Below are 144,179 nucleotides of genomic sequence, written 5' to 3'. Positions count from 1 at the left end.
TTTGTTGTTGATGTTGTTGTTGTCGTCGTTAAAGTCTTTAATTTCAAATTACGAACGACGGTACCACTTGCAAAAAGAGAGTATTAATTACCACCCTTGCCTCTTCCAGACATGATGCTGCTCCCGAAGTCAAACCACTCAATAAAAGTTCTCGCGCAGCGCCCACCTATTTATCCACACTCGACAGGACCTAGTTGAGAACAGGCGAGGAGGCGGGCCTTACACCAACGGTCACACAATAGCTCTCTTTTTCGAAAACAGTCACTAGGCACTGCTTTTCACCTGCTAACGTCTTCTTCTTCCCCATTCTCTCTCTCTCACTCTAAAAACACACACAGATACAAAACATTATTAGTATTATCAGTACTAATGTTTTGGTTCCATTAGTAGCAGTAGTAGTAGTAGTAGTAGTACAACACAATAGTAAGGAACTTTGGGTAAAACATACATAGTAAAGCATACAGCCAAAACACTCATCAGCGTAAGGGGGTTAGAAAAAGCTGTCTGTGTTTGTACAACACTGACATTACTGTTTCAAACACAAGACGTTCCTTTTGAGCACGTCCTTGGACTCGAGGCCCGTATATACTACAGTCCTACATCCACTGCAACTACAGGTCGCACATAGCAGCACAAGCCTTTATTAGTAGGCCCAGCATTCAGCCGGTCAGCACCAATGTCTGTGTTCACTTTGAACCCAGTTCACATTCTACCACACAAGTACTTCACTAACTTACAAGCACCACAGAAAGGAATGCAAACACAACTCTCAGGCCTTGCTTTATCAGGTCTCGCAAATGCATGACATAATGGACTCTCGATGGTCGAAGTTAGCTACATTGTCTCAAACCCTTATCTCATTCTTAAAAAATGTCACTCACAAGGAAAGCATATGCACTTCGACAGTTGTGCAAGAGAAACTAACATAACAAACATCACACACAAGTAGGAATACAAAGTCAGCCTTCACACTGTCTAATCACTGGCCTTCTCTTTTCCCATACGCACTGTGTTTGAACCTAAATGTCATGCATCAACCAAAACTGCACCTCCAGAATGACAGCTGAGTTTAAGATTGGCAAAATATGTCGCAGCAGTTTCATTCGTCAAATAAACTATGAGCAATTAAGTAGTGCCAATGAGATAGTTACAGCAATGTGTAATGTCCAATAAGCTCAAAAAGAGTCGGACACTTTATTCTACTTGGCCAATCAAACACAATTATGAACTGGGATTCTGATAGTTGTGTGCCTTTAACTCACTGTGTAGGAAAATGAGGTCAGCTATATAGACAACACCTTTCATTACGTATTTAATTACTTCGATTGAGGTCATTACTAGAATCAGTAGTAGTAGTACAATACCTACAACCTACCTTCTGTTTTAGGCGGCGTCGTGTGTTGTGCCGGATGGGACATGACTGCCCTCGTTTGGCCAAACTCGGGAACGGCAATTTCCCAAAAATTGCAGTATTCTGATATTAAGCTTTTATTGGCGGTGTTCAGAAGTCTATATTTGTAGTAGTTAGAAAACAGTGGGGTAAGAAGTAGTAGATGCTATGAAAACTCTCTCTCTCTCTCTCTCTCTCTCGCTCTCACACTGGGGTAGTGGTGGCTTAGCGGTTAATGCTCTCGCTTACTGATCAGTAGGTTGGGGGTTCAATCCTGTCAAGCTACCCATTGAGCAAGGTCCTTAACCCTCTCTGCTCCTGGGGTGCCATATCATGACCCTGCACTCTGACCCAAGCCTCCTGACATGTTGGGGTCTGTGAAGAAAACAATTTCACTGTATATGTGACCAATAAAGACTCATTATATAGACTTATACATGACTTTTTTTAATTCTAAAAAAGCTGCTAAACTAATAATTATGTGCAGATGTAAAAAAAATAAATAAATAAATTAAAAAATGCTAAACACATTCTCTATTTGTGTGTGTGGTTTTTTTTTTCTGTATGTGTATTTCATCAGTGTTGCTATGAGCTTATTTCTCGTAGTAGCAATCTTCTTATAGCCTAGGCCATCCTTATGTAGAGCAACAATTCTTTTTATCAGATCCTCAGAGAGTTCTTTGCCATGAGGTGCCATGTTGACCTTCCAGTGACCAGTATGAGGGAGTGTGAGAGCGATGACACCAAATTTAACACACCTGCTCCCCATTCACACCTGAGACCTTGTAACACTAACAAGTCACATGATACCGGGGAGGAAAAATGGCTAATTAGGCCCAATTTGGACATTTTCACTTAGTGGTGTACTCACTTTTATTGCCAGCGGTTTAGACATTAATGACTGTGTGTCGAGTTATTTTGAGGGGATGGCAAATTTACACTGTTACACAAGCTGTACACTCACTACTTTACATTGTAGCACAGTGTCATTTCTTTAGTGCTGTCACATGAAAAGATATAATCAAATATTTTCAAAAATGTGAGGGGTGTACTCACTTTTGTGAGATACTGTAGAAGGGGAAAATAAGAGAAAAAAAGTGAAAAAAAACCTCAGTCTTCCACGCACACTCTCACCATCACGCTTCACTTGCTCCACTGTACTCACGCATGCGCGCACACACACACACACACACACACACACACACACACACACACACACACACACACACACACACACAGAGAGAGAGAGAGAGAGATGAAATAAAATAAAATGAAATAAAAACCTTCCTAATTAAACCCTTCTGTGCTTCATACTGTGTCACTATTCATCCATCCATCCATCCATCTTCAACCGCTTACTCCTTTTCAGGGTCACGGGGAACCTGGAGCCTATCCCAGGGAGCATCGGGCACAAGGCGGGGTACACCCTGGACAGAGTGCCAGTCCATCGCAGGGCACTGTGTCACTATTCCTTCTAAGAAATAGACGGATTCCCCATTGTCTGGAGGGAAGATGAGAAAATGTATAATGTAGTTAAGTTACTATGTAGTTACTGTATAGCATACACACACACACACACACACACACACACACACACACACACACACACACACACAGAGAGAGAGAGAGAGAGGGAGAGAGAGAGAGACATACTGCAGTATTCTAATATCCATCCATGTCCTTGTATAAGTTTTAATTATAGGACTAACATGTTAAAGTGAGAGCATTCATTTAAACCTGCAATTTGGCATGTAGCCAGAACTACTTTCAGTAAGTAGTAATTCATTCCTTGCAAATTTACATGTCAGAATTACACAATTTATACAATTAAAAATGTCCTTGCCAATCAGATAAAGATCTGCAGTAATATATTTTACCTACATTTTCTGTAATAAGTTTGTTTAAATGTTGCTGAGTCATACTTCAGTAAAATAAAGTGTACAGTACTAAATGAGCAATACTACAGTAAACTTATGAGTGACTATTTAAGCATTAATTAATGTCATTTAAAATATTTCACAATATATTTATTAAGTCTTAAAGTGCTTTATAATTATGTATATTACATAAAGAACAATTTTACTGGAATGTTGTAATGCCTCATTAGAGTTGTAAATATATACAAATATTTGTTACCAAATTGCAAAGCCTTATATTCAGCAAGCTTTTTAAAATGTTAATAAAATTCTATAAATAAACTCTTACTCATTTAGGCTGATATTTTTATATAAATTATTTTTTTAAATATTTCACCTGGGGTTGTTGTTGACCAAGGAGTTGCTAATGTGAATCTCAGCACCATTTATCCGTTCTGAACAGCAGTCGCCTCTGTTAGTGACGATTACACTGCTAATATCATACACCGCCAACAATCCACCCTCCACCATGGGTTATACTGAGGATTTGTAGCAGTACATGAGTCAAAATTCATGTTAGATGCTCTGTTGTCATCGCTAGCAAAGTAAGCAGGATAATTGTTAGTGTAAAGAAGATTGTATTGCTATTCCTCCTAAGGCCACATCGACTGGAGAAGAGAAGACAACATATTTATTCATTCATTTATCTTACACAAAATTTTATTTTCATTAATAGTTTGTTTACATACACACAGACACACACACACATGCACACGCACACGCACACACACACACACACACACACACACACACACACACACACACACACACACACACACAGTCGGGGCCAAAAGTCTGAGAGCACTAGTGGAAAATGTTTCTATTTTACATTTTTTTCTTATTTAATTTTAGAATTTTCATTCGAAATTGTATTATTGACTACAACTTCAGTAAAAAAAAAAAAAAAAAAGTAGAACCTTTAAAATATTTACAAGAGATCCAGAGTTTCTTAATGTTTACAGTTGCAGAATTAAAAAAATTAAATATCCAAAATATTAAACATTTACTTTCTTTGTTTTAAATATTAAAAAATTCTAAAACCTATTTATTTCAAAATGTAAAAGAGAAAAAAAATCCAGACTTTCAATGTGGTCTCAGACATTTGTGTGTGTGTGTGTGTGTGTGTGTGTGTGTGTGTGTGTGTGTGTGTGTGTGTGTGTGTGTGTGTGTGTGTGTGTGTGCGCGTGTGTGCGCGTGTGTGTGAATTTCTGTATTCTACTATACTGTATTCTTACCTTGCTGATGGGTCAGAATCAACCGCAATGAGAAAATGCATATCCCTGCGCAAAAAATATATACATTATAGGAACATTTGATAGGTTGTGTTTTTAATCTATAAAAGGTATTGCCTTTTTAAATGATGACAATTTACAAGTGATATTAAATCAATCATAGTGTACTGTAAAACGAGATTTTTTAAAATACTTGAAATCAGTTTGATACTTGAAATCAGAGTTTCAAGTAAAAGAAAAAGCATGGGCCTCTGTGAATTCTCCATTTTCTGATTAACTAGAAAGATACCAACTTTAGACAATTTACAAGAGCGCTCAAGGATTAAAAAGAAAATAGCCAATTGAGGAAGCAATGTACCATTCACCACTTAATAATCAGACTTTAACTGTGCACATCAAATTATATGAAGTGCATAATATAACAAATATATCATTCATTGTGCCAAAATAAAGGCACAGTTTAGAGAGGTTTCTTACCTTCTTCGACATAGATCAGAAAGTCCTCTCTTTGACCCTTTAAACTCTGAGCTGTCCACTTGGTGTATCACTAAATGATTATTTAGTTTCTTTAAAAGGCAAATGCACTTTGTGTTCTTCAAATGCAAATAAGTTTGACTCAAATGACGGTCTACAGCAAAGTTTAAAAAAACATGAAGCAAAAACCTTCCATTTACATTTTATACATACATAAATATATACATATATAATATAGGTATAGGTTTTATCCAGCGAGATAATTGATTTATGAATCAATCAATGTCTGTTTCATAAAAACTGTTGTACAAATGTGTGACGCAAAAGCAAAAATGTCAGGCTAAAACTGATGTGACGGATCATCCAGCATTCCCTTTAGTCATCTGATGATACATTTACTATAGATTCTCCTTCAAACATTGTTTAATTGACTTTCAGAGTTAAGAGGTTTTCATTTTTGGCAATGAGACACAGAATCATTAATGTGACAAAACATTAATAACTTCTCCATTTGAACTGTTAGAATGTGCAGATTCATTGTATTTTAATATGAAACTGTTCTCAAAAAATAATATTAGACACCAGGATATTCATTAATAATAGCACATAATATTTAGCATTGAATTTATTAAAACACTGTGCTATTCTATCACACACCTTTGAATCATGTTAATTTAAATACTATAGTTATAGCACCTGTCAGTGCCGACATCCCCACAAGATTTCATAATGTAATGGGTTTACATTAATACTACATGAATCGATCAGGCTCACTTTATATAATTCAATCTTGTAATTAGAAACTTGTGTAAATTAAGCTTAGCATAAGCAGTGTAATTGTGTTTTGATGAGAAATGTAATATTTCTTTGTAAACTATAAATCATATCTTTTCTCAAATCTAGTCTACAGCATGTTCCATGTTTTGTTGAAACATTGTAATTGTAAAGCGACATTGGTTATGAGTAAGGAGCTATATAAATTACACATATTATTATTATTATTATTATTATTATTATTATTATTATTAATTATAATAATAATAATAATAATAATAATAATAATAATAACAATAATAATAATAATAATAATAATAATAATAATAATAATAATAATAATAATAATGTATTTATTTATTTATTATATATTTTAACTGTTGAAGCATATGTAATTAAATGGTGATTTCAATGGTGGTAACACTGCATACAGTGCCTTGAATCCAGTTTCAGGTGTTTTGGAGTTCTTAAAAATAGTATTTTGAATACATTTTGCATTAGGCCACTCAAAGCAGCTGGAGTGCCGATCTTATTTGCTTTTGCAGGATGTGTTTGAAAAAGAACTTAACTAATTCATGTGGCAGCTGCGCAATGCATAAAATCATGCAGATACAGGTAAGTATTTCAGTAAGCTTCAGTTAATGTTCACAGCAAACATCAGAATCTCAGTGATCTCAGTGATGATGGTATGAATGTTGGTGCCAGACGAGCTGGTTTGAGAATTTTAGAGGCTGATCTGGGATTTTCACAGACAGCAATCTCTTGAGTTTACACAGAATGATGGAGAAAAACAAACACCTTGTTATGAGAGAGGACAGAGGAGAATGGACAGACTGGTTCGAGCTGACAGAAAGGCTATGGTAATGATAATTCTTTACAAGTGTGGGGAGCAGAAAACCCTCTTGCAACATACAATATGTCTAACCAAATGAGGTGGATAAGCTACAACCATATTAGGTTCCACTCCTGTCTGTGAGCCAAGAACAGGAACCTGAGGCTAGAGTGGGTGTGGACTCACTGGAACTGGACAGTTGAAGCATGGAAAAACATTGCCTGATTTGATGAATCTTGATTTCTGTTGTGACATGTAGATGATAGGGTCAGACATTGGCATCAGCAGCATGAACCTGCCTTGTGGCGACAGTCCAGACTGCTGCTGGTGGTATAACGGTGTGTAGAATGTTTTCTTTCTATTATGTGATCCTATGTGAACCTTTGCTTTCAGCATATGGTGTGAACCCCTTGGTCAGAAATAACCGAAACTAAACATTTTCCCTGTTTTTACTGTTGATCAGTCCTGCACATCGGCTTGTAAGAATTTTAGCTCGTTTCTCAGTACAGAACAGCTTCAACTCTGGAATTCTGGTGATTTTCCTGACATGACCTGCTTGTTTGAGGTCCTTCCACAACATTTCTATTGGATTAAGGTCAGGACATTGACTTGGCAAATTCTGAAACTTGAATTTTATTCTCTTTTAACCATACTTCGGTGGACCCTTATGTGCTTTTTGTGCTTAGGGTTGCTGGCCTGCTGCATGACCCCTGTCCAAGGACATGCATGGTAGGCTGATTGGCATGTCCAAAGTGTCTGTAGTGTATGAATGGGTGTGTGAATGTGTATGCGAGTGTGCCTTGCGATGGACTGGTACCCTGTCCAGGGTGTACCCTGTCCTGTGCCCTATGATCTCTGGGATAGGCTCAAGGTTCCTGTATGATAGGAGATGTAGAAAATGGAAGGGGGGTGGTGGTGGATGGAAACCAGAGTGAAATTTCATTATCCTGAGTATCCAGTTACACAAATGGAGAGGTGAGTTTAGATTTGGCTAAATAAATCATACAATCTAGAAACAAACAAGTGGGATATAATCAGTGGTTGATTTTAGACACAATCATTCCTGATATTATTAATAATACTGCTGTTGGTTTGAGTTGAGCACTGACAATCAAATTAAAAGAAGATGAAGCCAGCATTTAATGGTTTGGGGTTGGTTGGTTTTTTTTTTTGTTTTTTTTTTTGGTTTTTTTACAGTGAAGTGATAAGAAGAAATCCTCAGAGACTGCTACAGTGTCCTCCCAGGAATCCATGGCCAATCATAGGCTGAAGTGTTTCAGAGACATTCTGGACACTGTGTAATGAGAATTTCTTTATTGAGTCTTAGTTACAGATTATTGAATATGTTGCATGTTAAATAAGATTCTGATACTAACAATGGGAAATGTTGATTTAAGAGAATGGAATGCTCTGAACCTTGATGAGCCAAATAAGATAAGGTGTAAAATCATGTAAAAAAAAAAAAAAATGTTCACATATTATATAAATTAGAAAATCCCATAATTGTCACAAATAAATAAATAAATTAAAATCCCATCAATATTTGGTAATGTGCTGTACTGAGAATCATCATTCTACAAACATTGGAAATTCTCAATCAGGTAAGTGTTTAAGGGAAGGAACAAAGTTTAAAGTGAACACATTTATGCCAGTGAGTAAAACCTCATTCTTACATGATCTCAGCACTTTCTGTGTTTTAAACATGCTTCCAACCATACAAAAATTCATCATGACTGATGACTGATTGGCTGGGAGGTGACAAGGATTCTGAGTCTTGTTCAATAAAGCTGATGATATATCTGCAGTGAAAACTGTAAAGGTGTACAGATGAATGAGCAGTTCTTACAACCAGGATAATCGGAGTGTTTTGTTTTCTACTATATTAACCTAAATTCTCACTATCCCAGAAAAGCTACTGAATATACTTTATCTACTCAATAATATTTGTGAGAGAAACTTAACTAGCAATATTCTACCAGTAAATCTAGCTATTGTTTTAAACTCAAACCGAGGTATAACTATGCTAAACCCAGAAATCAAGAGGCATGTTTAATACATCAATCACATAGTACATATAACAGGGTCTGTACAAATGCTTCATAATGAAATTCCAGGACTTTCAAGCACTTTTCAAATACTGTGTATGCTTTTGTTTTCACGGACTATACAAGAGATGTCATTCAAACGTATTCTTTATTTCTTCTTTTTTAAATTCCAAAAAATATTATTAGTATTAATAATAATAATAAAAACACAGCCAATTTTAATATAGCTCCTTTTCCCAGCCGTGATGGACTAAATTTGTATTTCCCAGGCACTGATTTATCTTCACTATAATGTTAAAATACTCCAAGTGAGTGACAGGAGCACTGTGTCCACACGTTTCTAGATGATGTCATGCACTAATTAGCATATTCATTACATCATTACATCGTATTTTCATTCTGCCTAAAGTCAGCCCTTTACAGCCAAATTCCCAATAAAGCTGTTTTCATTTACGTATTTTTTCTGTTTCTGTTGTCAGACAACAGGACGAGTATGAAATAGTGACTGAACCACGGCCCAATAAGAGACTACATGTTCACCAGCAGTCACTTTCAAACCTTTTCCAAGCTGCTGATCTGCACTGTTAAAATCCTGATTTTATAACCGTGACGTCATCTGACTAAACCACCACACACATAAGTTAAAGACAACGAGTGCACTGTGATTTCGTGCTATATTTCCATGGAAAATAATCTCTCAGAGAGAAAGTTAGAAGTGAATGAATGTGCTGCTCCTCTCTGCCCCTCACTGAACAGAGTAGCCGCAGAGAGAGGCGTGTCTCCGGGGGAAAGCAGGACCTCTCACTCACCGGGCAGTACTGGCCATTCTCTTCTACGGAAAGTAGCTAAGGTTTGTCTAAAAAGTCGCTAGATATGACGCTAGGAGCTTTTTTGAAAACGTTGGAGGAGGGTCTGCAGCGGGGAGTCCTATTTTGAGTGAAAGGATTGTATTCATGTTCTGTAGAAAATAAACCCTTTAAAGTTATCTAGTGATTTCGTATTTATTGACTTTTTATCATTCAAGCAATTTTAAGCCTTTATCTCTGTAATGTTCTTCCCTATTTGTGGATATTCTCGAGTGAAATAGACGAGGCCACCTAGGGAACACATGAAGTTACGTAGGAGCAGTGATGAGAATGAAATGACTAATAAGATTAGAAAGACATTAATAATGTTAATATTAGCAGTAAATTTGTGTACTTTATTATGATAACTATACTGCTATGTACATGATATAATGTTAATGTGTTAATATGTTTTAAATGTGTTTGTGTGCTGTCCTTATACCGTGTCTAGGTCAGTCTCCCCGGCGCGCGCGCACAGACATATATAGTCAAATCGGAGCAGCGAGCCATAAGATCTGTTATGACGTCACGTTCAGAGTTCTATAAGTTTCCTGATGGTATGCTTGACGGTTGTTCCCTTTATGACGCCGCGAATGTCGAGGTTTTTAAACGTTGTGTTATCTGAGCTGGCCTCTGTATTCATTTGAACGGAGTAGTATTTAATCATTGGTCTATCTAACCTTTTCATGTGGTTAGTTTCTTTGTTTGTTCATCTGTGTTTAAGAATGGACACTGAAATAATATATCCAGATATGTGTACAGCTGCTGTGTGACAATGTAAACTTAAAAAACCCCAACATTTCCATGTCTAGAGAAGAGGGTGCGTTCTTTAAAAATTAAATCATAATGATGATGCTGTTAAACAGTTCAGAAGCTCCGTGTATTGTCCTTGATACGTGAAAACTAGACAATGCACAGTAATAACACTGATGAGCTGCGTCGGTGTAAAATAGCCCAAACCCACCTTCTGTTTCAGGCGGCGTTGTGTTGGATGGAGCTTGACTGCCCTCGTGTGTCCAAACTCGGGAACGGCAGTTTCCCAGAAGGGGTATTCTGTTCCAAGTTTGTGGTAGTTGGCCAAGAAATATTACATGGAGACGTGAGGCTGCAGTGGAAGCCCTGAAGGTTCTGGTACATGTGAGCATTGAAGGAGAAGTGCCTTTTGAGCTTCATCGCTACATCACTGGGCAGAAAGGAAGTGGCATTTGCAAAATGATGGATGAATTTGAGGTCAATATTCAAGTGCCTGCTCCTGAGCTCCAGTCCGACATAATTTCCGTTACAGGCCTTGCCACTCACCTGGACCATGCTAAAGAAAGGCTTCTTGAGCGCATCAAAGAGCTGCAGGCTGAACAGGAGGATTGGGCTCTCGGTCAACTTGAAGCTCCTATCACTGTGGATCCCAAATATCATCCCAAGATCATTGCTCGCAAGGGTGCCATAATCACCCAGATCCATACTGACCATGATGTCAACATCCAGTTCCCTGAGAAATATGACGAGAACTAGGACCAGATCAGCATCACCGGCTATGAGCAGAATGCTATAGCAGCATGTGATGCTATCCAAGGCATTGTTGATGAACTGGAGGAAATTATATCTGAGGACATTACCTTGGACAGCAGAGTTCATGCTTGCATTATTGGTGCTCGTACCAAGGGTATCCACAAAATCATGGATGAATTTAAAGTTGATCTTCGGTTTCCTCAGAGCGGAGCTGCAGATCCCAATTTGGTTACTGTAACTGGCCGTCCAGAGATGGTTGATGAAGCCATAGATCATCTCCTGAACTTGGAACAGGAATGTATGGCTGATGTGGTGGAAAATGAGGCCAAGATGGCCTACATGAAGCCATCGGGCACTGCAGCAGCCAACCCTGAGGAACCCCGTGGGCCCTCCAAATAATTATTGTATACTTTACCTATCTTTGTAATGTTCTTCCCTATTTGTGGATATTCTCGAGTGAAGTAGATGAGGCCACGTAGGGAACACATGAAGCAGTGATGAGAATGAAATTTCTAATAACATTAGAAATACATTAATATTTTCATATTACAAATCAATTTGTGTACTTTAACATTATAAAATATACATAGCAGTATATTTATCAATTAAATTTTTATTTATTTGTATAGCGCTTTTACAATAGACATTGTCTCAAAGCAACTTTACAGAAATATCAAACTATTTATCATCATCATCATCATCATCATCATGTGTGAATATGCTTTAAATGTGTTGGTGTGCTGTCTGTATACCGTGTCTCTTTCCGTCTGTCTGGCCAGCGCGCGCACATATATAGTGAAATCGGAGCAGCGTTCAGAGTTCTAGACCTGTCCTGGTGGTATGCGTGACCATTTCCCCCGTTTATGACGCCGCGAATGTCGAGTTTTTAAACGCTGTGGTGTCTGAACAGGCCTCTGTATGCATTTGAACGGAGTTGTATTAAATCATTGCTGTATCTAACCTTTGCATTTTGTTAGTTTATGTAGCGTGTTTTAATAATGGACATTGTCACAAAGCAGCTGTACAGATATCTGGATATATTATTTCAATGTAAACTTACAAACAACATTTCCATGTCAAGAATCGAGGGTATGTTCTTTAAAAATGTAATAATAATAATAATAATAATAATAATAATAATAATAATAATGCTGGTAAACAGTTCAGAAGCTCCGTGTACTGTTTTTGATATGTCAAAACTAGAGAACGCAGGCCAAGAGAGTGACCATCATGCCCAAGGATATTCAGCTGGCCCGGCGTATTCGCGGAGAACGCGCTTAAACCACAACTCCGTCTAATATACACAAAGGCTCTTTTAAGAGCCACTTCACCGTCTCAGAAAACAGCTAATTTTCTTTCTTGGGCAGTTTGAATATTTAGAACGTGGTACAGAGAGAAGGGGACATTATATATATATATATATATATATATATATATATATATATATATATATATATATATATATATATATATATATATATATAGTTAGATTTCCAAGTATCTCATGGAATCTCATATTTATGTCTTCAGATCTCCGTCAGCCCTTTCAGCCTGTTCTACAATTATTTACTTCTATTAACTTTTAGTTCTGTGCTGCTATGAGCTAGAAGGTGTGGTTTTTCTCAGAGCGTTTGAGATCTGGGGAGCCTAAGTGAACACACACGGACACATGCATGCTCACGGAGACGTCCGAGTTTATTCATGCAAACCAAGAGTATTTATACACATTGATAAGAAGCAGTGCGTGGACAGTTTCTACTGGTGCAGGGGCCAGACAGATTTAGACAAAACACACAGCATCACACAGGTCATACTACAAAATAAGTCTACTATAATAAAGATGGCAAGTGATCAGTTTATTCAAAGAGGTAATTAAATTATTCATCATAGGTATTTGATAGCAGTTCATAATATAAGAGAGTACATGATATAAGAGAATTTCCTTTCATATATATATATATATATATATATATATATATATATATATATATATATATATATATATATATATATAAACAAACATGGGGGGGGTTATAGAAATGTTTATTATTCGTTATTAATGAGTGAACTTTATTATGATAAATATACTGCTATGTATATTACATAATGTTTGTTTTTTAGATGATGAACAGTGCAGAAGAGCCGTGTATTGTCCTTATGTGAAAACTAGACAATGCACAGTAATAACGCCGATGAGCTGTTTGTGTACAGTAGCCCAAATCTGCCTTCTGTTCCAGGCGGCGTTGTGTCTTGTGCTGGATGGAGCTTGACTGCCCTCGTGTGTCCACCCTCGGGAACGGCAATTTCCCCAGAAGCGGTATTCTGGGTAAGAAATCTGACATGATATTACTATTAATCTCTGTCTTCTTTTTTAACCCGTTCAGGATAATTATCGTTGTAATGTAATAATGTATGATACATTACCTTAATCTTTGAAATTTCAACTAATATTAGAAATACATTTCTATTCTCATCGCTGCTCCTATGTAAATTAATGCGTTCCGTAGGTGGCCTCATCTATTTCACTGGAGAAGATCCACAAAGGCAAGGCAAATTTATTTGTATAGCACATTTTCAGCAACAGGGTAATTCAAAGTGCTTTACATAAAAGCAACACAAAGCAACATTTAAAAAGAAGACATTAAAAAGAGTTCATACACATTATATAAAATAAATTTTAAAAAAAGTAATAAAAACAAACAAATAAAAAACAGGTTAAAACAGATTAAATGGTTACAGTGCAGCATAAGATATTAATTAAAATACCTTGATGATTGATTTAAAAGCAGCAGCAAAAAGAAAATTCTTCAGTCTTGATTTAAAAGAACTGACAGTTTTGGCAGATCTGCAGTTTTCTGGGAGTTTGTTCCAGATATGTGGAGAATAAAAACTAAATGCTGCTTCTCCACATTTAGTTTTGACTCTGAGAACAGAAAGCAGACCTGTTCCAGATGACCTCAGAGGTCTGGATGGTTCATAATGTACCAGTAGATCAGAAATATATATTGGACCCAAACCATTCAGTGCTTTATAAAACAGGGATATAGAATTCCAGAAAGACTCAACAACATGCACATAGTATTTTGTAATTGCCTGTATATACACCTCATAATGTGGTGTAAATACACTACACAATATTTATACACAAAGTTACACACATTATGATGCTATTTTTTCTAATCAGATATGTGTAATCCTTTTTGTATCTAATTTCTTGAAAAGTACACAAGTACTCATTTTCCAACATTATGTGGCAAGATACAATTAAAGCATATAACATACCGCATGCTTTAACAAACCCGTAATTAAACAAGCTTCAATAATGTGGATGTTAGATTCTGGTCTATGGAATTCACATGACGAATCTTATGAATGACAGACAACAATTATATAGTTTAACAAACTCCATGAATATTTTTAATAAACATGCATGAATTTTAGTAAATGCAGACGAAGTTAAAAGCTGAAAAATGACATTCAATATTGTAACACACAAAATAGCCAGATATAGTTCCTATGTATTGCTAATCAAAGAAAAAAATTATTAGTCAGACATCAAACCCAATGGAATTCTCCGTATATTCAAGCTCATTAGAATTGTACTGTTTGGAGGCTGTCACGCGAGGGAGAGGAATTACAAAATTGAATCTGAACTGGACTAAGGCCCAATTCTTGCAGGACGCACTAGAGATCCCATGTAGCTCTGCTGTGAACAGACAGTGGATATATCTGAATATATGGCATTTCATTTCATTGTTATATACTAGTACTATATGATGCAGTCTGAACCAACAATTTCGGAATCAGTAAACTACAGACATTAGCTACACATTCCTGATCGCAAGAAAGTGAACCACAATTCACTCATAATTTGAAACCTCCAAATCAATCATCAGTATTCACAAAAGGTTTGGAGCATGTATGCACTTTCAGTTATATGCATAGTGGAAAGGTTTTTGCTTTTCAAAGGGATATAAAAACTAATGAGTCAGTCAACAGTGTTACACAATGGCACATTTGTATGAATGAGAAAAGAAAAAGAACCACAGAAGTTGTAGATTTAAATTCTAACCTTCATCATAAACACAATGTGTTTCTTGACACTTTTCCTGCCTGGGGCATTTTTTAGGTAGCTGCCGATGGCCTCTCTGCAACCGGCAACAGTATATTCACGTCCATGTGCTTGTTCGGCAATATCTGTAACATAAATATCAACAAAAACATTCAGCCTTGGAATGCAATAACAGAGAAAATGTCCGTTTTCTGAAGGCAAGACTTTCTTCTCAAGAGTTTGCAAAGGAGGCATATACCGTCATGTACCGTAATTTCCAGACTATAAACCGCTACCTTTTTCACACGCTTTGAACACTGCGGCTTAAACAATGATGCGGCTAATTTATGGATTTTTATGGGCTAACGAGCTTCATGCCGCCAAAATATTTAGCCTTGTCACATCGGACCAATGAAATTACCGAACAGGTCACAGTGGACCAATGAAACTGTTCGAATTAAATCAAACACACTCACACTAAATTCTTCAGATCAGTCATTTGCGCTTCATGCACACACCCTCATCATGGAAAACACACGAAGAAATGCATTTGATGCAGCTTTCAAGTTAAAGGCGATCGATCTGGCTGTTGAAGAAGGAAATAGAGCTGCTGCACGTAAGCTTGGCACGCACTGTTCAGGAAAAAAGCATTTAAGGTACGTATTTAATTAAAAGTTTAAAAAATCTATTTGTGTAACATCTTTCTGTGTAAATATCTCGCGTTACAACGTGGACACCTGCGGCTTATAGACAAGTGCGGCCTATATATGTACAAAATTTTTTTTCTTTTTAAAGTTAGTGGGTGCGGCTTATATTCAGGTGCGCTCAATAGTCCGAAAATTACGGTATACATTTTTTATCCTTCATACTCACAGTGTACAAGGCCATACACTTCATCCTGATCAGTCAAAGCCAGCTTCCCACCTTTTGGCGCTTTCAACGAAAACATACACCACAGACTGTTCTCCCCGATTCTTTGGAGAATGGAGCGAACTGTCTCTCCGATGCTGCTCCGCCTCATCGTCTTCAAGTAAGCACGCTACAAGAAATTCAAATAAAAAATCTCTGGAATACATGGTCCAACATAAGATACAATTCCATCATTTAGGATTGTGAGACAATTTTGATATTATGATCAAAAACTTCAGTTCATGTAAACATATAGATTTATTATTCTGAGATTTATTATTATTGAGTCAAATTCCAGGTGAACATTAAAAAGTTTGACTTACAAAACAGTTGGAGTTTTTCGCTATTCTTCAGTTGTTGTTTATTGTTGTTATTGTTCAGTTGCAAACATACAGCTCTGTATCATCAGCATAACAGTGGAAGTTCATTCCATGTTTACGAATAATTTGACCTAGAGGTAGCATATACAAAGTAAAAAGCAGTGGGCCTCAAACAGAACCTTGTGGAACACCAAATTTAACCTCGGTATGCGTGGAGAAGTCTCCATTTACATCTACGAACTGAACTGATAACGATCGGTCTAATAAGACCTGAGGCAGGAGAGGACTGTTCCCTTAATGCCAACATTTTCTAATCTATCAAGGAGAATAGTGTGATCTATAGTATCAAAAGCTGCACTAAGGTCAAGTAACACAAGCAACGAGACACAACCCTGATCAGAGGTCAGTAGAAGGTCATTTACTACTTTAACTAACGCTCTCTCTGTGCTATGATGAGGTCTAAATCCTGACTGATACATTTCATGAATGTTGTTCCTGTGTAAGTACGAGCATAACTTTGCTGTGTACAACCTTTTCTAAGACCTTGGAGATGAAGGGGAGATGTGATATTGGTCTATAGCTGGACAGTTGAGACGGGTCAGTCAGGTTTTTTAATCAGGGTTTTAATAACTGCTAGTTTAAGTGATTTAGGTACATAGCCAGTGCTAAGGGAAGAGTTGATTATATTTAAAAGTGGTTCAATTACTCCTGGACAAATCTTTTTAAGAAACATGTAGGCACAGGATCTAGTAAGCAAGTTGATGAATTTGCTGAAGAGATTAATGAAGCTAGTTTGGTCTCTCTAAGGGGAGTAAAACATTCTAAACATTGATCCGATATTGCTATATTATCATCTACAGGGTGAGTTATAATACTGTCTGGTTTTAATTTAATAGCCTGAATTTCACATCTAATATTTTCAACTTTACCAATGAAAAATTTGATGAAATCTTCACTGCTATGGAATAATCGAGTGTTTCTCTCTGTAGTGATTTTATTCCTAGTAAATTTTACTACTGTGTTGAATAGAAATCTAGAATTGTTTTTTTTATCTCCTATTAAGGTGGAGAAATAGATTTTTCTAGCCTCGCTAAGAGATTTTCTATATTTCAGTAGGCTCTCCTTCCATGCTGTTTGGAATAATCACCAATTTGGTTTGATGCCATTTACGTTCTAATTGTCGAGTTGTCTGTTTTAAGGTTCGCGTTTGATCGTTATAGCCACTCTATCTAGCGTGTAGCGGAGTGTTGACTCCAAGCTTTCAGTTGCCTGATCGAGTTCTGTGGGATCAGACGGTGATCCAAATATAATTGATGTCTCTGGGAGGTTATTTATGAAGCTCGGTGCAGTAGCTGATGTGAAAGTACGTTTTACACGGTAGCGGAGGTGGAAATATTATGATCAATATGTATTATGAACGAGATAAGATAATGGTCTGAGACAACTTCAGACTGTGGAAAAATTACAATATTTTCTATATTTAATCCGTATGTTAGTATGAGGTCAAGAGTGTGACCACCATTATGAGTAGGTCCGATTACGTTCTGATTAATCCCTACTGCATCTAAGATGGACACAACCGCTATTCTCAGAGGGTCTTCCAGGTTATCAAAATGAATATTGAAATCACAGACGATTAATGCTTTATCTACAGAAACAACCAGGTTTGAGATAAAGTTTGCAAATTCACTAAGAAATTCAGTATATGGCCCTGGGGGTCGGTAAATAATAATTAGTGGAATTTACTTATTTTTAGTGGCTACATAAGTTATGCTGGTATAAAGAATTTCAAAAGAATTAAATTTATGACTAGGTTTTTGTGTGACGCCTAGATTTTGACTATGGATGAGACCAACACCTCCTCCTCTACCAGTTGAACGAGGCTGATGTACATAGCTGTATCCAGGAGGACTGGCTTCATTTAATGCTAGGTACTCGTTTGGTTTAATCCAAGTCTCCGTTAAACACATTAAATTACATCCCTGATCAGTAATGATTTCGTTAACAATAAGAGCCTTAGACGCAAGAGATCTAATGTTTAATAGCCCTAGCTTCAGATTAAAGGTGCTGGATGTGCATTCAGTATGATATAATTTTAGGTTAATTAGGTTACTAAAACAAACATTCTGAAATTGTCTATGTATTTGTATAGCTCAGGGAACAGACACAGTCTCCATAGTATGTACTACAGGTGTTAAACTATTAATTGAACATTGCTTATGATGAACATTATTGTAGGAAGATGTGCTTACGGTAGGCAGTCACTTGGTTTGTAGTGTCTTGGAGATGTTGTCAGACAGCAGTTCCGCTCCGAAGCTGCTGGAGTGCAGGCCATCAGGACGAAACAACCTAGGACGCTCCCAGAACAGATTCCAGTTATTAACAAACAGCAGATTCCTGTTAATTACACCAAGAAACTAACCAATCATTTAATGCTAGAAGTCTACTGAACTTTTCAGCTCCACATCTGTATGAGGGAAGAGGTCCAGAGACGATGATCTTCGCGGTGGGTGATCTGCCTCATACCGTCTCGATCAGGCTGGCCCTCTTCAGAACCTCTGTCTGCCGAAGCCTGATGTTTGCCCCCGCATGCGGCACGACTGCTCCAATGCACTCGTCCTTCTTCAGGATTCCTGGTAGCTGCTCAGCGACATCAAGGACACAAGCAAAAGAAAAATTGTGTGTGCACCTTACCCTTTGTTGAAGCGACGCGGACATTTCGCACAATGTAGTTCCCAACGATTGCACAGGATCAATCTTATTTTGTTAAGAGCATTAATATTTTGTAGATTCAGCAAGGGGTATGTAAACTTCCGACCGCAACTGTGTACCCACCCAGCTACCAAGCACACACACACACACACAAATTCCACCATTTAAAAACAGCAAGGATTTTTTTAAAACAATTTTTTATAAACAATTAAAAATAAACTACAGTAGGAACATTTTAACAAATACCACAAAAACACCACAGTTAAAACACTACATACCTTCCTTTTGCAAAAGACTTCTCTTGCACTCACACTCTTGATCTGATGCCAGCTGGAGCCACCTCTTCATGGTCCTCTCGACCTCCATCTCTGCAGCATTAGCCGTAAAGAGGTTTCTATGAACTTTGGAATAAAGCAATACATATCATACAGTCATTATGAATCTTAAGCATTAACTATGCTTATACCATGGTCACTGTGAATACTGGATTCTGATTGGCTGGAAGGTGTGCATTATAACCGTTTATTGCACAGGTAGTTCCCGTCAGATTGATCACCGTAATCATTTCTTGGTCAATGCGCAGCCTACATGCACACACACGCACAGACACTCGAGCATACAGAGACATTCATATGAACAGACACATCTTGCCAGCGCTTTCTGCAACTTTAACAATAAAAATAGCTTTGCTGGTGAAAAGCTACATGATATTTCTCAGCAACGAGGTGGTACCATCACTGTTTCTGAAGTAATTCAACTCTTAGTTTTACTACACTACTGCTGCGCAACACTGACTGCTGAGAGGCACCTATGATGCACGTAATTCATACACGCTTGATCTCTCTCTCTCCTTCTCTCTCTCTCTGATAGATATCTGTCAATTCATTCAAATAAATGCAATCTCATCACACTACTTTACCTCTGTGTCTGATTTATAATGGGCAAAATTCCAGATCTAACGACCTAACTAATAGAAATTAACGATCATTTTAAACTTCTAATCAAAGTTTGCACTTCTAAACCAATGACAGCTTTAACATTATTAATTGTGGAAAGACCATGGTATAGGCGGGGTAATCCATGGCTAGGTGTGCATTAAACGATTTGAACGAGTGGATCATTTCCTCCACATCATGCACTAAAATCGTTTAATGCACATCTAGCCGTGGATTACCCCTTACATATCATCTGAGAGAGACAGCTAATTCTGTATGTAAACAGATATACTTACCAATCACGACCTCTCCGAGTTGGAGAGCGGACAGTGAAGTCTTTCTATTGATTCCCCTCCAATTGAGGTTCTTTTCCAGGGAGTTAGTAATCACCAATATGCACCAGGTGCAGTTGAGCACATCCGCCCTGTCAATAAGCTCCAACCAGTTTACCTGAAACTGAGGATTCTTAAAACAATAATATAATATAAAATAATATAATATATAAAATTAATAAGCATGTATTGCCTCGTCAAAAGTGTCAGTGCTTCTCACTACTTCTGCAGTTACCCTGACCTGTGTGTTTTCCATGTTTTCCTCCTCTACCAAATATTAGGTCATAACTGTTCCCTCATATCAAAGTGGTGTTCAATGTTGTGCTTTGAGTACGAGTGTGTCACCTTGAGAAAACAAAAATGCTCTCAGTAGCTGTGTAATTGTGCAAGCAGTTGTTAACAAAAAAAAGAGAAAAAATTCTCACCAGATTTTGCTTGTAATCTGGGCTCTGTTGCATCCTTCGCTCCAGACTACACAGTTGAGGAAGGTCTTGCAGGGGCAGTAAATCTTCATCAATATCCAAAGGCTGCACCTGGACCTCCTGTAGTTGAAGCAATCTCAGTGGTTTGTTGGTCCAGCACCATCTCTAATTTAGTTAACACCTCCCTCAGCATGGCTATGGTAAAGAAGTTAACAATATTTACAAACGATACACACTACAAAACTGTACAACTCCATCCTCAGTCTTATTCCTAACCTACACAATTCCAGTAAGATGGCTGAGTGGAAATCATGGTTAATTAATACCTAAAAGAAAGTCAATCAGAAAGCAGAAGAATACGCTCATATGGCATATCGTCCACTCTTTCCAGACTCTGTGAAAGAGTCTAAAATATTGACTATATTGCCAAATTCTACAATGTTTCATGAAAAATACAACTTTGAATATGCTCTCAAAGCATGAGGGAATAGCAATAGCGATGTGCTGAACAAATATCTGCATGTTTTACACCTTGGTGGTCTTTACCCAGACACTTCCACGTCTGACTGGAGGTCTGGCCAGGTCCTGCCCTCTTTATCGCTGTCTTTAAAATACAGTTGCATTTAAACATTATTCAATCCCTTCAGGATCACTCAAAGAGACAAAAAATTAGTATATTGCTAGACTAAGGCTAAGAATTGCACATAAGAAATACAGTGTTGAGCCGAACAACAGGTCTGTTATACTGCCAAGTGGACAATATAATCTAATAACAGGACACAGCATGCTGCAAACTGTGTGGGTTTTCTGACACAACATATTAAAAAAGTTAAATAAAAAGTAGTAAAACAGGAAAGGGGAGGAATAAACTAGGAGTTTATCTTATTTGTACAGCAATTAAAAAAGCTTTATAAAAAAAAAAAGTGTCGAGCTGCCTCTTAAGCTAAATTAGCTAGCCGGCTAGCTAGCTGCTAGTACGCCATCTGATGTTCTCGTCACAATCACACATACCATTGAAAAGATTTTTAAAAAACATTTTCTCCATGACATTTTAAATATCAAACAACATTGTAGACTGAAATTACTCAATTAAATTACTTACCTTCTTCAGCTGAAATGATTCCTCTTGAAAACGAAGAATGACTGCAGCCTCGAGTATCCTAACTGATTTAACCGTCAAAAGTGTTTTCCAGGCGGCTGAGCTCCTTAATTTTAGCTGTGGCCCGTCTGTGACTTAACGAACTCGAAAAAGCAGATACACACCGCTACACAGAGTATGGACCTGCCGCAAGTACACCTGCTTTCAGCTGAGATTGGCCCACATAGCAAAAACCGTCTGTCAACGAGAAGTGGTGTGAACGGTCAGCAGGGCTCTGGACAATTACCTTTTCACCGATACCGGAATTGAGCCGACAGTGGCGCATTTCTACCAGAATCGGCCCAAATGTGCTTGCTATCTGGGAACTGTTCATCACCCGATGTAACGGCCGAATGTTCCAAAAAAATCTAAGCTTTTTACCAAATAAATGTAAAGTAACAATTTCATCAATGATAACTCTTCAACGCCCAGGGAAAAAAATCAGCGATGATCGGCCTGGAGCTGGCCAGAGTCTGTGCGACATGACGCTCCCTCCCCGGGCTATGTCTGAGTGCTTTCCCCGCTGCACGGAGCGCCGTCCATATAATTTTGGACACTTAAAAATATTCGCTTAAAAATTCTCTTCGAAACTATTATGATATATTATATATATGGCAATGTAGCTCAGTTAGTTAGTGTGTGGTGGTAAGAACGCCAAGGTCGCTGGTTAGAATCTCAGGGCTGATTACATTTTTGCATCTTCTAGAACTCAATTAAAAATCTTCTATTGTAGCACTACTTGCAGTGTTCTCTGCTTGATATATTGCTTTGCTTGTATTTTCTCATTTGTAAGTCTGGTGAAGGATACGGGAATGAGCACAGACGCGGCCAAATAAAAAAATAAAGGAAAAAATATATAATAATAATAAAAAATTTAAAAATAAAAACATGGATTCCATGCTGCAGCAACTAATGGAGGCCAGCCTCCAGCAGCTGACGATAACATCTGCAGCAGCCGATAAGCGAGCAGAAACGTACAGGTTCCACGTGAACCTGTTGAAGAGGTGAAAAATGCTCCTCACACTACTGCCACCTGGGTGCTGAACAGACAGTTATTTCAGCACCACTGTTGTCGACTGCAGCAGAGCATGAGGTGGGGAAATAGAGCACAAATTGCGGCAGATAAACACTGCAACTCCTCACCCTCTCAGAGAAGACTGGAGAGGATAAAAGGGCATCACAACCTCAGCAGCTTGAGCAGCTTTTGTCTACGTGTCTATGCTGATCAATTCGGTTCTATGTCTTGCAGATGACGATGATGACAGCAATTCTCTCCCCCCCACTACCTACGCTTCCTCCGCACTCTGCTACCGACCTACACCACTCTGCCTGGCCCATAGCGACCACACTCCTCTCTAACACCTCCCTCACAGACTGCTGCCCCAGGACAGAGTGTCCCATGACCCTTCTGCACTCCCATTCTACAAAATAAAAGCTCTCTTAACCAGTCTCACTCTGTCTGTGTTCCACCTGCCGCTGCTGCTACACTATAAAACATTCAACCTTTCGTTCTTGAGATGTCACACTAAACAAGAATTTCATGCAAAAGCAAGGACACACAGAAGCATGGAATGATGGCAAAACCGTAGCTAGCCAAAAAAAAACAATAAAGGGCCTTGAGTTCCTAAACATGAAACTGCTGTGACCTCTTATATTTTTGGATCAATTCCAAATACTAATTGAGTCATCTGCTGGTTACAACAACAATATAGTCTATAGAATTCCTACAAACATTCAACCACTGGTTGAGATATTGCATTAATGAGAACCTCAGATGGATGGACAGACTTAGTGGTGGAGGAATAAAAAATAAATAAAAGGTCTGCATAAATACTAAACTCGGACACACTTATCTAACGTTATGGGGTGTAGTAATGACCAACTAGTGTTATCTACTTAGTAAATCTGAGAAAGTTATGTTTTAATAACTTTACTGTCCCATAGTTCTTCATTTTAAACACTTTTCTTGTTGATACTTACAAACGAGTAACCATTTCCTTCAGACTACTCACCTTTCACGACTTCTTTTTGCCTGCCTTCTTCATTTGTAGACGCGTTTAAAAAATGTGCATGTTCATGATATATCTATGCAACTCTACAAGTATCGGCACCCTATCTGCCTTTCTTTCTTTTTTAAAACTAGTTAGTAATATTCATTGCCATATCATAAGTAATTAGAAAAAATGTAATCTATGGTGTCATCTGGTGACAAATTGAGCATGCTTTAGCTACTTTCCCTAAAAAGAGTTGTGAAAGCTGGTTGACATGCTGTAGCGCAGTAAGGGAGTGATGGCTGCATGGACAGGAGTTGTGAACAGTGCTCACCCTACACTCGGGACAGCTGACTGAGGGGACAGAGTTGGAGTCCTGAGGACACTCCAGAGAGCAGAGACACTCCACACAGAAGAGCACATGGGGCAGCCTCCCCACAACCTTACCCTCTGTAAACAGCAATAAAACCACCAAAAAAAACATCAAGTGCACTTATTTATGAAGCTAAACATCACATAGGGAAATTTCCCCCACTGCTCTTCTTAACATTTCACATGGCTAACATTTGCTGTGTGGAATTTGGTTATTTATCATTTTTAAGAAACCACGCTGCAAAAAAAAAAGAAAGAAAGAAAAGAAAATTAAGCTTTAATGCAAGACGTTAGCTAGCTAGCCAACTAAACTCAAGCTAACTCGAAGGCCATGTTTATCAATTAAGTCTCACTGTTTAACTTTAAAACGCTCACATTGAGGATGTAGTCTGCTAATTGTCAAAGGTTCACTAGCTAATTAGGTTAATTAGGTGTGTTCTGAACCCACATTGCATTCAGCGCATTCAGCAGTGTGTAACCAAGATGCGTCCGGAAAATACTTGTATAAGTAAATACAGAGAATTTGTTTAATACATTTTTTTTACCAGACAACGTGTACGGTAAGCCACAATTATTACATGCCACTGTAGCGTCCATTATGATGCTTTTTCACCGCGCACTTCACTTCCTTCAATGATGGAAAGCACTGGCTCTTTTAAGTGAACCGAATCCTTTGGCTTAGCTCTTCAATATGAGTCGATTCCTTCGGCTTCCGTACGGATCACTGCCATTTTTCTGAATCAGATTCAGAATCAGTTTTATTGGTCAAGTATGCTCGCACACTCAAGCAGGGATATGTATCATGCTATATAATTTAGCTAACAAACTGTCACCAAAGTAGCCGTGATGTGAAAACATGTAAACAGATGGGGGTGGGGATGTAAAATAAATGAATAGATTTAAAGTGCATTACATTTATTCACTTAGCGGATGCTTTTATCTAAAGCGACTAACAAATGAGAAAAATACAAGCAAAGCGATATATATCTAGCAGAGAACAATACAAGTAGTACCAGTAGTAACAAGTAAGAACTGTTCAACTGAGTTAGATATTTTATTTATTTCATTCCTACAAAAACTAAATTCTAACACTGAAAATTAGTTTTTTAAAAAAAGGAGGGAGATATTTGAAAGATTAGGCTTTTAAAAACATCAGCAAATTTACATATAATTAGCTGCTTTCATTCAATTCAATTTATTTTGTAATTACTAAAAAAAAGATATCACAATACCAGGTGGATGGTGGCTTAGTGGTTAGCACGTTCGCCTCACTCCAGGGTCGGGGGCTCGATTCCCACTGCGGCCCTGTGTGTGCGGAGTTTTCATGTTCTCCCCGTGCTGTGGGGGTTTCCTCCGGGTACTCCGGTTTCCTCCCCCAGTCCAAAGACATGCATGGTAGGCTGATTGGCATGTCTAAAAGTGTCCGTAGTGAATGAATGGGTGTGCGAGTGTGTATGTGATTGTGCCGTAATGGATTGGCCTGTCCAGGATATACTTGTGCCCGATGCTCCCTGGGATAGGCGCCAGGTTCCCCGTGACCCTGAAGGATAAGTAGTATTGAAGATGGATGGATGGATATCACCTTACCTACAACATCATAGAAAAGTGTATTGTGACCTAATTTATCGCAATATCTATAACCAATTTATGGTTGTTGTTGTTTTGTTGTGTTTACATAGTTAATATTAACTAGCCTAGATAAACACAACAAAACAACAATAACAACAATAAATTGGAGTTGTTCCTTGTAATATATGACTTATATGTAAAGAATGAAATTGCTAAATGCAAAAAATATGTATAATAAATAATTGTAATCGTTTATACAATAACTGATATGTATATCACAGGTCACAGTGACATTGTATTGAAGATTAAGAATACTCTTTAAGGGCCATGAATGAAGGCCTCTGGAAAGAAACCGTTCTTGTGCCTGGTGTATTGGAAGTTCAAATAAAGTGTGTCCAAGCCGTGTCCAGAAAATATTATGGTCTGGGATGTATTGCCTTCATTGCTTAACTAGTCTCATGTTCAGTGAGAACACATTAAAAAGACCAAATCAGATATTTATCATATGCATGTGAGGAAACCATGTCCTGCGCTGTGGTTATCTTCATTAAACATCATTGTAGCCAAGCCTTCATATTCCTACACCTGAGTTTACAAAAAAAACAAACAACACATTATATCATGGTAACTATAACACCAGTCGCATACAAACTAGTAAATTATGTGCCCTTTGTGCTTGTGCTGCTTGGATCTTCGATACGAAGGTAAGAAGGTACTGACTTCATATACTGGATAGATAGTGTGGAAACTGAACTGTCACACAGCTGTACAGATTCTACAGAAATACTTTTCATTAGACCTCACTAGTCTTAAGGAATGAATCTCACAAGTTTCTTCTAGTGCACTAAGTAGTACTTCTACATACAAAGCCAAGCTTTTCTATAGACTCTAAAGAGATGTGACTTGACTAATGAGACCTGTCTGTGCTGATGATTATGATAAAGTCCAAGATAATGATGTGTGCTTTGTATTTAAAAAATGACACAGGAAAATTAGTGTCCATGTCTTTTATCAATAATAATAATAATAATAATAATAATAATAATAATAATTGCAAGCATAGTGAAATGCAATGGTATTATTCTACCCAAGCATTTGTCACTATATTTTTACTTTACTATATCCTGGCCTGAGTTTACTTTTGATTAAAGGAGTGCTATGCAGCAGTGAGAACAGTGTCGAGAAGCACCTGGAGATGGGGAAGAAGCTCCTGGCTGCCGGACAGCCTGGCCGACGCACTTTCCCATTTCCACGCAGCTGTTGGTGAGTCGGTGAGCTTTTCTCAGAAAGTCACCAGCAATCATTTCTTTATTTCTGCAAAAAACAATATTCTGTCTGAATCTTAACCGACCACTTTCTGACATCCGTGTGTAGACGGTGACCCGAAAAAATACTTGGCCTACTACAGAAGAGCCACCGTCTACCTGGCCACGGACAAGTCTAAATCCGCTTTACCTGGATCTAAGCAAAGTCATCGAGTGTCATGATTTCCCCTTGAAGCAGCGTGCTCTAAGCGCGAATGCGCGAGCACCTGCTTTTCCGTTGTTGCACAGTAGTGACATCTGGACACGTGTGTTTTGTTTATGTTTCTGTCATGTCTCCTCCCTGTTCTGTCATTGGCTGGGATTTCACGTGTGTCTGTATTTGCCCTCAGCAAGTTTAGAGGCTGATCAGTTTAGACGCTGATCATGTCCACATATATACCGCGCGAATCCCAGCACACAACGCGGAAGATTATCGTAGAGTTAGATTGGTTTGTTTAGTAGTCATAGTCACGGTCCATGTTTAGAGTTCGTTCACGCTGGATTATCCGCTCCCAGTTCCTCGTCATAGTTGATGTTTCTCGTTTAGTTTATCGACCCTGTTTTCCGTGACACGACCTTGATTCATGTTTAACCCTGTGTATGCCTGTTTGCCGATCGCCTGACCTTCGCCTGTTTTGGATTATGTTTTGGATTTGTCTGCCTGTCTCTCTTTTAAAATAAACAACTGTTCATACTGCAATTGCATCCGTCCTATCTCCGCTCCGTCACGATACGTGACATCGAGTTAAACCTGATTTCACATCGGTGAGTTTTACTCCATGATAAGACATGAAAAGAAGATTGACGTGCATCATGTTGAAAAGAGTTGGTGGTAACAGGTGATTTGTCACAGGCAAGACTTCAGAGAGGGAGCCTACTGTAACTCTTTGACTTGTCATTAAAGGAAAATTAAGTCATTAAAGGAAAATTAAGTCATTAAAGGAAAATTAAGTCATTAAAGGAAAAATCCACCATGAACAACTTGCATATTGATCTTTATAATTAACAGGTGGCATCCAGGATTCATTTTGTAGTGAAAATTTTGAGTTTACTTTTTTAGTTTAGACTTCTTTCATTGACCTGTTGGTCATTTTTCACTTTGGTTTCTTGTATTGCCCACAATCAAGTTTGACAACATGCTAATATTGGTGACAGTAAAATTGCTATCTGTAGATTTCCCCCTGAGCTCCCTCCCCATAAAGAGTCTAGTTTCTAATCATCCCTAATCAAGCACAGCTTCATACGAGTCTTTATTAGCTGAATTAACTGCCGTAGATGGCCTAGACTAAATTAGAGCTGGGACTGATCCCCTGAATCAGAGTTCATCACATCTATGCAGCCATTAAGGACTTTGAAAGTGCTAAGGAGTACAGCGAGAATGACCGTCACCTACCCTTTGGCTTCTTAGGTTGATATTGAAGTGTGTCATGTTTTAATGTGTTCTAAACGGCTGGGCTTGTGTGACCCCTAGGATAGCCCAGAAGAAGCTCATTAAAGCCTACAGGAAGTTGTCACAGCAGTGACACCCAGACAACTTCCAGGATCCTGAAGAGAAGAACAAGGCTGAGAAGAAGTTCATAGACATCCCACAGGCCAAGGAAGTGCTCACTGAGCCAGGTAAACCCTCAATCAGTTTTGTCTGCTAATATAAAAATACCAAGCTAAGCCGTTTTTTGATGTTGGTTTTTGTGTCTCATGCTTGAATAGTTTTACATAGATGAGGAATACAGTATACAAGTATGTAAGTACAGCTGCAGATAAAGAAGGACGAATCAGATTGGAATTCAGATCAAATTAACAGAAATTATGGTTGTGACTTGGTGATTAGTGGGGATGTTGAACACAGTCTGAGATATGTTTTTGATTTTTTGCTAATACAGATCTGCCAAAATAACTAACAGTCAAAGAGAAATAAACATGCATTTTGTTGGAAAGGACGGATCGGAACCATGCTTGCAGCATAAACGGTTAATTGTATTGGTTGAACTGATATTTAACTGTAATCTGCAGAAATATTATGATGTCATATATAGGGAAATTACCCAGCGGTGGGTGGAGACAGACACACGGGAGGCCGTCGTAACGTTAACAAGTGAGATTTATTTTATTTTATTTATAACGTTCTGGAGTGTGTGTGTGTGTGTGTGTGTGTGCTTACGTGTGGGCGTGACAGCGTGTGGTGAGAGGTCAGTGTATTGCGGGGTTGCCAGAGTCGCTCCGGGGCTTTCCGGAGAAACAGGGGCTCTTCTCAGACGTCAGGCAACGCCGCGTTTGTAGCCAGGGACCGGAGAATTCGCTCGGGTCCGGGTCGTCTGAAAGAAAACAACAATACAACAATACTGATAGCTGGCAGTAATCCAGGCACACTTCATGTGAGAGAATTCTCTCCTTTCGAGCGGAAAAGCGGCCTTTTATACTCTCCCTTCGTCTGCTGGATGGTGGAATTTTCACGTGCGGCGCGCCATTCACCACCAGAGGGTGTGTCGGCGGCTCCGCCCCACCTCCACGTGCTTTCCGACTGTCCAAAACATTGAAGCGGGGCTGTCTCTTCAGCGCCAGTGCGGAAGTCGCGGGAGGAGCGATTTTAGTTCCTTGTGCGCCGGCTGTCGGTCTGTCGCGACGCATACAGTATAAGCTTACTTTATACAGTTATTACAAAATTAACATAAGTGTATGTCAGGCCTGCATGTATTGTTAGTATTTTTAGAACAATTATGAACTCTAATTGCAAGCACTTGCATAAGCATATTAACATTTTGTGCTGAATCTTGAAAATATGTAAAACATTTAGACCATGTGATACTGCATGCACTATGGCTGACTGGTGATCACGTTTGCCTCACACCTCAAGGGTTAGGGGTTCGATTCTCGCCTCTGCCCTGTGTGCACAGAGTTTGCATGTTCTCCTCGTGCTTTGGGGGTTTCCTCTGGATACTCCGGGTCCCCCCGCCCAGTCCAGAGAAATGTGTTGTAACCTGATTGGCATCTCTAAATTGTCCGTAGTGTGTGAATGGGTGTGTGTGTGTGTGCAATTGCGCACTGCGTTGGTTTGGCATCCCAGCCCAGACTCTAGGCTCCCCGCCACCCTGTGTAGGATAAGGGGTACAGACAATGGACGGCTGGCTGATTCTGACCTTAATAAAATATATTGACTGTTGATTAACACTTTCTTGTTTTAAAATGAATTTTCCTTTCATTTTAGTAATTAAAAAGTATAGCCTACAATAATGAAAAGAAAATTGAATGGTGGGTCACTGCAAATCCTATTCTTTTATTATTATACTGACATTGCAGAATTTCCAGAGGTCCAGACAGACTTTAATTTTTTTGGGCAGCATGTAGACTAAATGTCAAGGTGCATCGATCAACAGTATATTAGATTGGATGTAATGGTATTGTTTTTCCGCAGATGGAACGGTTAAAAAAAATAATCAATCGCTGGTTCGGTGTGACGGTTATAAATAATTAACCTCTTGTAGAAGTGAATGTGTCGTTCATGTACCACATTCTTTGAGAATTGGCTAATTTTATTCCTGTTTGGCTTGAGCACTTTGAAATAGCAGAAAAGCAGTTTTCAGGTGTCTCCTATATCACTGTAAAAGGGGGAAAACTGTACCTGCTTGCACCTCTGGTAATATAAAACACGAGTCTCGAAAGATGCTGGTATATCTGACACCTTTTCTCTGTTCTTGTGCAGAAACGAGGAGTTCATTTGACAAGGGTGAAGACCCAATGGACCCTGAGAGCAAGCACGGAGAAGGCCATCACCATTTCCACGGGGCCTGGGAGAGTTTCCAGGGCTTTAACCCTTTTGGCTCTGGACTGTTCAACTTTAAATTCAACTTTAACTGAGATCATCCAGGAGGACATCAGTCTGATCTGAATATATAGCATCAGGCATCCAGCGAGAAGTGTAACCTGTTGAACCTGTTTGACACTAACTGCCATAGATGTGGCTACAGAAGCCACTGTGGCATGAAGATGCATCATATGCTGTTGAATATTCTCAGACTTGCCAAGCTGAGCTAAGTGGTATTATATAAAGTAATTATTTCAGGGACCATCAGAGTGTGGGGGTTCATTCCCAAGCAACCAACTATCCTAAAACTATTGTGTGTGTGTGTGTGTGTGTGTGTGTGTGTGTGTGTGTAGGAGACTGCACTATTTTTCTATCAGTTAAATAATGCTGCATTGTAAATACACAATTAAAGATATTACGTATTTAATTAAAAAGAAAGTGACATTATTCTCGGATTTCGCTGTTGTAATGCAAATCACTATTGGAGGATTCCTTTAGTTGAACTTTTCATTTTGTATAGCACTTACAGACATCGTCACAAAGCATCTGGACTGACAGATGTAGATTTAGATCCCTATCGAGCAAGCTGGAGGTGAAAAACTCCCCGAGACATCATGAAGAAGAAACCTAAGAGAGGAAGCAAACTCAAAAGGGTCCTGTTGACACTGGATAATGGGATTACAAATCATTACCAGTATGCAGATGTAATAGAGGAAAAGGCAAACAAATGTGTTCGTGTCAACATCCTAGGATGAGTACAGCAGCAGTTTTTAGCAAGCACAAATCTGCACTATCAAGTGTTTTCTGGTTTCTAGCTTATTGTGAAATCAGACTACTGATTATACCTTGCTCTTGAAGCTAGCCCTTTGTGCACAAAAATGTAAATAATAAAGAGTAGGTAGAACAGGTAGAGTCACTATCATCAGGGAGAGCAGATTAATATCTGTACACGTTGATGCAATAACATAACTCCAGACATAGCAGACGACCACTGATGAATGATAAACATTTTATTCCTGAGAAAATTCACATCCTTCCACTTCCAAGCTTAAAAAAGAAGAAAAGAAGAAGAAAAAAAACCCAGATCAGCATGGAGTGCCACAAACACAGCATGGCTTTTTCACTTTAAAGGGCTTGAAATCAAATGGAAACACAGGAATAATTCATGATGTGGATAAATAAATTGTAAAGCTTGTGCATGTGTTGGGGTTACTTTTACACATATTCCCCCACTCTGACATCCTCTCTGACTTGTTCAATCATATTGTAATGATTTTCCATTTCCTCTTCACTGTAATGGAGGAATAACAAGTTACACATGATACAAAAATCATGTACAACTTGATTAATATTTCACTTAAACCTCCCCTTTTGTGTAAACATCTAACAGTGATGCAACAGATGAACTCATCGTGAGCTTATAGTGTTGAATGATTCAAGAATTTATCGTAAGAAATTACTGAGGAATGTGCAGATGCATTTTCCCTAGATACTCAACAGTGCAATTTTCCAAAACTGACCATAAGATGACAACAAAACACAATCCTTAACCTTTCCTTCCTAAGAGACTTGCCATTATTTTATGTGCAGCAGAGCAGACATATAACACAAAGAAAAAAGGTTAAATATACACAGTTTGAATCTTTTGAATATTACTGGTTCATTACAGACAAGGTGTTCTGGCTTCTTTACCTTCAGTTCTGTTACAAAAGGATTAGTCTTACATGTTCTGATAGAAAGTGTGACCTATTGACCTTTAAAATATAGACTTCAGCCATCAAGATTCATAAATAGAAAACTGAAATGTTTTTAAAATGTCTCTTTTCTTCCTCTTCTGCAGAGTTCAGGGCCAGTGTAATATGTCCTGGTTCAGTTTGTGGATCTCTCTGTGCACTTGTAGAGCTATACAAGAGGGTTTTAGTTGCAAACGTCACTCTTTCCTCTCAAAAGGTGCTAAAGTTCATCACGATGGCTGCCTGTAGAAACTGACAAATCACACTTCTGAAAATAGTTGCAATGTTACCATGATGCATGGGGGACACATTTTGAAAAGTAACGTGCAGCTAAATACATACCAAAGTTACAGCATTTTGGTCATGAAAGGAGGAGATGTTAGATCTGGCTCACCTGTACACTGTGTCTGTGGGGCAGATGACTTTCTGCTCTCTTTCTGACCTTTGACCTGCTTCAGGAGCTGCTTGATCTCACTATCGTATCTGGACCACTCGGGCACAATCCGTTTGGCGGCACTCAGCTTCGGCTCTTTGGTCTTTGGATTATTACACTACAGAGACTTGCCAGACAGAGCAGTGTCATCAGGCACTGCACAAAAACTCAATAATGCCAGCTACAGAAAGGGCATATAGAGCCTTCTTTAATATCCTGGCTGGAGAAAAACTATTTTACCTTGTGTTTTGGCCATGTGCTGAAATTGTTCTAGTAACATTTGGAGCAATGGGTCATATGAAGTCAAACTAGTGATTTAGAGCCAAGCAAACAAAGCTTGTTCAAGTATAAAACACCACTAGACCAGTGGTTCATCTATCAAAGTGTGCATACACGTTCATAGAAAGCGCAAGTACACACAAGAAAATTTTCTATCTTTGTATGCTTGTATCTTTCTCATTTGTAAGTCGCTTTGGATAAAGCGTCTGCTAAGTGAATGAATGTGAATATATATATATATATATATATATATATATATATATATATATATATATATATATTCACATTCATTCATATGTGTGTGTGTGTGTTGGGTGTGGGAGAGAGAAATATATAAGTAAGTTTTTACTAAAACAGTCTTCTAACTCGTTTTAAACAAACACATTATAATAATATTTAGTACTGTGCATACAGTATTAAATAGTTATATTTATAGTTTGTTACAAAAAATACTAATAGATTGCCTCTTTTTATGTATACAGATAGAAGTTCTTATGCTACTTGTGTACAGCGTTTAATGCCGTATGCGTGACAAAAGAAAAAGGTTTTTGACTTTTTCACACACGGAACAGCTCTTTTTCTAGACATGTGGTGGCTCTTAGAAGAGCCGTTGTGTTCGCATCGTTCAGTGTTAGAGCGTTTAACCGCCGAAGCCGTACAGAGTGCGTCCCTGGCGTTTCAGGGCGTACACCACATCCATGGCGGTCACGGTCTTTCTCTTGGCATGCTCGGTGTAGGTGACGGCGTCGCGGATCACGTTCTCCAGAAACACTTTCAGCACACCGCGAGTCTCTTCATAGATCAGACCAGAAATACGCTTTACACCACCACGGCGAGCCAGACGGCGAATAGCCGGCTTGGTGATCCCCTGGATGTTATCGCGAAGCACCTTGCGGTGATGCTTAGCGCCTCCTTTGCCGAGTCCCTTACCACCCTATATGACAAAGTCATATTCAGAAAGAAAGAAAAAAAAAACTTACATAGTCAAGGTACAATTACACGAAAAAAGTGTCCCACACTGAATAGTCTTTAAACTAAGATGTGCTGCTTTTTAATCTTCTTAGCTCTTTTTGAATGTCTTTGAGAACAACATCACTGGATATAAACGTTTGATTTATAGTCATTCTGGCTCTTGTTTTCCAGAGTTTAGATTTAGTCAAACATATTATGAACCAAATGAAGTCATGCTGAGTCTTGCTACAATTTTCTTTAAAAATGCCATAGAAAATTGAGTTCATATTTATTTCTATATTGAGACCAACGATTTTTAATTTAGCCCATGTTTCTTTAAAGCGATAACACTCTAACAGGAAATGTTCGAGTGTTTCCTCTTCATTACAGTTAGGCATCAGGCATCTACTGGTTTTTACAAAACAGCTCCATTTAACACTGGCTCTTACTGGGAGCCTTCTTACAGCGACTAAACAAGTTGTATCTCTCAGGTGTTCCGATAGGATTTTATTCTGTAAGTTTTGGAGACATTCTTTGTTTTGGTCTTCCTCCAAATTTCTGAAAGCCACAGGGTTACTATAAACTCGATCAACAATTAAAAGATATATTTCTTTGCTCGAGTCTTCCACCCAATCGATGTTTAGATCTTTAAATTTGTTAGTGAAGTCGGAAAACATCAGCTTATAATATGGAATTCCTTTCCTCGATGGACCTTGCTGCGGGGGTTTCCTCCGGGTACTCCGGTTTCCTCCCCCAGTCCAAACACATGCATGGTAGGCTGATTGGCATGTGCAACAACTAATCGATAATAATCAATTATGAAAACCTTCGGCAATGAATGCCATTATCGATTAATTAGTCTGCTGACGTCACGGGTGGCGTTTACGTATGATGTCGCTTTCATGAAAACACAGGTGCAAAACAGATAACCTGGCGGTAAAAAAAAGTGTGCATCCCAAGTCATCTAAGGCGTGGGAGCATTTTACATTAAATGCAGCAAAGAAGATGGTAATGTGCATGTTCTTCAAAGTGGAGTTTGTGTGACGCGGGACTACCACAGTGATGTACGAGCACATGAAACGAAAACACGTTGGTGTCACGGACGAAGGTGGAACATCAGCACGGTAAGCAAAAACCTGAGTATATCCACATTATATGAAGATGTGAAAATGGTATAGTCTAGTTTAATTCCATGCTATTGTGTAAAAAGCTTTGTTTACTAACTTCGGGACAGTCACACTAGATGTATTTTGTCTCGAGCATCAGGTTGTGCAGCATATTGATGGATTAAAATCGCGCTACCACAGAAACAGGTTCAGTTAAACACGGTGTGAACAAAGTCAAGCAGTGAATGTAAAGGCAGCTGATAACAGCAGCAGTAAAAGATTTTGTAGTCACTGTAGTGGTTTTCATCGAATGCTTATGTGTTAGTGTATAATTGTTCCTGTCCTTTTAAACAAGCCTGTTAGCTTGCTGCGTTTCTCTGTGTGTCTGCTACAGTTAACTTTGATCTGTGTTTCAAATGCCATCTACTGCGGCTCTACTATGTTATATACATTAACAGAATGAATTTTATATTTGAGATATTTTTGGTTTATATTGTCACATCTGAAGTACAGCATGTCTGTGTAAAAGAAATTTAACAAAAATTGTATTAATTATATATTATTTAGATTTCTTATATTAATCACGGTTGCCATCAGCAATTAACATTCTAAACAATGAAAATATTAATTTACATATAAATTGCTTCTTGCATACTCAATTGCTGTTTTTTTAATTTATTTATTTCAGAAAGAAACAGCTCTCCATGAGTGAATTTGTTCGGAGGAGAAATCCCCCATGCACTAAAACAAAATTTTTACCTTTGTTTTTGATTATTTATAGTTTGGGTATTATTTAAAGTTTTGCTGCTTAAAACTGGACAAACTGTAGACAAATGACCAACATTTGAAAGGTTTAAATGTAAAAATGAAAGATTATATTAGTAAAACTGTATGTGCCTTTTGCATTTTTTTTAAAAGTCCAAACACAAATACCCTGAGGGTATTGGGGGTTTATTTTATTATAATAAACAAAATCTAATTGAAAAAAAAGTTTAGTTAAAAAAAAAATCAGATTAATAAGAAAAAATAATCGTCCGATTAATCAATTATAAAAATAATCGTTAGTTGCAGCCCTACAATAATTAAAGAACAATACATCATACTTTTTATGAGCCTGTGAATATAAACCTGCAATTCCCTTCAAGCCATCATTACTGTATGAGTTGATCTTACAGAAAATTAAACCGCACCCATTATGGCTTTGAAACGTGCCTAATTTTGTTATAAAAAGGTCTTGTACAATAGATTTATATGCATCCAAGGTTATATATATATATATATATAGGGTGAGGGTTTAATGTCATCATGATTTAAATTGCAACATTACCTTTTTTCAACCCAGCGTCAAAAACGACCCGTTAAATGATTCATTCTAAAAGATTCACTCTAAAGTCCTCCTTTCAGAGAGCATACGCTGTTCTGATTGGTCAGGTGTCCCAGTCTGTTGTGATTGGTCTACCGCTGTCAGCGTGTCGAAAAGGAAACGCCCACTACCATAACGAGTTTCAGCTCAGTCTGTTCCCGAGCAGCCGATGAAGACCAGATCCAGGGATTTTTATTACAAACCTATGTAGGTTAGTACAGGAAGTAAGTCTGGAATTACTAACGACTCGTTTCAGCTCTTGAGAATCGGTTCCTTCTTTTGTGGGTTAATAAACCCGTTTGTCGTTCGCTTTGATTTTTGAAACTTTTAAATATAATAGGTGCACTTTAAAATAAAAAAAGAATCAGGACTTATAAAAAGGTACATCTTACATACTGTACAAACCATATATTCAGCAGAAACTTTTTGTTTCAAAGTAACTGACAGGTGATGAACGTTTAGCACATAGTTGGAGGGATATTAGTGATTATGGATCTTCGGGAACCAAACAGGATTTGAACTCGCAGTCGTTCAGGCCACATGCTTGGTCAAACTGCAGATTTGCAGTGTCAGTGTTGTGAAGACTATTGTTACTTGTTACTGGTACTCAGCTGTTGTCAGAAACACTAGACTGGCTCATGCTGGAGTCAAAATTGAAAGAGTAAAGGCTCACAGGGACAAAACCGTTTAACGTCCTTTTAACTGCACGGATATTTAATCTAAAAGTTACCAGGCAACTTGACAACATTCTGCAAGGCAACCCAGTTTGAGGAAGGGCATTACTGTTTGCTCAAACCTTTTGTAGCGTTGAACTACATCATAATGACTAAACTGTAAGGAGAAGTGCAGAGAAGCAGAGCTCTAGCACATTTAATTAATGTCATGTCATGCAGAGCTGATGGAATAGTAACTTTGACATTTGAATGTTTCCCGCTCATGTTCACAAAGCTCCAGCCCAGGATCTATGGTTGCCCATAGAGTGTCTCTAAAATGATTGACAGGAGGCACATCCAAACACAAACAAGCTTTCCAGACCAGAAGTCTTTTTTTAAACAGGTTTTCTAAGTGACTTGATGCACTTTTGCTAAGGCCACAACTTAATCCATTATTTTTATCATGTTTTACATATCTCCAAGGTTATTTGTACAAGTGAAAAATAAATAAATAAATAAAATTATTGCACCTTTTAAAGGAAGATGAACAATGCGCTCATTTTTTTTACTTTACAGTCCCCACAAAACAACTTTGAGAGCTGTGATTTGATTCTGTATGACGACGTATTTCTTTTTGAAACAGGAAATAAGAGTGGTGGCATGTTGAAGTGTTACACAACAGCTAACAGTGTTTGGGATACGCCCAGCTCTGAAGAACATTGATGCTAATGAGCTGCTACTGTTGAGCAAGACCCGCCTCAAGACCCACACATTCCTACACATTCTAGAGAGCATTTAATTGGACAAACACAAGTCTGGTGCATGCTGAAGCATTAATATTGTATCATTTTTCCCCAGAAGTGACTTTTTAATTTTTTTTTTAACTATGGTATTGGAGGCCATAACAGATACAAAAACATCTCGAAACACCAGTTTTGATTTCAGGAGCAGCAATTTAAAGACTTTACCAGAACAATCCAGAAAATATATGAAAGATAAAAATATGATGATTGTATAGCCAAAATCAAAAAAGAATGCAAACAAGTATAAAATTAAATTCATTTGACCTGAAATGTGAACAGAACTTCCATCCAAGCCCTAAAACTAGATAAAGAGAACCCAATTAAACAAATGCATTATAGTTTTCACATTTATTCACTGAGCACAATTACCCAACATTAAACACCTTTGCTGAAAAAAGTATGTAAACTTTTGATTTCAGTAACCGGTGTGAGACGTTCGAGCAGCAATAACTTGAAGCAAACATTTCCGATGACTCACTCAATCCTGCACAATGGGTTTGAGGAATTTTGGCTCACTCCTCCTGCTTCAACTCAATGATGCCGGCAGACTTCTTTGCACGAACTGCTCTTTTTAGGTCCTCCACAACATTTCTATTGGGTTAAGGTCTGACTTGGCCATTCCAAAATGTTCAATTTCTTCTGCTTTAACCATTTCTCTGTAGACGTACTTGTGTGCTTAAGGTTGTTGTCTCTGCTGCAAGGCCCACTTACTGTTAAGCTTGAGTTCACAGACAGATACCCTGACATTCTCCTGGTACAATCTAGGATTCATAGGTCCATCAATAATCGCCAGCTGGTTCGGACCCAAAGGAGCCCCAAACCATAATGCTGCCACCCCCATGCTTCACGGTTGGGATGAAGTTCTTATGTTGGGATGCTATTTTCGGTTTGTATCGAACAATGATTTTCAATTAAAGCAAGAAGTTCTATTTTGGACTCATCTGTCCACAGAACATTCTTCCAGTAGGCTCCTGGCATTTCCACATGGTTGTGAGCAAACTTCAGACAGGCAGCAGTGTTCTTTTATGGAAAGTAGTGGCCTGTAGGTTCTCAGATGTTACCCTGGGGTCCTATATGACTTACTGTGATATTACTCACCACACCCTTGGAGTAATCTTTTTTGCTGGACGCCCAGTCCTTGGGAGAGTAACAGTGGTGCTGAATTTCCTGCATCTGTATGTCATTTACCTCACAGTGGATTGGTGGAAGCCAAACTCTTTAGAAATGGCTCTGTAATCCTTTCCAAGCCGGTGAGCATTGACAACTCTCTTTTTCTGAGGTCCTCAGGAATGTCCTTTGATCGAGGCAAGGCACACTTCCATAAACCTGTGAGGTGAAGACCAGACTTTGAAGGTGAAGACCCAAGTTAATGTCCTTGAAACATGGGCGGGCCTAATTGCCATTCCCTTGATTGAAACGCCTGACTTCAATCAGCCCCATTTAAATGAACTCGTACTCCTAGACTTCACATTCCTTCTCCTACAAAGATATTTAACTCTGGATCATTTTTGCTTAATAAATAACTGTAAAAACTACTGTTTTTTTTTTTTTGCATCTGTTGTTAACCGGGTTCTCTTTTACCTAGTTTAAGGACTTAGATGAAGATCTGATCAGGTTTCAGGTCAAATGTATGGAGAAATACAGAAAACTGTAAACGTTAAACTTTCTAGCCGCACAGTAGCTGTAGATCAAATGAGTCATATTTGCTTGCAGTCGCTCACGTTTTTGTGGTAGGAAATCGTGTTATTGACACAGAGCTGTCGATGCATGTATGTTTAGACAGGCATGGGCAAACTACGGCCTGAGGGCCATATACGGCCCGTTGGGATTTTTAATCCGGCTTTAATCCGAACTTGTCCAAATTATATTATTAAACCTCAGTGTGGTGTATTACTCTCTACTTCACTTTTTCGCTTTGCCCTTTGAGCCCTTCTGTAAAAATGAGTGGACCAAAGAAAAGAAAAGTGGACAGTGAGTGCCGAGTGTTTAATAAGGAGTGGACAACAAAATATTTTTCCACTGAAGTCCGATCAATGGTTGTATGCCTGATATGCCAAGAAACTGTTGCGGTTTTCAAAGAATACAATATCAGCCGTCACTTTGCCACGAAGCATGCCAACTATGCTAGCAAGCAGTCAACGCAAGAACGGGCGGCTACGGCTCAGAGGTTGATGGATAATTTACAGACTCAGCAAAAAAATTTTCACCGACAAGCTGCGATTCAGGAGTCAAGTACCAAGGAAAGTGTTTTGCTGGCATTCAAATTAGCAAAAGCTAGCAAGCCTTTCTCCGAAGGCGAGTTTTTGAAAGAATGCATGGTAGAGACAGCAGGTCTCCTGTGTCCGGAGAGCAAAGGCAATTTTGAAAAAATCAGTTCATCACACAGGACTGTGACTCGCCGTGTGGAACTAATTGACGAAGATATCACCAGCGAATTGAACAAAAAGGCGGAGTCTTTTAAGTTATATTCACGAGCACTGGATGAAAGTAACGACATAAAAGACACTGCTCAGCTCCTAATTTTATCCGAGGGATTAACGACAGTTTTGAGATAACGGAGGAGTTTTTGACCATGGAGTCCCTGAAAGGAAAAAGACGGGGAGAGGACTTGTATAACCAGGTGTCTGCTGTCATCGAGAGAATGAAGATACCTTGGAGTAAACTTGCCAATGTCACCACGGATGGATCCGCAAATTTAACTGGAAAAAACGTTGGGGTGTTGAAAAGAATCCAGGACAAAGTGAAGGAGGAAAACCCTGAGCAGGATGTTATTTTCCTTCACTGGAATCTCTGAATTCATCAGGAATCTCTGTGTAAGTCTATATTGCAGCTTAATCATGTCGTGAATCCGGTCATAAAACTTGTTAACTTTATACGAGCAAGGGGACTTCAGCATCGTCAGTTTCTTACGTTCCTGGAGGAAACTGATGCGGATCACCAGGACTCCTCTACCACTCTCGTGTCCGCTGGTTAAGTTTGGGAAAAGTGTTTCAACGAGTGTGGGAGCTAAAAGAGGAAGTTATCGCATTTTTGGAGTTATTTTGGAAATCCGACGAATTTCCTGAGCTAAGCGACAAAAACTGGCTTTCTGACTTTGCGTTTGCTGTGGACATCACACGAATGAGCTGAACGTCAAGCTACAGGGGAAAGATCAGTTTGTGCACGACATGTACACAAATGTTAGAGCCTTCAAATCCAAGCTGACTTTATTCTCCAGTCAAATTTCAAACAAATCTCTCTTTCATTCCCCCACACTAGTCATGGAGAAAGAGGCGTCCCGAAACGTGAAGAAATACAGATCACTGGGCGACCTGCACAGAGAATTCTGCCGTCGGTTCAGCTGGTGTCCTGTCCCCTGTCACAAGACCCTGAAACAGCACAACAGGAGCTGCAATTGGTACTGATCGATCTTCAGTCTGACTGAATCTGACTTAAAGGAGAACTTCAACTCTCTTAAACTGAATGACTTTTATGCTTCACTTAATGAAGAGACGTTTCCAAACCTCCAGAGGACGGCACAGAAGATGCTGACATGGTTTGGCTCGACCTATGTATGTGAGCAGACATTCAGCGTCATGAACATCAACAAAGCCCCTCACAGATCCAGGTTAACTGACCAACACCTCGGATCTATCCTGAGAATTGCCACAACAAAACTAACTCCAGAGTTTGATGCACTGGCAAAAAAGGGAGATCAACAACACTGTTCCCTCTGAAACTGGATGCGGGTTTCTCTACTGTGTTATCAAATTGATGCATTTTGCAAAACAATTGGTACAATGAGCCTTGCATATTCATGCTTTGCTACCTGTTAAAGGCCAAATCCTTTCATGTAATGGCTTTTACATGTCATTTATATTAGTTCACACAAACACTCCATCCGTCTGTTCCTGGCCCGGCCCCTCTGTCAAATTGTAGAACCCATTGTGGCCTGCGAGTGTCGTGAATAAAATCAACCTTTTAGCCTAGGTCAAAAACTTCAGAGACAGAGAGTTTAGTAGATGTCAAAAAGTAAATAAACTTTATTGGAAATCAATAAAGTGTGACAGTCTGCAGAGTGTCCGGATTATGCATACACAAACATGTCTTTATATACCTATCTCCACAGCATAGTCTCTGTAGGTAAGGTTTTGCTTTTCCTCGTTGAAAATAGACCAATCTTCTTTTGCCACAATTAAATATTCATGTCTATGCGTTATCTTAAATTTGTGGAACATGCGCAGTTAGTTGTTTTTATTGAAAAGGTTTCATGAGCACAAGGTTTCTTTTACAAAAAAAGGTTTCACACAGGCTTGTGTGTCTTTACCTTGACTCCCTTCTTAGGCCTCAATGAGCATCTGTCTGTCTCTATCGGTTTTCCCCGCTGATATCTACCTCCTTTCCCGAGGCCCTCTCTAATTTCTCTAATCTCTTTTAATCCCTACTTTGTATCTGCCTCAAAGTTATTTACTCACGCATGCGAATATCTACTGCCAATTTTTATTGCTGTGGAGACAGGAGACAGCTAATACAGAAGAACAATTGTTGTGCACTGAAACACAGAGTTCATTCCACTCAAATCCACTCAGAATATAACCTGATCAAACATTGTTCTATGGATTTAGATTATGCTTCTAACCATTGATTATACATATAGATTATGTTTTTTAACCAATATTGATTATATGATAATGCTCAAGTAATAATTCTAAATGTTGGTTACATATTGAATTCACTTCATTAACATATCCAGATGTCAGTTACACATATTGTTTGCACTTCAGATATTTTCCATATATTCTCCCCCTCTGGGGCTAACTAAGCCCCATCTAGCTAGAGAGAGTAATCTCACAATCCAGTCCCTTCATTTACACTAACTAGTGATCAATGTATGACCACGTCAGCCTTCTACCAATGACCAAATCCTGAAACCACTCTCTGGAGACCAGAAACAAACATCTCCCATTGGCTAGAAAGGAGTAAAAGATTCTGTCTCTTTCCCTACCCACAAAAATCAAGACATTGTTTGTAAGCGTGAGCATGCGTTTGGTTCAGCACTTGCCTGTGGTTGTCATCGTTATGTAGAGTACACAGTTGATTAAGCACATATAGCTGATACAAGTATAGACTAATAAACATGAATACGAATCAAATTTTCTCAGTTTGATTAATCATGACAGTGATCACCCTGTCTCTTAATCACACTTTATATTGTAATAGAAAATGTAAAAATTTAAAAATAGAAAAATGGAAAAAGCAAAAAATAAAAACTCCATCACATCCTTTTTCAGGGGATGTGTTAATGTTTGTCTTCGACCCAGATACTTTGCATATCGCGGGGACCACCCTTGAGGAGAGGTCAAACTAGCACTTACACCCATGGCATGGCTCATCATACTACTTCTTCGTCCTCACAGGAGGAACTGGAATCTGTTCCATCCTGTTGCAGCCGATCAGAGTTCCAATCTGGCTCACTGATTGTCTCATTCAGTTCTAGTTCAGTACTGTTTTGGAGACTAGTCAAGGGCTGAAAAGTCAATTATGGAAAAGTTGTCCTGTAAAGAACGTCTGCTTGGGCCTCTTTCTCCTTCAGCAGGTGTATCAGGCTCGTCAGAACCTGCTCTCAGCAGCAGGAGCCCTTCTTTCCTCCTGCTCTGTTGGTACGACCCCTGACAGACCTTCTTCTTTGCCATCACCTGAGACTGCCATTCTCCCTTATCTTCATTTAGACCCTCTCTCACGTCTTGTCTTGTTCTTTCTTCTGCAATGTCAACCACTGGATCGTCCCCTTCGATCAGCTGATCTTCCTTTCTCCTAGGTCTTAATCTAAGTGCTCACTTTGTACGGCCTTTCCCTTCTGGGCTGGAATACCACTAGGTACACCTGTTCTCCAGGAGTCACAGGACAAGGAACTTCTGTCTCCTCTCTCAGTCCCCAGCTCTGGTCCTGTGAATAGATAGCTTCATACATAGCAGTTAGTTATCGCATATATGCTCTTAGTTCCATCTGTAATTACTTCAGCAGGCAGTTCTTCATAAGGACCTCTCAGGTATGACACAGACATGGGTTGGCCCATAGGCATTTCATGCGGTGTTAGATGCATATTTCTGTTAGTCTGCATGCGATAGGTCATTAGTGCAGGAGGTAGAGCATCTACCGAAAAGAGTTCAGAGTCAGCACAAATTGCGTTAAACTTAGCCTTAAAGGTACCACTTACCTTTTCCACTATTCCCTGTGACTAAGGGTGATAAACACATCAAAATTTTAATTTAATCACAGTTACTGTAACACTGTTTTTTAAACGAACGCTGAGCCATTGTCAGAGCTAATCTGAGATGGTATGCCGTCTCTAGGAATTACCTCTCTGGTTAAAAATTGAATCATTGTTCCAGCAGTTTAGTCTGCTGATTGTATTGCCTCCCTCCATCTGCTAAACCTGTCTATCACCAGGTGCTTAAACGGTCCTTCTAGCATTGATATGAGCCCTGTCGATACTGACCATGTGCATCTGAAATTCATACAGTGAGAAGTGCAGTAGGTACAATCAGAATTCAATTAAACTATTTGCTCGGTATGTTAAAGTGGCGTTCCAGCACTTTTACTAAAACCTCACTGCATTCAAACAGCTCCAAACGGATGACGCTATCCATGGGCACAATCAGAGTCAGTGTATATATTAGCAATTCTACCGTAACCAGTTCGCACTCTGTAGTGATAGCTTTTAATTCGGCCAATTGGGCAGAACAGGGTGCTCACAAAATCTTCCAGATGGAACGTCTAAAAAGTTCAAACTTTAACTCGAGGAAATATGAATTTCGGCTAGGCAATCGTGAGTGTTCTCAGTGACTGGCTCCACAGAATTAATTAGGCAATACAACACTACAGTTGGTGTATTAGACACACTAATTAGGTTTAATATTTAAATTTTGGGTGACACATAGAATAACTTCATATCCTGTTCTTTGTTGAGCTGTCGTGTTGCATGTGGATCTAATTCAAAATAGAAGTGACCTGGTGTGATGAGTGTAAGATCAATGTGTGAGAGCATTCATACAGGGACATTACAGATTCTATGAGGGTTTCTGTTGTGATTGATTTTTGTTTTGATTTTTTCAGCAGGGAAATTCCTATTTCCATTTTGGGAATAAATCAGAACAAAGTATAACCAAATAATGAGCTAATAAAATTATTTATATGTAATTTGCATTCAGTCTCTCACTCTGGCAACAATGAGAAGCTGTGTTTTTCTTTGTCTTTTACTTTTTTTTAAGTGTACAATATCTGGAGGAAAATACTAAAATAGTTTTATTTAATTTTAATATTTAAATGTATTAATTATTGACATCACTGCCTACTGGATTTCCTTTTTTATTTTAGTAATAAATATATTTTAGGAATAAATCAGCAAACTGTGATTAAATTGATAATGAACTAATTAATGCACAGAAGAAAAAAAACGTTTCAAATTGCACTCGATTGTTCAATCTGGCAACAATGAGAAGCTTTTATTTATATTTACATAAACTTCTGGGGGGAAATACTAGAACATACATGTATTCGATTTAAAGTGGTTAATCATTAATTGCATTGTGGATTCCTTTTTTTGCGCCTTTAACCAACAGTTGAATAATTTAATAATAATAATAATTATAATAATAATAATAATAAAAGTGCAACAGATCTTAAATGAATTTAAAATATTATTTATTTGTTTACTTGTTTGTTCAGTCAATAGTGAACAACAAGGTATCTGGACTAGATGACCTCTATCTGGCCTTTGATTAGGCCTACTGCGTCTTCTGATGGAGATGTAAAACGAAGTGCGTGAATTTAAAAGACCCGTGTGTTCCTGTAGTTGTTGGCAGCTCAGCGGGCGAGACGTGCGGCTCTGATCGCTCGGATCAATAGTCTAAGGCTGGAAGTTCAGTAGGGTAAGTCAACACCTGTTTATCAGTGTTTATTTACAGTCACAGTGTTTAACCTCACGCTTCACGTGCAGTCGAGAAGGAGGACAGGGTGAAGGAAATGCGCCATACCGTGGCGTAGGGCACGGCCAACAGGCTGCAGCTCCAGACCCGGCAGTAAGGATGCACAATTCAGCTAATTAAAACTTGTCCTTTTTTTTTTTTTAACTACGTTCAACCACTCTGCTAACGATTCATCGGTGACTCGATCACTTGAGTTTTATTTTACTGTGTTTATATTGTTTGGGGAGAGTGTGTGTTCTGTCCATGGATAACGGTTTAGATGTAAAACAACATGCGTGAGTTTAAAAGATCTGTGTGTTCCTGTAGGTGTTGGCGAGACGTAACCATCTGATCAATAGGATCAATATGTTATTCCAGCAGCTGTGTTCCTGTAGGTGTTGGCAGCTCAGGCGCAGAGACGAGCGACTCTGATTGCAATCATCCGTGATCTAAGGCAGCAACTTCAGCGCATAGGGTAAGCGCACACTTGTAGTCAACACCTGTTCAAGTGTTTATTTACAGTCACAGCGTTTAACCTCACAGTTCCTACCTCGCAGGCAGATCATGTCTGAGGTCAAGGCACTCAGATCACAGATGTGTTCAAGTAACATCTGAACTCATTCACTGTCATTCTCTCTCTCTCTACAGGTTCATTACGCACCGGTTTCACTGACTGCATTTAACGTGCAGCCGAGATGGAGGACATGGTGACGGAAGGTGAGCTGCATGATGGCAGGCTGATCGCCGATCAGAAGGTACTACACTGAAATACTCCACCCCGGTCAGAGTAACTCTTCTGCACTGTAGCATTGTAGATAGAAGTTGTTTTAGTTTGAGATGGCGTCGTCACCCTCAGGTTCGAGTTTAAAGCAGAAGAAGCGTTACAGGAACTTGTAATTAATATCTCACTGTGACCCGAAAGCTGCTTGTTGGATGTTTAATGTAAGATTAGAAAGTTCAGCTGGTTTATCTCCTCTCAGGTGTGTGTAAAAGAGAACCTGGCTGTGTCCTTGCAGCGTGTGATTTCTATTTCATCTGTGTGTTTTCAGAAGGAGGTGGAAGATTGAGGAGCTGATTTTTATTTTGTTTTTTGTTAAAAGGTTTCTTTAAACAACCAACACCTGCCTGACTGTAGGAGTTATTTACATGAACCAGTCGCAGGAACGTCTTGCTATTAGGAATGTGAAAGTGATAATATCTTTTTGTACACAGCGTAATAGAACTGAGGCATCAGGAATCCCAAATGTAGCAATGAATGGGCAAGGTTTTAAATCTACTCTGAGAATAGTGGACATGATGGTAAAGAAACCAGTCCAAAAACCATGGAGATCAGGGCAAAAGAAAAACATATGTCCAAGATGACAGGGAGAGCCATGGCATTTATCACACTTGTCCTCTACTTCTGGATATATTGCAGAAAGTCTCGACTTGGACAAATGGACTCTGTGTAAAACTTGAACTGGATGAGTCCAAGACGAGCACAGGAAGTGGTAGACTGTATCCTACCTATAGCACATTCCCAACACTCTTCACTTATCTGTACTCCTAACTCCGTTTCCCACGCATTGTTAATTTTGGTACTCGCCTCACTACCTAACGCCAGAATAAAATCATAAATCCTAGAAATCATTCCTCTCTGATGTGGATTAAACCCACTCAACCCTGTCAAATGCTTTTTCAGCATCTAAAGAAATCCCAATCTCAGCCGAATGCTTTGAATAATTTAAAGAGCGTACGGGTATTGAAAAACAACTGATGTCCCTTTATAAAAGAAGTTTGCTCTTCAGATATAAGGGATAACGTTCTCTAAACGAGATGCCATTACTTTCACCAACACCTTTACATCTGCATTAAGCAGAGACAGCGGCCTATAAGAACCGCAGGAGGACGGATCCTTACCCTCCTTAAGAAGGAGAGCTATCGTGGCTTGTGTCAGAGCTGGAGGCAAAGACCCACATTCCAAGGATTCGTTGAACACAGATAAAAGCAGTGGAGCTAATTTTCCAATAGATGCTTTAAACAATTCAACTGGAACCCGTCCGGGCCAGGAGCTTTGTTACACTGCATAGTTTTAACTGAATTTCACATTTCTTCAAGAGAGAGTGGGGAGTCCAGTTGCATGGCAGTATTCAAATCAATAACAGGGGTACAAAGGTCTTGAAGAAATGCATTCACTTTAGTATCGTCTGCAGGAAATTCAGATTTATAAGGTGAAGAGTAAAACCATTCAAAAGTAGCATTAATTTCCATGGGCTCTGTAGTGACGATATTATAAGTGTGCGCGTGCTAATCTTAAACAAACCTGTGCGCGTGCTGCGACGGGAAATACCGGTTTAAAGCGTGTTCGCGTTAAAGTCTTGCTGAAGGTGTTAAATGTCACAGAGCCACACTCACGAGCATCATAAACCGGTTTAAAAAATTAATAATAATTTCTGTTCCTTTGGTGAAAACTTTCAGAGCGTTTTAAATCTACACCAGCCTTTTGTAAACGTACATAAAGTATATAATCCATATATGTAAAATATTTAAATAAATAAAAAGCAGTGCTCGTGTTATTACAGGAGGTGACATTTTGTAGGAAAACGTGAACAGAGAACTGTAGGGTTGACAAAAGGCCAAAAACGCTTTAACAACAAGTTTCAGCTCCAGTTAAAGGAAAGTGCTGAGTACAAGTCAAATATACTAACTTGTTGATTTGATCATATCACATTCCACAACACTGATTAAACCTGAGGTTCTGATTCTCACAGGGGCCTCTGTTACTGACTGTTTAATACTGTCTCAGTTCTGAGATTCATTTAATGTTCAGTCGAAGTGAATAAATTTCATATTTAGTGTAAAATATTCGTGTAATCCACCTGTTTCTAAATTACATTATATAGCACATCTATCATGTGCACACTGAAAATTCAAGTCCCAGATGTTTCTAAAACTACACACAACCATATACAGGAAATCACACACACACACACACACACACACACACACACACACACACACACACACACACACACACACCCCTCTACTGCATCCTCCAGGAAACACGTGAAGGAAACCTCACCTTTCCCGGCTTCTAATACATTCATTCATCTGCTTTAAATATACTTTTTCTACACATCCTCAATTCACAACACCTGTTAATTCTTTATTTCCTTTTTCTACATTACTCACTCTCTCTCTACTAAACTAATTATACACAACCTCAGCTCACCCTTAAGATATAACCGTTAAGTAAAATTTTCCTTCAGTCATCAGAACAATACATTAACTCTGACGTGTTTGACTGATAGCATTTCGCTTCCGTTCTTGCGGTTTTGTAAACATCGAGTATACGGATGCTCCGATCGCAGGCTTGATCTCGTATAGCTCGTATCTTTAACCCTGCAATTACATGGTTTTAAGCTAAATTAAGCTATTTAGATCGTCAACACTGTACGAAACATTCCCAATAAAATCTTGGACAAATTCTGTAACAAATTCATGCGCGTTCTCCGTTTTTGATCACACGATGCGGATTCTCTAATGATAGACGTGCGATTAAAGAAAATGACCACATCCTCAATCCTTACATCATCAATCAGCATGATCTGGGGTTGTGTAGAAAGCGGGCTTGTATGAACACGTGTGTGTGTGTGTGTGGCTTTTACCTGCCAGTTGTAATACATGTGGCAGAGTTTGTAAGCGAGTCTCTGCATGTGGTCTGGTTTGAGGACACTGCTGTCGTACACCATGTTGTAGTGAGTGGGGGCCACACTGCCGAAGCGCACTTTGTGACTCACGTGGAAGAAGTTGTACCTGACAAATCAAGCCATCAGCGTTTAAAATACACCGAACGCAACCTGAAGCTGCGATCAGAAAGACGCGTAATCTTCACCCATGGCCTTGATGGACTGCGTGAACTGAGGCACTTTGTAGTCGACTACGCTCAGCAGCACGCCGTCGCCCACACCACGATGCGTGACGGCAAACATTCGTTGTATTTGAAGTAGGCCTTCAGCGCAGCTGAGGAAAAGAAATCAAAACAAAAAGCCATGTCTTAATGCACTTCTTAAATGAAGCGACAATTCTAAAATTGCTCGCTTTTTCTCCAACGTTCCATCAGACTGCAGCGTGAGTATTTCATCCTGAGTGTAAAGTCGGAATTCAAAGAGACTGCAGTGTAACGAGGTCATTTATGAGCATGATGTTCCTCCCAGAGTGCATTTCATACCCTGCACACTTTGAAAACCACCTGAGAGAAGGACGGTGCTCTCATGGTTACAGAGCAGTGGCACATAGCATACAGAGCACATAACATACAGAGCACATAGCATACAGAGCACGGCCCAGACCCTTTATGAGGAGGATGAAGGTGGCGGTAGCAGCGAGGAAAACAACATTCAGAGGATTCAAGTCTAAAAAATTGTGATTCTGTCCTTCAACCGGAAGGAAATGGAAATACAGAGAACAGTGTGTGAGATTAAGAGAACCATTTTTAATCATTTTAAAAGAACGATATTGTACTTTTTCTCTCTCCTAAAGTTACGATGAACCACAAAGGGTAATGCCCTCTCTTCTGAAGACTGGTGGAAAAGTTCAAATCTAAAATCTAGTTCATTAAACACAACCCTTCTTAAAGCTGTTTACAGAGTCCACACAAGTCATGCTTTAAGTACCTGGACATGCCCGGGTTGAGGCTGGCCACCAGTGCACCGATGGATCTCTTTCCTGCGGCACTGTCGTGGTATCAGTCGATACCAACATCATCAGGTGCTTCAACTGAAAGAGCAGGAGAAGTCACTAAAACAATGTTTTAATAGAATAACATCAGGGTTAGGAGGTACCACTGTTGATCAGTTACAAGATCAGATATGCTTTTAAGTGATGATTTTGGTTGTAGTTGAAATCCCAATGCCGGATATATTTCAGTTACTTGAAAAACTCCCAGTGCTTGAAGAACAGAACCGTACCGGGATCTCGACGCTCCACGGCTCTCCTTCCATCTTGCAGTTCATCTGCAAGGAGATCTTTGTGGCTATGGTCATGAGGGTCTGAGGTCTGCTGAGGGTGCGAGCCACCACACACTGGCTTGGAGTGGGACAGTCCACACACAGGTACTTCTTCACACAATCGTATTTATCCTTACGGTTGGCTGACAGGATCACAACCACCTTACACACATGATTTAAAGTGAGTGCTTCAGAACAAGAAGTAATGGTAATCTGTAGACTGAGGCTGTTAATCTGAAATTCTCTTATGCCGTATGCTTAGACCCGTAAAAGGATATACTGTGACAAAAATCACATAGAAGCAGTTGCACTGCACTGCGTGTGTCACATCACAAAAGGTGAAACGACTTTAACAAAGAAAATCAAACAGCAATATCCTTAAACATTCAATTTAAAAATTAATTAAATAAATAAAAACAGTTTCATTTGACTTATCTACTAGAAGTGTCATGATCCGATATTGTTTTCTTTAAGATCTACAACGCTCATTATTTTAACTGAAGCACTCGTTTACCATTAAACTTTCATACAAAAACCCATACATAAAGTATGAATATAACGAATTCAATCCTAGCGAAAGAACAGTCACGTCTCTTTTACATGCATCAGTTATATGATGTGATTTCTGTTATCTCTGATAGCTGATCCACCGTGTTTTTGCTGCTATCAGGTCCTGGATCAGTGCCACCTAGGGATGCACGATTATGGCCAAAATGATAATCCCGATTATTTAGATTAATACTGAGATCTCGATTATCACGATTATTCATTGATTTTATTGATATCATATTTTTTATTGCACTTTCACATTTATTAAGTTCTCTCATGCCACAATACAACACACAAGTCGGCATGAGAAAACTTGAGCTGGTCAATTATGACAGAATTTAGGAACATCGTGTGAGCCATGACACATTAATTTACCTTCTGATAAACTAAATGTAATATTTTCAGTTCATTTTACAGACTGTATGCACAAAACAACCGTTAACCTGTTTGGAGTGTGCTCCTCTTAAATATATTTAAAGCTACACTATTAGACATTTCCACTGTCATGGTTCTGGGCTGGAGTCAGTTCTCGAACCGCTCTGTGTGTATTGTGTAGATATCTGAATAATCTCATATAGGATGTGATTGGGTGAGTTCATTTACCAGTCAGATGCAAAGCGCTTTAGTTTAATGGTGTTCATTAGGGACGCTCCGATCAGGATTTTTATAGACGAAACCGGTCCAGATACCAATCTTTTTTTATTTAAACTTTAATCATACAGTCTATCATAAACAGTTAAATGTAAGCTCTCTGCTCATGGTCACTGTTAACTGAATTAAAATAATAGCAATGAGATACTGTTGGTTAATTGATAAATAAACAAACATAAAATATTTATTTTTAGATATATTAAAAACAATAAAGAGTCCTAATTAAAAGTAGACTAACACAAAGCTGATCCATAATAGGAAAAAGGCTAATAGCTTTCAATGAAATAGCGAACTAAGCTTAATGTCAAATTGATATTAAATGCAACCCATAGTAATTAAACATTATTTCATTTCTCATTTCATTTATATTTAATGAAGTTATTATAATAATATATATCCATCCATCCAACCAACCTGGAGCCTATCCCAGGGAACATCGGGTACAAGGAGGGGTACACCCTGGAAAGTCCATCACAGGGCACAATCACACTCCCACTCATACACTACGGACACCTTAGACACGCCAATCAGCCTACCATGCATGTGTTTGGACTGGGGGAGTTAACCGGAGTACCCGGAGGAAACCCTCGCAGCACGGGGAGAACATGTAAACTCCACACACACAGGGCCACAGGAATCGAGCCCGACCCTGGTGGTGTGAGGCGAACGTGCTAAACACTAAGCCACCGTGTGCCCAATATATATATATATATATATATATATATATATATATATATATATATATATATATATATATATATATATATATATATATATAAGATTTATTTATAACTAAGCACATTTTCTGTCTTTACATTTTAGTAGTTTTATTTTTGTTTATCAGTTTTAGATCAGTTCCCCAGTACAGTGTCCATGTCTGCTGATAATGTTTTGGGGGGATTAAATCAAAACATGGAAACTGGAGTTGACTTTTCTAGTGATATCTGGCAACCGTGAGTTTAAATGAAGTGAATTAGAGTTAGTGAAGGAGAACTGCAGTGTACTGTATGTTTACAGACGGAACAGTTGCTACTCTTGATTATGATTGGTGAGGAATTTTTTAATAAAGAAGTTTGAATTAAACTCACCTTATAGCGTGTTAATGTCATGATTTCTCCTCATGCAAAGCGCTGGAGCTCGAAGCGAACCTGGCAGCTCGAGAGCTAAAATGCTAATGCTGTTTCTGGGTTTTGGCACTACAAAATGACCTCATCTCTGCGCTGCCCTATGGTGATTGGCTATAAGTGTAGGAAGTGCTTGATTTGATCTGCAGCTGAGTTTTCTATTAGCGGAGGACGGACTTTAAACGTTAATATCGCAGTCGATCATGTTCATTTAATCGTGGGCCGTCAAAATCGTAATCGCGATCGATATTCGATTAATTGTGCAGCACTAGTGCCATCTATATTATTTACCCATAGTAATGTGGGTTTTTTCTTCTCGCGCCACTTTATTTTATTTATTTTTAAATCAAAGTCCTTTCTCTACAGACTGTTCTGTGTGAAAAGCCCAGGAGATCAGCAATTTCTGAAATACTCAAACCTGCCCATCTAATACAAACAACCTTGCCACAGTAAAGGTCACAGAGGTCACAATTTTCACCCATTGTGATGCTTGACGTGAACGTTAACTCAAGTTCTTTTTATGCATCGTGCCGCTGCCCCATGAATGTGAGGGTGTTTCTAATAAAATGGACAGCGAGTGCATTACTTATTCAGTCAAATAATGAATATAACGGTCGTTACATTACTAGTCACATGTACGGTTTTTCTAAGCAATACAATACATTTTCTATACCTTAACCCCTATAAAGTACGGATGCTGACCTGAACATTTTCAGCATAGTAAAATACTTTAATATTTGAATCCTAAACAAACTTCATGGACACACTTGATTCTACCCAGTGTGTGAGACCCACCATCTGAACCTGTTGCCCCACTCTCTGCTGCAGAGCTCTCAGCAGAGCCTCCTGTCGATCATCGTACTCCATCCTGCACACAGAAAAAAAATGAAATGGCGGGGGGATAAAAAGTGTTAATGCTGCAATTAAGACATGATCCTTGCTCAACAGGGCTCTGGTTCAAATAAAACACTACGCACAGTAACCACTGCCTTCCGCTATGAATGAAAGAAAAGCTGTCGAGAAGCTCTTCACACACACACACACACACACACACACACACACACACACACACACACACACACACACACACACACACACACACACACACACACAGCAAGAGTGCGACACGTGTCGTGTACAGTTGTGTTCTCTGTGTTCTCTGTGTTCTCTGTGTTCTCTGTGTTCTGTGGTCCCCCTTACTGCTCTCACTCCCTGTAGGATCCTCTCAGCAGGAAGAACTCTTCCAGACAGATTCAGCAGCTTGTTCTCAAAGCTTAGACCCCATGTGCTGAGTGTAGTCTGAACACTGGCATTCCTGGAAGAGATTCACTGAAAGATTCAGCAGTGTAAATTGGTATAACGTTCATTTCAAACATTTAATCGTACACCTTCAGATCAAAAGGCTTTTAAGATCATGAAAAACATTCCAGTCGGGTGTCCACATACTTTTGATTGGTAGTGTATATTACTATTAAACTTGTGTATTAAACTTAAGAATGATATAATCAGAAAAACCATCACGCTATATGTTCAGCCTCGTGTTGCCCGGGATAGTCTCTGTAGAGTAAATACACATCCCTTATATGCATGCTACAAATGTTTCTTTTGTAAAAATTTGTCTCTGGCTTGCACGTTAAGGATAAATTTCTAAATGTAAAGAATGTATAAGTTTCTGTAAAGCTGCTCTGTGACATCGTACGCTGTTAAACGCGCTATACAGACAAAAGCAGAATTGAATTAATAATGCAGTCGCTTTTATCCAGTACCTGCTCATGTTCTTGATGAATCTGTTGAGGCGGTTCTCCCACTGTTCTGGGGTCAGTCTGGTGTGAGTGGAAAGGTCCCTCATGATGTTAAAGGATGAATGAGTCTAAACGTTTGACGGTAGTGTATGTTTCCAATGCAAGTGCTATAGTATAGGTGTGCTGGGTTATATCTTATATAGGTCTATTAGGTTAAACAGGTGTCTATATGCAGTAGTTTTCAGTAACTATACAAGAACTGGACTCTGCACACACTGCAATACACAAGAGATGATAAAACACATTCTGTTAGACTGCAAAAGGCATGAGGAGTTAAGAACTGAGCTAGAGATGCAGATTGGAAAACCAAACATGACACTAGAGAACTTGCTGGGGAAAACATCTGGGAAAATGCACCTCCCCTAATAAACTATCTAAAAATTCTGGGATAAGTGAGAGACTTTAGTAATCTAGTAGGAATATCTAGTATATAGTTAATTATCTCTTTATTTTCTTTTATTTATGGAGTATTGTTTTGGTGGTATTATTTATAGTTTTATTTATAATTTATAGTTTTATTGGTAGTATTATTTATTACATACACACTATAATCAGACACTCACTATAATCACACATACACACTATGATCACACACACTCACTATAATCACACATACACGCTCACTATAATCACACACTCCCTATGATCACACACATACTCACTCACTATAATCAAACATACACACTATAATCACACACACATACACACTTGCTATAATCACACACTCACTATAATCACACATACACACTCGCTATAATCACATACACATACGCACTCGCTATAATCACACACTCGCTATAATCACACACACATACACACTTGCTATAATCACACACTATAATCACACATACACACTCGCTATAATCACATACACATACGCACTGACACACACACACACACATACATATATATATATATATATATATATATATATATATATATATGTATGTATGTATATGTATGTATGTATACGCAGTGTATATATAAATAAATAAATGTTTCGCATTTTTAGTGTAGGTAGATCTCTTCGACTGGTCATGTTAATAGTAGCTCGCAAGTCAAAAAAGTGTGGGCACCCCTGATATATGGCATTAGTTTTTTACCAGTCTTGCCTCCCCACAAGGTCTGTAGGTTTGTGCTGTGTTTGTATGTGTGATCTGAGCGCCATCCGGTGGACAGACGACATTTTTATTTGATACTCGCGCCATTTTTGCGTTGAGTATGGGCGCAACCAAGTGTATAATTGGAGGGGGGCACTCACCCATTTTCCTTAACAAACGGAAATATATTAAAAACGAGTAGACGTAAATAAATAGAATAGATGAAAAGACAGATCAGTTTGCAAGGTTCATTAAAGGGGGACATATAGAAAACATTTTCTACTGTATATTGGGAGGGAAAGATTGGTATTACCTCAACATTGGCGGGGACACGCCCCCCCCAAAAGAATACGTGGTTACGCCCATGGTTGTAGGAGACACATTTTTCCTCAGGAGTCACAGTAAGGATGTTTAAATATGATTATAATATTTATGTTTATAATTGAGTTCTTGTTTGCCAATCAACAAATCAAGTTGTTGTTCAACAAGTAATTTTAATCTTAAATTGTAATAGTAATTCTTAACTTGTAATTTGTACCCTCGGTTTTTATAAATCTGCACCCTCCGGTTTTTTTTTTCGCAAATCTGTTCCCTCAAGGTTTTTTTAATTATTTATTTTTATTTTTATTTATTTACAGATTTTTACCAAATCTGTTCCCCCAGGTTTTTTTTTAACAAATCCGTTCCCTCCGTTTTTATAAATCTGTTCCCTCAGTTTTTATAAATCTGTTCCCTCAGTTTTTATAAATCTGTTCCCTCAGTTTTTATAAATCCGTTCCCTCAGTTTTTATAAATCTGTTCCCTCAGTTTTTATAAATCTGTTCCCTCAGTTTTTATAAATCCGTTCCCTCCGTTTTTATAAATCCGTTCCCTCAGTTTTTATAAATCTGTTCCCTCCGTTTTTATAAATCTGTTCCCTCCGTTTTTATAAATCCGTTCCCTCCGTTTTTATAAATCTGCTCCCTCAGTTTTTATAAATCTGTTCCCTCAGTTTTTATTAATCTGTTCGCCATTTTCTAATAGTATTCTATGTTGTTCTAGACACAGCAGACACGGGGTTTTCTTTCTTCAATTTTAACTTTTCTCAGGAGTTTAAGGTAAGGATGTTTAAGCGAAATATAATTATAATATTTATGTTTATAATTGTGTTCTTGTTTTTAAACGAATGTTAATTAACTACTTTGTAGTAAGCATCGAGCAGATGCCAGCCAGTTTTAGTCAGATAATTAGCTATTGCTCCCTAATCTAAATGATAATAATCGAAGAAAATTTTTGTTCAACAAGTTTTGTAATCCGCGCGCGCGTTAAAGTTGGTTTATATCGGACATTCGCTGTACATTCAAGCTTCTCTATTTCTCATAGAATAAACACACAAAAAAGGACACAATGTGTATTGTCTTAATAATGTGTATTGAGTGGACATATAACCAATACAAATGAATATATTTTTTAATCTTCTGCCGTTAAAGCTCGAGGAAGCGGGCTTTGGGAAACGCAGGTTATCTGCGTGAAGTTAACCCCCCACCCCCACCCTACTCACACACACCCCTAAACGCAAAACTTCGGCAGAATACATACATGTTTCATACAACTAGTTTTAAACATCCACAATGGTCCGAGAGTTGAGTATTAGACCTGTACCTGAGCATTTTGCTTATAAATATATACTCTCTATCTGAAAACATTCAAACCCCTGTCAGAAATTAAGCTTAGTTTTCAGACATTAATGCTAGTGTACAATACATCTAATGTATTAATGTAAGGAGTTAAGTTTTTTCTTCATATGATGTGTATGTGATGTAATTGACTTAACAAATCTCTACAGCATGATGATTCATGATAAATAATCGAGATCTCAATATTGATCAAAATAATCAGGATTATCATTTTGGCCATAATCGTGCAGCCCTACCACACACACACACACACACACACACACACATACATATATATATATATATATATATATATATATATATATATATATATATATATACACACACACACACACACATACAAACTCGTATGTGTGTGTATGTGGAAACTTGTGACTCGTGAATGACTTAAATGACTCAGTGAATTAAGATTTAAGCCAAAATGATTTTACTTGTGAAATTGAATTACTGTGAACTATCAAACATCCTTTGATGCGAATAATGGACCTTTAAACACTTAAACAAGCCACTATCTGTCTTCAAACCAAGACTTGAGTGCAACCATCAAGCCCAACATGACAGATTATTAATTAGATACACTTTGTTAGTGTTTAGTGGTATTGCCTGTTCATTGATTGAACTTGGGGTAGCCTTCCACAAGCTTCTCATGATTTGCTGTAATTTGTGCTCATTCCTCCAGACAGAACTGTTTTGAGGGCCTCATTGCTCAGACATGCTTTTTCACTTCAGTCCACAAATTTTCTTTGGGAGTCAGGTCAGGGTGTTTCTGATGGCCACTCGAGTAGATTTACTTTGTTGTCTTTAAGCCATTTTGTTACAACTTTGGAGGTATGCTTAGGAACATTGCCTTGCTTTACATTTTATTTTTCCCCAATAACCTGTGTTCAATTCCCCTTACTCGCCCTACTAGGCCAAAACCAGTGTGCACTTGCAGCACGAGGAGACGAGTGTGTAGTAGGGTGTTGTTTTTTTTAAACTACTATATTTTCTATAGTTGCTATCTAAAATGACCTTTAATACAGAGGAGGTGGACTATGGGGAGGTACAATACCAGTACCCTGATACTAACATAACATAGAGGTTCTCTTTTTTTTTTTTGGTATACAGACAATGCTAATGTTTCCTCTTCGTTACTTGACAAAGTTATTATTTTAGCTGTCGAACACAGTATATTAGAGTTGGAATGAAAGAATGAATATGGATATTATTTTATTTCCACTCCAATATACTGTGGTAAAAATATATATTTTTAAAAACAATAACTTTGCCAATGTCCAAATATTTATGAACCTGACTGTATCTGCTGGGTCTGCAAAAATAATGTAATTAATAAAATAAAAATAAAATAAAAAACAGCTCGGATGGTCATTGTGCATGTTTTTTCTAGTCCAGCCAACTTTTCTGATTTTTATGGAATTAATGAATGAATTTTTATTATTAATATTTTCATGTTTTTTTCATACATCTTGCAATGTGCTTTTGGACACATTAGTGATGGAACCTGGAGTCACTGGGTGTTTCGGGTCTTTAATCCTAAGACTCCCTGGACCTGGCCTATGTCCAAATTGCTGATAACCCTCCAGAGCCTTCTTGAAGCTCTCTCAGCAGCCTCTGTGGTGTTCCTGATAGTTCTTTTCATTTGTTGTCCTGTGATGTTAAGATGCTTTAAGGTGTGGTAGAGAGACAGGCTGGAAAAGCCTCTCCACAACAGGATCCTCATAATAATAATAATAATAATAATAATAATAACAACAATAATAACAATAACAACAACTATCATATGCATGGAGTTTGCATGCTCTCCCCATGCTTCGGGGGTTTCCTTCAGGTGATCTGGTTTCCTCCCCAATTCAAAGACATGTGTTGTAGGATGATTGGCATTTCCAAATTATTCGTAGTGTGTGAATGTGTGTGAGTGTGTGTGCAATTGTGCCCTGCAACAGGTTGGCACCCTATCCAGGGCTGTCCCCTGTCTTGTGCCCCAAGTCCCCTGGGATAGGCTCCACGCTCCCCCACGACCCTGTGTAGGATACGCGGTACAGAAAATGGATGGCTGGATGGATGGATGTCCCAAATCAATGTCACTGCTACAGCAAAATCATAGAACTTTGGGGAAATTAAACTTATGGCAGAAAATTCTACTGAGCTTCGTGCCACTGCAACATTATTATTTTTTTTAAACTTATGGCTCAATACTAAACCTACCAAAAGTTTTTCACTCCCATTTTCTCTCTGCCAGATCATTTAATAAATAAGCTAAAAATCTACAACAGAAACAGAAAGCAAAGTTAAAACCAATAATTTATTTTCAAAGGTTATGTAAACATCTCAAAATATACTGTACCTCTGTTAAACACTGCACAATAATCAGTAGGAATAAGTGGAACTAAATCTTATACAAACTGTACATGAACATGGTCAGAAAGATTCCAACAGGAATTTGAAATGTGAACCTTCGATTAAAACTGGAGTACGTGAGTGAGGGGTGCGCTGCTGTTACCTGTAGTCCAGCAGTGTAGTGAGTGTGGTTTGTTTGGAATGGTTTGAGTTTTGGATAGATCAAGCTAAATAAAACACTTTATACACATGGGTAATAATGTCTGTTTTTATATTATTTAAGGTTTTATGCTAAACATAATCCAAAATGATGTACAATTAAAGGTTAGTATAATTAGCCTACACTGAACAAGTTAAGTGATATATGTGCACACATACTAATCATGGGTCCAAATATTGCTAAATTTGGCTGAATTATAAAAGCCATTAGTCGTACTGAATGAAGAGTCGTTTGGGAGTTTATTGCTGAGCCAAATGAACTGACTCACTGAAAAGAGCTGGAATAACCATCACTAATTTGTGTATCTTTGATTCCTGTATGTGTCTATAAATCTTTACGTGCCCTGATGTTGCCATGCCAACTGGTCACTCACGTCACGAGTGCAATGAACTCAAAGCAAAAAATAAATAAATACATAATAATAATAATAATAATAATAATAATAATAATAATGTAACTGCTGTTTTACTAAGTTGAGCAGTGTAAGTGTGAGTTCTTTTGGCGTGAGGTATTCGTGTTGCACAGTGATGAATAATTTGCTGTATATTTCTCTTTAAACAGTGCCTATGTCCAGTGATGAATAATTAGTAAGATTTGATGGTAATATTAGTCTACACTTATTTTCAAACTTTTTGTAACATGTTTTCTGTCTATTCCAGATGTGTTGAGTCCTTCACATTAGAATAAGATGAATAGTTGATGTTGAATTAGGATTTGCATGGATGACATGTGTCTGGATCGGACAGTGTTGCATGTTACGTGGTGGTTTCTTTTGCTGTTGATGTGACCTGTTGTTGTGCTGATGTGGGTCTCACTGCAGTGACATGTTTATTAGTTTAGTTCAGTTACAGTCTCTTTGCAGCAGTGTAGTTTGAGAGACTTGTTTCTTTACTGAACCGTAGACTGTTGAATAGAATAAAGTAATGTGTGAATATACAAATATATATTATATGCGGTGTGCTATGGACATGTAATACAATGTATACGAAACACAAGTCTCAATATTTAAATAAGACAGTGCAATGGTCACAAACACGTGGAATGGAGCGTATACTGCACAATCTGTGAGTGAATTGAAAGTCTTTATACTGTGGCTGTAATTGTGCTGTGAATTTAATGCAGGTGTGTGATCTGGGATTTGCAGTACATGGCAGAGATGTTTGTGGCCCGCAGTGCAGGATGGGAAATGTAGTTCGTGACATGAGTAGACTTAACACCAACTTTATAGGATCAAATACAGTTTAAATGAAATGGATACATTTATAATGGAACGTTTTTACGCCTTTCACAAATGGCGCTCAGCGAAGGAAACAAATTTGTATTAAATTGAAACCAAGCTCATAGATGATCAATTTTGTTAGACTAGTTAAATACACATACGCATTACTCATGATTAGAGATATTTACAGAAAGTGAAGGAAGTTTAAATGTCATGTATGAAGGGTCTGAGTGATATTTTGAGTGTGGTGCAGTTGTAAGTTAATAAGGGACAAAGGGGTGCGTGCACGTCTACCCTTTAAACTAAACACTATTGTTGTACACAGTAAAAAACAAATTCAATAGGATGTTTTGAATAAAAATTAGTGGGATAAAAGAGACTAGAGAACTGTAAATACATGTCTAGATCTCAACCTCATTTACTCTATTTTAGTTCTGTATTATTGGGATTATCACTCGTTAGCACAGATGGGATATTAACATGTTAGATTAGTGTACATCACAAATAGTCCTAGACTAAAGGATTTTGTTTTTTTATTCACCAGAAGGATATTAAGAAAGGAATTCAGGAAGGGAGAAGAATGAATCTTTGTTGTATTTTGTTGTATTTTTGCAGACAACAGACTAGAACTCTTTGACAGATTAACTAAACATGAGAGTAGAAGACCCCTTTATGAGAGGGGGTATTCCAACAAATGATATTTGATTAGAGATTACACGAAGATGAGAGAACTGAAGGGATGGGAGATTAAATCAAGTATTACAAGAAAAGCAGGGAATTAGCCATCACCTGTGGAAAGAGCCATTTTATTTATTTATTTATTTATTTAGCCTTTATTTAACCCGAATAGCCTCTCTGAGATTACCTCAATAATTTTTAAATGATTTAATAGACCAATTTAATCTATTTAATCTATGCAGCAATATTTCATGATCCACTGTGTCAAGCCTTTGATAAAACAGTAAACAGGGAAGTGCAGTAATCACCTTTATCTAGAGATTACACAATATTGTAAAATAGTAAACTAATATATTTATCTTTCATATCAATTCTGTATTTTATTCTTCATATACACATTACAAAAAATTTGTACAAATCTAATCAGCCCCTTTGATCAATGCCAAATATCTTAGTTCTGAAAATCTTTTCAGCTTGCTTTAGGTAGAGTTTCAATTTTCAGTCTCAGTCGGACCTGTACAGAGTGCACCTTCTCCTGAACTCTTGTCCCCGACAGCAGAGCCACTTATTGGCAACTAAATCAAAGATTAAAAGAAATATTACAAAAGATTTATGAAGTTGCTTGGATATCAGTGAGCACTGATTTTGTTTCCAATTTTCAGTAAAATTGAGTACATTAATAAAAATAACCAAATACGCCAAGCATTTTCTGCAGAGGTGCTTACTGGAAATTTACCCCACGTACTGCCCACAAAAACTGGGCATTCAGCATGCAAAGTTCTGGTATCCGCTTCTCCACTCTTTAGTAGGTTGAATCAAATCCCTGCCGAACCCTGTAGAATAAGTGAAGTGAGAGCCATGTGCCTCATGATCATATTCAAATGTAGAAATGATTACTAGGTTCACTAACACTTTTTGGTGGAAGTGCAACACCAACATCAGGAAACACAGCTTCAAAATCAAGTTCATCACTCATCTGAGACAGAACAGTCAATTTTTGAATGATATTGAGATAATGAGGAACAGTATGGGTGTAACGTAAAATACACTGAATGTCATGCATTACACGGTGGTGTAGTGACATTGGAGGCAGAACAGAGAGACAGAGTGGTGAGGCCATGAGCTGTAATGGTATCTTCTGCAGAGCAGAGGAGTAGGGGATATCCTCAGTGGAACCACGCAGTGGAGTAATGACCTCAGCTGAGTAAGGAAGCAGAGCAACCAAAGTGGAGCAGGGAGGGTGGGAGATGATTTTACCTAGGTTGTGAGCCCCGTCCTCAAAGAATTTCCTGAGGGGGCACCTGGCATTTGAGTGGCTCTGACCCAACTTCCCTTCCCCAGTAGTTCCCACATGAGGCAAATTTTCTCCCCACTACAAAGGTATGACAAAAAGTGGCCTCAAAGTCTGGCTTTAAGCATCCGGTCTGGCAAGTGCAGGCAATCCCAGTTAATCAGCCTGGAGTATTCTGGGTAACTGAGTTCCCCCACATGGCAACTCTTGCTGTGCACTGCTGCTGTCTTCTGCTGACTGTGCGAGGTGTAGCACAGCCTCTTACACCTCACTTGTGCCTTAATACGTCTTAAAATGCTACAAGCAACATAGAATTAAAACAAATGCTTCATTTCTCCATATGTGCCATGATATGGCAATGACAATTCCATGGATACAGCATTCCCTTTTAGCGAAACACAACACGAGTTTTAATGCATTAAAAAGCTCTTTTTGTTGGAAAGAAACAGAATGGTAATGAGTGACACATCATGTGTAAGTGAGTTCTTAAAGAGCCGGACACTGCCAGTACCAGCAGTGTGATCCTGACTCCAAGACAGGAGTCAACATGGGAAAGGCACAAATAATATTGTCTTCATTTTAATTGGACAACAATGCATTCAGTCATGTCTAGAAACTTAACAAATGTTTTCAGTATTTAGGATATATAAAAATGAAGGTATTTTGAAGATCATGATTTCTTTTGCAAACGGATTAGGCTTAGATGGTTTAAGACTTTATTAAAGTTATGAAACTATAATGAATTTTATGCATAGTGGACCAATTGAACTATTTATACAGAGATTTTAAACTATGAAAGGTTTACCTGAAAGGATTTGTTATCATGTGGCTCCCTCTGGTGGACAACATTAGTGTTATGGCCTTCTTTTCTCATTCTCATTGATATAAATGGCTGATATTTTAAAAAAATTGTTGTTGGCACTCAGAGCACCAGAAATCCATGAAACATGACATGCTTATTCTATGTCTTGTTGTCCATGTATACCACATTTTGTGACGTTTGAATATTGTGTTTAGAAGCCCAATTAGTCATAATGGTCCACACCCAGAATCAGCCTGTATCTCATTTATCTTTGATAAATGAAGTGTGGGAAGAGTTTTACTTTTAAGCAACTTGCACCAGTTTCTACAACCCCTTACATTTTGTGGAGAATTTTGGATACAAACATAACTTTGTGCTCGTGCATCACTGTCGTGCTTCCCTGCTCCACAAACCCCAGTTTGTAAAGTTTAATCTTCTCCGTGGTTTAATATAAAATGTGCCCCTGCCTTAGAGGACTTGGAGGTTGCACACTTTCTTCCTCTGTCACTTGATGATTACTCCTCCGTCTGATGTCTGATGGTGACTGAAGTCCTTTTGGGAATAAAAGGTAACGTTGACGTAAACAGTAAACTGAAGAAAGTCATTGTCGGTGACCCTGGGTATCTGCTAAAGCTAGCGGCATTACATTACATGTGTATGATGTCATGCACCACTACTGCGTTCCATTTGAGATGATATTACCTTTCTAAAATTCATACACTTGACCAGTGATTCTCAACATTTTGTGCGCTCTGGAACCCTAGCCTATTTTGAACAATCCACAAGGACCCCCTCGCTCCACAACAATTATAGTCATTTATATATATGTTGCTTTATTTTATTAATATTCAACATTAATAATGTTAACATTGGACATTTAAAATTGAATCAAAACATTTCAATGTTTTATTTTTTACATTTTATTGTTGGTGTGACATATAATTTGACTCTTAGAATTATATTTTGTTTATTTATTTGTTTATCCATCAATGCAACACTTGACCTTCTCTACCACTCAGGTTTTTGCAAATTATCATTTCATTTGTAAATAAATTTAAAGTAAATTCCATCAATGAACAATTGTGATATTTGTGACTGCTCGCAAATAAACAAATTGGTTAATTGTAAAACATCTCATTTGAATGTTTTGATCCTTTTATATATATATATATATATATAATCAAACTTTCCCAAGGACCCCCTGCAATTACACAACTGACCACTAGGGGACCCCTATTGCACTAGACGGGAGAGTAGTGCGTAGTGTAAGTACATGGTGTAAGTGTACAGTACTTCATTTAGGACACTACTTTAATATTTACTCTCCGAAGCGTGTTTTCAGTACAGAAGTAATGTAATGAGTAAACGCACCGTGCAGACCAACTAATCGAAAATGAGATTCGTTTCCAACGATTTTCATAATCGATTATTATCGATTAGTTGTTGCAGCTCTAAATATAATATAACATTTGCAATCACTGTGATGGAGAAAATATGGAATGCAAAGTGCAATCTTTTTTATTGATCTATTTATTTATATCCCTATTCCATTCATTTCTACTGTTTAGTCATCTGGTGGGCGTGGCTGAGTGCGCAGGTGCGTCATTCAAACCGAGCGAGATGACTGTTGAGAATCAGACAGCGCGAGACAGCTCCTTTCAGCTAAATTGAGGTACTTCTGTTGGTTGTATGAATAAAACACTTATCACAATTCTGATTAGCGTAGATTTACTACAGGTGCATTATTATTAGACACAACATCTGGACTGCTTTAGGGTTTATTTATGAAAGTGATCATGAAACAAGTGGCAGTAGTGATGACACTCATTTTGAGCCAGGTCCCTTTCCCCAAGACCAAAAGATTGCCAGACTTTTTATCTTGAAGTTTCATTTCAGAAATGGATTGAATTCATGCCCGAAACAATTCAGTACAAAAACAAGTTCTCTGAAAACACAAAAAAGGGAATACACAATTCTGAAGTGTAGCATCTGGACACATGTGATAAATCATCACATTTGGGAAGAAGTGAAAAGCCCCTGCACATTTGTCTTTAAAAGAGCCAAGGTCTATCCATCAGCCACAGAGAAATTCATAGAAATTAGAGGCAACTGTGAGGAATGTCATGGCCACATTCACATAAAATGTGACGGAGAGCCTGAAATGAACCGCCTAATGGTGCTCAAGTGCTTAATTAAAAACTCTGACTCCCTGCACACTGGCTGTTCGAAGCCTGCGATGTCTGGTAACTTGCCTGTGCAGATAGCCAAAGAACTGTGTGAGGAAAGAATGGAACCCTGTTTATGACAACGTGGCAATTTTTCGGAGCACACTTGGTAGTGTGCGGAAGCATCGGCACGTCCCTAATAGCAAGTGCATATAGCTGAAACATTCTGTACTATTTTAACATGTTATTTATTCCACCGTGGCAGTTGTTCAGAGCACATTTGTAAGCATGCGAAAGTATCGGAACGTCCTTAAATAGCAAGAGAACACAGCTGAAACATTGTAATTTAAGTATGTAATTTATTCCACCATAGTAGCTATTAAGGGCACATTTATAAGCGTTTAAACGTCCCTAATAGGCAGTGCATGCCGTTTTTTTGCTGCAGGGTGGTTCCTATTAGGTCTGCTAATGGGACCGCCCTCCTGATTGGCTGAATATAAAGGCACCCGCTCTAGCGGCGCTGCTTGCAGAACAGCAAGATGTCACGGAGGAGAGCGTGTCCAGTTTGTCGGCGTTTCTACACCAACGTGCAGGCTCATCTCGCCCAGATTCATCAGCAGGGTCCAGAGGAACGCGGGCTTCACCTGGCGGCGGCGAGCGGGTGATATGCGGATCCTCTGGACTGCCCGGTGTCTGCATGCAGCAGGAAAGGTTTCCGCCGGCTAGACTGCCACCTGTTCGACCTTCACCAGCTCGCCGGGGACACGGTCAGGAAGTTACTACTCGGCGCCAAAATAAAGCTGCTCAACAACAACTGCAAGCTTTCGGTGAGGCGAAGAAATCTAAAAGTTGCAAATGTTCTCAACTGATCGAAAAAGTAGCAAAACTCTCCGCAGAATTTGAGCGGCTGTCAGCACTAGTAGCCCGGCATGTCCCCGGCCGCCTGCCCAACCCCCTTTTTTTTTTTTCCAGAGCCAATGTTAAGTGTACACGGCTCGGCTTGACAGGCCTCAGAGATGTCCCCAAAGCCACGGCCAACAGCAAGCAGGAGAGGAGACACGTCGAGCACTTCCTTCACTTTGTGGGCCAACACGGACAGTCCCCTGGCAGCCCACCTGAAGTACATTGACAATGTCTCGAGAGTCCTTGAATGGATGAAATCATTGTGCCAGCGGTAGAAGGTCACTACGGCCAAGTTATTTCTGACGCGCGTTTCCAAGTTCCTCCATTAACTCGATGAGAGACTGACCGAGGGCCGAGTTGGCTCCACGAGGTTGTCGAGTCTCCAAAGACTGCTGCAGTGGGAGTGCAGACATCTGTCCGGTCGAGTCGTGCTCCACAGGCAAGGCGTGCGAGCGGAGAAGAGCGTGGGAGTACTTACGGCTCCTGCACGGCAAACTGTCGGACGCTGTCCCTGCTTCGCTGATCTGAAGGCTCGTCCAGCAGACCCGGACATGCTCAACCATTGCATCGGGCTGCTGTGTGCTCACTTCTTTTCGGTCAGCGGACACAGGACCGGAGTCCTGCAGAACCTCACGACTGAGGAGTTTGAGAACCTCGAGAAGGCTGACGGCGGTCTCTTTCTGATCAATGTAAGTAACTTCTGTGTATTTCACTTTTATTTCCAGGGGCTGCTGTGTTGTACATGGGGGTGTTGAATATTTTTCATTCATTGTCCCTTTCTCCCAGGTGAAGCAGCACAAACCTGCCTCCGCTTTCGGACTCGCTAAGCTGGCCGTCACCAAGCTGGAGCTGAAGTGGCTGAAAGCTTTCTGCCGCCTGAGGAAGCATATGCCGGGATATGAGACTTCTGTGGGGTGGCTTTTCTTTTCTGGCACACAGGCCAGGATTTCTGCGCATGTCGCACAGCCGAAATTTCCTCTTTTTTTTTTTTTTTTTTAAGTACATGGACGGAGCTCCGGGCAGAGGGCGAAGAGAGCGTCCAGACTCGTGAGCTCCAGAATGATCACCGCTGAATTTTTTCCTCGTTGATTATAATGGTTTATGCGTTCCTAGTCAGGGCAAGCTACTGTTTGTTGCACCTCTTCCATCCTCCTCCACGGTCTGAAGCCAGCTGCAGCCACCTTTTCATCACCGTCACAATCTCAGCACTTGTTGCCCTTGATGTTAACGGGTTCTTTCGGACAGCATCTAATGAACATGAGGCAAAACAGTTGACAACTTCTGCAATTCGAGACACGCTAAAAAGGCTATTTATACTTCTACGTCAGACCTTTGCGTTGCCTGATGTGCACCTCTAAAAAACTGTAATAACGTCTGTGTATGCAGACAACAGTTGTGATTGGTCCTTTGTGCAAACAGAGACCCTCCCCGGGGATGATAAATATATCTGCAGTAATTTCATATTCACTGAGAATAAATGTAATGAAGCAGATTGCTTGTAGCTTATAATAAAAATGCTGAGGCTTATTACACACTTATTCAAGTTACAGTTAAATAATGAATATGGGCTTAAAGTGCAGTCCCTCATCTTTAATTTAAATGTATTCACATCCACATTGGAGGAATGGTTTAGGAATTACAGCTCTTTAATATGTAGCCCCTTCTTTTTCAAGGGACCAAAAGTAATTGGCCATTTTACTGAAAATCTGTTTCATGGACAGGTGTGGGCTGTTCCTTCACTGTTTCATCAGTTAAGCACAGGGTAGCTGCAGGTATCAGCACTTACATTATTGGAAATTTCTTGACTATGATATTAAAAAGTATTAGATTTGAAGACCTGCACATCACTTCAGTCTTGCTACACGATACATCAGCTATAATGGATTGTGTTCATGCATATACATCCATTCCTGGGTTTAAGTAAACTACAGCAGGGTAAACTTCTATAGAGGTAGATGGGAGACCAGAGCAAATATCCTGTTTGCATTACCATTTGCTCCAACAGTGAAAGAAAAATCCAGTATTTCCTTTCCATGACTTTCCAGGAAAGGAGAAATCTAGAGAGATAAGACTTTAAGGACCTGCAGGCAGCCTGTAAGTAGATAAAAGGTCTGGAGTTGATTCCAGGTGTGGCATTCACATTTGGAAGCTGTTGTTGTGAACACACAGCATGCGGTCAAAGGAGCTCTCAATGCAAGTGAAACAGGCCATCCTTAGGCTGTTAAAAAAAAAAAAAAAGATCCATCAGAGAGATAGCAGGAACATTAGGAGTGACCAAATCAACAGTTTGGTACAGTCTGAGAAAAAAAGAACACACTGGTGAGCTCTGCAACAGAAAGGCCTGGATGTCCACGGAAAACACAAGTGGTGGATGATCGTAGGATCCTTTCCATGGTAAAGAAAAACTCCACAACACCAGCCAAGTGAAGAACACTCTCCAGGAGGCAGGCGTATCATTATCCAAGTCTCCCATGAAGAGACGACTTCACAAGAACAAATACAGAGTTCACCACAAGGTGCAAACCATTCATAAGCCTCAAGAACAGAATGGCCAGATTAGATTTTGCCAAAAAAAACATCTAAACAAGCCAGACCAAGCATTCTTTGGGCAGATGAAACTAAGATCAAACTGTACCAGAATGATTGGAACAGCTCGTGATCCAAAGCATACCTCATCATCTGTAAAACACGGTGGAGGTAGTGTGATGGCATGGGCATGCATGGCTTCCAATGGCACTGGGTCACTAGTATTTATTGGTGATGTGACAGAAGATCAAAGCAAGTGTATGTGAATATATTGTCTGCTCAGATTCAGCCAAATTCAGTGAAATTAATTGGACGGCTCTTCACTTTACAGTTGGACAGTGACCCAAAACATACTGCAAAAGCAACCCAGGAGTTTTTTAAAACAAAGAAGTGGAACATTCTGCAATTGACAAGTCAGTCACCTGATCTCAACCCGATCGAGCATGCATTTCACACGCTGAAGACAAAATTCAAGGCAGAAAGAAGCACGAACATACAACACCTGAAGTCAGCTGCAGTAAAGGCCTAGCAGAGCATCACAAAGGAGGAAACCCAGCATTTGGTGATGTCTGTGGGTTCCAGACTTCAAGCAGTCATTGCCTGCAAAGTATTCTTGACAAAGTATTAAAAATGAACATTTTATTTATGATTATGTTCATCTGTCCAATTACATTTGAGCCCCTTAAATAAGGGAACTGTGTATAAAAATGGTTGCAATTCCTAAACGTTTCATATGATATTTTTGTTCAACCCCTTGAATTAAAGCTGAAAGTTGCTGGCCCAAATTTAGCCTATTACCCAAAGACACTTAAAGTTCAACATAGAAGCAAATACTCACACCTCTAAACCCAGTTGGAGATAGAAAAAAAAAAAGACACCAGCCGTAAGTGAGAAGAAGCAAGGGTCCAGATTTTATTTCCACCTCACGAGATCCACAATGATGAGAATTCTCAGAAGTGATCTGACACCTGGAGCTCAAGCTCCAGTATTTATACTGTATTTACACAGTAGATAACCAATATATTTTAAAAAGACTATGATTTCAATACCAATAGGGTTAAAAAGAGCTTTAAAAAGAGCTACATTACCATGATGTTTAAAAAAAGGTTTATCAAATTTAACATGATGTTTTGAAAGAGGACTTTCTGACTACCATTAGGATTGAAAGTGGGAGAGAGAGAAAACAATTTTAGAGAGACCTTAGTCTCATGTTGTTATGTGTGTGTGCGTTGGGGCCTTTGTGTGTGTTATGTCTGCACGCCCGCCCTTGACTGTACGAGAGTGTGTGTGTTTCTCAGCCTGCCCTCCTCAGCTCTTATATTTCTCTGTGACTAATAAACCATAGTGTGTTACTCTTAAAGATCTTAAAGTGTGAATCCAACCAGTCCTGTGAATTTTCAATAAAATTACATATTACTCATACTAGGTCTCCCTCGTGTTTATTTCATGTCATTTTTATCCACAACAAAGTCTGCAGTTCAATTGCATCTCAGTTGTTTCATTTCAAATCCATTGTGGTGGCATACAGAGCCAAACGTATCCAAATAGTGTCACCGTCCAAATACTTGCTAGTTTTGGCCTACACCAACTTACTGGCACTGACTACAGGTGGCTGTAGAGGTCTTTCCACAGAAAGGTGTTTCTTGGAACCCAGATCTTGAAGGCTCTTGTGGAGCTGGTGAGGTTAAAAAAAAAAAAAAAAAAAGAATGTTGATTTATTTGTGATAAAATAGTTTTTAAAATAAATGTGTATTGCAATTTTTTAAAATTGTTTTTCAGGTTAGGGCACCCGAGCCAGCTAGTTAAGGTTTTTAGGACATGATATGTGTCATTTGTTCCAAATCCATGTCCGTGTCACATGTCTTAGATGTACGACCGATCAGTTTGCCTTGTAGCTTTTAAACACAACTATACACCAGCATGCACCAAAGTCTCGTTCAGCCACATTTGTGAAATCCGTAGCCCAGCGGCCCCAAAATGCAACTACCTTCCTTTACAACTATTCTATACATTTTTCCCTGTCAACAATCATAAACTATAGAAAATCCAAAACAGTTCACAAATTTTCAAGCACCACAGATACTGCTGACAAACTGAGACATACTTACTGACAATAACTTCAGGAGTAGGGGTCCGAGGAGTCCTTTGGTATCCGTGTAATAGACTCTATTGAGGCTGTTGTGGGTTTGGACGTTAAAATATCACATCAAATACATTAAATATCACACTAATTTTGACAATATGAATTTTTCAAATCTTTTGAATCAATCCTAACATTGATCGACAGCTTCTATTGCCCAGCGTCATAGTGCCCCAAAGACTTCTGGGATTTTCAAACTTGTGCACAGCTCACTATCCAATGCATCCTCAATATCAAGAATAATACATCTGGGAATTTTTATGTCCTCTGTATTTGCGTTCTTGAGCAGTGGACTTGAACTTCGGCAGTGGATGATGACGTTAAAGGAGTCCACAAGGACACAAAGGCTACATTCACACTGCAAGCCTCATTGCTCAATTCTAATTTTTAAAATGTGGCCAATGTCATATTTCAGCATGAACTGATCATGGTCTTAAACTGACCCGTATGCGCACAAAAAACAAACAAACAAACAAAAAAACACATCACCACAACACGCTGTCACATGTAAACATGGAGGCCACTGAAGTCATTTACAGAGTTGGGCCATGTTCAGCTGCAGTGTGATAAAGAACAACACATTGAGAAACAGATAAGCAGTCTTTGAAGACCTTAAATAGCTGGGTCGTGTGTGTTTAATTAGGGTTGGAGCTAAACTCTCCAGGACTGTGGATCTTGTTGGAGACCTCTGACCTATACCCTTCATTTCATATAGATTTGGGATGATACACTTACATTCACATGTGAAATCCTAATTAAACACACACGACCCAGCTACTTAAGGTCTTCAAAGACTATCTGTTTCTCAATGTGTTGTTCTGTATCACACTGCAGCTGAACATGGCCCAACTCTGTAAATGGCGTGGTTACTGGTCAGCATTTCTGTAAAGGATATTGAAGTCCCCTCTGTGGGTCGATCAAAATGATAGACTGGTGGAGGAGCAGGAAGACCTGTGGAATCTTGCTGTAAAGCATCATCTTCCTCAGAGTCCCTCAAAGAGGAGCTCAAAAGTCGAGTGCTTGGCCTTTAAAAGTCTTTTTTAAATAAAGTCATTTGTGACACTTCAGTGCACTTAGCAAATTATACAATGTTGAAGCCACTTTACTACGAGAAAGCAGAAAACATAGTACAAAAAATTTTACACCTACATTTTGCGCCTGGCATTTTTTTTGGGCTGGATCTTCTGCATCTGACTCATAGCTGTCTGTTCAATGAAAAAAAACAAAGATTAATAAAACTTAAATTGCTATAAACATTCCTAAGAATACATGGATCAGAGACATCCAACATTCCAGTGGTGAACACCTCTCTAATGTCCCAAGACACCTAGTCTAATTTCATGTCTAAATGACTTTAAAAATGCAGGAATTCAATAACTGAAAAATGAATTATTTTGATGCGGCAGTGCTGTATGTTATTCTCAATTACATTACCACTTTATGTGCAGTAAAGGCACTGCAACAAATCGGCCTTGATATGGTAGCCTCACATACGTCATCACATTTCCATTCAGCTCAATCATTTCAGGCTAGATGAGAGATTATCTACTAAATAGACCCCCATCTGAATTGAGTTTATGGGATAGTGAAAGAAAGGTTCCATTTGCTCATGTTCTCTGTAGATTACATACACCTTCTCCTGACATTGAAGAATATTCATTACTACACCAATACAGCCTCCAATTCTGACACAGTTATCTCCCATAGTTGAGAGATTAACTCTAGTGCTACCTAGAACAACCTCCTGGAACTGCTCAACTTTATTAAAATCTGGTGGAATTGGGCCATTTTCATGTTGTTTTTTCAAGACAATTTTCATATCCAAATCTTCAGCATTTAGCAAGAGTTCTTGAGGTGGATCCAATACTGTCAGACGGTGCCATAGCATCGAGGCAGCCAAGTTGTTTATCACTAGGACCCTGCTCCTATAGGACAGCTGTGATTGAATTCATCTCCATCTATTTAGCTTTTCTAGAACCTTATTGGTCAATCCATCCCAGTTCTTCTGCATATATCGATCTGTGCCAAAGAAGATCCCAAGTATTCTCAGTCCCTCCATGAACACTCCTGTGGGAGGTGAGGTATATTTTCCTCCTGCCATTGACCTAGAAGCAAGGCATCAGTTTTGTTCCAGTTTACACGTGCAGATGATGCGCTCTGAAAGACATCCAGGCCAGAAAACACGTGACTGATGTCATCCTCTGACCTGATTATCACCGTCAGATCATCAGCATATGCTGTGAGCTTGACTGTGGTCACATCAGATAAGTCAGGGCTTAACACTGAAAACCCTTGCAGATTTTCTCGCAGGTGTCTTAGCAGGGGCTCAATGGGGAGAGTACACAGCAGACCGGACAGGCTACAGCCTTGTGGAACACCTCTGCGCATGGAAAAGTTATTGTTAGTGTTCCGTTTATTTTCAGCATACTGTACACATCAGTGTACAGCAGCCTAATCCATGAGATGAAGCATCCACCAATGCCCAAAGCTGTTAGGGTCTTAAAAAGATAACCATGATCCACTCTGTCAAAAGCCTTCTCTTGACCTAGTGACACTAGTCCCATCTCTACCTTATATAGCTCTGTGAGGTGCAACAGGTCTCGCACCAGAAAAAGGTTGCTGAAGATTGAGCGTTCTGGGATGCAGTATGACTGGTCATCATGTAGTATTGTGGCTAAAAATCTTTTAAGGCGTTTTGTTAATGCCTTTGAAAAGATTTTATAATCTGTCCCAAGGAGGGAGACAGGACGCCAGTTCTTTAAGCTACCAAGGTCTCCTTTTTTGGGTAACAGGGTAATTACAGCTCTCCTACAGCTGAGGGGTAAGACTTTTGTTTCCATACATCTGAGTATGACAAAGTGCAGGTCTGGGCCAATCAAGGACCAGAATGTTTTATAAAATTCGGAGGTCAATCCATCCAGCCCCGGTGACTTTCCGTTTGACAGTTGTTGAGCAGCTGTACTGAGCTCTTCTAACAACAGTGATTTTTCAAGTTCGTTTCTCTCACACTCGCTCAGCTGTGGTAGTCCATTCAGAAGTTCTTCAGTTGCTTCAGGATCACATGGTTGACTATTGTACAGTTCCTCATAAAAAGATAGCGCTTGTTGAAGTTGAGGACGAGGTTCTCAAAAATAAAGAAGTTGAGGAAGTTTAGGAAGAGCCTTTCAAGCCTGAAGAAGTCTAGGAAGAGTCTCTCAAGACCAAAGTGTCATGATTCCCCCTTGAAGCAGCGTGCTCTAAGCGCGAATGCGCGAGCACCTGCTTTTCCGTTGTTGACCGTAGTGACATCTGGACACGTGTGTTTTGTTTATGTTTCTGTCATGTCTCCTCCCTGTTCTGTCATTGGCTGGGATTTCACATGGGTCTGTATTTCTCTCAGTTGCTAGCGGTTTAGACGCTGATCATGTCCACATATATACCGCGCGCCTCCCAGCACACGACGCGAGAGAGTATCATAGAGTTAGTTTAGTTCGTATCGTAGGCATAGTCGCGTTCCATTTTTAAAGTTAGTTCGCGCTGGATTATCCACTTCCAGTTCCTCGTCATAGTTCATTTCTCGTTTTGTTTATCGACCCTGTTTTCCTTGACCATGACCTAGATTCCAGCCTTGCCCAGTGTATGCCTGTTTGCCAATCGCCTGACCTCTTGCATGTTTGCGGATTACGTTTTGGATCACGTTTTGGATTTGTCTGCCTGTCACTCTTTCAAATAAACAACTGTTCATCCTGCACTTGCATCCGTCCTATCTCTGCTCCGTCACAATACGTGACACAAAGAAGGTGAGGAAGAGTTTCTCAAGACTTAAGAAGTTGAACTGAAAGGAAGTTTCTCAGGTCTGAAGAAGTTGAAGGAGAGGTTTAAAAAATAAGGAACTGGAGGAACTGGTTCTCAAAACTGAGGAAGTTCAAGAAGAACCTTTCAAGCCTGGGGAAGAAAAGGAAGAGTCTCTCAAAACCAAGGAAGGTGAGGAAGATTGCTACAAAGCTGAAGAAGAGTCTCTCAAGTCTGAAGAAGTTGAGGAAGAGCCTCTCAAGAGTAGAAAGTTGATGAAGATCTTTTCAAGCCTGAGGAATATCCCTGGGGATATAGCCTGGGGAAAGTCTGAAGGGGAAACTAAATCAGAAAAAATAAAAATCCAGAAGTGAATGGCAAAAATAAGTAAAAATAAAATGAATGAGGAGCATCAACATGAAGCAGGAATGTCTGATGCCTGAGGAACTTCAGTAAAAGCTTTCGAAATCAAGGAATTTCAATCAATATCCGCGATCCAAGAGAAAGCCAAAGAGGTAGAAGTCTGGGAGCTGATGTCAGTGGAGTCTCAGTCTGGCTCTCAAACACACTTTCACAGCTTTTCCTCCTCTCTAGCATCTGTACCGTCAGCAGTGTCTCCTACTTTCTGATCTTCTGTCTTGCAGGAGCCACTGTGCATTCGTTACTCAGCCTGACTAAGTTGTTTGGTCTGATGGTTGATGTGTGATAGATGCCGTGCTAATTAAAGCGGTTTGCCGACATGGTCAATGAACACGTCTTGTGTGCAATCTTCTCTTCTCTCCACTTGGGCAGGAAAACCATCCATGAGCTGCAGTAAAATGTAGCCTTAGTGTTTGTTGATACAGTGGGGGTCATGATGTCTGAGTCCAGCAGCAAGAATTGACCATTTTACTCAACTGGCTAGGTTGGTACACCTGCTGAATAAGATGTTCTGATTGGCTGAAAGCCACCAGATGGTGGAAAACCTGGTGCTATAAACAAACTGAGTGAATTAGGAGTTTCTCAAACTCCTAATTCACTCAGTTTGTGAAAAAAAGAAGGATTTTCCAGTGCCGGATGGACCACATTGTCTCATCTCAAAAGTCAGAGGCACTGGAAGCAGAAAGCAGGAAGCACGTGAGAGAAATTAGCCCTGCTCTCTGCCCGGACGAGTTCCACGGGGCCACGGCATCCACTTAAAGAAATACACTCCGGTATGGAGATGGAGGAGCACCGCGATGAGAAGTACTGAGCCTAGACAAGCCAAGACTCGCTGCAGACTGCACGCACATGGCGTATCTGTGTTTATTCCAGCTGAAGCTAACAGGAAGTTAAGATCACGGTGTGATGTTGAATCATTTACTGCAGCAGCAGCTCGGACAGCTCTAAATTCAGATTAGAGCTGCTAATGAATATTAGGTGCTATTATTAATGAATATTATCCTGGTGTCTACTATTTTTTGAGAACAGTTTCATATTGAAATACAATGAATCTGCACATTTTAACAGTTCAGATGGAGAAGTTATTAATGTTTTGTCACAGTAATGATTCTGTGTCTCATTGCCAAAAATGAAAACTTCTTAACTCTGAAAGTCAATTTAACAATGTTTGAAGGAGAATCTATTATAAATGCATCATCAGATGACTAAAGGGAACGCTGGATGATCCGTCACATCAGTTTTAGCCTGACATTTTTGCTTTTGCGTCACACATTTGTACAACAGTTTTTATGAATCAGACATTGATTCATAAATCAGTTATCTCGCTGGATAAAACCTATACCTATATTATATATGTATATATTTATGTATGTATAAAATGTAAATGGAAGCTTTTTGCTTCATGTTTTTTTTTAAACTTTTCTGTAGACTGTCGTTTGAGTCAAACTTATTTGCATTTGAAGAACACAAAGTGCATTTGCCTTTTAAATAAACTAAATAACCATTTAGTGATACACCAAGTGGACAGCTCAGAGTTTAAAGGGTCAAAGAAATGACTTTCTGATCTATGTCAAAGAAGGTAAGAAACTCTGATTTCAAGTATCAAACAGATTTCAAGTATTTTAAAAAATCTCGTTTTACAGTACACTATGATTGATTTAATATCACTTGTAAATTGTCATCATTTAAAAAGGCAATACCTTTTAAAGATTAAAAACACAACCTATCAAATGTTCCTATAATGTATATATATTTTTTGCGCAGGGATATGCATTTTCTCATTGCAGTCGATTCTGACCCATCAGCAAGGTAAGAATACAGTATAGTAGAATACAGAAAAGAACCCAACACACACACACACACACACACACACACACACACACACACACACACACAAACAATGTCTGAGACCACATTGAAAATCTGGATTTTTTTTCTCTTACATTTTGAAATAAATAGGTTTTAGAATTTATTAATATTTAAAACAAAGAAAGTAAATGTTTAATATTTTGGATATATATATATATATATATATATATATATATATATATATATATATATATATATATATATATATATATATATATATATTTAAATTCTGCAACTGTAAACATTAAGAAACTCTGAATCTCTTGTAAATATTTTAAAGATTGTACTTTATTTATTTTTTTATTGAAGTTGCAGTCAATAATACAATTTCGAATGAATATTCTAAAATTAAATAATAAAAAAATGCAAAATAGAAACATTTTCCACTAGTGCTCTCAGACTTTTGGCCCCGACTGTGTGTGTGTGTGTGTGTGTGTGTGTGTGTGTGTGCGTGCGTGCGTGTGCGTGTGCATGTGTGTGTGTGTCTGTGTGTACGTAAACAAACTATTAATGAAAATAAAATTTTGTGTAAGATAAATGAATGAATAAATATGTTCTCTTCTCCCCTCCAGTCGATGTGGCCTTAGGAGGAATAGCAGTACAATCTTCTTTACACTAACAATTATCCTGCTTACTTTGCTATCGATGACAACAGAGCATCTAACATGAATTTCAACTCGTGTGATTACGGCTGCTCCTAAGGCCATACAGACTTCATATGCATCCATAATGAACTTTTTCACACTAACAGAAGGAACCCATCCTCATCTGGGTAACAACAGAGTCGGGTTCCTCTCAAGGATTCTTCCTCTTAAAACATCTTAGGGAGTTTTTCCTTGCCACCGTCGCCACTCAGTGACTCGCTCAGTTGGGATAAATTCGCACCTTTAATATCTGTATACCGTGTTGATATTTCTGTAAAGCTGCTTTGAGACGATGTCTATTGTAAAAAGCACTATACAAATAAAATTGAATTGAATTGAACTTATGTTTATATCCAAAATGCTCCACTGTGTGTAAGGGGCAGGGGAAACTGGTGCAAGCTGTTCAAAAGGTTTAGTTTAATTTAAGTTTGTCATTATATGCTGTACCTGCGCGCTTGCAGTGTAAATTCTGTCGGAAGTGACATGTTAGTAACGAGGCCGCGTTGCTGGTCACGCGCGGTGTAGACGCGCTGATACAGAGTGTAGCGCGAGTAAGATCTGTAATGTCTAATTCAAACATTATGATCAAAAGTAAAATAATGTCTAAAGACACCGAGGAACAGAAACCACAAGGTGCAGTGAAAGTGAGTTTTTATTATTCATTTAGGACTATATATATATATATATATATATATATATATATATATATATATATATATATATATATATATATATAGTATTTATGCATTAGTTTTTTTTTTTTTATAGATGCACAAAAAGCACCGAATTAAACTATAGTCCTAAATTAATAATATATATTCTGGTGTGTGTGTGTGTGTGTGTGTGTGTGTGTGTGTGTGTGTGTGTTGGGTTCTTTTCTGTTTTGTACAAACAGTTGTGTAAAGTTTTACTGTGAAGTTTATATTTGTTACACTCAGTTTGTGGACTTTATATTAAATAAACAAAAACAAATGGTACTGAAAGTTCGCTCCACCCCATACGATTAATCAAAAAAATAATTGGCCAACTAATAGTAATAATAATAATAATAATAATAATAATAATAATAATAATAATAATAATAATAATAATAATGCTGTTAAACAGTTCAGAAGCTCCGTGTATTGTCCTTGATACGTGAAAACTAGACAATGCACAGTAATAACACTGATGAGTTGCGTTATTATTATTATTATTATTATTATTATTATTATTATTATTATTATTAATAATAAGCTCATAGCAACACTGATGAAATACACATACAGTACAAAAAACCACACACACAAATAGAGAATGTGTTTAGCATTTTGTTTTTACATCTGCACATAATTTAGTCTGCACATCGTTTAGCAGCTGATTTAGAATTAAAAGTGTCATTTATAAGTCTACATAATGAGTCTTTATTGGTCACATATGCAGTAAAGCACAGTGAAATTGTTTTCTTCACATACCCCAACATGTCAGGATGCTGGGGTCAGAGCACAGGGTCATGATATGGTGACCTGACCTTCTGATCAGTAAACCAGAGCCTTAACCACTAAGCCACCTCTGCCCCAGTGGTGAGAGAAACATGAATGTTCATAGCATCTATTACTTCTTACCCCACTATTTGCCAAATAATACAAATATAGACTTATAAACACCGCTATTAAAAGCTTAATAAGAGAATACTGCAATTTTTGGGAAATTGCCGTTCCCGAGTTTGGCCACACGAGGGCAGTCATGTTCCATCCAGCACAACACACGCCGCCTAAAACAGAAGGTATTTTACTATTACTACTACTACTTCTAATAATGACCTCAATCGAAGTAATTAAATACGTAATGAAAATTGTTGTCTATATAGCTGACCTCATTTTTCTACACAGTGAGTTAAAGGCGCACAACTATCAGAATCCCAGTTCATAATTGTGTTTGATTGGCCAAGTAGAATAAAGTGTGCGAGGAGTCCGACTCTTTTTGAGCTTATTGGACATTACGCATTGCTGTAATTATCTCATTGGCACTACTTAATTGCTCATAGTTTATTTGACGAATGCAACTGCTGCGACATATTTTGCCAATCTTAAGCTCAGCCGTCATTCTGGAGGCGCAGTTTTGGTTGATGCATGACATTTAGGTTCAAACACAGTGTGTACATCGACTGTAACACAGATAGTGAAAATGGAAATGTGAAAAGAGAAGGCCAGTGATTAGAGAGAGAGAGAATGGGGAAGAAGAAGACGTTAGCAGGTGAAAAGCAGTGCCTAGTGTTTGTTTTAGAAAAAGAGAGCTATTGTGTGACCGTTGGCGTTAGGCCCGCCTCCTCGCCTGTTCTCAACTAGGTCCTGTCGAGTGTGGATAAATAGGTGGGCGCTGCGCGAGAAGTTTTATTGAGTGACTTGACTTCGGGAGCAGCATCATGTCTGGCAGAGGCAAGGGTGGTAATTAATACTCTCTTTTTGCAAGTGGTATCCTCGTTCGTAATTTGAAACTAAAGACTTTAACGACATCAACAACAAAAACACCTTTAACAAGGTGATAATTATCGCCACCCGGGGTTCGGTATGTCACCCCGTGTGGCCTCCTCGCCGTCGGCGGGGAGGCACTGGGTCAGACTACGTTACAGTGGAGAAGGAGAAGCGCCAGACAGGTCTGAAGTCGGAGTAAACCTTTTAAGTAGTCAATGGATATCGACTACAGATGTATACTCTTTTATTGCAATGCCTAACAGAAAAGAGTATGAAATATGTTTTACCAAAGAACAGGCACTTCAAACATTTTCTCAAATTTTTAATAATAATACAGGAAGTGAATTCTGGAAAAACTGGGAGATGACTACATCAGCTCCCCAAGACATAAAGAGCATTGTAGTAAAGTTTTGGACTGGGAGAATCGCTGACTCGGATGTAGAACAATACCTCTTAAGGTTTGGTGAGATACTGAACCCTGTTGACAAGCCACTGGACCAGTTCGGGATATGGTATGGAGTCAGGAGATATAAAATAAAACTCAAGAAAAACCCCGACGGAAGTATATTCCAGATACCAAACTCCATTTCCATGGGACCATACAATGGAACGATTACATACCCCGGCCAAACAAAGCGATGTTTTATATGTAACGATTCCGACCATCAGGCAAAGGACTGTGAGAAAACAAAGTGCTGGAAATGCGGAAGCTTTGGCCACAAAGGAAAGAGTTGTAGAAATACACAAGTATGTAATTTATGTAATGAAACTGGGCATATATATTTTCAATGCCCAAATTCTTACAGCTATAAACTAAGAATGCCGAAAAATCAAAAAGACATTGACCAGAATGCAACACAAAACGCACATAACACAGAGACCAAAACAAACGATAAAGAGGATAACAACTGGGAAGAAAATAAACTACACACAAGTGAGGACGACTCGACATCTGGGAGTGACTCAAGCAGCACCGATACCAGCGACAGCGAAGACAGCGAGGACTCTGAGAGCAGCGCCGAATCTCTGACCCCGGAAGGGAGACGGAAGACACCGGAAGTACCTGCTGGAAGCAGCGGAGCATCTCCGCCCAGTCTTTCGTCTGTGGAGAGACGGCAAGCATCGGAGTTTCCTGCGCTATCAGCTGTAGAAGTCGGCGAGACTCGGATCGGCTCAACCCCGGAAGGAGGTCTACAAGCCCCAGAGGAGCCTACGTGCTCAGAGGGAGAGACCGGAGCGACCCAGATCATTTCTACACCTGCAGGAAGCCTACAGGGCCGAGTGGAGTCATCGCATCCAGCTGGTGAAAGTGGAACAACTCGGACAATCGCCGACAACACAGGTGACACTGCGGACACTCCCACGCTGGCGAAAGGTAAAAACACTTTAGACTATCCATATAAACGCCAAAGGCGAAAGAGGAATTCTCCTGGAAATGTTGACAATGCAAAAAAGGTTAAGGAATGATGTATATCGCCTACTTTTCTTCCCTTTTTTATGACACAATGTCTTTGATTTTAACTTCAATTCCTATATCATTTAAAAAGAAATGTGATATATGTCTGCAGGAATTAAGGTTAAATGATGTGGATAATGTTGAGAAAATGTGGACTAATGGACACGCAATAATATCTATCGGAGAAGATCCTTCTCTTAATTTTTATGGTTTTTTCAAATTTAACTGTTGCCACATGTAATGTTAGAGGGATTCAGGCAAAAATTAATCAAGTAAAAAAGTTAAATATATTGAGTGGAGAACATGTTGATATTTTATGTATACAAGAGACCAGATTAAGCAGTTTTGCAGACGTACAGGACGCTCAAAGTCTATGGATCAAAGGTCCTTCAATCTTTTCAATAGGCGAAAGTAAAGCTGATGGTATTGCGACCTTATTTTATAACAATAAATTTAAAATAATTAAGAGTCGTGAAATAATTCCTGGTCGATTAATGTTTATAGATGTGTTTTATTGCACAAAAAAAATTAGAGTAATAAATGTATACACAGCACAGGATACTGTTGGTAAAATCCGGCTTTTTAAAAAGCTTAAAATGCTCCTGTGCGTCGGTTTCTATACCATTGTATGCGGTGATTTTAATACAATCACAGATGATAATGATAAAATGTCTTCCAAAATATGTAAAATTAGGAGAGAAGGTGGTGTCCTTAAATCTATAATGAATGAACAGCATTTCACCGACATATTTAGGACATTATATCCAGAGAAAGTGGACTTTACAAGGTTTGATAAAACATGTAAAACTAGAATTGACAGGATATATATTAATAATAATTTTGAGGCAAAATTTTATACAACAAAACTCTTGGTTGAGTCGGACCACTTGACAGTTATATGTGGCATGAGACTTAAAAATGAAGAAAGAAGAAACTATTGGAAATTAAACACACAAATCTTGAAAAGTCCTTTATTGATTATAGAATTAAAGGAAGAAATTAATAGGATTAAAACTTTAGATATCCTCACGACCAATTATTGTGACTTGTGGGAAGTTTTTAAGATCCAGATTAAAAAATTTCTTAAATACAAATGTCTATGTTTTAATAAAGAAAAAAATGAGAAGTACAATACAATTATGACACAATATATAAACCTAAAACTGAAAAATACAAGAGATGAAAGTGAGGAAAACAACTTAAAGGATTTGAAAAAAGAGATAGAAACTTTAAATAATGAGTTTTTACTGAACATTCAAGTCCGAGCAGGAATAATTTCCGATGAACTTCTAAATCAAACAAAAGCAATTTCACTATTTAATAAAAGGAAAGAAGCCCAATATATCGAAGCCATTAAAACAGATAATGGAACTATAGTAAAAAATCCTAAAGACGTCAGAGATGCTGTTCGGATCCTTTGTTCAAACATGTACAACTCAATTGAAATAGATAATAAACTCCTAAAAACCTTTTTGAATGTAAAAAATAGTGTTGACCCGCCTTCCAAGAGCTTAGGTGAGGAAATAAAAGAGGCTGAGGTTGTTGATGCCATTAAACAATTAAATCTAAAAAAGTCTCCAGGGAAAGATGGTCTCCCGTCTGATTTTTATCATGCATGCGCCATAGATTTGGCTAAATTATTAACGCAAGCCTTCAATGATGGGATCGCTAGAGGTTACATGCATGACTCGTTCTATGAAGGCGTTTTATCCTTGTTGTATAAAAAGGGTGAAATGAGTGAAATCAACAACTGGAGACATCTCACCCTAATGAATGTCGATTATAAGATTTTTGCAAAGACCATTATGAACAGGATGAGTGACTATTTGGATGTAATAATAGCTAAACAACAAACATGTGCAATAAAGGGAAGATTTATGTGGGACAACTTGAACACATTAAGAGAACTAGTTTTTGATAAAAATGGTGACAGTTTTTACATTGTGGCTTTGGACCAAAGAAAAGCATTTGATTATATCTCAAGAGACTATTTGTGGGAGATTTTAAAACTGTATCAATTCCCTGAAAATTTCATAAACATGATTAAATGCCTTTATGTTAAATCGACGGTTGAAGTAAATGTTAACGGTTCTTTGACTGAACCATTTGAAGTTATGCGGGGTGTAAAGCAAGGGTGCCCTCTGAGTGCAGCCCTATATATTTTATCTATAAACCCACTTGTACAAAAAATCCAAGATGATCATAGACTTAAAGGTCTTCAAATAGGAAAGAACAGAGTCGTGATCTCTGCTTATGCTGATGACATAACTGTATTTGTGAAATCTAAACAAGAACTAGACATCATCTTTGAATATTTTAGCGAGTATGAGCAAGTCTCTGGAGCCTCCTTAAATAAAGCTAAAACGGAATGTGTCTGGATTGGAAATGAAAAAAACAAATTTCCCATAGATGTCCCAGAAGTTCAGCAATTAAAGGTTTTAGGTATATATATAGATAATAATGGCTGTGTCGACCATAACTGGTCAAAAAAAGAAGAAATAATACAAGATGAAATTGATAAATGGAAATCATGTAATCTAAGTTATAAAACTAGAATAAATATTATTAAAACTTTTCTATTATCAAAAATACTGTTTTTATCATGCATCTTACCTCCGACAGAAGTTTGGGTAAAAAGACTTCATAAAATATGCTGTAATTTCATATGGGATACGACTCGTGAGGTTACAAAACGTGAGCTCCTTTTTAAGAGAAGGGAACTGGGAGGCCTTGGGGCTGTCGATATATCCTTAAAAACTAAAATAGCAGTGTGCAAAATCATCGCGAGTGGTATTGCCAGGCAAACCGAATGGATAGGGAACATCTCTAACTGGAAATCTAAAAAAGGTCCATCGAGGAAAGGTATTCCGTATTATAAACTGATGTTTTCCGACTTCACTGACAAATTTAAAGATCTAAACATCGATTGGGTGAAAGACTCGAGCAAAGAAATATATCTTTTAATTGTTGATCGAGTTTATTGTAACCCTGTGGCTTTCAGAAATTTGGAGGAAGACCAAAACAAAGAATGTCTCCAAAATTTACAGAATAAAATCCTATCTGAACACCTGAGAGATACAACTTGGTTAGTCGCTGTAAGAAGGCTCCCAGTAAGAGCGGTTGTAAAATGGAGCTGTTTTGTAAAAACCAGTAAATGCCCGATGCCTAATTGTAATGAAGAGGAAACACTCGAACATTTCCTGTTAGAGTGTTATCGCGCTAAAGAAACATGGGCTAAATTAAAAATCATTGGTCTCAATATAGAAATAAATATGAACTCAATTTTCTATGGCATTTTTAAAGAAAATTATAGCAAGACTCAGCATGACTTCATTTGGTTCATAATATGTTTGACTAAATCTAAACTCTGGAAAACAAGGTCCAGAATGACTATAAATCAAACGTTTATATCCAGTGATGTTGTATTCAAGGACATTCAAAAAGAGCTAAGAAGACTTAAAAGCAGCACATCTTGGTTTAAAGACTCTTCAGTGTGGGACAATATTTGCGTGTAATTGTACTTTGACTATGTAAGTTTTTTCTCTCCCTTTCTTTCTGAATATGACTTGTGTAAGATTGTGAATTTTGTATAATTTCAATAAAACTCATTAAAAAAAAAAAAAAAAGCAAGGGTGGTACTGGGAGAATCGCTGACTCGGATGTAGAACAATACCTCTTAAGGTTTGGTGAGATACTGAACCCTGTTGACAAGCCACTGGACCAGTTCGGGATATGGTATGGAGTCAGGAGATATAAAATAAAACTCAAGAAAAACCCCGACGGAAGTATATTCCAGATACCAAATTCCATTTCCATGGGACCATACAATGGAACGATTACATACCCCGGCCAAACAAAGCGATGTTTTATATGTAACGATTCCGACCATCAGGCAAAGGACTGTGAGAAAACAAAGTGCTGGAAATGCGGAAGCTTTGGCCACAAAGGAAAGAGTTGTAGAAATACACAAGTATGTAATTTATGTAATGAAACTGGGCATATATATTTTCAATGCCCAAATTCTTACAGCTATAAACTAAGAATGCCGAAAAATCAAAAAGACATTGACCAGAATGCAACACAAAACGCACATAACACAGAAACCAAAACAAACGATAAAGAGGATAACAACTGGGAAGAAAATAAACTACACACAAGTGAGGACGACTCGACATCTGGGAGTGACTCAAGCAGCACCGATACCAGCGACAGCGAAGACAGCGAGGACTCTGAGAGCAGCGCCGAATCTCTGATCCCGGAAGGGAGACGGAAGACACCGGAAGTACCTGCTGGAAGCAGCGGAGCATCTCCGCCCAGTCTTTCGTCTGTGGAGAGACGGCAAGCATCGGAGTTTCCTGCGCTATCAGCTGTAGAAGTCGGCGAGACTCGGATCGGCTCAACCCCTGAAGGAGGTCCACAAGCCCCAGAGGAGCCTACGTGCTCAGAGGGAGAGACCGGAGCGACCCAGATCATTTCTACACCTGCAGGAAGCCTACAGGGCCGAGAGGAGTCATCGCATCCAGCTGGTGAAAGTGGAACAACTCAGACAATCGCCGACAACACAGGTGACACTGCGGACACTCCCACGCTGGCGAAAGGTAAAAACACTTTAGACTATCCATATAAACGCCAAAGGCGAAAGAGGAATTCTCCTGGAAATGTTGACAATGCAAAAAAGGTTAAGGAATGATGTATATCGCCTACTTTTCTTCCCTTTTTTTTGACATAATGTCTTTGATTTTAACTTCAATTCCTATATCATTTAAAAAGAAATGTGATATATGTCTGCAGGAATTAAGGTTAAATGATGTGGATAATGTTGAGAAAATGTGGACTAATGGACATGCAATAATATCTATCGGAGAAGATTCTTATCTTAATTTCTATGGTTTTTTCAAATTTAACTGTTGCCACATGTAATGTTAGAGGGATTCAGGCAAAAATTAATCAAGTGAAAAAGTTAAATATATTGAGTGGAGAACATGTTGATATTTTATGTATACAAGAGACCAGATTAAGCAGTTTTGCAGACGTACAGGACGCCCAAAGTTTATGGATCAAAGGTCCTTCAGTCTTTTCAATAGGTGAAAGTAAAGCTGATGGTATTGCGACCTTATTTTATAACAATAAATTTAAAATAATTAAGAGCCGTGAAATAATTCCTGGTCGATTAATGTTTATAGATGTGTTTTATTGCACAAAAAAAATTAGAGTAATAAATGTATACACAGCACAGGATACTGTTGGTAAAATCCGGCTTTTTAAAAAGCTTAAAATGCTCCTGTGTGTCGGTTTCTATACCATTGTATGCGGTGATTTTAATACAATCACAGATGATAATGATAAAATGTCTTCCAAAATATGTAAAATTAGGAGAGAAGGTGGTGTCCTTAAATCTATAATGAATGAACAGCATTTCACCGACATATTTAGGACATTATATCCAGAGAAAGTGGACTTTACAAGGTTTGATAAAACATGTAAAACTAGAATTGACAGGATATATATTAATAATAATTTTGAGGCAAAATTTTATACAACAAAACTCTTGGTTGAGTCGGACCACTTGACAGTTATATGTGGCATTAGACTTAAAAATGAAGAAAGAAGAAACTATTGGAAATTAAACACACAAATTTTGAAAAGTCCTTTATTGATTGTAGAATTAAAAGAAGAAATTAATAGGATTAAAACTTTAGATATCCTCACTACCAATTATTGTGATTTGTGGGAAGTTTTTAAGATTCAGATTAAAAAATTTCTTAAATACAAATGTCTATGTTTTAATAAAGAAAAAAATGAGAAGTACAATACAATTATGACACAATATATAAACCTAAAACTGAAAAATACAAGAGATGAAAGTGAGGAAAACAACTTAAAGGATTTGAAAAAAGAGATAGAAACTTTAAATAGTGAGTTTTTACTGAACATTCAAGTCCGAGCAGGAATAATTTCCGATGAACTTCTAAATCAAACAAAAGCAATTTCACTATTTAATAAAAGGAAAGAAGCCCAATATATCGAAGCCATTAAAACAGATAATGGAACTACAGTGAAAAATCCTAAAGACGTCAGAGATGCTGTTCGGATCCTTTGTTCAAACATGTACAACTCAATTGAAATAGATAATAAACTCCTGAAAACCTTTTTGAATGTAAAAAATAGTGTTGACCCGCCTTCCAAGAGCTTAGGTGAGGAAATAAAAGAGGCTGAGGTTGTTAATGCCATTAAACAATTAAATCTAAAAAAGTCTCCAGGGAAAGATGGTCTCCCGTCTGATTTTTATCATGCATGCGCCATAGATTTGGCTAAAATATTAACGCAAGCCTTCAATGATGGGATCGCTAGAGGTTACATGCATGACTCGTTCTATGAAGGCGTTTTATCCTTGTTGTATAAAAAGGGTGAAATGTGTGATATCAACAACTGGAGACATCTCACCCTAATGAATGTCGATTATAAGATTTTTGCAAAGACCATTATGAACAGGATGAGTGACTATTTGGATGTAATAATAGCTAAACAACAAACATGTGCAATAAAGGGAAGATTTATGTGGGACAACTTGAACACATTAAGAGAACTAGTTTTTGATAAAAATGGTGACAGTTTTTACATTGTGGCTTTGGACCAAAGAAAAGCATTTGACTACATCTCAAGAGACTATTTGTGGGAGATTTTAAAACTGTATCAATTCCCTGAAAATTTCATAAACATGATTAAATGCCTTTATGTTAAATCGACGGTTGAAGTAAATGTTAACGGTTCTTTGACTGAACCATTTGAAGTTATGCGGGGTGTAAAGCAAGGGTGCCCTCTGAGTGCAGCCCTGTATATTTTATCTATAAACCCACTTGTACAAAAAATCCAAGATGATCATAGACTTAAAGGTCTTCAAATAGGAAAGAACAGAGTCGTGATCTCTGCTTATGCTGATGACATAACTGTATTTGTGAAATCTAAACAAGAACTAGACATCATCTTTGAATATTTTAGCGAGTATGAGCAAGTCTCTGGAGCCTCCTTAAATAAAGCTAAAACGGAATGTGTCTGGATTGGAAATGAAAAAAACAAATTTCCCATAGATGTCCCAGAAGTTCAGCAATTAAAGGTTTTAGGTATATATATAGATAATAATGGCTGTGTCGACCATAACTGGTCAAAAAAAGAAGAAATAATACAAGATGAAATTGATAAATGGAAATCATGTAATCTAAGTTATAAAACTAGAATAAATATTATTAAAACTTTTCTATTATCAAAAATACTGTTTTTATCATGCATCTTACCTCCGACAGAAGTTTGGGTAAAAAGACTTCATAAAATATGCTGTAATTTCATATGGGATACGACTCGTGAGGTTACAAAACGTGAGCTCCTTTTTAAGAGAAGGGAACTGGGAGGCCTTGGGGCTGTCGATATATCCCTAAAAACTAAAATAGCAGTGTGCAAAATCATCGCGAGTGGTATTGCCAGGCAAACCGAATGGATAGGGAACATCTCTAACTGGAAATCTAAAAAAGGTCCATCGAGGAAAGGAATTCCGTATTATAAACTGATGTTTTCCGACTTCACTAACAAATTTAAAGATCTAAACATCGATTGGGTTAAAGACTCGAGCAAAGAAATATATCTTTTAATTGTTGATCGAGTTTATTGTAACCCTGTGGCTTTCAGAAATTTGGAGGAAGACCAAAACAAAGAATGTCTCCAAAATTTACAGAATAAAATCCTATCTGAACACCTGAGAGATACAACTTGGTTAGTCGCTGTAAGAAGGCTCCCAGTAAGAGCGGTTGTAAAATGGAGCTGTTTTGTAAAAACCAGTAAATGCCCGATGCCTAATTGTAATGAAGAGGAAACACTCGAACATTTCCTGTTAGAGTGTTATCGCGCTAAAGAAACATGGGCTAAATTAAAAATCATTGGTCTCAATATAGAAATAAATATGAACTCAATTTTCTATGGCATTTTTAAAGAAAATTGTAGCAAGACTCAGCATGACTTCATTTGGTTCATAATATGTTTGACTAAATCTAAACTCTGGAAAACAAGGTCCAGAATGACTATAAATCAAACGTTTATATCCAGTGATGTTGTATTCAAGGACATTCAAAAAGAGCTAAGAAGACTTAAAAGCAGCACATCTTGGTTTAAAGACTCTTCAGTGTGGGACTCTATTTGCGTGTAATTGTACTTTGACTATGTAAGTTTTTTCTCTCCCTTTCTTTCTGAATATGACTTGTGTAAGATTGTGAATTTTGTATAATTTCAATAAAACTCATTAAAAAAAAAAAAGCAAAAAAAAAAAAAAAAAAAAAAGCAAGGGTGGTAAGGGACTCGGTAAAGGAGGCGCTAAGCGCCACCGCAAGGTGCTTCGCGATAACATCCAGGGAATCACCAAGCCGGCTATTCGCCGTCTGGCTCGGCGTGGTGGTGTAAAGCGTATTTCTGGTCTGATCTATGAAGAGACTCGCGGTGTGCTGAAAGTGTTCCTGGAGAACGTGATCCGCGACGCCGTCACCTACACCGAGCATGCCAAGAGAAAGACCGTGACCGCCATGGATGTGGTGTACGCCCTGAAACGCCAAGGACGCACTCTGTACGGCTTCGGCGGTTAAACGCTCTAACACCGAACGACGCGAACACAACGGCTCTTTTAAGAGCCACCCACATGTCTAGAAAAAGAGTTCTTCCGTGGGGGGGGGGGTAAGGCTTTTTCTTTCGTGAAGCATAAGGCATCAAACGCTGTACAGCAGTAGCATAAGTGGTAGATCTATTTGTATTTTTTTGTAATAATTCTCTCTCTCTTTTTTATATATATATATATATATATATATATATATATATATATATATATATATATATATATATATATATAACTCCGTATATATTAAATATTGTATTATATATAATATCGTACAGTATACAATATTAGATACATATATATTAAATATTGTAATTTGTTTGATTAAAACAATTTAGAAGATGATTTTAGTAGAAACTTCTATATTTCTCTTTCTCATACGCACGCATGCATGCATATATAAGAGAGAGAAAAGTGGGGAAGTCAAAAGTTTTTTCTGTTTTTTCAAGCATAAGGTATCAAACGCTCTACACAAGTAGTAAAAGTGATAGATAAGAACTATCTGTGTACATAAAAAGAGAATTTATTTTTGTTTTTTTGCACACTTTATTTTTTTTTATACATTTATATGCACAGTATTAAATATTATAACGTGTTTAAAATGAGTTACAAGACGGTTTTAGTAGAAACTTACTTCCGCGTTTCTCTCTCTTTCTCTCTCTCTCTCTCTCTCTCTCTCTCTCTCTCTCTCTCTCTCTATATATATATATATATATATATATATATTATATATATATATATAATGTGTGTATAATTTTTTTCAAGCCAATTGTTTTTTCATAGTGCACGTTGCACTGTAAATACAACAGCGGGAAGGGAAACAAAGCGTAGCGGAGGAGGGAGGAGCAGTATGAGGCGCCATGCAGGAGGAGGTATCGAATTTTGGCCAATCAAAAAAAGGTGTCTTGTGTGGACGTCATTAGCATGTGAGTCTGTAAATAGAGCGGGCGCGAGGCGGGCGTTAGTCATTTTCTGTTCGTTTATTCGAGAAGCAGCATCATGCCCGATCCAGCCAAGACCGCGCCCAAGAAGGGATCAAAGAAAGCCGTGACCAAGACGGCCGGCAAAGGAGGCAAGAAGCGCAGAAAGTCCAGGAAGGAGAGCTACGCCATCTACGTGTACAAGGTCCTGAAGCAAGTGCATCCTGACACCGGCATCTCATCCAAGGCCATGGGCATCATGAACTCCTTCGTGAATGATATTTTTGAGCGCATCGCCGGTGAGTCTTCTCGTCTGGCTCACTACAACAAGCGCTCCACCATCACCTCCAGAGAGATCCAGACTGCCGTGCGCCTGTTGCTTCCCGGCGAGCTGGCCAAGCACGCCGTGTCCGAGGGCACAAAGGCCGTCACCAAGTACACCAGCTCCAAGTGAAGCGCGTTACCGCCGTCTTCATCAACCCAACGGTTCTTTTAAGAGCCACCCACTTTTCATACAAAGAGCAATCAATTTTCTTTCGCTTTCTCTCTTGCTGTGTGTGTGTGTGAGTGAGAGAGAGGGGGGGCACTTCTGAAGTGCTGCTCTCCCACGAATGTTCAGGCTTTTGGGTAATTCTAGAAGTCTGATAAATGCAGAGATGAGTACAACTCAACAGGGTTGTAAGCACGGTTTCTCGGGCTTGTATAATCTGAGCAATGCAAAATGGGGCTTTAGCAGCACAAAGTTATTCATATTAAGACTAGCAACAGGAAGTAACTGAAAATAGTATTCTAGTAACACGTAGAAATTCAAACTAAGGTTCTAAAAGAACCTTAGTTCTTTTGTGCTGCACGTAAAAGTTCTAAATACTGTTGTAGTAACATGTAGTCATTCAAAACAGTGTTCCAGCAGCACAAAGTCATTCAAAAGAATGCTGTAGCAGCATGGAATACAGCACACACACACACAAGGCTATAGCGGAGTTGGGATAAAGGGCATTAGGGTGACTGTGCTCGTTAGGGTCAGGGAGGAATCCGACCGAGCTAAAGAGGAGGAGGCCGGATGGGCTGGCTGGTGCTAACTAGGCGTGCCTGTTTGGCCTGGGACTACAAGAGCGGAGCGCTGCGTACGAGTGGCGAAGCCCTGACACTGGCAAAGACAGAACAAGTCTTCTGACCTACACCTATAATCACATTTTCTTGTTGGACATGCTTTCTCCCCTACAACTAACAATGTCTTACTCTTGTCTTTGCTGCTCTGTTCAGCTCTTCCTACTTTCCTACTGACTGTTTCCCACCCACCTAGTCAACTTTTATTCAACATTTGTTCTTTTCATCTAGACTTTAAATTTATTTACTCTTCACCATCTATTCATATGCTTCCAGTTTGAATGAAAGTGATACTTATATGTTTCTACTAAAACCGTCTTCTAACTCGTTTTACACATTAAATAATATTTAATACAGTGGACATATATATGAGAGAGAGAGAGAATATCCACAAATAGGGAATAAGATTTCAAAGATGAGGTCATGTCTACAATCATTAAATTACAAAAACAATTATCATGGACGGGACAAAAGGGATGATGGATGAAATGTATGTATGATGTAATAGCTCTTGCCCTAAAATCCGCTTCTAGAAAATTGCCGTTCCCGAGTTTGGACACACGGGGGCAGTCAAGCTCCATCCAGCACAACGCCGCCCGAAACAGAAGGTAAGTTTGAGCTATTTTAATGACACAGCTCATTCCTGTGCATTGTATTGTTCGGACATAACCACAATTAACGGCTCATCTATAAAAACAAACATTACGTAATACTCATAGGACTATATTTATCATGAAAATGCAAAATAAATAACCAACCTTTCTATAATGTTGATAAAAAAAGAAAGCCGTGCACTTCATTTACACACACACATACATATATACAAACATTATTACCGTTCCTTCTCTCTCTCTGTACCACGTTCTAATACTTAAACTACCCAAGAAAGAAAATTTGCTGTTTTGTGAGACGAGGAAGTGGCTCTTAAAAGAGCCTTTGTGTTTATTAGACGGAGTTGTGGTTTAAGCGCGTTCTCCGCGAATACGGCGGGCCAGCTGAATATCCTTGGGCATGATGGTCACTCTCTTGGCGTGGATAGCGCACAGATTGGTGTCCTCGAACAGACCGACCAGGTATGCCTCGCTCGCCTCCTGCAGGGCCATGACGGCCGAGCTCTGGAAACGCAAGTCGGTCTTGAAGTCCTGAGCGATTTCTCGCACCAGGCGCTGGAAGGGCAGCTTGCGGATGAGCAGCTCAGTAGACTTCTGATAACGACGGATCTCCCTCAGAGCCACGGTGCCGGGCCTGTAACGGTGAGGCTTCTTCACGCCGCCGGTAGCCGGCGCACTCTTGCGAGCAGCCTTAGTAGCGAGCTGCTTCCTTGGCGCCTTGCCACCGGTGGACTTACGGGCGGTCTGCTTGGTTCTTGCCATAGTGTCGAGCTCTGCGCTTCACGGATAGAAAAACAGAATAAACGGCGCGCGCGAACGCGGCCTTTTTAAGCCATAACGCCACCCTGCGCTGATTGGGCGTCTCGAACGCGCTCGTCTGCTATTCGATAGAACGTTTTACGTCACCTGTTGACTATTGGACCGTCTTCTCTGCCTCCGTTCGAAACACAAGACGCCCGCCACAATTCTATTGGCGCGCTCTCTGCTTTGTTCATTAGGAACACACACAACGCCGTCACAAACCATTTTCACTCCTCAGACTTCATTTAACCAGCACGCTAACTGCTATTATAGTTCTTATAGTCATTACTTAAATATGGTATCAAATCATGACTAGAAAATTATCGAGTCCTTTTTTATTTACAAATATGCTGTCTTAGAAGTGCACTTTCACCCCTTAGATTTCATTTAAGCAACAGGCTAACTACCACTATTATTAATAATAAACGTGCTGACTTCAGTAGAAAAACGGGTGTAAAAACTGCACTTTTGAAGCAGAGATGGTGGCTCTTAAAAGAGCCTTTGGGTACTGACAAAGCAGCGGTGGACGAGTTTACTTGGTCTTAACGGCCTTCTCGGTCTTTTTAGGCAGAAGCACAGCCTGAATGTTCGGTAGCACACCACCCTGAGCGATGGTCACTCCGCCGAGCAGTTTGTTCAGCTCCTCGTCGTTACGCACGGCGAGCTGCAAGTGGCGGGGAATGATACGAGTCTTCTTATTATCACGGGCGGCGTTACCGGCCAACTCCAGGATCTCAGCGGTCAGATACTCCAACACTGCGGCCAGGTAGACCGGAGCGCCAGCACCGACGCGCTCGGCATAGTTGCCTTTACGCAGAAGCCTGTGCACACGTCCCACGGGGAACTGAAGTCCAGCCCTGGATGAACGAGTCTTGGCCTTAGCTCTGGCCTTTCCGCCGGTTTTTCCTCTGCCACTCATCTTGATGCTCAAATCTGTTCTATAAACAACTCCGAAATGAACGTTACACCCCGAGCTCTCCGTGATATAGACAAAACGGCCACTCTCTTATTCGCTAAGAAGGCACTGGAGCATTAGCCAATCAAAAACAGGCCGTCGAATTCCAGCGTCAACCCTCCCACCCCTGTTTGTGCGTGTGTGAGTGTGTGTGCGTGTGTGTGTGTGAGAGAGAGAGCGAGAGCGCGAATGAAAACAGACAGAAGGGAATATTCATACAAAAGCACGAAGTAACAACTATATACTGAATTTATTTATTCTTATCATTAACATTGATTTATTATGTATCAATATGTTATCCTACATATTCTGTGATCGTTTTGGAGATCAGGAATGACGTTTAGGAATCACGATCAGGATTCTATCCTACTGTACTAAAATCAGTATCAGCTTGTGGTTATGTGTACATATGTAGCAGATATGTGTATCCATACTATTTAACGTTTCTAACGTGTATTGCTTTGATTCCATAAAGCTTGACTGAAAATGAATTGTCGCTCTTTAAAGGAAAATATGGGTGGCTCTTAAAAGAGCCGTTTAAGGAACAAAAGTATGAAAGAAACAAACGTCTTTACTTCTTTTTAGGTGCTGCCTTCTTCGCCTTTCCCGCTTTAGGCTTTGTGGTCTTGGGCTTGACAACTTTCGCTTTCTTGGGGCTCTTGGCTGCCTTTTTAGGGGTCGCGGGCTTTTTCGCCTTCTTCGGGCTCTTGGTGGCTTTCTTTGCGGCGGCTGTGGGCTTCTTCGCCTTCTTAGGAGACTTCTTGGCCGCGGCGGCGGGTTTCTTTGCCGCTACCTTCTTGGGCTTCTTAGTAGCGGCGGGCTTTTTGGCGGCGGGCTTTTTCGCTTTGGGCGCGGCTTTCTTCACGGGCTTCTTGGCTTCGGTCTGTTTCTTGTTCAGCTTGAAAGAGCCAGACGCGCCGGTCCCTTTGGTCTGCACCAGAGTGCCTTTAGTCACGAGACCCTTAACGGCGATCTTGACGCGGGAGTTGTTCTTCTCCACATCGTATCCGCCGGCAGCCAGCGCTTTCTTCAGAGCAGCGAGAGACACGCCGCTCCTCTCCTTAGACGAGGAAACGGCTTTGACGATCAGCTCGCCGACGCTAGGGCCGGCTTTTTTTGCTCTCGAAGCTGCTTTCTTCTTGGGCGCTTTGGCCGGCGCGGCGGCGGGAGCGGGTGCGACTTCTGCCATCTCTCTTGGAACTACGTAGAATACACGAGTTGTACACTGTACGTTAGTGTGTAACACAGGATGATCCTCCCTCCCCGCGGCCGGGGGCTGGTCTTAAAAACAGATATGAGAGCGTTGTAGACTCAACTCGGGCGCCACTGAATGAATGCACGGACGCGGCGCGCGCTCAGATGTGTTTTCTCATGGCATTTCTCGGTGAAAATCCCACTAGCAAGACGAGATTCAAAACGTTGAAGCACACGCTGAGCGAGGATGGGCTTTCTCGTTTCCCCCGTGGCCCGGCCTGGCCGGCTAGAGAGCAACAGTCTCGTGCAGCGGACATGAAAAGGCGCGGCGCGCGTTGTACTCAAGCCGGCGGGCTGCGCATTTCGTGCGATGTGGTGTGTAAAAACGGGCGAAAAGCAGGCACGGCCGTCGTATGCGTTCTGGGCCGAGTTAAAGAGGAGCCTTGGGAACGAGCCTGATGTCTTTGCAGCTGTCGAGTGGTGTGTGTAGTATCGGAAGCAGAGCGCGTTGGGGGCCGTGTAAAGCACAGCGCGCCTGACTATAGGCTCCGCTATAGCCTTGTGTGTGTGTGTGTGTGTTGTATTCCATGCTGCTAGAACATTCTTTTGAATGACTTTGCGCTAATGTCACCACGCTAATGTCACATTAGTTCGAATGACTAGGTGCTACTACAACAGTATTTAGAATTATTATGCGCTTCTTGAACCTTAGTTCGAATGACTACGTGCTACTACAACAGTTAGAACAGAGATGGTGACTTTTGATTTGGCCCGCCATGCCATATGGGGGGGGGGGGGGGGGTTGATTGATGCTGATCTTCATTTCTAATTTAATTTTTTTATTAATTTTAATTTTGAGCTACAAAAAATGTAAATTGAAATTAAATGTAGAGAATAAGAATTAGAATTTTATTTAATGTACATGCGTACTTCAAGGCCAGCATGCATTGCGACAGTCAACAAACAGGTAATAATGGAGAGATCCAGGCACTGGCACACAGACAAGAGGAAATTTTAAAAGATTTGGGAAGTTGACTTTTTATTTACTGAAATCAATTCAAAGGCACTGTGTCTAGTTTGCAAGCAGTCAGTTGCTGTTTTGAAAGAGTACAAAATCCGTCATTATGAAACAAAATGTTCTTCAGCTTTCTCAAAGGACAGCGGCGAGGCATGAAAACAGAAGGCTAATGAGCTGCTTGCTAAACTTCGATCTGAGCAGAGCGCGCTGCTATGTCCTTCATCAGCTCAAGAAAGTGCCACACGGGCCAGCTATCAGATTTCTTGTATTTTACATCAAGAACAGCTATGTGCCCAATCCATCGGGTTTGTGGACGTGATGCCGTCAAAATTGTGAATGATATACGCTCCAAGGCGCTCTCTCACCTGCAGTTCAAGGTACTGTTGGATGAGATGGATGCACAATATGGTGATGTGTTGTACCACCAGGAGGTTAGATGGCTGAGCAGAGGAAAAGTTCTCAGGAGATTTTTTGATCTGCGTGATGAGATCAGAGCTTTTCAGGAAAGCAAGATTGGTAGTATTCAAGAGCCCATGGATAAGAAATGGCTTTCTGACCTGGCTTTCCTGGTGGACGTCACAGAGCTGCTCAATGTTTTAAATGTTCAGTTCCAGAGAAAAGACCAGATTATCACCCATCTTTTTTTTATCACGTCAGATTATACAAGCCCGAGAAACCGTGCTAAAAATTTTAGCTTCAGAGTAAAGAGGATAAAGCAGTTTCAAAGGAGAAGTTTACACAACAGTCCCATTCATAGAGAAACAAGCTATTCTTCGACTGGAGCAAACTTTGCATGGTCGCTATCATTCATTAACACGGCTAGCATGCTAGAAATCACTTGCTCACTTTCATTCAAACTGGAAGCATATGAATAGATGGTGAAGAGTAAATAAATTTAAAGTCTAGATGAAAAGAACAAATGTTGAATAAAAGTTGACTAGGTGGGTGGGAAACAGTCAGTAGGAAAGTAGGAAGAGCTGAACAGAGCAGCAAAGACAAGAGTAAGACATTGTTAGTTGTAGGGGAGAAAGCATGTCCAACAAGAAAATGTGATTATAGGTGTAGGTCAGAAGACTTGTTCTGTCTTTGCCAGTGTCAGGGCTTCGCCACTCGTACGCAGCGCTCCGCTCTTGTAGTCCCAGGCCAAACAGGCACGCCTAGTTAGCACCAGCCAGCCCATCCGGCCTCCTCCTCTTTAGCTCGGTCGGATTCCTCCCTGACCCTAACGAGCACAGTCACCCTAATGCCCTTTATCCCAACTCCGCTATAGCCTTGTGTGTGTGTGTGCTGTATTCCATGCTGCTACAGCATTCTTTTGAATGACTTTGTGCTGCTGGAACACTGTTTTGAATGACTACATGTTACTACAACAGTATTTAGAACTTTTACGTGCAGCACAAAAGAACTAAGGTTCTTTTAGAACCTTAGTTTGAATTTCTACGTGTTACTAGAATACTATTTTCAGTTACTTCCTGTTGCTAGTCTTAATATGAATAACTTTGTGCTGCTAAAGCCCCATTTTGCATTGCTCAGATTATACAAGCCCGAGAAACCGTGCTTACAACCCTGTTGAGTTGTACTCATCTCTGCATTTATCAGACTTCTAGAATTACCCAAAAGCCTGAACATTCGTGGGAGAGCAGCACTTCAGAAGTGCCCCCCCTCTCTCTCACTCACACACACACACAGCAAGAGAGAAAGCGAAAGAAAATTGATTGCTCTTTGTATGAAAAGTGGGTGGCTCTTAAAAGAACCGTTGGGTTGATGAAGACGGCGGTAACGCGCTTCACTTGGAGCTGGTGTACTTGGTGACGGCCTTTGTGCCCTCGGACACGGCGTGCTTGGCCAGCTCGCCGGGAAGCAACAGGCGCACGGCAGTCTGGATCTCTCTGGAGGTGATGGTGGAGCGCTTGTTGTAGTGAGCCAGACGAGAAGACTCACCGGCGATGCGCTCAAAAATATCATTCACGAAGGAGTTCATGATGCCCATGGCCTTGGATGAGATGCCGGTGTCAGGATGCACTTGCTTCAGGACCTTGTACACGTAGATGGCGTAGCTCTCCTTCCTGGACTTTCTGCGCTTCTTGCCTCCTTTGCCGGCCGTCTTGGTCACGGCTTTCTTTGATCCCTTCTTGGGCGCGGTCTTGGCTGGATCGGGCATGATGCTGCTTCTCGAATAAACGAACAGAAAATGACTAACGCCCGCCTCGCGCCCGCTCTATTTACAGACTCACATGCTAATGACGTCCACACAAGACACCTTTTTTTGATTGGCCAAAATTCGATACCTCCTCCTGCATGGCGCCTCATACTGCTCCTCCCTCCTCCGCTACGCTTTGTTTCCCTTCCCGTTGTTGTATTTACAGTGCAACGTGCACTATGAAAAAACAATTGGCTTGAAAAAAATTATACACACATTATATATATATATATATATATATATATAGAGAGAGAGAGAGAGAGAGAGAGAGAGAGAGAAAGAGAGAGAAACGCGGAAGTAAGTTTCTACTAAAACCGTCTTGTAACTCATTTTAAACACGTTATAATATTTAATACTGTGCATATAAATGTATAAAAAAAAATAAAGTGTGCAAAAAAACAAAAATAAATTCTCTTTTTATGTACACAGATAGTTCTTATCTATCACTTTTACTACTTGTGTAGAGCGTTTGATACCTTATGCTTGAAAAAACAGAAAAAACTTTTGACTTCCCCACTTTTCTCTCTCTTATATATGCATGCATGCGTGCGTATGAGAAAGAGAAATATAGAAGTTTCTACTAAAATCATCTTCTAAATTGTTTTAATCAAACAAATTACAATATTTAATATATATGTATCTAATATTGTATACTGTACGATATTATATATAATACAATATTTAATATATACGGAGTTTATATATATATATATATAAAAGAGAGAGAGAATTATTACAAAAAAATACAAATAGATCTACCACTTATGCTACTGCTGTACAGCGTTTGATGCCTTATGCTTCACGAAAGAAAAAGCCTTACCCCCCCCCCACGGAAGAACTCTTTTTCTAGACATGTGGGTGGCTCTTAAAAGAGCCGTTGTGTTCGCGTCGTTCGGTGTTAGAGCGTTTAACCGCCGAAGCCGTACAGGGTGCGTCCCTGGCGTTTCAGGGCGTACACCACATCCATGGCGGTCACGGTCTTTCTCTTGGCATGCTCGGTGTAGGTGACGGCGTCGCGGATCACGTTCTCCAGGAACACTTTCAGCACACCGCGAGTCTCTTCATAGATCAGACCAGAAATACGCTTTACACCACCACGCCGAGCCAGACGGCGAATAGCCGGCTTGGTGATTCCCTGGATGTTATCGCGAAGCACCTTGCGGTGGCGCTTAGCGCCTCCTTTACCGAGTCCCTTACCACCCTTGCCTCTGCCAGACATGATGCTGCTCCCGAAGTCAAGTCACTCAATAAAACTTCTCGCGCAGCGCCCACCTATTTATCCACACTCGACAGGACCTAGTTGAGAACAGGCGAGGAGGCGGGCCTAACGCCAACGGTCACACAATAGCTCTCTTTTTCTAAAACAAACACTAGGCACTGCTTTTCACCTGCTAACGTCTTCTTCTTCCCCATTCTCTCTCTCTCTAATCACTGGCCTTCTCTTTTCACATTTCCATTTTCACTATCTGTGTTACAGTCGATGTACACACTGTGTTTGAACCTAAATGTCATGCATCAACCAAAACTGCGCCTCCAGAATGACGGCTGAGCTTAAGATTGGCAAAATATGTCGCAGCAGTTGCATTCGTCAAATAAACTATGAGCAATTAAGTAGTGCCAATGAGATAATTACAGCAATGCGTAATGTCCAATAAGCTCAAAAAGAGTCGGACTCCTCGCACACTTTATTCTACTTGGCCAATCAAACACAATTATGAACTGGGATTCTGATAGTTGTGCGCCTTTAACTCACTGTGTAGAAAAATGAGGTCAGCTATATAGACAACAATTTTCATTACGTATTTAATTACTTCGATTGAGGTCATTATTAGAAGTAGTAGTAGTAATAGTAAAATACCTTCTGTTTTAGGCGGCGTGTGTTGTGCTGGATGGAACATGACTGCCCTCGTGTGGCCAAACTCGGGAACGGCAATTTCCCAAAAATTGCAGTATTCTCTTATTAAGCTTTTAATAGCGGTGTTTATAAGTCTATATTTGTATTATTTGGCAAATAGTGGGGTAAGAAGTAATAGATGCTATGAACATTCATGTTTCTCTCACCACTGGGGCAGAGGTGGCTTAGTGGTTAAGGCTCTGGTTTACTGATCAGAAGGTCAGGTCACCATATCATGACCCTGTGCTCTGACCCCAGCATCCTGACATGTTGGGGTATGTGAAGAAAACAATTTCACTGTGCTTTACTGCATATGTGACCAATAAAGACTCATTATGTAGACTTATAAATGACACTTTTAATTCTAAATCAGCTGCTAAACGATGTGCAGACTAAATTATGTGCAGATGTAAAAACAAAATGCTAAACACATTCTCTATTTGTGTGTGTGGTTTTTTGTACTGTATGTGTATTTCATCAGTGTTGCTATGAGCTTATTATTAATAATAATAATAATAATAATAATAATAATAATAATAATAATAATAACGCAACTCATCAGTGTTATTACTGTGCATTGTCTAGTTTTCACGTATCAAGGACAATACACGGAGCTTCTGAACTGTTTAACAGCATTATTATTATTATTATTATTATTATTATTATTATTATTATTATTACTATTAGTTGGCCAATTATTTTTTTGATTAATCGTATGGGGTGGAGCGAACTTTCAGTACCATTTGTTTTTGTTTATTTAATATAAAGTCCACAAACTTAGTGTAACAAATATAAACTTCACAGTAAAACTTTACACAACTGTTTGTACAAAACAGAAAAGAACCCAACACACACACACACACACACACACACACACACACACACACACACACACACACCAGAATATATATTATCTATAAAAAAAAAAAAACTAATGCATAAATACTATATATATATATATATATATATATATATATATATATATATATATATATATATATATATATATATATATAGTCCTAAATGAATAATAAAAACTCACTTTCACTGCACCTTGTGGTTTCTGTTCCTCGGTGTCTTTAGACATTATTTTACTTTTGATCATAATGTTTGAATTAGACATTACAGATCTTACTCGCGCTACACTCTGTATCAGCGCGTCTACACCGCGCGTGACCAGCAACGCGTCCTCGTTACTAACATGTCACTTCCGACAGAATTTACACTGCAAGCGCGCAGGTACAGCATATAATGACAAACTTAAATTAAACTAAACCTTTTGAACAGCTTGCACCAGTTTCCCCTGCCCCTTACACACAGTGGAGCATTTTGGATATAAACATAAGTTCAATTCAATTCAATTTTATTTGTATAGTGCTTTTTACAGTAGACATTGTCTCAAAGCAGCTTTACAGAAATATCAACACGGTATACAGATATTAAAGGTGTGAATTTATCCCAACTGAGCAAGCCACTGAGTGGCGACGGTGGTGAGGAAAAACTCCCTAAGATGTTTTAAGAGGAAGAAACCTTGAGAGGAACCCGACTCTGTTGTTACCCAGATGAGGATGGGTTCCTTCTGTTAGTGTGAAAAAGTTCATTATGGATGCATATGAAGTCTGTATGGCCTTAGGAGCAGCCGTAATCACACGAGTTGAAATTCATGTTAGATGCTCTGTTGTCATCGATAGCAAAGTAAGCAGGATAATTGTTAGTGTAAAGAAGATTGTACTGCTATTCCTCCTAAGGCCACATCGACTGGAGGGGAGAAGAGAACATATTTATTCATTCATTTATCTTACACAAAATTTTATTTTCATTAATAGTTTGTTTACGTACACACAGACACAGACACACGCACGCACGCACGCACGCACACACACACACACACACACACACACACACATGAAACATGAATTTTATTCTCTTTTAACCATCCTTTGGTGGACCCTTATGTGCTTTTTGTGTTTAGGGCTGTTGGCCTGCTGCATGACCCACTTTCTCTTGAGATTCAGTTCACAGACAGATGTCCTGAAACTTTCCTTTAGAATTCACTGTTATAATTCAGAATTCATTGTTCCATCCATTATTGAAAGGTTCTTATAAGTAAGGTTCTTATGCTGGAATGTAGTGTTTGTTTTCTCCAAACATAACACTTCTTATTTAAACCAAAAGGTTATATTTTTTCACACAAAACATTTTCCCACGTAATCATTAGCAAATTGCAGATGGGCTGTAATGTTCTTTTTGGAGAGCAGTGGTTTTCTCCTTGTAACACTGTAATTCACTCCATTGTTGTTCAGTGTTCTCCCGATGGTGAACTCATGAACATTAACATTAGCCAATGTGAGAGAGGCCTTTGTTTGCTTAGAAGTTACCCTGGGTTCCTTTGTAACCTCAGGGACTTTTACATGTCTCACTCTTGGAGTGATTTTGGTTGGTTTCTAATAAACATACTAGGTTCTCTTTTTTGATTAAATTACAGCTAATAGTAACTAGTGACCTAGACGTATTAGGTGTAATTTATGCACTAGTCAAATATTAACCCCACCCCATCCAGTTAATAGTTATAGTTGAAATGAAGCTATCTGGCACCCCGACATTCAGGTCTCTCCCTCAGCACTTACTGTAGAACAGCGGTGCTACAGAGGCGCAGACCACACGATTCTCTCTCTCTCTCTCTCTCTCTCTCTCTCTCTCTCTCTCTCAGTCTTACCTAGTTTATAACTTATAACCTTGGTACCCAAAGTTTCCCCCTTTTAATGTAATTTAGTTCCTTTTAATTTTGTGCCAGATCAACAAAAAATCCTCCAGTGTGTTTATCCCTGAAAAGAAAATGAAACAGAACACACACACGCTGCTTGTATAATAGAAAACAGTTGACCTGTGTTAAATGACTCAATGTTTTTAAGTCTGTTTTTACATCTGTTACGCTTCCGCCGGTGGATGGCGCTGTGTCGTCGAAGCGCAAAGACTGCTGCAGAGCGCGCGTGCACGAGACTCTGACAGATGGACACGCGCGGCTCGTTTGTTTTGATTTACTTCCTGTCCAGGTATTGGCTTATGTTCGAGGGTGTGTCTTTATTTCTCCAGGTGTCTATGCTTTAGTTTAATTATGTTGGTTATTTAAACCCCTCGTGTGGCTGCGCACTTCGCGCAGTATTATAGTTTGTAACGTTAGTAGTGTTTAAGGAGTATAGCTTTAGCGCTGTGTTAGAATGCGTGTAGCATGCTAGCGGTCTCAGTTCCATGTTCTGTTTTCGAGTAATGCCTAGACTGTAGTTCCATGGTTGATCCAGCTAGTCCTGTTCAGCATAGACCGCGTTTCTTGTGTTCTGTTAGTTTGTTCATCAATAAAGACGGCGCTCCTGTGCTTACTTCCTGCTAACTGTCCTGTGTCGTTACATCACCACATTCTTTTGTTCATCTATTACTATTGTTGCAACATAGTACATGCGGTCATACACATTAGGGTTAGTGTGCTACGTGGGCTACACAGTGGTCATTACTAAAGCCATTAATGTACTTTTTGAGTTCTAAATGAATAGTTCAATTCATATCTTGCAGAAACTTTATCTAATTCTAAAGCATCATTGTTATATTTTTTTCTGTCACAGTGAGATGGCAATATTTTGACGGGTGTGGAAGGCCTCACTGGGACATTTTGTATTAGTAGTGTAAAACATGTGCATTGGCTTACATATTGGTAGACATGCCAATTTAAAAAATATACATGTAGGAAACACTTAAGAGACATCTATATGTAACCAGAAAATGAAGGAATGGGATAGGCTGACTTAAATATCTAGTTGGTGGCTGTGCCTCAGGTGGTAGAGCAGGTTGTCTAATTGTAGGGTTGGCGGTTTGATTCCTGGCCCACATGACTTGAAGTGTCCTTGGGCAAGACACTGAACCCCAAGTTGCTCCTGATGTCAAGTTAGCACCTTGCATGGTAGCTCTGCTACCATTGGTGTGAGAATGGGTGAATAGTTACATCAATATTTGTGTAGGAAAGTTCCTCATATTCAGAGTAGGGCTAGGCAGGTGCTCAAGTTGCTATGATTTAATAAAGCAGCATGTCAGTTACATTTATATTTTTAAATAAGAAGTCATTCACAGTGCATATACACTAAAGAAAACAGTCACCCACTATTTATTTGATAGCACATTGTGCTAATCTGTGTCACATTTTTTATTAAATTAAAGAGACCAGAATGGGGCGCATATGGCTTAGTGCTAAGCACGTTCGCCTCCCACCTCCAGGGTTGGGGGTTTGATTCCCACCACAACCGTGTGTTCGTAGTTTGCGTGTTCTCCCTGTGCTGCTCCCCCTGTCCAAGGACATGCATGGTAGGCTGATTGGCATGTCCAAAGTGTCTGTAGTGTATGAATGGGTGTGTGAATGTGTATGTGAGTGTGCCTTGCGATGGACTGGTACCCTGTCCAGGGTGTACCCTGTCCTGTGTCCTATGATCTCTGGGATAGGCTCAAGGTTCCTGTATGATAGGAGATATAGAAAATGAAAGGGTGGGTGGATGGAAACCAGAGCGAAATTACATTATCCTGAGTATCCAGTTACACAAATGGAGAGGCGAGTTTAGAATTGGCTAAATAAATCATACACTCTAGAAACAAAGTGGGATATAATCAGTGGTTGATTTTAGACACAATCATTCCTGATAATAATACTGCTGTTGGTTTGAGTTGAGCACTGACAATCAAATTAAAAGAAGAAGAATCCAGTATTTAGTGTTTTTTTTTTTTTTTTTAAACAGTGGAGTGATAAATCCTCAGAGACTGCCACAGTGTCCTCCAAGGAATCCATGGCTAATCATAGGCTGAAGTGTTTCAGAGACGTTCTGGACACTCTGTGTAATGAGAATTTCTTTATTGAGTCTTAGTTACAGATTATTGAATATGTTGCATGTTAAATAAGATTCTGATACTAACAATGGGAAATGCTGATTTAAGACAATGGAATGCTCTGAACCTTGATGAGCCATAAAAAAAAAAATAAATAAATAAATAAAAAAGAAAATTCACAAACAAATTAGAAAATCCCATAATTGTCACAAATAAATAAATTTTAAGCCCATTAATATTTGGTAATGTGCTGTACTGAGAATCATCATTCTACAAACATTGGAAATTCTCAAGCAGGTAAGTGTTTAAGGGAAGGAACAAAGTTTAAAGTGAACACATTTGGGCCAGTGAGTAAAACCTCATTCTTACATGATCTCAGCACTTTCCGTGTTTTAAACATGCTTCCAACCATACAAAAATTCATCATGACTGATTGGCTGGGAGGTGACAAGGATTCTGAGTATTGTTCAAGAAAGCTGATGATATATCTGCAGTGAAAACTGTAAAGGTGTACAGATGAATGAGTAGTTCTTACAACCAGGATAATCTGAGTGTTTTGTTTTCTACTATATTAACCTAAATTCTCACTATCCCAGAAAAGCTACTGAATATACTTTATCTACTCAATAATATTTGGGAGAGAAACTTAACTAGCATTATTCTACCAGAAAATATAGCTATTGTTTTAAACTCAAACCGAGGTATAACTATGCTAAACCCAGAAATCAAGAGGCATGTTTAATACATCAATCACATAGTACATATAAGAGGGTCTGTACAGATGCTTCATAATGAAATTCCAGGACTTTCAAGGACTTTTCAAGCACTGTTTTTTTGTTTGTTTTATGTTTTCAAGGACTATACAAGAGATGTCATTCAAACATATCCTTCATTTCCACAAAAAAAAAAAAAAAAAAAAAATTTTTTTTTTTTTTAAACAACCATTTTTATATAGCTCCTTTTCCCAGCCATGATGGACTAAATTTGTATTTCCCAGTCATTGCTTCATTTTCACCATAATTTCACCATTGCATCGTATTTTCACTCTGCCTAGTGTCAGCCCTTTATTACATCCTACTCTGTGCTCACATGCTGAATTTTAATACAGCCAAATTCCCAATAAAGCTGTTCTCATTTACATATTTTTTCTGTTTCTGAAAGCAGGACCTCGCACTCGCCGGGCAGTACTGGCCATTATCTTCTACAGAAAGTAGCTAAGGTTTGTCCAGAAAGTCACTAGATATATTGCTAGATACATTTAAAAAAAAAAAAAAAAAAAAAAAAAAAAAAAAAAAAAGGTGCTAAGGGGGTCTGAGAAGTGGACCGAAGCTGTCCCTGTTAAAATGAATGAGTGAACAGCAGGAGGAGGAGGGGCTGCAGCGGGGAGTACTTTCTACTCTTGAGAGGCTCTTCCTCAACTTCTTCAGACTTGAGAGACTCTTCTTCAGCTTTGTAGCAATCTTCCTCACCTTCCTTGGTCTTGAGAGACTCTTCCTTTTCTTCCCTAGGCTTGAAAGGGTCTTCTTGAACTTCCTCAGTTTTGAGAACCACTTCCTCCAGTTCCTTATTTTTTAAACCTCTCCTTCAACTTCTTCAGACCTGAGACACTTCCTTTCAGTTCAACTTCTTAAGTCTTGAGAAAGTCTTCCTCACCTTCTTTGTGTCACGTATTGTGACGGAGCGGAGATAGGACGGATGCAAGTGCAGGATGAACAGTTGTTTATTTGAAAGAGAGACAGGCAGACAAATCCTAAACGTAATCCGCAAACATGCAAGAGGTCAGGCGATTGGCAAACAGGCATACACGGGGCAAGGCTGGAATCTAGGTCGTGGTCACGGAAAACAGGGTCGATAAACAAAACGGGAAACGAACTATGACGAGGAACTGGGAGCGGATAATCCAGCGCGAACTAACTCTAAAAATGGACCGTGACTATGACTCAGCTACGAACTAAACTAACTCTACGATAACGTTCCACGTTGTGTGCTGGGAGGCGCGCGGTATATATGCGGACATGATCAGCGTCTAAACCGCTAGCAGCTGAGAGCAATTCAAACCCACGTGAAATCCCAGCCAATGACAGAACAGGGAGGAGACATGACAGAAACATAAACAAAACACACGTGTCCAGATGTCACTACGGTCAACAACGGAAAAGCAGGTGCTCGCGCATTCGCGCTTAGAGCACGCTGCTTCAAGGAGGAATCATGACACTTTGGTCTTGAGAGACTCTTCCTAAACTTCTTCAGGCTTGAAAGGCTCTTCCTAAACTTCCTAAGTTTTGAGAAAATCTTCCTCAACTTCTTTATTTTTGAGAACCTCGTCCTCAACTTCTTTATTTTGGAGAAACTCTCCCTCAACTTCCTTATTTTTGAGAACTTCTTCCGTACCTTCCTCAGGCTTGAGAGGCTCCTCAACATCCTTGGTCTTAAAAGGCTCTTTCTCAGCGTTGCCAGGCTAGATCAGCTCTTCCTCATGTTCCTCTTGAAAGGCACATTCTTAATCATGATGCGCTTCTTTGAATTCCTCGTTCTCAATTTGGATCTTTCTCAATTTCACCAGACTTGATGAAAGACACGTCTCAACTCATCTTTGTGATGCTGTTCCCCAAGTTTCATAATATTGAGAGGGTTTTCTTTTCCCCAGTTTTAGGAGACTCTTCTCCTCTCTTTTCAGTCTCAAAGTTCTTCCATGATTTCCATTAACATTTCAGGGCTCTTTTTCAATTTCCTTAGTATTTAGAAGCTCTCTCTCTCTCTCTCTCTCTCTCTCTCTCTCTCTCTCTCTCTGTATATATATATATATATATATATATATATATATATATATATATATATATATATATATATATATATATATATATATATAAAATTCTTCTGAAAAACTTGTATGAAGAGAGAGATCAAGGTGCCATGGTGCGGGCCAAGTTTACACAATATACTAAAATGGACTCATCTACATCTTTCTTCTTTGCACTGGAGAAAAAAACAGAGAGAAGAAGTCCATCAGCCACTTGAAACTACCCAATGGACAAGAAACTACCGACAAAGATAACATCATTCTACAAGTGCTATCTTTTTATGAGGAACTGTACAATAGTCAACCATGTGATCCTGAAGCAACTGAAGAACTTCTGAATGGACTACCACAGCTGAGCGAGGGTGAGAGAAACGAACTTGAAAAATCACTGTCCTTAGAAGAGCTCAGTACAGCTGCTCAACAACTGTCAAATGGAAAGTCACCGGGGCTGGATGGATTGACCTCCGAATTTTATAAAACATTCTGGTCCTTGATTGGCCCAGACCTGCACTTTGTCATACTCAGATGTATGGAAACAAAAGTCTTACCCCTCAGCTGTAGGAGAGCTGTAATTACCCTGTTACCCAAAAAAGGAGACCTTGGTAGCTTAAAGAACTGGCGTCCTGTCTCCCTCCTTGGGACAGATTATAAAATCTTTTCAAAGGCATTAACAAACCGCCTTAAAAGATTTTTAGCCACAATACTACATGATGACCAGTCATACTGCATCCCAGAACGCTCAATCTTCAGCAACCTTTTTCTGGTGCGAGACCTGTTGCACCTCACAGAGCTATATAAGGTAGAGATGGGACTAGTGTCACTAGGTCAAGAGAAGGCTTTTGACAGATTGGATCATGGTTATCTTTTTAAGACCCTAACAGCTTTGGGCATTGGTGGACGCTTCATCTCATGGATTAGGCTGCTGTACACTGATGTGTACAGTATGCTGAAAATAAACGGAACACTAACAAGAACTTTTCCGTGCACAGAGGTGTTCCACAAGGCTGTAGCCTGTCCGGTCTGCTGTACACTCTCCCCATTGAGCCCCTGCTAAGACACCTGCGAGAAAATCTGCAAGGGTTTTCAGTGTTAAGCCCTGACTTATCTGATGTGACCACAGTCAATGTCACAGTATATGCTGATGATCTGACGGTGATAATCAGGTCAGAGGATGACATCAGTCACGTGTTTTCTGGCCTGGATGTCTTTCAGAGCGCATCATCTGCATGTGTAAACTGGAACAAAACTGATCCCTTGCTTCTAGGTCAATGGCAGGAGGAAAATATACCTCACCTCCCATAGGAGTGTTCATGGAGGGACTGAGAATACTTGGGATCTTCTTTGGCACAGATCGATATATGCAGAAGAACTGGGATGGATTGACCAATAAGGTTCTAGAAAATCTAAATAGATGGAGATGGATTCAATCACAGCTGTCCTATAGGAGCAGGGTCCTAGTGATAAACAACTTGGCTGCCTCGATGCTGTTGGCTCAAATTTAGCCTATTACCCCAAAACACTTAAAATTCAACTTAGAAGCCAATACTCACATCTACCTCAGAGCCCAGTTGGAGATAGAAAAAAATACACCAGCCGTGAGTGAGAAGAAGCAAGGGTCCAGATTTATTGTTCCGTTCCACCACACGAGATCCACACCAATGAGAATTCTCAGAAGTGATCCCCCTACCCTGAGCTTAAGCTCCAGTATTTATACTGTATTTACACACTAAATAACCCATATGTTTCAAGAAGACTATGATCTCACTACCAATAGGGTTAAAAAAAGAGCTCATTTACCTTACTCTTATGTTCCGGAAAAGGGCTATTTCACTTACACATAGAATTGAAACCAGGGGTTTTAATTTACACATAAAATCAGAACCCAGGCATTTCTAATAACCCAGAAAATAAAAACCCAGAGTTTCCAGTTACTCAGAGGATCAGAAACCAGAGTTTTCAGTCACCCAGAGAATCAGAAACCAGAGTTTTCAGTTACCCAGGGCATCACAATCTTCAGTTTTGATTTACCTAGAGAATAGAAAGTGGAGGAGACTAAACAATCTAATGGGACCTTGGTCTTATTGTTATCTCGAGGGGGGGGGGGGGGGGGGGGGGGGGGCAGTTTGACCCAGCCACCCTTATAACTGGCTCTCTTCATGGTTCTCTTAAAATTTAGGCCTCCCTTGCGAGACGAGAATCTTCACCATCTGAATCATGAGTAAGTTATATTTTCCTGTATATCTAGTTTATATTTTATTTTCAGATTTACTCTATATCTCTTATTATATATACTGCTTGAAAAAACAGTTTACTGTACTTCCTACTTCTTATCATTTTTATAAAGAGTATATATATATATATATATATATATATATATATATATATATATATATATATATATATGTTATTATTATAAGACATTACCCTTATAATATCTTAATATTCCTTTTTATTATTCTTATAAAGTTATAATAGTATGTGTGTGTGAGAGAGATTGTGTGTGTGTGTGTTATGTCTACTTGCCCGCCCTTGACTGTACAAGGGTGTGTGTGTGTGTGTGTGTGTTTTAGCACTCCTCAGCTCGTACACTTCTTTCGACTTTTTGACTAACAACCCATAGTGTATTACTCTTAAAGATCTTTAAAGTGTTTTTCCAATTTATCCACATCTGACTAATACCGCTTCTGTATGTCTAGGTGCCGGTGCCCGTCGTCAGTCCCTTCTCTCTCCGTTACTGGACCTGGATCTGGATCTGGATCTGGACACTCATTACCAGCTTGTGCATCTCACTGCTGATATCATGATGCTACTTAACTATCTTCGCAGCACCCCCTCTAGGAATGGAGATCCGGGGTTCCCCCCTCTTCTTCGATACAGAATCTGCCTACAGCATCTACAGCAATCTACAGCAAATGTGAGTATTTGCTTCTATGTTGAATTTTAAGTGTCTTTGGGTAATTGGCTAAATTTAGGCCAGCAACTTTCAGCTTATATGCATGAACACAATCCATTATAGCTGATGTATCGTGTAGCATGACTGAAGTGATGTGCAGGTCTTCAAATCTAATACTTTTTAATATCATAGTCAAGAAATTTCCAAAAATGTAAGTGCTGATACCTGCAGCTACCCTGTGCTTAACTGATGAAACAGTGAAGGAACAGCCCACACCTGTCCATGAAACAGATTTTCAGTAAAATGGCCAATTACTTTTGGTCCCTTGAAAAAGAAGGGGCTACATATTAAAGAGCTGTAATTCCTAAACCATTCCTCCAATGTGGATGTGAATACGTTTACATTAAAGATGAGGGACTGCACTTTAAGCCCACATTCATTATTTAACTGTAACTTGAATAAGTGTGTAATAAGCCTCAGCATTTTTATTATCAGCTACAAGCAATCTGCTTCATTACATTTATTCTCAGTGAATATGAAATTACTGCAGATATATTTATCATCCCCGGGGAGGGTCTCTGTTTGCACAAAGGACCAATCACAACTGTTGTCTGCATACACAGATGTTATTACAGTTTTTTTAGAGGTGCACATCAGGCAACGCAAAGGTCTGACGTAGAAGTATAAATAGCCTTTTTAGCGTGTCTCGAATTGCAGAAGTTGTCAACTGTTTTGCCTCATGTTCATTAGATGCTGTCCGAAAGAACACGTTAACATCAAGGGCAACAAGTGCTGAGATTGTGACGGTGATGAAAAGGTGGCTGCAGCTGGCTTCAGACCGTGGAGGAGGATGGAAGAGGTGCAACAAACAGTAGCTTGTCCTGACTAGGAACGCATAAACCATTGAAATCAACGAGGAAAAAATTCATCAGTGATCAGCCTGGAGCTCACGAGTGTATGCCCAGGATGACACTCTCTCCCTGGGCAAAGCCTGCAAACTTCGCCCAGAGCTCAGTCCATGTACTTTCGGAAATTTCGGCTGTGTGGTCTCGCCATGAGTGATGCTAATGTACTTTTGGACATGTCAAAATATTAAGACAATGGGAATTCAGTTAAAACATTTTAATGAAATATTTACACACACACACACACACACACACACACACACACACACACACACACACACACACAGGGCCATTAGCCAAAAACAACCGGCCTATGTAGCACCTATGCCCGCAGCGGACTCTAGCGCAGACTGGGCGGAGTGCGCCTCGCTGACCGACAGCTCCACGACTCAGCTAATTGCTGTAGCACATCGTCTTGGTCACGAGCATGCGTTGTTCGTCTTTTGCGTTCGCACTGTGAACAGGAGACATTTCTCTATCACTTTAACGTTTAACACATTGGAATGAATTTGTTAAAAAACATTTTAATCATGCTTACGTAGGTTGCTAGAGCTGTGCGGATGTCCGACACAGTGATGTCCCTTCCCACGAGTGCCCGCAGGGCAAGCTTGACATGCGCAGAAATCCTGGCCTGTGTGCCAGAAAAGAAAAGCCACCCCACAGAAGTCTCATATCCCGGCATATGCTTCCTCAGGTGGCAGAAAGCTTTCAGCCACTTCAGCTCCAGCTTGGTGACGGCTAGCTTAGCGAGTCCAAAAGCAGAGGCAGGTTTGTGCTGTTTCACCTGGGAGAAAAGGACAATGAATGAAAAATATTAAACACCCCCATGTACAACACAGCAGCCCCGGAAATAAAAGTGAAATACACAGAAGTTACTTACATTGATCAGAAAGAGTCAGCCTTCTCGAGGTTCTCAAACTCCTCAGTCGTGAGGTTCTGCAGGACTCCGGTCCTGTGTCCGCTGACCGAAAAGAAGTGAGCACACAGCAGCCCGATGCAATGGTTGAGCATGTCCGGGTCTGCTGGACGAGTTCAGATCATCCAGTGAAACAGGGACAGCGTCCGACAGTTTGCCGTGCAGGAGCTGTAAGTACTCCCTCACTCTTCTCCGCTCGCACGCCTTGCCTGTGGAGCACGACTCGACCGGACAGATGTCTGCACTCCCACTGCAGCAGTCTCTGGAGACTCCACAGCCTCGTGGAGCCAACTCGGCCCTTGGACAGTCTCTCATCGAGTTAATGGAGGAACTTGGAAACACGCGTCAGAAATAACTTGGCCGGAGTGACCTTGTACCGCTGGCACAATGATTTCATCCATTCAAGGACTCTCGAGAGATTGTCAATGTACTTCAGGTGGGCTGTGTTGTGGATAAAAATGACATGAAATAAACATGAGGGACACTTAGTATGAGTAATATGTAGTTTTATTGATAATTCACAGAACTGGTGGGTGCGTAATCTTGAGGAGAGTGGTGGGGGGAAGAAAATGGGGTGCGTCCTGGGAACATGGGAAAGTCAGCAAAGGTGAAGTGAGAGGACCACTGAGAGTGGGGCGGACTGGTAGGTGAGAAGAGGGAAGAATGGTCGGGGACCAGGTCAGAGAAGGTGACATCTTCCTCAGACTGAAAGCTGGAGGGGGGTTTTGGCTGTGTAGAGGCGTCAATACACACGTTCACGGGGCAGATTTTGTATCGGGGGGGGGGGGGGGGGGGGGGGGACGGACCCCGCATTTCCATTTCCAGAGGGGGTGCTGCGAAGATAGTTAAGTAGCACCATGATATCAGCAGTTAGATGCGCAAGCTGATAATGAGTGTCCAGATCCAGATCCAGTAAAGGGGAGAAGAAGGAATGACGATGGGCACCTAGACATACAGAAGCGGTATTAGGCAGATATTGACAAATTGGATTTCCACTTTAAAGATCTTTAAGAGTACTACACTATGGTTTAATAGTCCAAGAGTCAAACAGAAGTATAAGAGCTGAGGAGTGCTAACACAGACACACACACACACACACACACACACACTTACACACACACACACACACACACACACACACACACACACACTCTCGTACAGTCAAGGGCGGGCATGTAGACATAATACACACACACACACACACACACACACACATATAACATTATAACTTTATAAGAATAATAAAAAGGAGTATTAAGATATTATAAGGGTAATATCTTATAATAATAGAAAACTCTATAAAATACAGAATAGTAGGATATGTAGGACAGTAGAAGGGTAATATAATGATTTTATGAAGTAGGAAGTACAGTAAATCGTTTTTCAAGCAGTATAACTATATATAAAATAGAGATATAGAGCAAATATGAAAATAAATTATAAACTAGAAATACAGGAAAATGTAACTTACTCATAATTCAGATGGTGAAGATTCTTGTCTCGCAAGGAAGGCCTTAATTTTAAGAGAAAACCATGAGGAGCCATTTATAAGGGTAGCTGAGTCAAGCTGCCCCCCCAGCGAGATAATAGTAAGACCAAGGTCACTCTAGATTCTTTTATCTCTCCACTTTTGAAGCTAATGGTTATTTGAAAACCCTTGGTTTTGATTATATTTGTAAGTTGAAAAGCCCTGTTTTTTGAGCTAATGGTAAGTTGAATAGCTCTTTTTAACCCTATTGGTATTGATATCATAGTCTTCTTGAAACATATGGGTTATTTACTGTGTAATTACAGTATAAATACTGGAGCTTAACCTCAGGGTATCAGATCACTTCTGAGAATTCTCATCGGTGTGGATCTCGTGTGGTGGAACGGAACAATAAATCTGGACCCTTGCTTCTTCTCACTCACGGCTGGTGTCTTTTTTTCTATCTCCAACTGGGTTCAGAGGTTGATGTGAGTATTGGCTTCTATGTTAAATTTTAAGTGTTTTTGGGTAATGAGCCAGCAGCTGCCAGGGGACTGTCTGTGTTGGCCCACATAAAGTGAAGGAAGCGCTCGACGTGTCTCCTCTCCTGCTTGCCGTTGGCCGCGGCTTTGGGGACATCTCTGAGACTTGTCAGCCAAGCCGTGTACACTTAACATTGGCTCTGGAAAAGAGAAAAAAAAGGGGGGGGATCAGTGAAAGAAAAACAAATTTCATCCTGGGACGTCCACCCCGGGCGACCACCTGGAGTCCGCCGCCCACACACAATAAAAATAGGCCTAGAGATAGTTTAGGTACTCACCCACAGAGCCACTACTCTTTCCGGGCTACTAGCGCTTGCAGCCGCTCAAATTCTGCGGAGAGTTTTGCTACTTTTCGATCAGTTCAGAACATTTGCAACTTTTAGATTTGTTCGTCTCACCGAAAGCTTGCAGTTGTTGCAGCTTTATTTTGGCGCTGAGCAGTAACTTCCTGACCGTGTCCCCGGCGAGCTGGTGAAGGTGGAACAGGTGGCAGTCTAGCCGGCGGAAACCTTTCTTGCCACATGCAGACACCGGGCAGTCCAGAGCACCCGCATATCACCCGCTCGCTCGCTGCCGCCAGGTGAAGCCAGCGTTCCTCTGGACCCTGCTGATGAATCTGGGCGAGATGAGCCTGCACATTGGTGTAGAAACGCCGACAAACTGGACACACTCTTCTCTGTGACATCTCGCTGCTCAGCACCGCTAGAGCGGGTGACTTTATAGGCAGCCAGTCAGGAGGGCGGTCCCATTAGCAGACCTAGTAGGAACCACCCTGCAGCAAAAAAACGGCATGCTCTGCCTATTAGGGACGTTTAAACGCTTAAAAATGTGCCCTTAATAGCTACTATGGTGGAATAAATTACATACTTAAAAATTACAATGTTTCAGCTGTGTTCTCTTGCTATTTAAGGACGTTCCGATACTTTCGCATGCTTACAAATGTGCTCTGAACAACTGCCACGGTGGAATAAATAACATGTTAAAATAATACAGAATGTTTCAGCTGTGTGCACTTGCTATTAGGGACGTGCCGATGCTTCCGCACACTACCAAGTGTGCTCCAAAAAATTGCCACGTTGTCATAAACAGGGTTCCATTCTTTCCTCACACAGTTCTTTGACTATCTGCACAGGCAAGTTACCAGACATCGCATGCTTCGAACAGCCAGTGTGCAGGGAGTCAGTGTTTTTAATTCAGCACTTGAGCACCACTGGGCTGTTCATTTCAGGCTCTCCGTCACATTTTATGTGAATGTGGCCATGACATTCCTCACAGTTGCCTCTGATTTCTATGAATTTCTCTGCGGCTGATGGATAGACCTTGGCTCTTTTAAAGACAAATGTGCAGGGACCTGGCTCAAAATGAGTGTCATCATTACTGCCACTTGTTTCATGATCACTTTCATAAATAAACCCTAAAGCAGTCCAGATGTTGTCTGTTCAATTTAACAAAAGTATATAGAGCCTTTGCAGTGATCTTGTTTTCTAGCTGCTCACTAAGCTCTGTCCAGATGCTCTGATTAGGAGTAGCTATGTTGACATTTTGGACTATGGCCTCTTTTGATGAAGGGAGGACTGTGAAAATGGAATCCCTGTCCACTGCTGGTTTCTTGGGCATCTGGCATAAGCAAAACATAATTACCCACTGAAATAATCCTGATGCAAAAAATGTCATGTACAGTATAAACATGTTTTCATGTATTACTGTATTTGCCAAAATACAAGGAAAATATAATCTAGTAATAATGTATAAGGATATTATATCTTATATTAGGACCAATATGGTAATGTGGACCCTTAGATGCACAATGTATTAAAAAAACTAACATGGGTACCATGTGCAGCGGTAATTAGCATTTCATAGCTACATTAGCCATATTAGTATTAGCAGTGAGATTTCTGTTCAATAAACAATGACAATCTTAGCTCTCTTGAATGTTTTACCATTATGATTGAAGTTAACTAATATTATTGTAACTGACAGTGTTAAAACATTGTACTTACACTGGCCAGAATTTTGATTTAGTAACTATATCGACTTTCCCTATACTAACACTAATTTCCACTAGAGCATCGAGAACAGAAGTGTCCCTGACACCTAGTGGTGGGAGTGAAGTGTAACATGATTCTCCTTGTAAATAAATGAAAAGTTCAATCATGAGAGACCAGTGAATGAAGTAAAGAGAATTGTTTATTGAACAAATGATGATATGATTTGTCTTGAAAAAGTCTTCAGCACTTCGACTCAAAGTGTGCTCACACCAAGGAGATTTGTGCATATAAGTCAATGTCTAATATTTTAAAAACAAAAGCAGCACAAACGATTGAGAATATTTGTGGTGAATTAGGAGCATGTGGGGAGTCTGAGAGACCTCAGAATGACCTATGAATATTCTTTTAAATATCTTCAAAATCGAAGCAGCACAAACGAAAATTTTTATGGCACAAACGGAGCACAAACGATTGAGACAATTTTGCCGACATTTTGCATTGGGTGAGGGTGGCAACTTCATGCAGGTCCAAACCCAAGTTATCAGAATAAGTTTTACTGGCCAAGTATGCTGGAGTATACAAGGAATTTGTTGCTGGTTTATACCGATCCTACAGTGCACACTTACACACACAGTTCTGGATGTAAACAAGACACCCAGTAATACAAAAGAGACCAATGACAGATACCACAGGACAGTTTACAGTGAAAACAATCTTAAAAACCACTCACAAAGAACAGTTAAGAGTAAAGTGATATTACTTTAAATGACTAAAAGCTTGTATGAGCCCTGATGAGCCTCATAAATAAGAGTTTGAGACTCTTTAGATTTTATTCACAGGAACTGTAAGAGAATTGTTTCCCATTGTCATAAAGAGTCAATTTAAGGCAAGCTGAGGAATCCATCCTGTCATATCCATGTTTAAAACGCAATAATGGAGATTGTTTAACGTGTAAGAAGTACAAACGCTACACTGAAAGAGCGAACTAGAGGAATAATAATTACTACTACTACTACTACTACTACTACTAATAATAATAATAATGCACCTGTAGTAAATCTATGCTAATCAGAATTGTGATGTGTTTTATTCATACAACCAACAGAAGTACCTCAATTTACCTGAAAGGAGCTGTCTCGCTCGGTTTGAATGACGCACCTGCGCACTCAACCACGCCCACCAGATGACTAAACCGTAGAAATGAATGGAATAGGGATATAAACAAATAGATCAATAAAGAAGATTGCACTTTGCATTCCATATTTTCTCCATCACAGTGATTGCAAATGTTATATTATATTTAGAGCTGCAACAACTAATCGATAATAATCGATTATGAAAATCATTGGAAACGAATCTCATTTTCGATTAGTTGGTCTGCACGGTGCGTTTACTCATTACATTACTTCTGTACTGAAAACACGCTTCGGAGAGTAAATATTAAAGTAGTGTCCTAAATGAAGTACTGTACACTTACACTATGCACTTACACTACGCACTACTCTCCCGTCTAGTGCAATAAAGTCTAAAACCATCTAAGCCTAATCCGTTTGCAAAAGAAATCTGTGATCTTCAAAATACCTTCATTTTTATATATCCTAAATACTGAAAACATTTGTTAAGTTGCTAGACATGACTGAATGCATTGCTGTCCAACTAAAATGAAGACAATATTATTTGTATATTGTAATATAGTACATAGAATAACACTTCCATGTAGAGACACTTAAAGACTTGTATTATATTTGAAAAGAGACATGGTCAATCGTATAACTGTACACAAGCAGTTTGTGCTTGGTTCCCGATAATCACCGCTTGCGGTGATTTTTGTGATATTTGTATGTTGTCTTTCTTATAAGGTATCCTTGAGTGTTATGAAAGGTGGCGACAAATAAAATGTATTATTGCATAGTTCTCCCATCTGACCATGCAGAGTCCATCGGTGGTGTTGTCCCAGGAATAGCAGCTGGCTGTGTGTAGTGCCATGTCACTCTTCTGCATTATAGCCCAACTACCAATGTACTTAATACTTAATGCTTTTCCATGTCTGTTTTTTTTAAATGAGAGTACGCGCTGTGATACTCTCTGTCCACTGGTTCAGTTTGTTCCGACTTTAGTCCAACCCTGACACCTTCACATTCATCAGGCACTTACGTAAAGAGACGTTTTAGGCTGAGCTGGTGCTTTGGGAAATAGTATACTGGCCTGTGTGCTGTTTCTGTGAGCAAGGGGTCTCACTATTTGGAATGCTATTGTGCAGCTGTGCCTTTCCCATTTTGACTCCTGTCCTGGAGTCAGGATCACACTGCTGGTACTGGCAGTGTCCGGCTCTTTAAGAACTCACTTACACATGATGTGTCACTCACTGTAGGCCAATCAGCTACCCATTACCATTCTGTTTCTTTCCAGCAAAAAGGGCTTTTTAATGCATTAAAACTTGTGTTGTGTTTCACTAAAAGAAAATGCTGCATCCATGGAATTGTCATTGCCATATCATGGCACATAGGATTAAAACAAATGCTTCATTTCTCCATATGTTGCTTGTAGCATTTTAAGACGTATTAAGGCACAAGTGAGGTGTAAGAGGCTGTGCTACACCTCGCACAGTCAGCAGAAGACAGCAGCAGTGCACAGCAAGAGTTGCCGTGTGGGAGAACTCAGTTACCCAGAACACTCCAGGCTGATTAACTGGGATTGCCTGCACTTGCCAGGCCGGATGCTTAAACCCAGACTTTGAGGCCACTCTTTGTCATACCTTTGTAGAGGGGAGAAAAATTGCCTGATGTGGGAACTACTGGGGAAGGGAAGTTGGGTCAGAGCCACTCAAATGGCTCAATGCCAGGTGCCCCCTCAGGAAATTCTTTGAGGAGGGGGCTCACAACCTAGGTAAAATCATCTCCCACCCTCCCTGCTCCACTTTGGTTGCTCTGCTTCCTTACTCAGCTGAAGTCATTACTCCACTGCGTGGTTGCACTGAGGACATCCCCTACTCCTCTGCTCTGCAGAAGATACCATTACAGCTCATGGCCTCACCACTCTGTCTCTCTGCTCTGCCTCCAATGTCACTACACCACCGTGTAAGGCCTGACATTCAGTGTATTCTACGTTACACCCATACGGTTCCTCATTATCTCAATATCATTAAAAAATGGACTGTTCTGTCTCAGATGAGTGATGAACTTGATTTTGAAGCTGTGTTTCCTGATGTTGGTGTTGCACTTCCACCAAAAAGTGTTAGTGAACCTAGTAATCATTTCTACATTTGAATATGATCATGAGGCACATGGCACTCACTTCACTTATTCTACAGGGTTCAGCAGGGATTTGGTTCAACCTACTAAAGAGTGGAGAAGCGGACACCAGAACTTTGCATGCTGCATGCCCAGTTTTTGTAGGCAGTACGTGGGGTAAGTTTCCAGTAAGCACCTCTGCAGAAAATGCTTGGCGTATTTGGTTATATTTATTAATGTACTCAATTTTACTGAAAATTGGAAACAAAATCAGTGCTCACTGATATCCAAGCAACTTCATAAATCTTTTGTAAATATTTCTTTTAGTCTTTGATTTAGTTGCCAATAAGTGGCTCTGCTGTCGGGGACAAGAGTTCAGGAGAAGGTGCACTCTGTCCAGGTCCGACTGAGACTGAAAATTGAAACTCTACCTAAAGCAAGCTGAAAAGATTTTCAGAACTAAGATATTTGGCATAGACCAAAGGGGCTGATTAGATTTGTACTATTTTTTTGTAATGTGTATATGAAGAATAAAATACAGAATTGATATGAAAGATAAATATATTAGTTTACTATTTTACAATATTGTGTAATCTCTAGATAAAGGTGATTACTGCACTTCCCTGTTTATTGTTTTATCAAAGGCGTGACACAGTGGATCATGAAATATTGCTGCATAGATTAAATAATGTTGGTCTATTAAATCATTTGTTTAGACCGCTGGTTTTTGCTTGTTGTTTCCGTAGCAAGATAGATTTTACGGGATGTATTTTATGTATGCATCCATCGACGGTGGCGCTCGGCTTTACGTGACGTACGGGTTTTTCGCGGCGCCGACGTCGGATCTGATCACCACTTGCTTGTGACTTCAATCCGACTAAAATTGAAAAGAGTGGCCGGACGCAACACCGTTCGGTCATTTGCCTCCGAGAAATTGAAGGACCGCGTGAACGCCGAGCACTTCCACATTGAACTCGCTAATCGATTCCAGATTCTTGACAACTCGGCCAGCATCGAAGAACAATGGGCACAGATCAAGGATGCTGCCATAGAGACGGCAGAGAGAACGATTGGTCGACGGCGTGGAACGCAGCGAGAACGGTGGATTTAGGACCGGACATGGTCGTTGCTCGATGAAAGACGGGTCAAGAAACATCAGCGCGATCAAGCAAAGACCGAAGAGGAGCGAAATGAAGCAACGCAGGCGTACCGAGAACTCGACCGCAGGGTCAAGAGGAGTTGCCGAGCAGACAAGAAGGACTGGCTGGACCGGAAGGGCACTGAAGCACAACTGGCTGCGGACCAGGGTGACAGCAGGACTCTTTTTCGTGTGGTCAGAGATCTCACTCGGGCCCGAAGCGGTTCCACTGGGCCGATAAGGGATACAACCGGCAGGATGCTAGTTAGCAAAGAAGAGCAGGACGCGCATTGGGTGGAACATTTCAAAGACACCCTAAACCAGCCGGCTCCCGTAGCCACGCACGACTTTACAGTCTTTCCTCCTTCCTGTGAGCTGGAAGTGGACATGAGCGACATCATGGATGCTGAGGTCGCTGCAGCGATTCGTCATCTGAAAAACAACAAAGCACCTGGTCTTGACCAAATCTCGGCAGAAATGCTGAAAGCGGGTGGTGATGAAGTTGTACGGGTGCTCACTACGCTGCTCAATGACTGCTGGCACATGGAACATGTCCCAAATGACTGGAGACAGGGTGTCATCGTCAAATTACCTAAGAAAGGTAATCTCGCAGACTGTAACAATTGGAGAGGCATCACCCTTCTGTCTGTTCCAGGCAAGGTATTTTGTCTCGTCCTCCTCAAACGGATACTGCGAGCAGTTGATCAGGCTCTACGGGACGAACAGGCCGGGTTTAGAAGCGGTCGGTCGTGCACTGAACAAATCTTTGCTCTTCGAAACATCATTGAACAAAGCTCCGAATATCAGAAACCGCTCTTGGTCAACTTTATAGACTTTAAGAAGGCGTTTGACAGCGTCCACCGGAAATCGCTTTGGAACATCGCACGGCTATATGGCATTCCACAGCGGTTTATCGCCGTTTTCCAGAACTTATATCAGGATTCTAGCTGTTGCATCCGGACGGACACAGGTCATACTGCCTTTTTCACCATCGAGACTGGAGTCAGACAGGGCTGCATTCTTTCACCATTCTTTTTCCTCATGATGATGGACTTCGTCATGCGACGAGCACTAACACAGCCAGCGTCTGGAATTCCGTGGACAGGCCAGGGACGCCTGACCGACCTGGAATTCGCCGACGATATTGTGCTATTGGCGCAGAATGGGAAAGTCTTACAGGAGATGACCACTAGCCTGGAGCACGAAGCAGCCAAAGTTGGGTTACGGATCAGCACTGACAAGACCAACGTCATGGCCGTCGGCCGGATGACACCGGTGCGGATCACGGTGAGCAACCAGCTGATCGAAGAAGTCAAACAGTTCACCTACCTTGGCAGCATTGTGGCTGCGGATGGTGGGACTAACGTGGATGTCAATCGCAGAATCGGCAGAGCATTTGCAGTCTTCCAACAGCTACAACCGATTTGGGCTAGGCGAACTATCCACACCAACAGCAAACTTCGCCTGTTTAATAGCATCATCATCCCAACCGCCATCTATGCATCTGAAACTTGGAAGAGCTCGAGGGCAGTCATCCACAAGCTGAATGTGTTTCAACAACGATGCCTGAGAAGAATACTCGGTGTATCATACCGTGATCGTATTTCAAATGAAGAAATTCTAAGAAGAACAAACTCCCGCAGCCTGGCAGAAATGGTCGTAGAGCGAAGAATGCGCTTTGCAGGACACATTCTACGGATGTCTGACCACCGCCACGCAAAGATCGCGCTGCGCTGGACGCCGCCACGGGGGAAGAGAAGAGTAGGGCGGCTGCGGAATACTTGGCGACGAACATTCATGGAAGATCTACGAGCGATCGATGTCAAGTGGGAAGATGTGGAAATCGACGCTTCCGACCAAGCCCGCTGGCGAATGCTTGTTGCCCGATGCGCCCCGCTGCGCGGACGGAACTAACTACTACTAACTACTATTAAATCATTTAAAAATTATTGAAGTAATCTCAGAGAGGCTATTCGGGTTAAATAAAGGTTAAATAAATAAAGAGAGAAATAAAATGGCTCTTTCCACAGGTGATGGCTAATTCCCTGCTTTTCTTGTAATACTTGATTTAATCTCCCATCCCTTCAGTTCTCTCATCTTCATGTAATGTACTTCTCTAATCAAATATCATTTGTTGGAATACCCCCTCTCATAAAGGGGTCTTCTACTCTCATGTTTAGTTAATCTGTCAAAGACTTCTAGTCTGTTGTCTGCAAAAATACAACAAAATACAACAAAGATTCATTCTTCTCCCTTCCTGAATTCCTTTCTTAATATCCTTCTGGTGAATGAAAAAACTAAATCCTTTAGTCTAGGACTATTTGTGATGTACACTAATCTAACATGTTAATATCCCGTCTGTGCTAACGAGTGATAATCCCAATAATACAGAACTAAAATAGAGTAAATGAGGTTGAGATCTAGACATGTATTTACAGTTCTCTAGTCTCTTTTATTCCACTCATTTTTATTCAAAACATCCTATTGAATTTGTTTTTTACTGTGTACAACAATAGTGTTTAGTTTAAAGGGTAGACGTGCATGCACCCCCTTTGTCCCTTATTAACTTACAACTGTACCACACTCAAAATATCACTCAGACCCTTCATACATGACATTTAAACTTTCTTCACTTTCTGTACATATCTCTAATCAGGAGTAATGCGTATGTGTATTTAACTAGTCTAACAAAATTGATCAACTATGAGCTTGGTTTCAATTTAATACAAAATTTGTTTCCTTCACTGAGCGCCATTGTGAAAGGCGTAAAAACGTTCCATTATAAATGTATCCATTTCATTTAAACTGTATTTGATCCTATTAAGTTGGTGTTAAGTCTACTCATGTCACAAACTACATTTCCCATCCTGCACTGCGGCCCATAAACATCTCTGCCATGTACTGCAAATCCCAGATCACACACCTGCATTAAATTTACAGCACAATCACAGCTACAGTATAAAGACTTTCAATTCACTCACAGATTGTGCAGTATATGCTCCATTCCTCGTGTTTGTGACCATTGCACTGTCTTATTTAAATATTGAGACTTGTGTTTCGTATACATTGTATTACATGTCCATAGCACACCGTATATAATATATATTTGTATATTCACACATTACTTTATTCTATTCAACAGTCTACGGTTCAGTAAAGAAACAAGTCACTCAAACTACACTGCTGCAAAGAGACTGTAACTGAACTAAACTAACAAACATGTCACTGCAGTGAGACCCACATCAGCACAACAACAGGTCACATCAACAGCAAAAGAAACCACCACGTAACATGCAACACTGTCCGATCCAGACACATGTAATCCATGCAAATCCTAATTCAACATTAACTATTCATCTTATTCTAATGTGAAGGACTCAACACATCTGGAATAGACAGAAAATGTGTTACAAAAAGTTTGAAAATAAGTGTAGACTAATATTACCATCAAATCTTACTAATTATTCATCACTGGACATAGGCAATGTTTAAAGAGAAATATACAGCAAATTATTCATCATTGTGCAACACAAATACCTCACGCCAAAAGAACTCACGCTTACACTTCTCAACTTAGAAAACAGCAGTTACATTATTATTATTATTATTATTATTATTATTATTATTATTATTATTATTATTGTTTATTTATTTATTTTTTCTTTGAGTTCATTGCAATCGTGACGCAAGTGACCAGTTGGCATGGGAACATCAGGGCACGTAAAGATTTATAGACACATACAGGAATCAAAGATACACAAATTAGTGATGGTTATTCCAGCTCTTTTCAGTGAGTCAGTTCATTTGGCTCAGCAATAAACTCCCAAACGACTCTTCATTCAGTACGACTAATGGCTTTTATAATTCAGCCAAATTTAGCAATATTTGGACCCATTATTAGTATGTGTGCACATATATCACTTAACTTGTTCAGTGTAGGATAATTATACTAACCTTTAATTGTACATCATTTTGGATTATGTTTTGCATCAAACCTTAAATAATATAAAAACAGACATTATTACCCATGTGTATTAAGTGTCTTATTTAGCTTGATCTATCCAAAACTCAAACCATTCCAAACAAACCACACTCACTACACTGCTGGAGTACAGGTAACAGCAGCGCACCCCTCACTCACGTACTCCAGTTTTAATCGAAGGTTCACATTTCAAATTCCTGTTGGAATCTTTCTGACCATGTTCATGTACAGTTTGTACAAGATTTAATTCCACTTATTCCTACTGATTATTGTGAAATGTTTAACAGAGGTACAGTATATTTTGAGATGTTTACATAACCTTTGAAAATAAATTATTGGTTTTAACTTTGCTTTCTGTTTCTGTTGTAGATTTTTAGCTTATTTATTAAATGATCTGGCAGACAGAAAATGGGAGTGAGAAACTTTTAGTAGGTTTAGTATTGAGCCATAAGTTTAAAAAAAATAATAATGTTGCAGTGGCACGAAGCTCAGTAGAATTTTCTGCCATAAGTTTAATTACCCCAAAGTTCTATGATTTTGCTGTAGCAGTGACATTGATTTGGGACATCCATCCATCCAGCCATCCATTTTCTGTACCGCGTATCCTACACAGGGTCGTGGGGGAGCGTGGAGCCTATCCCAGGGGACTTGGGGCACAAGACAGGGGACAGCCCTGGATAGGGTGCCAACCTGTTGCAGGGCACAATTGCACACACACTCACACACACTCACACACTATGGATCATTTGGAAATGCCAATCATCCTACAACACATGTCTTTGAATTGGGGAGGAAACCAGATCACCTGAAGGAAACCCCCGAAGCATGGGGAGAGCATGCAAACTCCATGCATATGATAGTTGTTGTTATTGTTATTATTGTTGTTATTATTATTATTATTATTATTATTATTATTATTATTATTATTATTATTATTATTATTATTATGAGGATCCCGTTGTGTGCTGGAGAGGCTTTTCCAGCCTGTCTCTCTACCACACCTTAAAGCATCTTAACATCGCATTACAACAAATGAAAAGAACTATCAGGAACACCACAGAGGCTGCTGAGAGAGCTTCAAGAAGGCTCTGGAGGGTGATCAGCAATTTGGACACAGGCCAGGTCCAGGGAGTCTTAGGATTAAAGACCTGAAACACCCAGTGGCTCCAGGTTCCATCACTAATGTGTCCAAAAGCACATTGCAAGATGTATGAAAAAAACATGAAAATATTAATAATAAAAATTCATTCATTAATTCCATAAAAATCAGAAAAGTTGGCTGGACTAGAAAAAAACATGCACAATGACCATCCAAGCTGTTTTTTATTTTATTTTTATTTTATTAATTACATTATTTTTGCAGACCCAGCAGATACAGTCAGGTTCATAAATATTTGGAAATTGGCAAAGTTATAGTTTTTAAAAATATATTTTTTTTACCACAGTATATTGGAGTGGAAATAAAATAATATCCATATTCATTCTTTCATTCCAACTCCAGTATACTGTGTTCGACAGCTAAAATAATAACTTTGTCAAGTAACGAAGAGGAAACATTAGCATTGTCTGTACACCAAAAAAAAAGAGAACCTCTCTGTTATGTTAGAATCAGGGTACTGGTATTGTACATCCCCATAGTCCACCTCCTCTGTATTAAAGGTCATTTTAGATAGCAACTATAGAAAATATAGTAGTTTAAAAAAACAACACCCTACTACACACTCGTCTCCTCATGCTGCAAGTGCACACTGGTTTTGGCCTAGTAGGGTGAGTAAGGGGAATTGAACACAAGATTTGGGATTCCTAACGCAGTTTAGTAGTAACTACATATGTTCTAGTGGAATAATAATACTTTACTGCTGAGACAATAGCTCCACCTACAGGAAGATGTCTGCAAATAACTCTACAGTACATGTCTATTTTAATTTTAAAATAGGAATTCCATCCATCTTCCCCTGCTTACTCCTTTTCAGGTCGCGGGGGAACCTGGAGCCTATCCCAGGGAGCATCGGGCACAAGCCAGAGTACACCCTGGACAGGGTGCCAGTCCATCGCAGGGCACATTCACACACCCACTTATACACTACAGACACTTTAGACACGCCAATCAGCCTACCATGCGTGTCTTTGAACTGGGGAAGGAAATGGGAGTACCCGGTTGCCAAAAACATTTTCAGTACACCTTGGTGTAGATTTTACAAGTCTCTAGAACTGTACTGAAGCATTATTCTTATAGAAGAGATTTACTTCATTTGTTTTGATGATGGTAGCAAGCAGTGTCTAACACTGGCAGTTGCATTGCGATTTGATTACTGTGAAGATTATAGCATATGATTTACATTTTAATACTTAAAACACCAAGGTGTACTGAAAATGTTTTTGGCAATGTTCTACTAAGACACTTTATATCGGCTTTTGATTTAATTTGCCAGCCAACTGTGAATAAATATTCACAACAGTCAGATTTCAAAGCAAGGCAATTGTTATCAATGCTGTCTTTGCTTAATAGGTCATACTTGCTTGTAGTGCAACCATTAGCATCCTTTTAAGCTGCCTCCACTTGTCTTGCAGTGCTTCCTTAAAGCTGTCTGTCATGAGGAAGTAAAATACTGGGAAGATGACACTGAGCCTATGCAATTAGCCGTGTCACTGCGAAAACCGAATCGATGTAGTGTACGATGCACGGTGACAAATTTAATTCAGGAAGCCGAGAGGCAATGCGCACAATCCTCATTATATGGATGGGTGTGTAGAGCACCAGAAACATGATTGCCACAGTCCCACGATTCTTACTGGCCTTTGGAAGGATGTCACATGCATTTCCTCTCTTTTCATGAGAACAGAAACCATGCTTTGCGATGATAGAAACAAACCCACCAGGGGCATCACATATCCAGTTATTTTGAGCACTATGCTGTAAATCAGAATAACTCTGGCCACTCTGACGCTTGCAAAATCACAACACACTGTCCAGCCATTTTCCTCCAAGTCCTGAATAATGAAGTCTATGAGGGGAGCAATTTGAGCATTTACCAAGATCCAGTTCAGTATGGTGATGCACAATGAGGCCTTGAGTGTCAACAGGATGTGTTCTCGCTGTGGGTGACATGCAACAAGAACCGGTCCACACTTACAGGCATCATGAAAAGGATGCTAGAGTACAAGTTCACATGGAGGATGTAGCGATTGACCATGCATAGTGAAGTACTGAATTTCTTCTGGTTGTAAGCGTAGTTATAGGACAGCTCAGGTAAAGTACACAGGAAGATGAGAAGAGACACAGACAGGTTAAACAGGTACAAGTTTGTGGACTTCCAAGCAGGGAGGCAAAATATATAGCCTAGGACCTGCACTAGGTTTCCGATGAAGCCAATAGTGAAATTCCAGACCATACACTGGCGAGAGGTAATATCTTTCTAATAATGGAGCGATGACACTGCAGCAGTTGTCCTACAGCCATAAAAAAAAATAGTGTATATATAATTACTGTACATAAAGGGTTCTATTTTCATGTTATTGCAGGTATAATTTGCTGGTTAACACTAGAATGATGCTTTTTTGTTGGGCGGATTAAAGTAGTGTCACATGTGCTTCCACATTCCACATTTCTTGACCTCCCTTAGATGCCTTAGTTTTAATTTGATCTGCTCTGAAATTATGTTCTCAAAACAATAAAAAATAATTAGAGTTTGTATGAAGCAGATTATTTATTATTCTCAGGTGTGGGGCTTTAATTCTTTTTAAGCTTTCAACCCTATTTTGATTCATAAATTGTTTTAATTTATTAGCAAAACTGCGCAATTTAGAATGAATGTTGTATTTGACAGTGTTGAAAGAGTTGCTGTGAACTTAAGTTCAGAGGCATCAAGATTAAAAATGTGCACTTGTCCAAATGTTCTACATAAACATATACAGTGGGGTCAAAAAGTCTGACCATTTTTTCTGATGTTTTTTCATTTAAAATTTGAAATCAACAGAAGGTCATGAAAATTCACAATGAGTCACAACTAGTGATTGGGATGAATAGGTTGTACAGTATCGTCCCATTAGCTCAGGTATTCCAGGTATGTCAAGTATGTAATACTGTTCATTACTGTAGCAGGTGGGGAGTCGGTTTAGCGGAAGTCTGCAGAGGGTCTGTGCTTATTTTCATTTTCTTATATGAACAAGCTGTTCTCTCTCGTGCGTGTGTGTGTGTGTGTGTGTGTGTGTGTGTGTGTGTGTGTGTGTGTGTGTGTGTGTGTGTGTGTGTGTGTGTGTGTGTGTGTGTGTGTGTGTGTGTGTGTGTGTAAAATGTGTCATTTAGAGGTGAAGAGACAGGACACAATCGCATGAGATCAGCATGTTTATTAGGGCATATACAAAAAACATAGTCATGAATCAAAGTATAGTCAGTTAAAAAGATTAAACTATTGAACTGGTAAAGAAGAACCCAAATTTCTATAAAACACTAGTTTAACCTCCTGGGAAACTGCTCTACCCTGGAAATAATCTAAATTTAATCCGTAGCAATAAATAATTTCAAGACATGTGGTCATGATTCTTACAGAACAGTGAGAAATAGTTCCTTTCTACACCTCTCTTTGGATCAAATATTTATTCTTGTTACAAATATAACGTTAGAAATCTTCATCCTTAATTCTCTAGCAGGAAAAAAAGTGTTATTTAGAGTGTGTAGTGTAATGATATAAAATATCATATGACACTTTTTGTAATAAAATAATATCTGTAATAAAACCTACGTAGGCCACACTAAGTAAAGAACATAATTAGCATTTCATTTAAAATGTCATGGTGTCAAAACTTATAGCAGCGGTCATCAGTTCAGAATTTATTTCTGGTGTAAAACAGCTAAATGTTTTAAAAGGTTACTTAAAGTGGACAAGTTTAATTACTTTTCTCACCAAAAAGCTGGAAAGGTAATGTTTATCTGTATAAACATACATCTCTCTCTCTCTCTCTCTCTCTCTCTCTCTCTCTCTCTCTCTCTCTCTATCTATCTATAAAGCTATTAAACAAACAAATAAATAAAAAATACAGCCATTATTAACTATTTCATCATCAATATTTAATCATTTTAATATAGAATTAATTCTACTTGGGAAATTCACCCTGGGAGGTGTTTTTTTTTTAACAGGAAAATAAACGGTTCTTTACACCAGACCTGTGCATTTTGGACATGCGCAGGATTTAAAGCTGTTTTTAAAGCATTTCACAGAGACTGATCCTGTACTGCAGGTGTCTGTCAGGTTCACTGCATCCTGTATGTATCCGTGGTCACAAAATTAGAATTGGAAGCTTGGAATCATGAGCTGTTATTATTCTGAAATGTGGAATCAGAACATTCCGAGTTGAAAGGCTGATCTGCATCAACACAATCCACATTCAGATGAATGTTGTACATTCAGTAGCTCTGACCTGCACAGAACATGAGTAAACAGGAAGAAGAGAAGGGAATGGAGAGGAAGGTAGACGGGATGTCCTGCAACATCATCAATGAGCTGCGGTTAGAGAAGCAGCTCTGTGACGCAGTCATCGTGGTGGACGGCGCCGAATTCCACGTGCACAAGATCATCCTGTGCGGCTGCAGTCCATACTTCATGGCTCTCTTCACCAACGGCGGGTACCCTCCTGATAAGCTCAGGTACAGCATCCCTAACGTTTCCGCCGAGATAATGGAGCTGATCGTGGAGTACGCGTATATAAGACGTGTTAACATCACGGAGAAAAACGTGTTTAAGCTGCTGATCGCTGCTGATTGTCTGTTGGTGAACAGCCTGCTGAACGACTGCTGCATGTTCCTGAAGGCTCAGCTGTGTCCCGAGAACTGCATTAACATCTGTCGTTTAGCTCACTCCTACTTCTGCGAGAAGTTGAAGCAGCAGGCCTTCCGGTTTATCTTGCACAACTTTGAGGAGATGGTGCGGCTCTCTGAGGAGTTCCTGGACCTGACGGTCGAGCAGCTGAGCGAGATCATCGAGAAGGACGAACTGAACGTGAAACAGGAGAGCGTGGTGTTTGAAGCCATCTTACAGTGGATCAAACATGCGCCATGGAAACGGAAAGCGCACATAGGAGTGTTACTGCCCAGGGTGCGTCTGGGGCTATTGACACACGATTACCTTATGAACAATGTGAGCAACAACGTTTTAGTGATGGACGACATGACATGTAAGCTGATCGTCACCAGAGTTCTGATGGGCATCGATGACCTCAACCCGAGCCTTCCCCTCAGCTCTGATCTCCAGAGACTCCGCCTGCCCAGCGCCGTTCTGCTGGCCATCGGTGGCTATGGCCACAAGAATCTCAATACAACTCAATACAACTGTACAAATGTTTGTACAAGAAACATAGAAGCGTATGATACGCGAGCAGCGCGATGGGTCAACGTCACATGCAACGACGAGAGTCCACGAGCCTATCACGGGACGGTGTATCTGAATGGCTTCGTGTACTGCATCGGAGGATTCGACAGTGAGGGTTTCCTCAACAGTGTGAGAAGGTTTGACCCCATCACCAGAACCTGGGCTCAGGTGAACCCCATGCACTCTTGCCGGTGTGACGTGAGCGTGTGTGTGCTGGACAGTCGTATCTATGCGATGGGAGGATTTGAAGGCTTCTATCATCTAAATACAGTAGAGCGATATGAACCTGAGAATGATCGGTGGTGCATGATCGCGCCGATGCACGAACCAAGGAGTGACTCTAGCGCTACAGTACTGAACGGCAAAGTGTACATATGTGGAGGGTTTGACGGGAACGGGTGTTTGTTCACGGGGGAGTATTACAGTCCTCAGACGGGAGCGTGGACCCTCATCACCCCCATGATGATCAGAAGGCGTGGACTGGGCGTGGTTGCGTATGGAGGATGGGTTTACGCTGTCGGGGGAAATGATGGTGTTAATCAAATAAGCAATGTAGAGGTGTATAATCCTCAGACCAACGTGTGGACACAAGGTCCAGCCATGAACAACAAGCGCAGCAACTTTGGCATTGAGGTGCTGGACGATCTCCTGTTCGTTGCTGGAGGAGATAACGGCTCTACCTCCATGGATGAAGCGGAGTGTTATGATAAGCAGACTTCTGAATGGCATGCAATCGAAAACATGGGGATTTCTCGCCGTGGTCTGAGCTGCTGTGTGCTGTCTGGTTTACCCAACATGGCAGATTACGCTGCTCCCCGAGACGATCCCTACAGAGTCCCTCAGAGCTCACAGAGCACCAGAGGCTACCTCACACCTCCTGCCAACGTCTGAGACGTACAAATAAACCTCCTTCATCAGCATCCTTTTGTTCTCAAGAATCAAATTAACCACTCTGAAGCAGTCAAACTACTGAATTTGCCTTTTGTTTCCCCTCTTATGCTGCAAGCCGTTGTACTGAAACTCGTAAAACCACAACGTCCCTCATGGAGACGTGTGATAGAACAGTCCTGAGAGCTCTCACACACACACGTACACATACCTGAGATCACAATGACATGGCGGCACTCATGTGGTCAACGCTAAACAGAATTCCCTTCACGTTATTTTCTATGTGATGAAACTCGACTTTGATGACTTGTAGCTTTTATGTCATAAGTTTAAGTTTGTGACGTAATTCTGCTGATTTTAGCCCAAATTCACTAATGTGATCAAATCACTGTAACGGATCATTTTTACGAGCAAAGATGAAGACAGGGGACAACGATTATACATCATTTCTCTCTGTACATCACAGGAATAATTCATGTAGGTCTTATTAATATGTTTATCAAACTCAAATATGACCTTGCTCAGAGTATCCACCAGTATTTCTGAGCCGGAACGCCTTTAGATCGGAACGCCGGAAAACTGGTTCTGTACTTTCGGAGCTCGAGTACAACAGAGTGCAGCATTAATACCAGCAGATCCACAGCAAGAGACTCTCGGATAATACTATATACACACCAGGTTCAATTACACTACAATCAAACAAGAAAAAAAAAACATGGATTAGGAAAAAAGGACATAAAATAATGACAAAGAGTAAAGGAAAAGGAGAGACAGAATGTGTGTGTGTGAGAGAGAGGATGAGAGAGAGAGAATGATAGAGAGAGAATATGTGTGTCTGTGAGTGAGAGATAGAGAGAGATGATGAGAGAGAATGATACAGAGAGAGAGGATGAGAGAGAGAATGAGAGAATGAGAGAGATATGAATGAAAATTAAATAGAAAGAATGAAAAGCAGAAATCAAGAGGGAAAACAAAAAGTGAAAGACAAACACACTACATGAGGGACTGACAGAAAAAGTTTGAAACAAACAAGTGAGAAGAAAAGAAATGTAAAAAATAATGAAGAGAAAGAAAGAGCAAAAAAGGAACAATAAAAATGATAAATATGAAAGAGAAAGTAATCATGGTAGGGGAATAAAAAGGTAGGACACAATTACTAAAAAGCAGGAGAAACCGTGGAAAAGAAGAGGAAGAGAGACAGATAAAGAAAAAAGGAAAGAGAGGAAGGAGAAAAGAGTGAGAGAGGGATGAAAGAAATGAAGAGAGATTAACGTTTCACCTTGAAGAAGTCGGTTTTGTCAGCAATGTGCTTTAACATCCCCTGTGTGAACGGCGGCCTGATCACCACGGCAACACGACCCTGGCTCGGGCTCATCAGCTGGGCGGACTCGGCCACGCCCACCCGTTCTGCTGTCACCATGGCGACGAACTGCGTCAGACCCACCAGGTCCATGAGGAGGGAGACAGTGACGGCGCGGATGCTGAAGTCCAGCTTAGAGAAACAGATGTTCATCAGAGACTCGAGCCACCGAGGAGGCGGAGTCACACCGCCGCTGTCTGACATCATCACCACACACACGTCATTTATAATCATATTAATATTAACTATTATTATTGTTGATGTTGATATTAATTTATAAGTAATCATACACCGTAATTAGTAATAATAAACAGCAAATAATAAATAAATCAGTAATATTTCATAAAAAAGTTAAAAAAATGCAAATGTGAGAGTATGTTCTGTTTAATATGCGCTGGTTAAATAAAATCATTTTGGCAGCCGTGAACACAGACACACACTCCTTCTGTTCAAATACACATAGCCTCTCTGTTAACTCCGCCTCCCCCTGGTTAGCCCCGTCCCCGGTGGGTGATGTAAAGCTCCACCAGTCTGCACAGAAAGTGCTGGAAGTGCCCGAGGCAGTGCTGCATCACAGGAGCACCAGAGAACCAGGCTGGAGTTTAGGATCGGACTGGAGAGGGGCATGGTCATCAGACTCCGCCTCCTCGTACTGAACAAAATCTGTAAAGCTGCTCTCTGGAGAACGAACTGCGGAGGGACTTTCCCTGTCCTCAAACACGTCCTCGCTGACCGGGACATCCAGACATGACCGGCCTGGGGGGGGGGGTATAGAGAGAGAGAGAGAGTGTGACTCATACGGTGGGACTGAAAATTTCCAGCGTCTCGTTAGTGCGTGATGACTTCACTCAGACTGTGTATGTGTGATGTGTGTGAGTGTGTGATGTGTGTGTGTGGTGCACTGACCTGGAGTGTGTCCTGCTCTTGGGCGGGGTCACTGGACAGGAGGACGAGGGGGGGGATGAGCGGAGGTTGGACTTTGGAGCAGAGGCACAGACAGTGTTGCAGTCCGAGCTGCAGCGTAACGGTCGACACCATCCTCAACAACTGGGGCAAGTGTTCTGTCTGGATCTCTATATACACACATCTCCTACACACACTTACAGACAGACAGAGAGAGAGAGAGAATGAGAGAGAGAAAATGTAAGACAGTTGATCTGCTGAAAGTCATGAAACTGTTACACAGTCAGTGTGTAAAATATAAAGTCTTGATACCGTGTATTTGGTGTACGATAGTGTAGGATGGTGTTTTTGGTGTACGATGGTGTTTTTGGTGTAGGATGGTGTAGGATGGTGTTTTTGATGTAGGATGGTGTTTTTAGTGTAGGATGGTGTAGGATGGTGTTTTTGGTGTACGATGGTGTTTTTGGTGTACGATGGTGTTTTTAGTGTAGGATGGTGTAGGATGGTGTTTTTGGTGTACGATGGTGTTTTTGGTGTAGGATGGTGTTTTTGATGTAGGATGGTGTACGATGGTGTTTTTAGTGTAGGATGGTGTTTTTGGTGTAGGACGGTGTTTTTGGTGTAGGATGGTGTAGGATGGTGTTTTTGGTGTACGATGGTGTTTTTAGTGTAGGATGGTGTAGGATGGTGTTTTTGGTGTAGGACGGTGTTTTTGGTGTAGGATGGTGTAGGATGGTGTTTTTGGTGTAGGATAGTGTAGGATGGTGTTTTTGGTGTACGATGGTGTTTTTGATGTAGGATGGTGTAGGATGGTGTTTTTGGTGTAGGACGGTGTTTTCGTGTAGGATGGTGTAGGATGGTGTTTTTGGTGTAGGATAGTGTAGGATGGTGTTTTTGGTGTAGGATGGTGTTTGATGGTGTTTTTAGTGTAGGACGGTGTTTTTGGTGTAGGACGGTGTTTTCGTGTAGGATGGTGTAGGATGGTGTTTTTGGTGTAGGATAGTGTAGGATGGTGTTTTTGGTGTACGATGGTGTTTTTGGTGTAGGATGGTGTTTTTGGTGTAGGATGGTGTAGGATGGTGTTTTTAGTGTAGGACGGTGTTTTTGGTGTAGGATGGTGTAGGATGGTGTTTTTGGTGTAGGATTGTGTAGGATGGTGTTTTTGGTGTAGGATGGTGTAGGATGGTGTTTTTAGTGTAGGACGGTGTTTTTGGTGTAGGATGGTGTAGGATGGTGTTTTTAGTGTAGGACGGTGTTTTTGGTGTACGATGGTGTTTTTGGCTGACATGTAAAGAGAAACTGTGACAATAAGCCTAGTGAAGTTGACTCAGCCCTCAGGGGTTTAATAAGATCACCACTAAGAACTGAATACTTACTGCAAGTTAATGTTAATGACCTTGAAACATTTAAACAGAAATGGTGTGTAAATCAATGTATTTGTGATGTTGATTATAACGGAAATAGTTACATATTTATTTGAGGTTTTTTTTAGTGATAATATGATGTGCTGAAAGATGATGCTTAATTGATTCGTCTATGAGGGGGAAACAATCTTTGGTATTAAAGGATATTTTAAAGTCCAGTCCATCCAAGGGTTTTCTCGCTCTCTCCCTCTGTCTCACCTAAGATTCTCTCTCTCTCCCTCTCTCCAAGGGTTTTCTCTCTATAACCTAGGGTTCTCTCTCACTCTCTGTCTCACCTAGGATTCTTTCACTCTCCGTCTCACCTAGGATTCTCTCTCTTTCTCTCTCTGTCTCATCTAGGATTCTCTCTCTCTCTCTCTCTCTCTCTCTCTCTCTCTCTCTCTCTCTCTCTCCAAAGTTTTTCTCTCCCTCATCTAGGGTTCTCTCTCTCTCTCTCTCTCTCTCTCTCTCTCCAAAGGTTTTCTCTCCCTCACCTAGGGTTCTCTCTCTCTCTCTCTCTCTCTCTCACTCTATCTCTCTCTCTCACTCTCTGTCTCACCTAGGAGTCTCTCTCTCTATCCAAGGGTTCTCTCACTCTCTCTCCTTCGCACGCCCCCTCACACTCTTGCCCTCTCTGGATTTCTGTAAAGCTGCTTTCTAGCAATGTTTATTGTTAGAAGTGATTTATAGAAATGAAACTGATGTGAATTAATGTTTTATTATTATCATGAAATAGAATGTTATTGATATTCTACTGACTGTTGTAATTTCAGAGATGCATGATGCCAAATCTGAGACATTTATAAAGCAAGTTTTTTTGTGAATAAAATCACAATCAAAATCTCATAAAATATCCTGTTTCTCAAAAAGTTGTGTGATTAATTGCTTTTAAATGAGTTATAACAGTCTGGAACAAAGTCTAACTTAAAAACTGTGAGGTCAGTGTGAAAACTGTGATATTTAGGAACAACTTGCCTGATCTGATTGTTCAGGTAGTTAACCATCTCCTCCACCTGATCAGAACGATCCTTTAACACCAAATGCTTCATGAGGGGCCGAAAGTTCTCGCTCTGCATCAAGCTCTGGTATATTATAATAATATATAACAATAATAATATATATTAATATTATACTTGCTCAGTTATTTATTGAGAAAAATGATCCAGTATTACATATCTGTGAGGGGTTAAAGTATGTGCACCTGTGCTTTCAGTAAGCGGTGTGAGCTCCTTGTGCAGTAATAACTGCAGATAAACGTTTGGGGTAACTGTTGATCAGTCCTGCACATCGACTTGAAGGATTTTTATCCCGTTTGTCAGTCCAGAACAGCTTCAACTCTGGGATGTTGGTGGGTTTCCTCACATGAACTGCTTGCTTCAGGTTCTTCCACAACATTTCTACTGTATTAAGGTCAGGACTTTGACTTGGCCATTCCAGAACATTAACTTTATTCTTCTTTAATCATTCTTTGGAATGACATGTGTGCTCAGGGTGACCCACTTTCTCTTGAGATTCAGTTCACAGACAGATATCCTGATATTTGCCTTTAGAAATCGCTGTCCTGGTCCAGATGCAGCAAAACAGGCCCAAACCATGATACTACCACCAGCATGTTTCACAGATGGGGTGAGGTTCTTGTGCTGGAATTCAGTGTTTTCCTTTCTCCAATCATAACGCTTCTTATTTAAACCAAAAATTCTATTTTTGTCTCATCCATCCACAAAACATTTTTCCAACATCCTTCTGTTTTGTCCACATGATTTTTAGCATGCTGCGGAAGGTCAGCACTGTTCTTTTTGAGACCAGTGGCTTTCTCCTTGCAATCCTGCCATGTACACCATTGATGTTCAGTGTTCTCCTGATGGTAGACTCATGAATATTAGCCAATGTGAGAGGGACTTTAGCTGCTTAGAAATTACCCTGGGTTCCTTTGTGACCTCGCAGTCTATTACATATCTTCATTTTGGGGAGATCTTTATTGGACCCTACTGCAGGGTAGGGTAACAATGGTCATGAATTTCCTCCATTTGTCCACAAACTAACTGTCTATGTATTGGTGGAGTCCAAACTCTTTAGAGATGGTTTTGTAACCTTTTCCAGACTGATCAGCATTAACAACCCTTTTTCTGAGATCCTCAGAATCTCCTTTGTTCATGCCATGATACACTTCCACAAACATGTTGTGAAGATCAGACTCTTACAGATCCCTGTTCTTCGTCATCCCACTGATTGAAGACACCTGACTCTAATTTCACTTTAAGATTAACTGCTAATCCTAGATGTTCACATACTTTTGCCACTATCAGATATGTACAGTAATATTGGATCGTTTTCCTTGATAAATAAATGACCAAGTACAATCTTTTTTTCTAATTTTTTAACTAGGTTCTCTTTATCTACTTTTAGGACTTGTGTGAAAATCTGATGATGTTTTAGGTCATATTTCTGCAGATATAAATAAAAGTATGTTTGCTGTACACACATTACCAGCATCCAGTGTTATTCAAAATAAAATCTTATCGCTTGATAGCGTAGAACCTCGTACTCCAAACACAAATCTGCTACTAGACGCGCAGCCTACACACATACAGTAGAGACAAATATTGATTATAAAATAACAAGGTGTCTACAAGGTGAATGAGGCAGAGCAGCGCACAGCTGCGGTGTTCAAATGTCAATCTGAGACGCTTAGTTTTCCAGATATACTTTCCTCATATGGGACGAGGCGTATGAATGAATGCTGACGTTCATTCATCCAGTAAATGAAAGGTTTGTTGCAAATGAACATGACGATAAACTGCTGTCCATCAGAAATTGTAGGAGGCAGGTATACATGTATATGGGCTTGGAGGGAAGGTAGGGTGAAGGAGTTATAAATAATAATTACAGTGTTACTGTGCATGTAAAATTTAGATCTTTGATTTTACCTACTGGCCCTTTAAATTATACTAATACTGTATAAAATTGGAAGAAATCATATACATGCTGAAGCGACAGGTAAATAATTTACCTGTGTCTCTGCACTCATTATGGGACTGAGCAGACGTGCCTCATATCCACGGGGTGCATCTGCAACAAATACACCACTCTGAAAAACAGAAGAAAAGAAATGTGCATAGAAAACACTTTTCTCTGATGGGAAAAAGAGCTGTGAAGTATAATGGAGGAGTTTTTAATTCACCTCATGAGATCAGGATCCTCAGTAAGATCAGTCACAGAGTCCTGGTACTGGAGGTCCTGTATTGACAAATACTGGTACTAATAATCACTCAATAATCTGTGCCTTTATGGGGGTTTTAAGGATTTAGTTGCTTTGTTTGATAAGATGCTTTGGGAATTATTCCTCAGTTTTCAGCGTACATTTAAAGTTCCTGCGTGTGTTTGAAAACGTCTTACCTTGCCATTTGTCTGCCCTGGTGTTCAAAGCCACTTCTCTAGAAGGATATTACAGATCTTAAGAAGGTCAACACCGTTAATGGGTGCGATCTCTTTAGCCACTGCGTGAATGTCTGGTCAGGCAAACAAAAGTGGCACAGAAAACGTGATGAGTAAATGCTATTGTTAAAAACTGTTTAAAGCAGCCTTTTGTTATACACCCTAGGGCTAGGGGTCGACCGATAGTGGATTTTACTGATACCAGTAACCAAGTCAGGCAGAAGTTTTAAACTGATACTGAATGAAAACACTCGGAGTAAAATATTCCTGAACTTTATTACAAAAATAAAGTACTGACTGAACCATGAAAATGTACTGCACATTTTAAAATGAAATATAATATATTAACTATTAATAAATGTTTATTTAATGTAGCACTCTGTTAGATTTCCAAGTATCTCAGGAATCTCATATTTATGTCTTCAGATCTCCATCAGCCCTATCAGCCTGTTCTACCATTACTTCTATTAACTTTTAGTTCTGTGCTGCTATGAGCTAGAAAGTGTGGTTTACCGAAGAGTTCAGGCCTGGAGAGTCCAAATGAACACGAACACGAACACGAACACGAACACACACACACACACACACACACACACACACACACACACACACACACACACACACACACACACACACACACACACACACTCACACACTCACACACACTCACTCACTCACTCACTCACTCACTCACTCACTCACTCACTCACTCACTCACTCACTCACTCACTCACTCACGTGAATGTTCACAGAGACTTCTGGTTTATTTCATGCAAAACAAAAGTATTTATACACATTGATAAGAAGCAGTGTGTTTCTACTGGTCCAGGTGTCAGACAGATTTAAACAAAACACACAGCACATAGTCATTATACAAAATAAGTCCTGTGTCATGTTGACATGGAAACACATAATATAACCAAGGATAGCATTTGATCATCTTATTTAAGGAGGTTATTAAATGAATACAATGTAATTAAATGAATACATTCATCATAGGTATTTGATAGCAGTTCATAATATGAGAGTACATGATATAAGAATTTCCTTTCACACTCCAAATAACATAAAAATAGAGACATCCAAAATGAATTAAAAAACACTTCAAATAACAAGAATGAGTTTTTATTTCTCCTCTAGAGGTCACTCTCGTGCTGGATAATGACATCGGACAGTTCTCAGCCGCTGCTGCAAGGGACGCAGTCGAGCTCTACTAAGGGCTGCATGATTCTCAATGAAATAGGAAACTTTTTTTTTGGTTTGAGCAATTATTCGATTCTTACATTACTTACGGAGGCTGCATTTGAACAGACAATAAGGAAATGTAAAGCTTCAGTGCTCCGAGTTTCACAGCAAAAAATTCACATCTTGATCTACACCATGAAAAAAATTCCGTACTTTCTCCAGACTTTCCAGAACCGTGCCTCGCTTGCTGACATTTAGGCACATCATGATTCTAAATGACCAGCAACATCAGTACATCAACCCTAACCTTTCATGAGTCCACACTTTCATGAGTATAACCATTAAAAAAAGAGGCTATTGTACATCCTAATAAATATTCAAGTTGCAATCAAAATGGTGCGTGATTGCTTGAGTATTGGTGCTTAGGGTCTGCATGGTCAGATTTACTCTCACCAGGGGAGGTCTGTCCAGCAGGACTCTTTACGTGCTCCACCAGTGAGCTGTGCTCAAACAGAGCCACGATGAGATGCCCGGGCAGTCCCGGTCATGAACACGTTCTCCGTGGCTGACCGCTGATACTGCAGCTTCGAGGTGAAGCTCTCTCACCTTGTCTGTAGCTCCTCCTACACACACACACACACGAAACAAAGACATAAACAAGTGCATTCAATAGATCATAAAGTAAGTAGAGTCATTTATGCTGTATTAAATATATACACTGGATAGAAAATATAAAATGATGCCTAATATTTTTGTAATAGTTGTTAGTCAACAAAAGAGCCTCTCTGTAAATGCAACAGGACTGCAAAAGAAAAAACAAAGCAGCGACCAGTTATATTAAAGCGCAGAATAAAACTAAGACAAACCCGTATTCATGGAAATGACATGACTTTAAGGCTTAACCAAGATAAGTGGGAAAACAGTTTGGTCAATAGCGATGGGAAGGAAAGACATCATTGTAAAATTTGTTTATAAACAAACAACTAAAGATTCCTCTATAAAAGAATTAAAATAAAAACTCATACATATATAGATTTATTTTATAAAGCATCTTATTCCTGTGGTAACAAACCTGTAGCATATCAGACTTCAATGTGTGTACGAGGTCCAAGCTGAATTTCAAACACACAGTTCTCTCTGCATCTGTAAACAAAGCAGCGGGGCAAATTTCTTTATTTATAATAAATAAATCTATTCATGATAGATTAATATAATCAGCGATTAGACAAAGTTTAGAGAGGCCAATCGTAACAAAACTCAGTGGACCGGTTTGACTCTTGACCCCAGAGATCTGTGCTCAATTTGAACCCAAACGGCCACTGGGAGGCACCATCACATTTTGTTTTGTGTGTGTGGATTTTATATCATGTGATGTTTCCCACAAACACAAATTCTTTACATCAAAGTGTAGATCTCCTTATTTTGAACAACTGTGCCTCAAGAACCACTCCTGTCATTCAAATTGCTGTCAACTCATACATACAAACTTGCACACACACATGAACTGGTGTGACTAACAGATCGGATCTTGTGCAATTTGTAAAAATAGATAAATAAAATTATTATATGAGCACAGTGACAGGGGCACCTTCATAAAGTTTTGCATAAGGTCCCCAGATGTTTTGGACAGTCACTGGATTTAG

General features: G+C 39.7%; 7 protein-coding genes, 6 long non-coding RNA genes and 2 pseudogenes across 28 annotated transcripts; 7 read left to right on the top strand and 8 right to left on the bottom strand.

Annotated features, from left to right (window-relative positions):
• Positions 1–13,551: 13,551 nt before the first annotated feature.
• On the bottom strand, positions 13,552–25,937 carry LOC128630039 (uncharacterized). 15 transcript variants are annotated; one of them, XR_008394239.1, is made up of 11 exons: positions 24,742–25,413; positions 24,159–24,274; positions 21,798–22,031; positions 20,699–20,890; positions 20,238–20,397; positions 19,285–19,407; positions 18,547–18,934; positions 16,298–16,425; positions 15,939–16,104; positions 15,087–15,211; positions 13,552–14,720 (listed from the first exon to the last, which is right to left on the bottom strand). It is a non-coding gene; the product is annotated as an uncharacterized LOC128630039 (long non-coding RNA). The 15 variants fall into 15 exon arrangements; XR_008394244.1 differs by lacking the exon at positions 24,742–25,413 and adding an exon at positions 21,225–21,299 and having other exon boundaries at positions 24,159–24,708; XR_008394248.1 differs by lacking the exon at positions 24,742–25,413 and adding an exon at positions 19,473–19,590 and having other exon boundaries at positions 19,285–19,374; positions 24,159–24,708.
• Positions 25,938–27,470: 1,533 nt separating this feature from the next.
• On the top strand, positions 27,471–31,325 carry LOC128630052 (uncharacterized). Its single transcript, XR_008394280.1, has 3 exons — positions 27,471–27,834; positions 28,541–28,686; positions 30,767–31,325. It is a non-coding gene; the product is annotated as an uncharacterized LOC128630052 (long non-coding RNA).
• Positions 31,326–39,384: 8,059 nt separating this feature from the next.
• Positions 39,385–41,593, top strand: LOC128629950 (general transcription factor II-I repeat domain-containing protein 2-like; annotated as a pseudogene).
• A 4,724-nt stretch (positions 41,594–46,317) lies between these two features.
• LOC128630060 (uncharacterized) lies at positions 46,318–47,116 on the top strand. Its single transcript, XR_008394295.1, has 2 exons — positions 46,318–46,610; positions 46,784–47,116. It is a non-coding gene; the product is annotated as an uncharacterized LOC128630060 (long non-coding RNA).
• Positions 47,117–47,598: 482 nt separating this feature from the next.
• On the bottom strand, positions 47,599–55,576 carry LOC128630000 (piwi-like protein 1). The gene is made up of 5 exons (XM_053678578.1): positions 55,214–55,576; positions 54,243–54,762; positions 51,085–51,285; positions 50,791–50,893; positions 47,599–50,137 (listed from the first exon to the last, which is right to left on the bottom strand). Exons 2-5 carry the CDS (start codon positions 54,312–54,314, stop codon positions 50,061–50,063), a joined length of 453 nt encoding a protein of 150 aa, XP_053534553.1. The 5' UTR covers positions 54,315–54,762; positions 55,214–55,576; the 3' UTR covers positions 47,599–50,060.
• Positions 55,577–56,375: 799 nt separating this feature from the next.
• On the top strand, positions 56,376–71,546 carry LOC128630062 (uncharacterized). Its single transcript, XR_008394298.1, has 5 exons — positions 56,376–56,750; positions 57,391–57,446; positions 66,141–66,244; positions 67,183–68,329; positions 68,427–71,546. It is a non-coding gene; the product is annotated as an uncharacterized LOC128630062 (long non-coding RNA).
• Positions 71,547–92,474: 20,928 nt separating this feature from the next.
• LOC128630027 (histone H2B-like) lies at positions 92,475–93,056 on the top strand. The gene has a single exon (XM_053678608.1). The coding sequence runs from the start codon at positions 92,569–92,571 to the stop codon at positions 92,941–92,943; it is 375 nt and encodes a 124-aa protein (XP_053534583.1). The 5' UTR covers positions 92,475–92,568; the 3' UTR covers positions 92,944–93,056.
• A 1,455-nt stretch (positions 93,057–94,511) lies between these two features.
• On the bottom strand, positions 94,512–94,994 carry LOC128630002 (histone H3). Its single transcript, XM_053678582.1, has one exon. The coding sequence runs from the start codon at positions 94,967–94,969 to the stop codon at positions 94,559–94,561; it is 411 nt and encodes a 136-aa protein (XP_053534557.1). The 5' UTR covers positions 94,970–94,994; the 3' UTR covers positions 94,512–94,558.
• Positions 94,995–95,540: 546 nt separating this feature from the next.
• Positions 95,541–95,943, bottom strand: LOC108262149 (histone H2A). Its single transcript, XM_017462773.3, has one exon. It carries the CDS (start codon positions 95,925–95,927, stop codon positions 95,541–95,543), a length of 387 nt encoding a protein of 128 aa, XP_017318262.1. The 5' UTR covers positions 95,928–95,943.
• Positions 95,944–96,156: 213 nt separating this feature from the next.
• LOC128629993 (histone H1-like) lies at positions 96,157–97,871 on the bottom strand. The gene has a single exon (XM_053678570.1). The coding sequence runs from the start codon at positions 97,150–97,152 to the stop codon at positions 96,535–96,537; it is 618 nt and encodes a 205-aa protein (XP_053534545.1). The 5' UTR covers positions 97,153–97,871; the 3' UTR covers positions 96,157–96,534.
• Positions 97,872–99,799: 1,928 nt separating this feature from the next.
• Positions 99,800–100,423, bottom strand: LOC128630026 (histone H2B-like). Its single transcript, XM_053678607.1, has one exon. The coding sequence runs from the start codon at positions 100,334–100,336 to the stop codon at positions 99,962–99,964; it is 375 nt and encodes a 124-aa protein (XP_053534582.1). The 5' UTR covers positions 100,337–100,423; the 3' UTR covers positions 99,800–99,961.
• Positions 100,424–112,031: 11,608 nt separating this feature from the next.
• LOC128630063 (uncharacterized) lies at positions 112,032–115,556 on the top strand. 2 transcript variants are annotated; one of them, XR_008394300.1, is made up of 4 exons: positions 112,032–112,150; positions 112,629–112,846; positions 113,576–113,684; positions 115,474–115,556. It is a non-coding gene; the product is annotated as an uncharacterized LOC128630063 (long non-coding RNA). The 2 variants fall into 2 exon arrangements; XR_008394299.1 differs by lacking the exon at positions 112,032–112,150 and having other exon boundaries at positions 112,365–112,846.
• On the bottom strand, positions 113,285–118,558 carry LOC128630053 (uncharacterized). Its single transcript, XR_008394281.1, has 4 exons — positions 116,935–118,558; positions 114,611–116,796; positions 114,269–114,514; positions 113,285–114,184 (listed from the first exon to the last, which is right to left on the bottom strand). It is a non-coding gene; the product is annotated as an uncharacterized LOC128630053 (long non-coding RNA).
• A 10,538-nt stretch (positions 118,559–129,096) lies between these two features.
• Positions 129,097–130,603, bottom strand: LOC128629949 (succinate receptor 1-like; annotated as a pseudogene).
• Positions 130,604–132,138: 1,535 nt separating this feature from the next.
• Positions 132,139–136,147, top strand: LOC128629985 (kelch-like protein 10). The gene has a single exon (XM_053678550.1). The coding sequence runs from the start codon at positions 132,427–132,429 to the stop codon at positions 134,251–134,253; it is 1,827 nt and encodes a 608-aa protein (XP_053534525.1). The 5' UTR covers positions 132,139–132,426; the 3' UTR covers positions 134,254–136,147.
• The last annotated feature ends 8,032 nt before the right edge of the window (positions 136,148–144,179 follow it).

The sequence above is a fragment of the Ictalurus punctatus genome, unplaced genomic scaffold (assembly GCF_001660625.3).
Source record: "Ictalurus punctatus breed USDA103 unplaced genomic scaffold, Coco_2.0 Super-Scaffold_100046, whole genome shotgun sequence".
Taxonomy (NCBI): Eukaryota; Metazoa; Chordata; class Actinopteri; order Siluriformes; family Ictaluridae; genus Ictalurus; species Ictalurus punctatus.
This window is presented reverse-complemented; position numbering and strand designations above follow the sequence as displayed.

Coding starts and splice junctions, on each gene's coding strand:
- LOC128630002 (XM_053678582.1), bottom strand. CDS start 94,969: ATGGCAAGAACCAAGCAGACCGCCCGTAAGTCCACCGGTGGCAAGGCG.
- LOC128630000 (XM_053678578.1), bottom strand. CDS start 54,314: ATGGAGTACGATGATCGACAGGAGGCTCTGCTGAGAGCTCTGCAGCAG. Junction 51,286..54,242: donor TGGGGCAACAGGTTCAGATG/GTGGGTCTCACA, acceptor CATGTGTGTAAG/GTGGTTGTGATCCTGTCAGC. Junction 50,138..50,790: donor CTCAACCCGGGCATGTCCAG/GTACTTAAAGCA, acceptor TCTTTTCCTCAG/CTGCGCTGAAGGCCTACTTC.
- LOC128630026 (XM_053678607.1), bottom strand. CDS start 100,336: ATGCCCGATCCAGCCAAGACCGCGCCCAAGAAGGGATCAAAGAAAGCC.
- LOC128629985 (XM_053678550.1), top strand. CDS start 132,427: ATGAGTAAACAGGAAGAAGAGAAGGGAATGGAGAGGAAGGTAGACGGG.
- LOC108262149 (XM_017462773.3), bottom strand. CDS start 95,927: ATGAGTGGCAGAGGAAAAACCGGCGGAAAGGCCAGAGCTAAGGCCAAG.
- LOC128630027 (XM_053678608.1), top strand. CDS start 92,569: ATGCCCGATCCAGCCAAGACCGCGCCCAAGAAGGGATCAAAGAAAGCC.
- LOC128629993 (XM_053678570.1), bottom strand. CDS start 97,152: ATGGCAGAAGTCGCACCCGCTCCCGCCGCCGCGCCGGCCAAAGCGCCC.